General features: G+C 44.1%; 5 protein-coding genes and 3 pseudogenes across 9 annotated transcripts; 6 read left to right on the top strand and 2 right to left on the bottom strand.

Moving 5' to 3' along the window:
- Positions 1–7,707: 7,707 nt before the first annotated feature.
- On the top strand, positions 7,708–13,442 carry LOC136466017 (signal peptide peptidase 2-like; annotated as a pseudogene).
- Positions 13,443–25,777: 12,335 nt separating this feature from the next.
- On the bottom strand, positions 25,778–30,027 carry LOC136499182 (acyl carrier protein 2, mitochondrial-like). Its single transcript, XM_066494881.1, has 2 exons — positions 29,702–30,027; positions 25,778–26,229 (listed from the first exon to the last, which is right to left on the bottom strand). Exons 1-2 carry the CDS (start codon positions 29,918–29,920, stop codon positions 26,053–26,055), a joined length of 396 nt encoding a protein of 131 aa, XP_066350978.1. The 5' UTR covers positions 29,921–30,027; the 3' UTR covers positions 25,778–26,052.
- Positions 30,028–35,424: 5,397 nt separating this feature from the next.
- Positions 35,425–36,723, top strand: LOC136544928 (protein EARLY RESPONSIVE TO DEHYDRATION 15-like). The gene is made up of 3 exons (XM_066536989.1): positions 35,425–35,580; positions 35,815–36,086; positions 36,195–36,723. The coding sequence occupies exons 2-3, from the start codon at positions 35,822–35,824 to the stop codon at positions 36,344–36,346; spliced, it is 417 nt and encodes a 138-aa protein (XP_066393086.1). The 5' UTR covers positions 35,425–35,580; positions 35,815–35,821; the 3' UTR covers positions 36,347–36,723.
- Positions 36,724–38,397: 1,674 nt separating this feature from the next.
- On the top strand, positions 38,398–43,379 carry LOC136466008 (uncharacterized). The gene is made up of 5 exons (XM_066464528.1): positions 38,398–38,603; positions 39,064–39,150; positions 40,842–41,025; positions 41,172–41,453; positions 42,845–43,379. Exons 1-5 carry the CDS (start codon positions 38,398–38,400, stop codon positions 43,160–43,162), a joined length of 1,077 nt encoding a protein of 358 aa, XP_066320625.1. The 3' UTR covers positions 43,163–43,379.
- A 3,836-nt stretch (positions 43,380–47,215) lies between these two features.
- Positions 47,216–66,729, top strand: LOC136544895 (protein ABERRANT POLLEN TRANSMISSION 1). Of its 5 annotated transcripts, none has more exons than XM_066536961.1 (23): positions 47,222–47,645; positions 47,797–47,908; positions 48,012–48,308; positions 48,906–49,168; positions 49,262–49,472; positions 50,101–50,274; positions 50,398–50,475; positions 50,714–50,959; positions 53,855–55,951; positions 56,217–58,011; positions 58,206–58,309; positions 58,649–58,704; positions 59,072–59,423; positions 59,534–59,652; positions 61,986–62,244; positions 62,676–62,900; positions 63,063–63,202; positions 63,870–63,946; positions 64,186–64,283; positions 64,368–64,736; positions 64,890–65,057; positions 65,309–65,696; positions 66,173–66,729. In XM_066536961.1, the coding sequence occupies exons 1-23, from the start codon at positions 47,497–47,499 to the stop codon at positions 66,271–66,273; spliced, it is 7,878 nt and encodes a 2,625-aa protein (XP_066393058.1). In that variant the 5' UTR covers positions 47,222–47,496; the 3' UTR covers positions 66,274–66,729. The 5 variants fall into 5 exon arrangements, with proteins under 5 accessions (XP_066393079.1, XP_066393058.1, XP_066393053.1 ...); XM_066536956.1 differs by having other exon boundaries at positions 47,223–47,645; positions 63,870–63,942; positions 64,182–64,283; XM_066536967.1 differs by lacking the exon at positions 58,649–58,704 and having other exon boundaries at positions 47,223–47,645; positions 59,067–59,423; positions 63,870–63,942; positions 64,182–64,283.
- A 5,878-nt stretch (positions 66,730–72,607) lies between these two features.
- On the top strand, positions 72,608–73,510 carry LOC136465998 (uncharacterized). Its single transcript, XM_066464522.1, has 3 exons — positions 72,608–72,709; positions 72,857–73,096; positions 73,205–73,510. Exons 1-3 carry the CDS (start codon positions 72,608–72,610, stop codon positions 73,508–73,510), a joined length of 648 nt encoding a protein of 215 aa, XP_066320619.1.
- An 8,783-nt stretch (positions 73,511–82,293) lies between these two features.
- Positions 82,294–105,414, top strand: LOC136465988 (uncharacterized; annotated as a pseudogene).
- A 38,518-nt stretch (positions 105,415–143,932) lies between these two features.
- LOC136465977 (protein MAIN-LIKE 1-like) overlaps positions 143,933–144,179 on the bottom strand; it is a 4,931-nt pseudogene continuing 4,684 nt past the window's right edge.

Genomic DNA, 144,179 nt, shown 5'->3' with positions numbered 1-144,179 from the left:
GTGTCTTTATTTCTGTTTTTGTCGGGTAAGTCTAGCTGAGTACCTTCTCGTACTCAGGGTTTATTTCCCACCTGTTGCAAATGACCAGTTCTACTTTGGTTGCTGCAAGTACTGCCTTCTCCCTGCTGGGGATGAAGACTAGACCGTTGGGCGCGGTTTCTACTAGTTCTCATATCTGATAATGCTTTTGTGGGACATGACTCTGATCTTGGCAATGTATTTGAAAACTATAATGTTTTGTACTAAACTATGTTGCTTCCGCGCACTCAAACTTGGTTTGTAATATTTACTTGAACTCTGATGGATGTAATCCGAATGCTACTTGTGAAATGTGGTAACGGATGATGTGTTGTGTTGAATCATTACGATCTTGGTTTGTATGTCGAGAGTTGGTTGAAATCCTTCGTGATTTCCGGACTACCGGGATTATGGGAGCTTAAGTACAGGAATTTGATCGCTTCGGTGATTGTTTTTGTACTTACGTTCTTATGATTTGGTCGGTTCTGTTACAGCTGGTATCAGAGTTGTAGATAATTATTTTATGAAATGACATGCAATTAGTTAATATTACAAATAAATTCACAAATAATAGTACAAGTTTGGGTTTCAAAACCGATTAGTGAAAACAACATAGCTTTCAAAAGATTTCATTAATATATGTTCCAAATACATTGCTAGCATAAGTGACATCATCCGACAAAAGCATATAGATGAGAAGTAACTATAGAATCACTGAGCCACCGGCGGTTAGCCACCATCTTCACAGGCCGAGAACTTCACCTGCAACATGGTGGGATAAACCCTGAGTATGTGATGTGTATTTGCTTAATCACGCGATCTTGGTTGTGATATTGATTTACCGAGGTCTTTCGGGACACTCGGCGGACTACCGGGTTTATATGAGTGAAAGTATGTGTGTGTCAACGTGTTAGCGGGGACAGCCGTACTTGATCTTGTATAAATTGGACGGTTCTGTTACAGCACGCCAGGGCCGCGTGTGCGCGCCGTGTCCGTGCAGCTCCACCTCACCGTGCAGCCCACTACGTTGCCGGAGCTGCAGCCACTCGCCTGGCCAGCGCCGTCGCAGCTGGCAGACCGCCGCCATGGCTCACGCGGGCGGGCTGCTGAGGGCCAGTTTGGCTCTTGCCACGGCCCGCCTAAGGCCACGCAGGTCCTGGTGTGGCTCGCCGGCGGGTGGTCCGCCGCCGCCATGCCGTTCCCCAGCCCTGTCACGCTGTTGTCGCCGCCGATTGGGCCGGCAATTTGGTTCCCTGTGCTGTGCTCTGTTTTGGAGGAAGGAGAGAAGGTGAGGAACAGAAATAAGACTTTTCCTTGGATCCAGTCGCGTGACGCTAGACTCAAGTAAATAGTGTTGTTGGATCTAGCTTGAAATATAGAATACCGTAGGGTCGTTTTGCATAAAGACGCATGGGCCAGCTTGTCTGGGCCGCTCGGGCCATTACCATGCGTCCCACCGTGGATGGGTCGCTGCCCACGGCCTGCTCGCTGCCTTGCCCGGGCCGCTGGCCATGCGCCGCGCCTAGGCCACCGCCCGCTTCCCGCTGGGCCACCGGTGGTGCTGGTCGTTGGGCCAGCTGGTGCTGCACCACCTGGGCTGGCCTTGGGCCGCCATGGCCTAGGTTCAGCGTTGGCTGGCCTGCCTTGTTCGGCTGGGCCTAATGCGACCATGAAGCGTTTATATTTTTTCTGCTAGATTTATTATTCGTTTGAAATGGCCGAAGTTTGTAATCTGTAATAAATCAAATAAAAATCCTAAAATAGTGAAACCAATTTTGTTAGTCTCCTAAAATCATTATCTACCTGTTAGTATATTTGGTTCACATAGTTTGATAATATTCTAGGAAGCTCTATAATTAAGTTAAGGTGCTTAATATTGTAAAATATAAACTTGTAGGAATTTCCATGATAAATTAGTAATATTGTTGAATCTAAAATTTATACAATAGGCTCTTAGCAATATTAGGTACTCGTGGTAATTTTTGTAGCTCCAAAATAATCAGTTTGCTAGGTAGCTAATGATGCTCTATTTCGAATAAGGATTAAATCGATAGAATAAAATAAAGAAACACCTTGGTTTACAGAACTAAAATAATTATGGGGAAATAACGCCTATCCGACAACGGGTATATGAAGCCTAAGTATGGTCGTCGTTAGAATTAGACCGTTAACTCGAGAGGCGTACGTCATATTTTATGAGTCACGATTGCAGTTGATTAATTACATCTTTGCATTGCATCGCATGCATATCATATAGGTACGATGATGGATCAACGGATCAATTGAAGAATGATTGTGAATCCAAAGATGGTGTAATGGTATTCTCTCCAGGAGATGATGCAATGGGTTTTCTATTCAGCTGATGGTGGATGATCTGAAGATGCAGACACTAACTTTTTAATATATCTTACCTAGGCAAGCCCCGGTGCATACCCCTACTTTCTGCTATTTAAATTATATTTATGCATTAAGTTGTAAGGAGTTGAATGAAACCCACTTACATATATATCTTTATCCCACGAGTCTTACTAGTATGACAGGATTGTGTAGAATGCTATGCTACAGGACTCCGGTAGAAGTCGAGTGATTGCCTGTCACTCGCGAGAGATAGAAAATATATCATTTGACTATTATCACTTGGAAAATATAAATGGTGGAAAGGAAAATAGTGACTGGGCAGGAATATGGTTTGGGTATTGGTGGGTGTAAGAAGTTGTGTCGCCGCGGATGTGGGTCATAGCTTGGTTACACCATTTTTCCCTGTCTGGTCGATTAAGGACCGATCGTTGCATAAGACTCTAGGCAGGTCACAGACTTATTATCCCAAGCACAGACTTATGTATGGGTGCTTAGAAGACTTGTTTCTCTCTTGTCGAGGATCCGGCTCTTTCCGGACTGACTGTTAGGGTTTTATTTTGGTGGAGGAGGTCCTTGCACCGTACTGAGTCTGGGACTCAGGGGCGGGGGTTTGGAGTCCTAGTTTGGACGGGGACCTGGACACCCGGGATAGGAGAGTGATGGGTTGGTCTTGCTTGTGCCTAGGGTATAAGTGGGGCGTGTGTTTTTGGGGTACCCAGCTGGGGGCATTGATTCGCGAATCGTCGGGCGATCCGGTACGGCTTGTCTCGTGTTTAGCATCATAGTAAGAACTGAAAGCTGAAAGATGGAAGATGGAAAAAGGAAATCTGATTGCTTACCACCTGCTTGAAAGTAGCACAGGTTCTTACATAGAATGGTTAGCTACTGAACCAATGCGGATATTAATAAAAATCAAATATAAGGACGCACGCTTAGTAATGCTTCCTGCAAATGCAATAAACCCACAAGCTAGATAGCCTTACATATCTTTGGAGTCTTTTCTTTTCTCCTGTCGGGTAAGTCTTGCTGAGTACAATTGAGTACTCAGGGTTTTATTCCCCCTGTTGCAGGTGACATGTGGATGCTTGAGCTAACCTTTGTGTGTAGATACCTCCTGGTGGGCTCAGTGAGGATTCCTTTATGCTGCGATCGTAGTTGTTATTTATAACTCTCACCAAATACTTTTATAAATGAAAGTTTCGTAATCTATCATCGTAGTTTATATATTAATACTTCACCATGTCATGAATAGATATTTATTTCCGCTATAACTCTGATCACATGTTTATATTCCGGTGTTCAATTAAATTGTTCATAACTCTGATAATATGATCTCTTTCCGCTGTTATATTAATAAATATTATACTCTGATGTTGTATTAAAAGTGATGTAAGAAATGGTTAAATGATGTAAGCTTTATTCTCTCATTTGTGATCCTGATGGCAAAAATGTGGATTTTCGGGTTCTCCCTTGGGGTGTGCCCGATGGAACCGAGTAATTTAGTGTTCTCCCTTGAGTGCTTAGTGTCTAAGGGAAGACAAGCACTCCTGTGAGGCATTAGATTAGGCGGTTCTGCCACACCTGTGACATAAATGCACTTATATATATATATATATATATATATATATATATATATATATATATATATATATATATATATATATATATATATATTCAGTGATTATTTAAAATAAAGGTTATGCATCGGGGCTTGCCTTGGACGGGCGGGGTGTTAGCTCAATCAGTCAGTGGTGGCTCTGGGACCTCCTCCTGCATGAGGATCTCCTCATGCTCCTTGATCACCTCCTCGAACTCATGATCTCCGATGGTCATGATCTCCGCCAACTCGTTATCTACATGCATACGATGATGATGCAACACTTAGTATTTTAGTAACAGTAGCTCCTAAAATAAGAATACACAGGGTAAACTATTAAGCTAGCTCTAATGACTAAGATACTAAGCTAACTATCACCTTCATCAAGTAAAGTGTTGGGTTCAACTAGCAAACACCTAGCTTTACAATTGAATGATATATCTTTATTTCTACTAATGATTTCATGTATATTTGAAACAAGGCGCATTTAACTACCTTTATGTTTAGTTTATTCTAATGCTACAAAAATTACAGTGAACACATAATAATACCACGATGCTACTATAAAAATTTCAGGGGTTTTGCTATCACCATTCTATCACAAAAATTCCTACAATAATTAATCTAATAATATTAAGCACTCTTAAATGATTTAATAGCTCCTGATATCAACAAGTATATATATGAACTAAATACACTAGCAGGTAGAGCATAATTTTTGGAACCTAATAAAATTGGTTTCATAATTTTTGGATACCTATATGATTTTATATTAATTACCAAAGTTCAACTCAGAAATACAAATGAAAAGTTATTTCTATTTTCCACGAAAAAAGCTAAACTGATTTTGGCCCAATGCGGCCCACACGCGCGCAGCGTGCTCGTGAGCACACGGCGGCCCGAGGTGCGGCCCACGCACGTGAGGCGGCCCACGGCAAAGAAGCCTGCGTGTGCTGGCACATTAGCAAAAACACCCCTAGACTATGAGCAAAACAACCCACAATCCACGTTACTATTTCTATAGTCAGCGACTTTGCAATGGAACCTCGAATCTACTCCTCTTTACAACGGCAAGGCCCTCGACCATCCCCGTGCACACCGGCGTAGCGAGCGGTGGCACTCGCACTTACGCCGGCCACACTGGACCCACGCTGACCTATCTATGAGGCCGACGCTCACCTAGGGTTCGACGTGAGACGATGGGCGACGGTTGCATGAGCCAGGACGCCGTAGAAGGACCTCTCCACAACGGCGGGCACCCTTCGGCAATAGCGATAGCGTTCTGGTGAGCCATGGCAACAACAAGGCGGTAGGGGTAGCGAGTGAGCAACAATAACTCACCAGTGACCCTACCGAGAAGCCGGCTCATCCGAAGACGACCCGAGCGAGACTGGCCACGCACGCGCGGCGAGGTGAACGGCGGACCGCAAAGGCCCGGCTACGTCAACGACGAGGAGGCGGCACTAGAGCTGCGACTAGCGTGTGCACGATGAAGAGGGAGCCAAGGCGAGCTAGTGGTGCAGAGGAATTGGCGTGGGGTGAAGTGGTGGAGACTGGCCACGACGCGGGCGACGATGGGCCTTAACGGCACGGCAGCGGCAAAGCTCCAAAATTGGAGCTCGGCGTGATGCGAGTCAAGGCAGGGTGGGGTCAGTTGAAGAGGAGACGCGAGCACGAGAAATTGATGAGAGGTGCTCGCTCTCTGGCTCACCATGACGCGACTCGACGGTGGCGAAAAACAGAGGGAGAGAGATGGGGTGCGGCAGTGGGTTCGACTCATCCACGCCTTGGAGGGACGCGGCCGACCGGACTTAAGGCGGCATCTAAGCACCCGCTACATGACACTACGGCCAAACCACGTGCGCGCGTGTGGTGGTAGGTGGGGGCGCGGCAAGCACGGCCACAACGCCATTAAGGCGGGACGATGACGCGGGGCAGCCCACGTGCGAACAAGGACAAGGCAAGCGGCAGCAGCACAGCGTCACAGTGGCGTCGGTAGCGGCAGCGTTGTGACGTGAGGCGGGTCGGCAGTGCGGACACGACAGCGAGTTGATGGCGCCGGCAGCGGCTCCATTGCAGCGCGTGCAGGGCAGTCGGCAACAGCGGCGGCGGCTCCGCGCGATAGGGCCAGCGACAGCCGAGACCTGGCCAGGCCAAAGACGGCCATGGCCGGCTGTGCGCGGCAGCGCGCACACGCGCGACCAACGCGGCGACGCCGAGCGCCCAAGCGCGGTGATCGCGGCCACGCGGCCAACCGGCCCGAAACCGTGACACGCACGAATTTTAAAGCGCTCAACACGACCAAACGGTTGCTCCTAAACCTAAACCGTCTTCACCATGCGCAAGATGGCACATGAGACTAACAAATCGAGCTATAACACTACACCACTCCTTAACCCAATATCTCACAATAAATTGCTAAACATAGTGTCTAACTGTTGGCAGACTTAAAATTTTCTAAGTTTTTTAGCTGAATTTGATTTCCATTTGTAATTTCTAAGCTAGTGGAAATATTAGCTAGTAATATCATTTTTCGACCGCAAGTATTTCATTGTCATCTATAAAGTTTGTACTTCAAACTTTATTTAAGTTCTACATACATGTTCTATAGCATTTTTGCTTAATAAAAATTTATTTTAAACCTTAAGTGATATAACATGACTATTGAATCAACTTTCGTTTCGCATTTTAGTTGATCGTTTTGAGTTACAGAAATTGATCTACATACTCTATTAAATGCATTAACATATAAACATAATGCTCATGACATATTTTAGTAGATGATTTACGGTGTAACATCGGGGGTGTTACAATATGATTCGTCTTGCCATAAACAAAGCACTAAGCCCTGAAATGATCTCTCTGAATATTGGTATGTAGCAAATGGAATAGTATGTATACATGCTAGAGTTGAATATGGATATTGGCTCGCAGCACATGAGTTCGGCCAAGACTGATCTTCAGTCTCACACTCACACCTAGTGCACTGCAGATCTATCAGTGTTGTGCCATGGTTTTGATGCGCCTGAATGTTGTGGGAAAGCTTAACCGTAGCAACGATCATCGATCAAGGATCAGACACTGGTTCAGTGGTTTTGTTGATGTTCACTGGTCAGTTAGAGCAGCAGTTTTTTTCCCTCACAGGTGCATAACTTCGCAAGCCCACAGGTGTTTTTTCCCTCAAAAAGAGTCATATTAAAGATATGAAGGCACGCCGAATCGGCGGCCTTCTAGGATGTCCACGTCAGTTCTTTTTATTTAGTGTGTTCGATCGAAATTCCATGGCTTAGATGAAACACGTCATACATAGCCTTCATGCATCCCCTCCGTACTACCGTCGGATAAAAACAAATCGGACAGATGAACATTTAATGCCTCTCCTCTTTACCCACCGACCATGCGCCGACCATGTACGCGCGACACTGAATGGGCCACCAACCATGTACGCTCGGCACTGGATGGGCCATCCCGTCCCTATCTCCGGTTCTTATCCCATCCCCATCTGCTTTTCTTGCACAGGCACCCGACCCCATGGCCACCAACCCTAGCCAGACGAGGCACCGGCCCCTCCCCCACCGGCCTCCTTCTCCTCTGCTCCTTCCTCCTTCCCCCTGCAACCCTAGCCCCGACGAGCTCCATGACCCTGTCACCGCCACAGCCGTCAGTCGTCTCTTCGGCGTCGGCGGCCACCCCTCCCCCGCACGGCTCCCCCTCCCCTACCCCTCCAACTCCCGATGGCGCGGCCACTATACCCCGCGACGGCACGACCGCGTCAGTCCCGCCGGACCGCGCCGCGTGGGCTCGCGGCCGGCGTGGAGGCGCTCAAGGACTCTATCCGGGGCCTCGACGCGGCCGTGGTTCGGCCGCGCAGAGCATGGCTAGCTCGCTGCGTGGACGAATCGCATCGTGTCCTCTTCCTCCCCCGGGCGGCTACGGGTCCAGCTGCGGCAGCTGCGTTGACCGGTGGCCCTTGCCGGCGGCAACGGCGCTTGGGTCACGACCAGCCTCTGCTGCAAGCGCTTCCCTCATCTTCATCTCTGCCCAAGCTTGGTACTCCCAAAGGTCTACCTTGCCGCTGTCTTCGAGTAGATCGACACCGTCCAGGTTCGTGTCCCCTTCTTCTCAGTCTGGATCTGGGGTTCAGTGTTGATGGGGTTGTTGTGGCCTTCTCGATTTGGTTAGGTTTTGATTGACATCTCTGTGTTTCCTTTTCCTGAGGCCCTGCAGCTTGCCAGGAAGGACGCCGAGGATCCACATGGTCGTCACTGATAAAGGTCAGCATAGGAAAGCATGGTTGGTAATTATATTTTCAGAGTTCTAAAATTTTTATTTGATGCTGTAAGCTTGTGAGGGGTTACAACTGTGTTTCCTTTACAAACATTGTACTGATTATGGAAACCATGCATTTATAGGATGTAGTGCAGAAAGGCACCGGAGGTTGGAAGAAGATTGTAAAAGCCTTCGGGAATGATATTTTGTTGGAAAGTGGAGGAATTAACAGATCTCACTTAGGGCAAATTGTATTTTCGGACCCATTAAAACGTCAGCTTCAAAACCGGTACGCCTTTCACTGATTTCAAATATTTCATCCTTTCACACTCTGTTTTTATGAGTGCAGTAGTATGTGTCAATTTTGTTGTATTATGCAGTATCACATGAGTCAACTGTCCACCTATCATTCTTTGTGTAAGTACTAGTGTTGTTGAACTTTATTTGATTTATTTATTGTTACCATTAAACATGAAAAGACAAAATGTTATCTATGCTACAATGCTGGAGAAAATAAAAGTGAGTACAATAAAGATGTTACAATTAGTTAATTAACTGTGTTGAACTTTATTTGATTTATTTATTGTTATCAGTAAACATGAAAAGACAAAATACTATCTATGCTACAATGCTGGAGAAAATAAAAGTGACTACAATAAAGATGTTACAATTAGTTAATTAACTGTGTTGAACTTTATTTGATTTATTTATTGTTACCATTAAACATGAAAAGACAAAATATTATCTATGCTGCAATACTGGAGAAAATAGAAGTGAGTGCAATAAAGATGTTATAATTAATTAATTAACTACTGTGACACTGGTCTACCCGCTTCTCCTTTGTCCTTTTAGCGTAATTTTCATGTGTACCGCTTGATGACATGATTCCTTCTTACTACCATTTTCTGTTATTCTTATTCCTGTTAATGCTTCAGTTAGCTGACATATTTTATTGTCTGCCAGTGTTTACCATTGCTAATAGGAGTTGTTTTTTTTAGTTTTGTTTTTTCCCAGTCTTGGCATAATGTGGGAGATAGCAAAGCTATGGATGAAAGGCTGCAAGGTTATCATCCTGGACATCCCGCTGCTGTTTGAGATCAAGATGGATCGGTGGACAAATCCAGTAATTGTGGTCAACGCTGTGCTCACTGCCTACTTTTTCATTCTAGGCATTGTTGCTCTCTCGTAAGTCCATTTTTTTCTTGGAACAGCTTTTGCAAACATGTTAAGGGTTTATGGGCCGTACTTATGAGGCCCTTCTTATGCAGTGCAGCGTTTTCTTCCAAAAGAGTGGAATGGTAATTTCATCGTCTGGCGGGCTCCACTTATCCGCTGGGCTCCATTTATCCACTGTATGAGCCTGGCTCTCTTTCTTTGGTGCTTAGTCTTGTTGATGTAGTTATGCAGACCTTGAAATGTTACTACACCTATGTTTTCAGTGCTATTTTAAAGCACTATTTGATTGTGTTTTAGGTACCGCTGCGCATTTAAAAAAATTGGTGACCGGTGACTAAGAGTTGCTATATTATTTTGTGTCCTGAATGAACTGGAGCTTTTTCACCATTTACTCCAACCTTGCTATGAATGGTTATAAAAGAAAAAACCTTGCTATGAAAAAAATGATATTTCTCCATGTTGATATGTAATCTTCCATTTTTGTGACATTAGAAAATCTAAATACTAGCATGGATGTATATTCTTTGTTTACAGCATTTTTATGGATATAGAAGCTTCCATTTCTCCCTCAGAAATAGACTTATTACAAGATTTCAATTTCAATTACAATGGCTGTCATGGTGTTACCTGTTAATACAACCTTTGCATTTGATATTTGATTTCGTATGAGTCTTAGACTCTTAATTCAGAACAAGGACAAGGGGCATTGGATTTAACTATGCCAGTAGCCTCCCTTTATAATCTTTATTCTTGAAGATGGTTTAAGCCCATGAATTTCTTAATTCAGCGCTCTCGGTGGCGTTCACAAAGTCCCAGATTGTTGCTTCAGTACCTGGATTTTTCTTTTGCTTGTGATATTTGTCAAAGAAGCATTGGCTTGCAAACAATATTCAGGGCCTGGCTTTCTGTATTCAGGTTTGTTTGCATGGTTTAACATTAATATAAATTACTAAAGATTATGGAATAAAAGCTAAAATCATTTGATTTGTTTTACGCACCAGTTTTTAGTTTACTGAAGGGCGGGCCTGGTGCAAGCGGTAGAGTCTTACCGTGTGTGACCGGAAGGTCCCGGGTTCGAGTCGCGGTCTCCTCGCATTGCACAGGCGAGGGTAAGTCTTGCCACTAACATCCTTCCCTAGACCCCGCACAGAGCAGGAGCTCTCTGCACTGAGTACGCCATCAGTTTTTAGTTTCCCAGAAACATAACACTTCAGTTTCGCAGGGGATTGAGATGCTGTCATTGGGATCATTTAAAACTAGAGCCGTTCTCTTGGTAAGGGTTTTCCCAATTTTTTCTTGATTTGGCCTGAACCCTATATATTTCTATTTCTGTTATAACTTCTAAAAACACATCCTCATTATTTCAGTCACAAACCTGTCCTTATTTTGTTATCTCTGCACTATCATAATCACTACTGTAACATTTAATATGTCTATGATTTATTACGGATTATCTGGCCTTAACATATCTTTACTTTATTTGTCTATGAAAGGGGCTACCTCCTATGCACTATAGGAAGCTAAAGGTATCGTTTGTTGTCCGTATGTGGATTTAAATGTGTACAGTTCCTTATTCTTTTCAAATTGTATTGTGCCCCTATCTTCATGATAGTTCAATATATTTTCTATCACTTCAATAATTATACTTTATAGTCAAAATTCATATCATGCTATCTGTTGTTTCTTCCCTTGTATTGACGAAAACATTTGTTTGACTGCAATATCTGTCCTAGCTGTGTCACCATGTTGGTAAATTTAGTTTAGTTCGATGGTTTTTTTTAGCATGCACTTTGTCATGTATTTATTAAACTTTGGGAAAAATAGTTTTTCTTAGCAATCTTTGAATTCGTGATCATATTATGTAATGAATATTAAAATATGGAACCTTTGTCTAGTGTATAATAGATTAATAGTTCTGAAGTAGTTGGGGCTGGGCCCTTGCATTTTGAGTGCCACTGAAACATTCTCTTTCATCTATTCATATGTAAATGCATTTTTCCTTTTCCATTTCCAGGGTGGACTTTTTGTGCATGACATTTTCTGGGTGTTCTTCGCTCCAGTTATGGTCAGTGTGGCTAAATCTTTTGATGCTCCGATAAAGGTCGGTGCTCTTTCCTACTGAACTTGGTCTTTGTTAATACCATTGTCAGTTTGTTCCATTTTCTCATCTTGATGCTTCAGCTGATCTAGCTTTTCTTGGTTATGTACAGCTTCTGCTTCCAACTGCAGATGCTGCACGGCCATTCTCCATGCTTGGCCTTGGTGACATTGTAATACTTGGTTAGTAATAAAAAATTCTTTCCTTGTGCTATGTTATATTCTGCTTTTCAGTGATGCGGATCCCCCCCTATTGAACGGTAGTATCAGCCTCTGTAGGAGTGTCAAGTGCCAAATTTGTTCTACATGATTAGATTACCTGTACTAGACTGTTATATGTTGGGACATTGTTAGAATGTCTATAAGTGGCGTTTACTGATATGCTGTATCAATGGAGCTCTTGCTTTTGTTGATTCATGGGGATTGATCGGAATTTTAGATTTGTGATATGGGTTACTTTTGGTATCTATGTATTCTTTGTAGCACTTGATAGAGAATCAATGTTGCGATGAATTGGTTCTGCTGGATTAAGATCATGCTCTGAACCATACTGCTAGGTCCATGCTCAGATATACTTTTAGACCATCTTGTTGCATGTAGCCTTAGGTTAGCCAATTCAACCAATATTTGTGTCCATTCCTGGCCTCTAGAGAACCACACAATATGTATCAACAGAAACTATAATTTCAATTGATTCAAGTTGCATACAAAAGAGGTGATATTTGAATATGAATTTAGACAATTTCCAAATCATTAAGCAAATAACATGTGTTTGTGCTTTTGCTTCCAGGTATATTTGTTGCACTTGCCTTGCCCTTTGATGTCTCAAGGGGTATCAAGAACCGTTACTTCAACAGTTCATTTTTGGGATATGCTGTCGGTATGCTGGTGACCATCATTGTAATGAGCTGGCTTCAAGCTGCACAGGTGAGTTCGGTTACTCAGGTTTACATTGTCTTGTTTTCCCTTGTTTCTGTCATCTCGCTAATATTAGTACTATGATTATTTTTGGGGTTTATTGCAGCCTGCTCTACTATACCTCGTTCCTGGTGTGATCGGTTTCGTCGCTGTTCCCAGTCTATGGTATGGAGAAGTGAAACAGGTCAGATTCTGAATACTTACTGCGGCTACCATTCCAAAGAAAAAGTTTTGTTTAGCCTCTTAACTCATCCTTTGCCTTGAGCTTTGAGTAGCATAGAAGGTAGATAAAAGATGACCTGTTAGACACAGTAAATGTGTTTCTTTGGATGGGCCTAATTGTGTTCCTGAATTTTCTGTTTGGTTGATGCTTGTCTCTTAGCTGTTACTACAAAACAATGTCACATCTTAAAAACTAGCGCTGCGCATGCAAGAAAAGGATCTCATGGTAAAAATAAACTTCTTAGAACAGTTACTATAGATTTGTATTGTGTGTAAAACTAGTGTCTTTTAAAGAATACAAATAGCTCTTGTTTCGCAATCTGATTGCTTCGCTTGGACTATCTGACTTACTCAGGCACCGTATGGCCCTTTCATTTGTACATTTGGGTACCTGTCCTTATCAGAACTGCTGTTAGTCATGGAGAACTTGTCCTTATGCTGAGTTGGTATTAACTATTACTATTACATTTGTTGATGGTTGAACTCGAGAATGTTGATGGCGGTCTGTACTTCCATCTCTTGGTCATTTGTTCCATTTTTGTACCATCTTTTTTTAGTGTGTGTGTGGGGGGTGGGGGGGCTTTGCAAAGTTTTATCCTTTTTGTTTCCCACAAAAGTAGGCCTGTTATAAAATATGTATCAGAATGCAGGCCCTTCTGAGTTCTGACCACATTTCTTACAAATGCAGCTGCTGGAGTTTGATGAGTCAAAAGTTGAGGCAGAGGAAGGCGGTGCGGAAGAAGAGCTAAATGATGGTAGTTCCAAAGGCAACAAAAAGGTGGACTAGCATTCTAGCAGCATTTAGTTCCGGAGGTAAAAGGATAGGACAACAGTTTACGTGTAAGGTCGTATGACAGCTAAACGGGCTTGATGACCTCTAGTACTGGGTCGGCTTACTTAAGAACTTAGAAATGGTTCAACATGATACGAGTTTTTTTTCACTTTGCGGATTATTTGGCCTGGACTAGAGAGTGGAAGATGAGGGAAAAAAGATCTTACTTGCGATGTCCTGACGTGCTCCTGATTCGTTAAGGAATTCACCAGAACTTTGATTGGGTTGACGCATTAATGACATGATCTGTTAGTCCATTACATCATCGCAGATCAGATCACATCGATTACGTACAAAGTAGGATCACTTTACCGGTTGATTTAGTGGTCCATACGTGGCGATTAGTTGGGCTTAGCAGTAGCTTGCAAGCCTGCGGTTCGAGCGTGCAAGTCAAACTAATTCAAATCTAGCTAACTTTTATCTTTCACGGTGACAGTTTTAAAAACTTCGTACCATTTTTGTTTCTGTAAAGAAAAGAAATGGAGGGCAATTTAATAACTTTTCAAAATTTACAAGTTTCAAACGAACTGTCGCCATGAGGTAGGGTAGTAGGGTGATGGTGGACCACCGGAGCCTGGAGGTGCACGAACAGGGGAAACCAGGGGCACCACGAGGGCCAGGACTAGTGGCAACTCAGCAAACGAGCCATCCCTCCTGTCTCTTCTCCCAATCCCATCCATCAAAGATGGTCATGGTCAGCTCATCTTCATCTAAGCACATCTTGAAAGTGTCAGCTTCTTGCTTCTGACAATGTACTCCGGCTCCTACTTGATGTTTTCTTCGATAGTCTCCAGCTTGCAGCACTTCTCTCAAGCTTTTCTTAAAATATTGAAATAGGTTGGCATTTGAATAGGGGGCTTATGTGGGTGATTAGCGGTGCATGTCTTGCTATGAAGGAGGATATAGGCGATTGATGGCGGGTTTAGAGGGTGGGTGCGCGCCATTATCGGTGGCACTGAGCAGCATTAAGGGCAGAGGGAATCAGGTTTGTGGGGGACAACAGCGGCAGCATCGGGCCAATGGAGGTGACATCACGAGCGGTGCGACATGCGGTGGGTGGCGGTGCAGAAGAGACAGCGGTGTGACGCTGAGAGGACAGCACCAGTGTGTGGGAAAAGGAGCGCGGGTGAGTGGCCACTGGCAGTGCGCGCGGCTTTAATTTGCATGCGGCCTGCTGTGCACTTTGCTGGTTGCATGGGTGTGGAGTAAATGTAGCTAAATCGGCCGCACCCAGGCAACTTGGAAGTGGAGGCGGCGTGGAAGAGAAACACTGGCGGGTAATGAGGTGGGGAGAGCGTCGGCCATGGTGCGCTCCCTACGCGAACTTGAGTGGAGGGAGGAGGCAAGAGAAGAAAAAGGAAGGGTCCGGTACGGGGGCGAGGGCGAGAGTCGAGAGCCAACAGGGTGCGGCAAAAGGAGAGAAAAAGGAACTGTTTGAATGCAGGTGGGTCCCGGTATCGACAGCGTCCGCAGGTGTTGATGGGTGCGTAGCGCGGTCAAACCGGACACTGGGATTGGGACATTGCGTCAGTTTAGGCGTTTCGATCAGTCAAAACTACTCGAATAATAACTTTTCCGCACTCGCCGTCCTTGTGCACTGTGCGTAGCTCCTTTTCCTAGCCTCTGGTCCGCTCTTGATCCTCGCCCTCGTCTCCGTACCGAAACCCCCCTTCTTTCTCTTTTTGGGGACATGGCTGCCCGCACACCTCCCTCGTCGAGCGAACCCTCTCTCCTCTCCTTTATTCCCCACCTCCGCTCGCTTACGCAGGGAGCGTGCCATGGCCGACTTTATCCCCACAGCGTGAACCGACAGTGTATTCCATCCATGTCGTTTCCACTTCCATTGTGCTGCACCCCATCTCCGTTCGCCGCTATAAGATGCCCTTGGTCCTTGCTCTTCTTCTTCATCCCCATCCTTCTCGAATCCAAAGCAGAGGTACGAGATCCAGTCGTCATTGTTGAACTAGGTTCGTCTAACAGAGACAATGGTGTAATCTGAGAAGAAGGGGTCTGGTTTTCGAAGAAGTTCAAGTCTACCGTTGGTTAGTTTGGTCTTAGGGTTCACGATGTTTTACTTCTCAGTCTTCTGTTTTTGGATCTGTTGGTCATACGTCATGTTTTGGATAATCATTATCTTGTTATTTCTCCATTGCCCTCGCCTATCCCGACTTCTGGAGTAAGGCTTCGTTGTCCTAGGTTGCTCTTAACCATGTAACTTTAAATACCGATGTAATTTAGCGTTCGACGTCATGTAATCTTTCATGTAATTTCAGATTTATGAAATATGTTGTAGTTTCGCCTAAGGGGAGTGGATCCTAATTCGCTCTTTTGTAAACCCTTGTGTTAGGAGACGTACTTGTGTTGTAGTTCTCGCTCTTTCCACCTATAATGTAATCCTAGCCAATGTTGTGCTTTGAATCTAGGTGTGTTAGTTGCTTGAGTCCAACTCCATCAAATACTTCTTTCCACTACCATGTCATTGATTTGCTGGCATAGAATAGGCACCATGTAATGACAACCAACCTCTATGTTCGTTTACAACATTGTAATGAAAAAAGCCAAGTTACCTTTTCTTCCCATATTTTCCCATTTAATGTACCAAATAGACCAACCTTTCATAGCATCACGATGAGGAAACATATTACACATATGAGTCATATTTCCCAAGATTTTTCCTATACCAAGCACATCACCCGCAACAAAACTTGGGCAGCAGCTTTAACATCTCCTTTTCTCAGGTTTTATGTCATTGTAAAGACTTGTTAGTTCCTTGCTTTTGTTCGCTCTGTTCAAATTACCATGATTTCTTCTCATTTATTCAACATTTTTCTGAACTGAAGCTACAAACTTAAGAGCAGAGCTGAACTTGGTGGATTGCAAGATGTGAGAATTGGGGATGGAGATGCGATCAGTTGGTCCTAGGTCCACGTGTTCTTCATATCTATAAAAAACAAAACGACTTATAATTTGAAATGGATGGAGTAACTAATAATAAAGTGTAGGATGTAGAGTCTATTTTCAATAAAACACAAAAAAAGATTTTTGGATAAAAAGGTAGTATAACCAATAGAGTTAAAACATAGTAACTAACGTAATCAACATTCCTATTGGGCTACAAACCTACAACAAGAACTAATCTATCTGGCAACTGGAGAAAGTCAATAGCAACTGGATACAGATTATAGAGTATCTATATGTGCATTGTTAGAGATGCTCACACTTGGTCTCCAAGTCGGACTAGTGTTATCAGATTATCAGCCCATGTAGGGATGGCGATGGACACAGACATATATACGACAACCACCCTGAGCCCAAGGGAGAGCTCAACACCATGCATGGGCATCTTCACCCTATTCGTTTGATTGTTTCTGTGGCTTATAAGCTGACTGATGATGTTTTGTTGTGAGAGAAAAACACTGTATCATGGCTAATAAACATGGCTGATACGATCAGGCGAACTGAGTGCTTATTTTTCCTTTCATTGACCCATGGGCTGTGTTAGAAAATGGATACAAAGAGCGTGAAGATAAGCAATTTTTTGATTGGTTGTACTAAATTATCCACAAACGTTTAGGCCCCGTTCAGTTTGCTGAAACCTGGCTGAAAGTGGGTGAAAAACACTGTCCTGGATGAAATGTTGTGAGATAAAACACTATTTTGGTTGAAAAAAGAAGTCGAACAAGCCAGATTTAAGGTAAGACGAACGAGGCCTTAATGTGTTTGTCTTTGGTTCTCGTTTCTGAGCCAAGGATTTTGGCATGGGGGCTCCAGCTTTCCTTAGAATCTGAACTGGGACCGGAGTGACCAGTGACCGCCCAGCTTCATTGCTCCAGCTCCTGCAAGGAGAAGAAACTGGGGTTCAATGCAAAAAACAATAGGAGAGTGGTTTGCATCGGACCTAAAAACCTGGCTGAAGAGCAGAGGCCGTGCGTTGTCCACATCTGGCTGTGCAGCCGACCGTCAGAGCGCTGGAGCGGATAAGCGCACAGTTTGTTACCTCGCCGACTGTGGCAGCTCGCACCCCGCCATGATAGCGGTCCCACCTCCCGCCTTTCCTCCCACTCCCTTCTCCATGCATGGCAGCAGCACGAGCAGCACAATCGTATATGCACAGCAAATAGAGCAAGGCAAGCACGCGAGCAGACAACCACCACATTTACCATGCATGCACCTGTTACCTTTAACCACGCTAACTAGTCGCCCTCCATTTGCATGCACCATGCAAAGTTAGCACACAGGCACAAGCAAAGGCCTTAGCAGCATGCACGCGGTTCGTGCTCACATGCGTGCCAACCATCACGCTACGAGCTACCGGCCATGCATGCCGAGCATCCACCCCCCCCCCCCCCCCGCTACACGCCATGCCGCCCAGCTACAGCATCGTCCCATCTCCCTGTGCAGCCATGGCGCCACAAGACACCATTAATGGCGAGAACCTGAGCCCCGGTGGCACAGCTCCTTCCCCGCCGTAGGTAGCGAAGTATCAACTTAGAAAGAATGGAGTTGACCAAATTTGAACTAACTTTTTCAACGTCTTGGAAGCGTAAACCGTGTCTCTAAGATTTTGTATGGTCCTAACAAAGTAGAAGGGAATTCCTGAGGTTCACATCACACTATGTCTGGCCGCGTCTTTAAAACCACACCATCTATCTTATTGATTAAATTTAAAATTATCTAACATATTGAAAAGTGAGAATTATATTCATTTTAGGATGGAGAGAGTACTTAGGTGTTGACACACAAAATTATCCACGAATAAAGTTTTATAGTCCGCTAAAAGCACGGTAAAGACACGGCAAAAAAAACACGGTAAAGATAAAGCAATAAATGGTGATCCCCGAAGAATTTATACAAGGAGTGCAATAGGCTGAACGCGCAAAGTATATAAAACAACATGGCGAGTGCCTCCCTAAGCTATCCAGAAATTCGCTCAGTAAATTTGAAAGCACTGGACATCTTCACCTACATAGGGTGGGTCCAAAGCAGGTGGACACATTTAATGCCTCCTCTCCATGCTACCATCACATAAAAACAAGTCAAGCAGGTGGACACGTTTAATGCCTCTCCTCCTTACCATCAGATAAAAACAATTCCCTGACCATGCAGGAACATTTGTACTTACACATGCATCCATGCATCTAAGAGACAACTTGGGTTGCGTGCACGTTGCTCCCGAGGTGGTCGGTGGTTGGGGTTGGTCGACATTAGTATGGCTCCCTACCCAGTGCAGGTTCAACTTCCCAGTCGTGCAACGTCCCATCATCCCTTAGCACCTCCGTGTCCACCTCACCATGGCAAACATCAGGGCGATCGCTGCGGACTACGGCCGAAGATCCGCTGCCTTCCTTGCACCGCTCGTGTTCCCAACACTACCAGCAACACCATCGGCATAAATGAGGAAATAAAGCTTTAGAACCTATTTCTAAACTAAAACTTAACAACAAATTCTTTTCCAAAAAGTTAGGACGCTGCATGTGACGTTATATAAGTAGCCTTATTACTATGGTTATGTATCCAGGATAGATGGCACTCTGCTAACTTAGGTAGGCTTAATCAAATTCTCTACAGGTATACTGACCCCGAACATAGTCCGATAGTATCGACTAGCTACATGGAGAGATCGGTATGCCAAAAAACTAAGAACGGTTGCTCTATATGTTGGCAACAGTAGAAGAATGTATAGGACGTGCATTCATGCATATACTGTTTATGCATTGCAGTGCCCGTATTGCTTGCAGATACGTCATCCATAGGTATCACGCGTGTCGTATGGTGCACGACTGACTCATTCCTGTTCTAAAGTTAATGCTAAATTATGGCTTTGTGCTTCGCGTCGCCTGTGGTTCACGCATGCCATCACCCACGTCTCCCCATACTCTTTTCTGGCCTCTTGTCGGAACCTTGTCTTGCAGCCGTATTAGTCATTAATGGCCTCGAACATCGCTCGCCTCGAAAGCGCGAAAAAATCGGTCGATTCATTTATAGTGATCTCGTGCTGGAACCTTGGTGTACCACGATAGGACTATTGACCACTCTGCCTTTATAAGCAGGGTCTGGCTTAGCTGTTGGTACTATCACCCGGTGCACTTTAGCTCGCCTAGCTTTTCCTTTTGAGCTAGCTTTTCGCTCAGTCCTTCCTTACAACCACCGCCAGCGATGGCAGGAGCCTGGGTTAGTAGTTACTGCCTGAACACTGAGGGTTTTCCCAAGATCCTGTATGCCACCCTGCAAAAGGTCAGAGTCAAAGATCGTCCCAAATATGAGGGTCGTGAGTATGTAAAGTATGGCACTGAGCGGTGTGAAGTTACCGTCTACATTGGGAAGAGTGAAGAGTTGCCCGACATCACTGAAGCCTGGAATGTGATCGCAACCGGGTTTAGCTTCATCGACACCTACCAGGTTGTGGCCCGCAAAGCCTTGTGGTACCTTTGTTAGGTCTATGAAGAGCCTATTGCCCATACCCCCATGAGGTTCTTTCCACCTTTAGAAAAGAATCGACATGCATGGAGGGCTCGCATGGAGGCTTTGCAAGGGCAGGATGCGCAAGAAGATAGTCCTACCGTGGTGTACTTGACCACGTATCTGCTTGCTCTGGATGAGCAGTATGACCGGGAAGCCTCAGAGCTAAGGAAGTGCCTTCGGCGAGCCAAGGAAGCCGAGATCTTCTCCAGGATGCTCCAGGTGCAACTTGCCAAAGCGCATGCCAGTGCGGCAGCTGCTGAGAGTTGGGAGATTGCCATGTTGGAAGCTCTAAAGGAGGCTGAAGATCAACATGCCTATCAGTTAGGAGAGGCCTACCTTGTCACCAGGGCCAAGCGGAGGACGCTGGCTATTGAACGGCAAGATCCCTTGATCGTGGAGGGGATCCCTATCCACCCGCCAGAAAGAAGGAGAACCAGTGTTGCAGTACCGCCAGCACCTCCACCCTCGGAAGTGTCAGAAGTAGAACCCTTGATTCCTCTCACTCAGCCGTTGCCAAGAGAGGAGGCAGATCCATAGCCAGGGCGGTAGAAGAATCCACCGAGCCCGGGAATAAAGATGCGTGGTCCAAAGTAGATTAGTTGCCTTGGGATGATGTACCCGTACTTAGTAGTGTCTTTCATCGCTGTCCACCGGTATTGTAATCTTTCCGTTGTATTTCGTCCGTAGTTGTTGAGGTAGTCCGATCATAGGAAAGGTGAACGATGTGTCGAGAATGGGAGAGTAAGTGCCTGTATGTTGTACCAGCATAAGGATGTTTGGAATATGCATTTTATTTATTTCGCTGTGTTATTGCGTCCATCTACCTTAAGTCTTGTTAGACGTGCTTAGGGTTTTCGAGGGTGATGTTAAGTGGGTTACAAGAGAAATTGCCATTTAGATGCGAGTAGACCAGCCGGGATTGGATAACATAGGACATTGTATCGACTAATTATGGATGTCCCAGCAGAACACTTGAATCTCTTTAAATCAAATCCATTGTTGGATTTGAAGTCCTTGGCCCTTGTTGTGAAACATGGTTGAAATATTTTCTTGAGTTCTAAACATAAAATATATTTTGAAAGCTAATTCAAAAGGAGTTGAAAACAAAAATTTGTTCGATTTTGCTTGAAAGGCTTCCTTTTGAAAAGTAAAACATTTCAAAATGCATTAAAAATGAACCATAGAATTCAAAGTTCTGATTCAAGCTAAGCAAGATCTTTTGTAAGCTTAACATATGGATAATAAGATTCATTAGAACAAATTAAGAGAAGCAACAAGACCTGACTTGGAATAAGATGGAACAAGAATCTAATTCAGAAGGACTTGGAATAAGATGGAACAGATTAAGAGAAGCAACAAGATCAGACTTGGATTAAGAGAAGCAACAGATTAATAGCTTATGGTGCCGTGACGAAACTGAGGGCCCCTGTGGAATAGCTGCCACATGGTGATGCTGCTCGGCACGCGCTGGTATCGAGGTTATTGACCAAATGCCTTTACCAAGTTACACCGCCATACCACTTTTGATACAAATATTTGGGTGCTAGAACGGGAAATCCACAACGGGTTGATGCAATAGTTTTCTCTCAAAGTAAACAAGAGGAGGTGGTTTCGGAGGAAGCATGTATGTTGCGATCTCACTTCATACAAAGTTTGACGCATATTGTGGACAAGGAAGGGAAGGAAAGAAGAACACCTAGAAAAAGTTAGCCTTGGGTAGTAGGGAGTACTTAGAAAAGCCTGAGTGGATGTCAAGTCCCAAGCACTATGCCTAGCTCGGCCACGCTACGCATGCCGAGTCATTGTCACTGTGTGCCCCGCGAACGCCGTCGGTGTCAGGCCCATTAGCACCCTATCCTAGCATGTTCGCGACATCGTGCCGCACTCACCGTCCTTATGCGCTGTGCGCTCCTCCTTTTCCCGGCCTCCGGTCTGCTGTTGATCCTCGCCCTCATCCCCGTACTGAACCCCCTCCCTTCTTTCTTCTTTTGGGGACATGGCCGCCCGCACGCCTCCCTCGTCGAGCGAACCCTCTCTCCTCTCCTTTATTCCCCCCTCCACTCGCTTACACGGGGAGTGCGCCATGGTCGACTTTATCCCCACAACGTGAACCGACAGTGTATCCCATCCATGCCGTCTCCACTTCTGGTGCGCTGCGCCCCATCTCCGTTCGCCACTATAAGATGCCCTTGGTCCTTGCTCTTCTTCTTCATCGCCATCCCTCTCGAATCCGAAGCAGAGCTATGGGATCTAGTCGTCATTGTGGATCTAGGTTCGTCTGACAGAGGCGATGGTGTAATCTGAGAAGAAGGGATCTGGTTTTCAAAGAAGTTCAAGTCTACCGTTGGTTAGTTTGGTCTTAGGGTTCATGATGTTTGACTTCTCAGTCTCCTGTTTTTGGATCTGTTGGTCATATGCCATGTTTTGGATAATCATTATCTTGTTGTTTCTCCATTGCCCTTGTCTATCCCGACTTCTGGAGTAAGTCTTGGTTGTACTAGGTTGCTCTTAACCATGTAACTTTAAATCCAGGTGTAATTTAGTGTTCGACGTCGTGTAATCTCTCGTGTAATTTCAGATTTACGAAATGTGTTGTCGTATCGCCTAAGGGGAGTGGATCCTAATTCACCCTTTTGTAAACCCTCGCGTTAGGAGACGTACTTGTGTTGTAGTTTTTGCTCTTTCCACCTATAATGTAATACTAGCCAGTGTTGTGCTTTGAATCTAAGTGTGTTATTTGCTTGAGCCCAGCTCCATCAAATACCTCTTTCCACTAACATGTCAGTGATTTGCTGACCTAGAATAGGAACCATGTAATGACAACCAGCATCTATGTTCGTTTACAACATTGAAATGAAAAAAAACCAAGTTACCTTTCCTTCCCATATTTTCCCATTTTTCCCAAGATTTTTCCTATAGCAACGGGCAGCAATGGCTATTAATGTTATGATGAACGATCCGCTTCTTAACGCGCAACAGTCGTCTTAGATAGATCATAGATGTGCTCGCCTACTCGGTGGGGGGCTCTAGCCAAGGGATAAGCTAGGGTTTGCAAGGAGAGGGTGTTGATTTGGTTACGTGGGCAATGAGTGTGATTTGTGGTGATACTGGTGCCACTTAGCTTGCTGAATAAGAACCATTTTGTTTGTATGGCTAGGCTGCGTGCCCCTAAAACCTTTGGCTACGTACCGAATCAGCACCATTTGTTTTTTGGTGATACTGGAGCCACTTAGATCTGCCGAATATAGTTTTTCATAGCACCAGTGGAATTGGCAGAGCCTCGCTTAGCCATTAGTACCATCACTCGGTGCACTTTAGCTTACTTAGCTTTTCCTTTGAGGCCCACTGGCCTTTTGTAATGGTGGAGCGGTTATTGGTCCTAGCGTAGGCCACTGTTTAGTCTGGTGCGGAGACCGATAAAAGGAAAGCGTCAGGATATTTACGCGCACGAAACGAGCAGTGTTCGAAGCCATTCCCTAAGGTATCCAGAAATTCACTAAGTAAGTTTGAAAGCACTGGACATCTTCACCTACGCAGGGTGAGTCGACAGCAGGTGAACACATTTGATGCCTCTTCTTCATGTTACCATCAGATAAAAACAAATCAGGCAGGTGGACACATTTAATGCCTCTCCTCCTTACCATCAGATAAAAACGATTCACCGACCATGCATGGCCATTTGTACTTACACATGCATCCATGCATCTAAGACACGACTTGGGTTGTGTGCACGTTGCTCCCGAGATGGTCGGTGGTTTGGGTTGGTTGCCATTACTACAGCTACCATAATTGCATCTGCATCCATACTTGCAGAGGCACCTGCGGTTACGCCTACCATGACCCAAGTCTCCCCGCACTCTTTTTTGGGCTCTTGTCGGAACCTTGGCTTGCAGCCGTATCAGTCATTAATGGCCTCGGACATCGCTCACCTCGAATGCATAGCACGTGCATTAATGCATAGCCTGTTTGTGCATTATTGTGCCGTATTGTTGGCAGATACGCCATCCATAGGTGTCACGCGTGTCATAGTGTGCATGGCCTACACGTGCTTGTTATAGAGTTAGGTCTGCACTATGGCTTTGTGCTCCGCGTTCGCCCGTGAGTCACGTCAGTAGTGACCCACGTCTTCTCATACCCCTTTTCTGCGCTCTTATCAGACCCTTGCCCTGCAGTCGTACTACTGCGGAATTTGGTCGATTTGTTCGTAGTGATCCCACGCAGGAACCCTGGTGAACCGCGCCAGGACCACAGACTGCTCCGCCTTTATAAGCAGAGCCTGGCTTAGCCATTGGTAGCTCGCTTAGGTTTTCCCTTTGAACAAGCTTTTTGCTCAGCCCTTCTTTGTAGCCACCGCCAGAAATGGCAGGAGCCTGGGTTAGTAGTTACTGCCTGAACGTTGAGGGTTTTTCTAGAATCCTACATGCCACCCTACAAAAGCTCGAAGTCAAAGATCGTCCCGAGTATGAGGGCCGTGAGTATGAGAAGCATGGCACCGATCAGTGTGAGGTTACCGTCTACATTGGGAAGAGTGAAGAGTTCCCCGACATCACCGAAGCCTGGAGTGTGACCGTAACCGGGTTTAGTTTCACCGACACCTACCAGGTTGTGGCCCGCAAAGCCTTGCGGTACTTTTGCCAGCTCTATGAAGAGCTCGTTGCCCGTACCCCATGAGGTTCTTTCCACCCTTGGATAGGAATCGGCGGGCATGGAGGGCTCGCATGGAGGCTTTGCAAGGGCGGGATGTGCAGGAAGGTAGTCCTACCGTAGTGCACTTGACCACGTACCTGCTTGCTCTGGATGAGCAGTATGACCGGCAAGCCTTGGAGCTGAGGGCGTGCCTCCGGCGTGCTAAAGAAGCCGAGATCTTCACTCGGATGCTCCAGGTGCAGCTCGCCGAAGCGTATGCCAGTGCTACAACTGCTGAGAGCCGGGAGACTGCCATGTCAGAAGCTCTGAAGGAGGCCGAAGATCGGCATGTTCATCAGCTGGGTGAGGCCTATCTGTTCACTGGGGCCAAACGGAGGACGCTGGTTGATGAAAGGCAAGATGCCCCGATCTTGGAAGGGATCCCTATCCACCCGCATGAAAGAAGGAGAACCGGTGATGTAGAACCGTCAGCACCTCCACCTTCGAAAGTGTTACAAGCAGAACCCTTGGTTCCTCTCACTCAGCCATTGCCACGAGAAGATGCGGATCCATAGCCAGTGCGGTAGAAAAATTCGTCGAGCACAGGAATAAAGATGTGTGGTTCCAAGGTAGATTAGTTGCCTTGGGATGCTGTACCCGTAGTAGTAGTGCTTTTCGTCGCTGTCCTCCTATATTGTACTCTTATCGTTGTTGTCGTCCGTAGTTGTTGGATGCGTGTTGTAGTTTTGCCTAAGGAGAGTGTATCCTAATTCACTTTTTTATAAACCCTCACGTTAGGAGAAGTACTTGTGTTGTAGTTTTTGCTATTTCCACCTATAATGTAATCCTATCCAATGTTGTACTTTAAATCTAAGTGTGTTAGTTGCTTGAGCCCAACTCCATCGGATACTTCTTTCCACTACCATGTCATTGATTTGCTGGCCTAGAATAGGCACCATGTAATGACAACCAGCCTCTATGTTCGTTTACAATACTGAGACCAACCTTCCGTACCAACGCAATGAGAAAACATATTAGACATATGAGCCATATTTCTTAAAATTTTTCCTATACCAAGCACATTACCCGCAGCGAAGCGCGGAAAGTAGTGGCTAGTGCAGATGAAGGTTGCTTCATTGACATCCCTATACAAGCAATCGAAAGTATGTACACTCTTTGATAAGCGGGGAAAGCCGAATCCAAGAAAACAAGTTCCTTCTCAGGTTCAAACATTTTATTTAGTGCAGACGATTCAAAAAGGACGTACCCAGTGCAGAGAACTCAGTGGCAAGCCTTACCCTCGCCTGTGCAATGCTAGGAGACCACGAACTCGAGACCTTCCGGAGTAACGTCAGGAAAAGTATCTAAATGGTCACGGTAGTGTACATCTTCAAGGCAAACTTTCTTCATAAAAATATAGGGGGTAGGGCAGAGATTGATGACAATATAACTCAACTATAGCATGAAATGTGTCTTATCATTTCGCTTGCGGGTGTGAGGCAATGAAGTCAACTGCAACTTTGATGGAGTCAATCTTGTCAGCTTCATTGTCAGGTATCTCGAATCTGAATTCCTCTTCAAGGGCCATGACAACCTCCACTGCATCCAAACTGTCTAGGCCAAGATCATTCTTGAAATGGGTATCTGGTGTCACCTACAGGTCATTGGGAACAAACTGACTGAGGATTTGCCATCAAACGTTTACGCTTGCAGGAAAAAAATGTAACCAAACACATGTCTCAACAGCATTTACTTATTGGAATTTTACAGATTAGAGAAAAAAAAGATAACAGGAGTAAGATGTCTGAATCAAGGTGAAAGCCCGCTAGCAGCTCAAAACCTGAGCAGTTCTTTCTTTTTCCTGTGCATAGGTTTTCTTGTTCTGTCAGTGTCACACATAAGTACAATAACAAGCAGCAAACTAGATTGCTGACAGAAATGAGTTAGGGCTGTTATAAACAATTCTCGGTTCTAACTTATTCTTGCTGATTTTCCATAGTTACCATGCATGGAGCACCAACATATGCAATTACAAAGAGCAACCAATTTCTGGACTAGTGTCTGTCTAAATCTTACCCTCACTGATAACATTCACCTACCTATGCAATAACAGTGCTGTGTTACAGCTACACGACCTAGATAACTGGTTATTTTTTATTTTTAAAATCCTGAAATTCATATAACTGTGTGCTTATCAAACTTACTTCAGAGTATGGAATAATTCCTCAAAAATACTAGAGATCAGTAATAGCCTACAATTAATTTCCAATAATCTTGCAATCCAATGTAGCATAAATATTTTTTCATGCAGCTGAAAACAAGAAAAATATGAGTTTTGAATTGCAAAGTACAAATAAATTTCTGAGAACAGATAAAATCTCAGAAAAAAACTAGTTTAGATCCTACTTACTAACACTCCACAAAATCAGCCAAGAAGAACCAAGGAACACACAAAAAAAAGTATGCAAAACCGTAAGTTCCTAAATATAGCTTTTTAAACAAGATTTGTTCGAGAAAAGCTTCTTGACAAGATTCCACCATACCATCCACACAAAACACATGAAAAGGCACACAAGATGCATATGGTAAACCGAAAATCCCAAAACAGAAACAGCAGAAAAATAAAATAATCATGCCAAAATTGTGTCTACCGTTAAGTATTTATTCCCTTTCCCCTCCATCCCAAGGCACTCAGAAGTCAGAAAATCCTAGTTTCCCTTAGCCACCAACAACCATATACTTCTAGTCCCATTACATCAAACCTGCCTAAATCCTGGTTCAAAATGGCTGAGTACCAAACAATAGAGGTCAACGATGCTCACCGGTGGCTTCCACCAGAGATCCTTGAGGATATTGGAATTGTCAAAGCTGATGACCTTGACCTTACTATTAAGGAACTTGCCTCGCGTCTTGCAAGAATCCTTAACAGCACAATGGGGACATACCAGCATCATTATCTCCATCATGCCATAGCAAACAACTCCTACAGACAGCAGCATCCCCCCCCCCCCTCAAAAGCCACAGGTCTATAGGCTGGGAAGATGGGTTCACATCACTAATCGCAGTGACAATGCCAAGACAATGAAAACATGGACACTTCTGTGCAATGGCAGAGTAATGAAAGGAGACATTAATCTGCCAAGATTTGCTCTGGCAAAGCAGCAACCATATGTTTTGTGACCAGGAAAACAGAGCAACAGAGGAACTGGAGTTTTCTTGCCACGTGCAGAGGCGTACAACCAAATGAATGGGCAGACTAAAATTCCAAGGACCAGTTGTGCAGAACTGAGTAGGCAGCAATGCCAACAAAAGCAACAGCAGAAACTTCATATCCATGCCAATGCATTGGTCACAACAAATGAGCAGCAGGAACACAAGACGAAGGAAGCAAATGCTGCATCTCATGAATTCCCTGATGAGCTTGGCCTACCACATGAACAGATCTATTGATGATGCTATACATGAACTACACCAATGCAGGCATAAAATGGTGATTAGGCACTTTTGTAACAAATAGCTAACGTAGAACTATTAAATAGTCACCACTGGTATTGCTGTAACCTGGAAAAATAAGAATGAGGTTCTTTCAAAAAAAAAAAAAGAAAGAAAAGTTGAGGTCATCACACCTTACTACATTGTACTATGTTCTATTTTATATGCATGTAAATGAATGCTTCTTTTTTTGCATAATATCTGCTACATTATATGGAAAAAGGCTAACAATATAGTATAACAGAAGTTCGTCTCATGATGAAACTACTAATATTAAGTGCTGACATTCATGTCTTCACCCTAGCTAGAGCACCTACAAATATTGATAAATATTGATATGCTAAGCAACATGGAAGCCCGACTGCCTGAGTTAATTTAAATGCTTGATTTCTGATGTTCTGCACAAGTGCTACCCTGCCAGTAGGCAAGCAGAGAATAGTGAGATTTGAAATCCAAAAAGAGAAGCTCTCATGCGGTAGCTAGCTTCATCCTAATTGTAGTAAAAAAATCTAGTTTTGATTCCAACCCCCTTGAATTTGTAAGTCCTCAGCTCAAGTGCTTGTTCAGGAGAATAAGAGAAGACTCTGTCCATAACTGGACCAACTGCCTAATCCATAGCCGCTAAGGCAACAAATTAAATGCCTAGTCAGACTTTAGAGCAACTCCAAGAGCCTCTTTATATCCTTACTAATTCATAGGAATAGAGATTTCGGTGAAAAAATACCCTCCAACAACTTTAATTAGATCTCCAAATACAAACATCCTCTATTCCGGATTTCTCGCTAGCCAAAGATTGAGAGCAGGGTTGGCTCTCTAGAGTGCGCAAGAGATATAGAGAAGTTGTAGGAGAGTGAAAAGATATAGAGCGCGATTTTTATTCAAATGACTCTCCAAATGATGATTTAGAGAATAAGTTTAAGAGAGGCTCTTCGAGATGCTCTTATGCTAGTCTATGTAAGTTCAAGCCTGCTAACTGGTTTCACTTGCAGACACTTGTGTTTGTTTAGGGATTTCTTCATTTGGTTTCTTGATGCTGAATCTCAATATAGCTATGCAAGTAACTGTCCAAGTAACTGTTTACACTGAACAAAACAGCGCCTAGTAGTACTCCACTTGATTTACCCAAGAAAATCTTGACCATAAAAATTCCCAAATAAACAAATAAACTTAACAAAAACTATATAGAAAACTCCCAATTTTACACTAATGCCTGTTTTCACAAGAAAAATGTGTCATTTCATTAGTAGTCATTTCTCAATTTCCTTTGAGTAAGAAAATAAAACATTTCTTAACAAATTAGGCAATTGCCCTAGGTATTAGGCTATTAGCTAAAGTTTACCAACAATGAACTATCCACGCTAATCAACAGAATCAAGTTGAAGTAACACTAGTAACAATACCACAACACACTGAAACCACTCTTTGAACTTTAATCCAATTTACACATAGAAATGCTTATCGTTACTGCATACTGCTAATAGATCCATCAATTCAGCTACGTCTGCGTTTCTCACAACATTCGTTCCTCGCAGAGAAGCTATTGCATCGATTCGATTCGGTTGTCGGTTTGATCCCATCAAGCACCTCTTGTTCCAGCTAGCCCGGTAGGGAGAGTGTGACAGCAGTGTATATACCTTGGAGGGGTCATCGATCTTCGGGAAGCTCTTGACGACCTTCATGATGCGTTCAGTGACCTCGCTCTTGTCCAAGAAAGAGCACTTGGCATCCTCCGAAGACATCCACCGCCGCCCCCACAGGGCCTCCTGCAGCGACGCCGTCGGCCTCACGGATGCCGCTGACGGGACCGCCGCCAAGCGGAGGTGCCTCAGAAGCAGGCTCCTCGCCGCCGCCATTTGGGCCTGGATGAACTGGTTCTGAAGCCTCGGGGAGGGGATCGGAGGCGGCAGCGAGAGGAGGAAATGGTTGTTGCGGCGGCGGAGCGGAGGTGGGAGAACCGGTGGGTTTTTTTGGGTCCCTTTAGACCCTATACACTATGGGCCTGTTTATTCTTGGCCCAGGTTTGTCATGGCCGGCCCGTCAAGCTGTTCATTTGTCTTCTCATCTTTGCTCGAAAAAAATGTCTTCTCATCTCATACTTTGTTTTCCTTGATTGATCTGTCTTCACAGAATTTCATTGGACTCCAGCTTCCTTTTAGAAAAAAGATAAAAATATACCACAAGTACAAAACTTGTATGATGGATGTAAATATAGATCATATATAACTTGTAAAATGATTAAGTGGACAAAAATTTAACCTATGGTACATTCAAGACGCGGAGATTTACTTAGATCGGAGGAAGTAACTATAGTGTTCAGGCGGTAACACCAACTCCTGAAAACTCCTCCAAAATCAGTTTTTGGTATGACTAAAAAAACTAGCTCTACATCGGTTTTCATTCATGGCTTCCAAATTTTCCGCGCTTCCAAAACCCACATATCAACTTGTCATATACCTACGGTCTCCTTGTGCTCCCAGTCGCTAGAAATCGCTCCCTCGCGTGCGAGAAACCGATCTCCACGCCTACCACCAACATGACTTCACCTAAAGGTAAAACCTTTGCTTCTATGTTAGCCGGCGCTTGATCACAGCATGGCCAACCTTAGCTGTTGATGGTTGCCTCTCTCTCCTTTGGTTGGCCAATCGTGGCTAGCTATAGCCTACTTGCAAACCCCCCCCCCCCCCCCCCCGCACTAGCAGGGGCAGTTCTAGTTAGCTAGGGTGTTCCTGCAAGTGGCGTAGTGGTTCTCGGTGAAGACAGCACAATGGATCTTAATATATCCCCAATTGGCATTAAGTTAGCAATAACCGAGGAGGTCATTCTTTGGCTATGAATGGTTGATGTTCATAGGTCACTATTCGGTGATGATCTTGAGCTCATCAAGTTCTTACAGGACAAAATCCGCTACTTACAACCTTTTGTTGATGGTCATCTTCTCATAGAGGTGGTTGAGGTGGTTCTTCAAATGGCGCTAGCTACTCCACCCTTGTTATGTTATTCAAGATAGTTTGGGTTGTCCAATCACTAACACCAACATGATGGGTCAGTGGTTGTTGTCGTCACTACTTCGAGTAATTCCTCTTCCGCCCTCTTATCCTCAAAGCTCGAGGACCCCCTGTTGCCTGCAGTTCAGCTAGCAAACGCAAAGGATGTGATGTTCCATCTCGAGCTGGCGCGAGACAGGAGAAATCTCTTTGATGCCGAGCTTTGCTTTTTAATGATCCAATGTTGCCATTGCCCGGCCTTGAGAGGCGACCAAGGTTCCTTTGGTTCTTGTTCCATGCCTTGCCACTAAAGGCCATTTCCGATACCCTGCTTCATTGCCATACCTCATTCGTGGAACATGTTGGTGCTCCGTCACCTTTATTCGTCAATGAGATGCCCTCATTAATGTTTTCCATATTTACATCATTGAAGACAATCATGGTCAGCTTTTTGTAGCGGATGGACTCACCAGTGTGGGCGACAGAGGCCCAACAGAAGTTTAGTTGTTGAAGGTGAAGCTACTGCAGTTCCCCCTTGCTCTAGCATCATCACTTCCTAGTCTTGGACCTCTTATGGAAAAGAGGAATTGCATAGAGCCGTACTCAAAGACAAGGATGTGTCTTCTTCCTCATATGGTTGCAAAGTTCATGGCTCAAGGTGATGACTAATGTGACTCTTATGCTCGCTTCAACAGGGAAACTGTATGGAGGTCTTAGTTGTCTAGAGGTGTTGCCTTTAGATGTTAGTTGTATCACTATATTCGCTACTTATCTTAGATTTGATAGTCGTCCAGTCACGAATTGTTTATATGTAATTACTTAATTCTGAACTTTATTTGATCCCTGTGAAACTAGTCTTGTAGGGATTTGTTGGTCTTGGTGAACCTAGACTTACACTGTGAACGTTGACACGTTGTAATTCTCTTTTCCTCTCAATAAATAATGTGCTTATGCACGGCCACTAGAAACAAGGTAAAAGAAAATGCTAAAGTAGCGGTTCATTTGTAGCATGCGCTCTACAACATCCTCAATTAGGATAAAGCAATGTTGTAAACGTGCAACAACAACAACATATACAGTTACTAAGTCTGGACCGAAAGCGCCGACAAGATCGACGGTGCAAGTCAAGAAATGGATTAGAAACTGATTAGTACTCCATGTAGGAGTGTATTATAAGTTATTTTATAGGTCGTGTCCCAGCATGGCGTGTCGACATAAACGCAAAGCAAGCGGCTCGTCCTGTCGTCCATGCAGGCCGACCACACAGGAATGCGACTGGACGAGAGCCGTTTTTCGTGTAAAAATCTATGGAAGGATGGATGGATCGTCCTCTCCGATCCCTCCATGATTGGCGTCTCCACGGTGGCCCATTTTGTTGGCCACGTAGCCCCTGTGGACAATAATTATCGTCTGAATTATTATCACGCCCTAACTATGATTGACGTGACGGGCCAGCGGGTCCCATCAGCTTGCTTTATCAGTGTGATCCAGTATCGCTTGCGAGCGATCATGAATCAGGCAGGAAAACAACCCATCGATTGAGTGAGATGGGTGTCACACAACGTGTGCATCTTTAGGCTCTGTTTGGTTACTGCTTCTGAAATTTCTATCACACTAAATATTTGGACACATGCACGGAGTATTAAATATAGATTAATTATGAAATTAATTACACAACTTGCAACTAATTTGCGAGACGAATCTTTTAAGTCTAATTAGTTCATGATTTGACGACATGGTGCTACAGTAAACATATGCTAATGACAGATTAATTAGGCTTAAAAAATTATCTCGCAAATTAGCCTCTATCTATATAATTGGTTTTGTAATTAATCTATATTTAATGCTCCTTATTAGCATCTAAACATTTGATGTGACATGAATTTTACAAAACAACTAAAAACCAAACACTCCATCATCATTGTGTTTCAAACGGGAAAATGCAATGGGTTCCACTTTTGCTTTTCTGCATGATTATTATTGCATCAATCTTCTCTCTTGCTCATATGGCCTTTGTCATCGTCGGTCTTTGCACTAGCTAAACAAGGGCCCACGAGACCTTGAATCAATAAGTTGTACTTCATTCAGCCTAAAATTAATCACACCTCTGAGGAGTAAAACCTTCTTACAAAAATAATTATCTAATAAAAATATTAAAAAAAAATTATATCTTCTAAAATGATTACTACTAGTATGAAAGTATATTTCATTGTTAACCTAATAATACTCATTATGCACTATAAATATTAGTGCATTTTTGTATATGTTTGGTGAAATTTAATGTTTTAAATAGCGGGATAAAACAGTTACCTGTGGCCTTCTCCAAAAAAACATAAAAAATACTATAGTATGCTATAACAGAAGCTATTTCATTTAGCATTTTTATAGAAAACATAATAAACTTAATTAATTATGCACAATAATATTTAACTAGGCAAAATTTTAGAACACAAATACACAAAACACATGTAGAAGATCTAGAAGAATATGTTTCCAAATTCACTACCTAACATTCATCATATCAATAAATATATACTCACCGCTGTGATCAACACTCAATATTGAATATTACAATAATTATCCAATAGTTTATTACATAAGTAAATAATATAAAATTGAGACATAGATTAGAGTACTCTAGACTAAAGATATATCTCAGTTATATCTATAACTCTTATAAAGCAAAACCCCACTACAATATTTTTTCTGCAATTATGTGAAGCCACATCATCTCAAGGCCCCACCAAGTTACTAAGCTCAGTTACAAATTACACTTCCACCAAATATTATCAAGAAATGAAGAGACCTCGAAATAATTGATGCAAAACCATCGAGGAGCCAAGGGGTCACGTAATAGTAATGGTATTTATTCATCATGTACAACATGTGACTCCACACAATAGATTCAAATTCCACCACACCGCTTCCTCTCCCCAATGCCATGTATATTTTGCCTCGGCCGAAGCCACTGCTGCTTGACGCGTAGTCTCGACTGCATCATATGTTCTATATCTCATCGCCTCTATCTCCCGTGCTTGGTTGTCTACTATCGTGTAGAGGTGAATGCAAACTAACTGGCATCATGCTTGCAACAGACGCCATCAACAAATTCAAGAGTAGGGCTACACATTTTTCCTCTTCCTCCGTTACTAGAGAATCAATCCCCTCTACAAATTATATCTTCAAAATTGTAGTCAGGAATTTTTCCCTTTTTCCAGGATAATGCTAGCTTTTACTTCATAGTTACATAATCATCCATTTTCTTCAATTTGATTCTATATTGAGTTTCTCCTTACTGTTTAAACGTGATTACTCACTTATTTCTTTGCTTCTTTCCAACTATCCAGGCTTTTTAGTTTGCACAAAAAAGTACTAGAGGTTAAACCACTACTATTTGAACTTTGGGCATGTGCTTATGTTTTCAAATAGAAAAGGGGTTGGATGTGGTACATTCAAATGACTATGAACCATTCAAATAAAAAAGGGTTTTGCTTTGGTCCACTTATTAAATAGTTTTTTTACCTATATAGTTTCTTATTACATAGCTTGCTACTTTGGAGAAAGTTCCGCAGCAACGCGCGGAGTATCCTTCTAGTTGCTATTAAACCAAATAGCGATGTTAGCGAAGCTAAAATATTATTAACGATAACAGTAAAACAAGGAGACACATAGATTAGAGTATGCTAGACTAAAGATATATCTCAGTTATATCGCTGTAAAACCAAATAGCGATGTTAGTGAAGCTAAAATATTATTAACAATAGCAACAAAACAACTAATAATTGCGTGACGATAGGTCCTACGAAGAACCATAGCGAAACCATAATAATAAAATTATTATAATAGACTGTTTAAAACCATGCTATCGAGTGACCCACCTCGGACTTGGAAGTGACAAGAGAGTAAGGCCCCGTTTAGATGTGAAAATTTTTGACTTTTGGCTACGGTAGCATTTTCGTTTGTATTTGATAAAAATTGTCCAATTATGGACTATTTAGGCTTAAAAGATTCGTCTCGCCAATTACGGGCAAACTGTGCAATTAGTTATTCTTTTTACCTACATTTAATGCTCTATGCATGTGCCGCAAGATTTAATGTGATGAAAAATCTTGAAAAATTTTGGATTTTGGGTGGGATCTAAACAGGCCTAACAGAGAGTGCTGTCCGCCTGTGCCTGTCATTCTTTTTTTTTTCATTTGAAGGATTTTGTGTTGGGCATGGGGCACCGACGCGCACGGACGGGCGGACGGCCCAGACCGGAAGCTGCCTTACGGCGACACGTTTTCCGGTCCGGCCCAGCAGCAGCAGGGAGGAAGGTTCGCTCGGTCGCTGGCTCCGCGTGCCGTCCCTCCTATAAATCCGAGTCCTCGCGGAGTTCACTGGGCATCAGATCAGAAGCTCACTCGCTGGTCGCTGGCCCACTCACACCTCCGCTGATATTTCGTTTTCGTTCCCCTTCTTTCCGTCGTCGCCGAGGCCCCCCGCGGCTCCGCCAGGCAGATCAGATCTATCCATCCAGGAACCGGAAGGTGAGCGTCGGGAACGAACCATCCGCCCTCCTAGCGCAGATCTGTAGCCTGGCGTCGCGTTCGCGCCTAGATCGTCGCCTGTCACGATCCGTGCGGTTCTAGATCTGCGAGTTTTCGTTTCCCTGGTGGTCGAATCCTTCCATCCACCAGGAGAGCTCGTGGGTTCCTTTTGGTTTCCCGCTGTCTGTGATCTGATATATGCGTCCGGATCTGATCTGCTGTAATAATCATCAGGTGAACCATGAGCGCCGTGGCGGTTTCGTCGTCGCTGAACCCGGACGCGCCGCTCTTCATCCCGGCGGCGCTGCTGCAGGTGGAGGACTTCTCGCCGCAGTGGTGGGACCTCATAACCACCACCGCCTGGTTCCGCGACCACTGGTCCCGCGAGCACGCCCACCTGGACGAGATGGCCGAGCAGCTCGACGCGGCCAGCCTCCTGCCAGACGACGAGGACCTCTTCTACGACGAACAGCCCGAGCAGGCCCCCGCCGCCGTCCTTAAGACAGGTACGGATCTACCTCTCTCGCTCACTCGATTCTAGATTTTTCCTTAAAAGACGAATCGCAGTGAGCTCATCTGCGAACGTGAACGTTGGTGTGTTTTTCCTCCGTCAGATGAGGTGCTCAAGGCGCTGAACCTGACCTCCGCGATGGGCGGCGACGCCCCGCGTGGGTTTTGGGAGAAGCCCAGGCATTCCGAGAAGCCGACCAAGTACGCCGGCAGCCCCAAGAGCAGTGCCCCCCGCGTGATCCACCAGCCTCGCTAGGTTCGCATGGGGAACTCGGCAAGGCTGCTGCCCCTCTTGCAGCCTCTGCTCCTGGCTGCTGCTGCCGTTGCGGGTCTGCTCTGCTCTTTCAAAGTTTCAAGTGAAGTACTGGTGGTTCGAGTAGTGACGAGTAGTAGTACAACTGTAGAAGTTCCTTTTGTATAGCAATCAAAAAATGACCAAAAATATAACAAAACGTAGCGGTTAGCTAACTGCTGCTGCTCTAAGTTGTGTTAAGTCCTCCGGTGTGTCTAGGTCTAGGGAAACCCCGCAAAAATGGAAGAGGGTGAAGGTGGAGTCCCAGTGTTGAGTCAAGGATGCACTTTTGTAAGTAAAATGTGTGATGTGCAATGGCAGGCAGTCTAATGTTTCAACTAGCTCTTCTACTGTTCTTTCTTCTTTGTGCATGTCGCTTTCCAATGACGAATTCTTCAGTACTGGTACATGAGCCTGAATTTATATCTACTGATATGTGAATTTATATCATACAGCACGCACTCTTAGCAGCTCGTATAAGATCGTGGATTATAAGCTCTCTTATACCAAATTAGTCAGCAGTAAATAATTCATGATCATATGAAACCAACAGGCTGTCGGTTGGGCGCTGTCTTCTGCTGCTGCTGCCCCGGGTTTTGACTGATAAGATTCGTCCTGTTCACTTAGCTTATAAGTCATATTTTTCAATAACGAATAATATTTTTCTTTTATACTAAATTAGTCAATAGTACTTTTAGCCATGGATTATCACCCAGCGAACAGGGCAAACTCATGAAGCAAGATCGTTTAAACAAGGAGCAAAGCTATATATTCTAAGCAACTAACGTAAGTCGTGTAAGCCACGATGACATTTGCCTTGTTTAGATGCCACCAAAATTCCAAGTTTTTTCACTCTCTCTCCATCACATCAATTTTTAGCCGCTTGCATGGAGTATTAAATGTAGGTAAAAAAATAACTAATTACACAGTTTAGTTGGAAATCACGAGATGAATCTTTTGAGCCTAGTTGGTACACGATTGGACAATATTTGTCAAATAAGACGAAAGTGGTACTATTCATCGAGTTGAAATTTTTTCAGCATCTAAACGAGGCCATTGTTATCTAGGTACTAGTACCGGCCAAGTCAAATGAAGTTGTGTGCTTCTGGCAAGTCAAATGGACAAAAATCCTTGTTTTTCCCTTCACGTATAAACATCAGTTCCAACGTTCAGCGCTCCGACTCCGATAAACAAAATTCTAAACAAGAGCTCTGCTCTGCTACACGTCTGATAACACCTACCTTGCCGCTTCGTTCAGCCGGGTATGTTTTGCCTTTGCTGCCAGATGAGTCACGAAAAGGACACGCAGATGAACGAGAAATTCTGGCCTTGTTCGCCTTCGCTGAAATTTGGTTTAGGCTACCGATTATGCTAAAATATTGTAAGAGGAAAACATTATTCCTCTGAGTCATGCTTGCAAGTTGCAAGCCATGCAAAGGTGAACCACGCCATGTCTTTGCCTTGAAGACTTGAAGAAAAATGCCTGCCTGCTGTCATGTTTTGCTTTATCATCCAGTCTGAAGTTATCTATGCAGTTCTGAGGCTCTGAGCAGTGAGCACCATCAATTCGGCGTTAGAGCTTAGAGGTTATGGAACAGACTGCCGCCGTGTTTGGTTCGCTTCCTTAGAGCAAGCTCAATGTATATGGACCAGCTTAAGTTGCAGCTCACAATGTATCTGGATCAGCTGTCCAGAAGGCTAGGTCCCACAGCCAAATAAAAAAATCCCACGCCCTCAACTTCCCCTATCTGTTGCTCGTGAGAGAGGTTCACAGCGTCACAGCTCCGCGTACCTATCTCCACCACCGTCTTCTCCGTACCCGATCTCCTTCCTCGCACTGAATCCGACCATGGCCTTCCCCTTGCACCTCAGATCTCCAACTTCCGTGCTCAGATCGGGCGGCAACCTACTCATATCTCCTTTCTCTTGTTGTGCGGAGCATCGAGAACTAGACTCGGATCCATGGGAAGAAATGTTGGCTGCAACTCCACCAAAATAGGCAAATTGCAGCACTGATGGTGGCCTATTGTCTGCAGGTGCACTTTCACGGAGATGAAATCCTTGAAAGCTCGGTGAAGGGGCTTGTAGTCAACTCACTTGCTGTTGAACACCTTGAAATCTGGGAGGAGAATGGCCATATGGTGGGTGGATTCCTGGAGGACCAAAATGATCGAAGTTCTGAAGAGAATTGGATGTTCCAAAGGAAAACTGAGATTGAAGTGTTGGTGGTGGGATTTGGCCACTACCCTCTGAGTATTGGGTTGGAGAGATTCAGGAGGCTTGAAAAGCTTCTAGGGGGTTTCATCGTTGTGATCTAGAGTTGAATCTCAGGTGTGAGAATTGAGCACAAAGCCTCAGTTTTGTAGACACACATAGAGGGGTTCAACAAAGAAGGCATGCACGGGAGGAGGCCAACGCCCAACGGCTACCTTCCAAAGCCGACGGCTCTTTCATTATTTACTGCGTTGTGTACAGTGTAAATACAGTTTTTTTATTTTCTTATGAGCTGTCCATAGTGCTATGGGTACCTTTTTCCTATGGACAGCTTATAGACCAGCCCCGTAATATTTCAGCTACCTGATAGTAAATATTTAATTCCCTGTGGACTGGTTTCTGTCGTGGTTGCTCTTAACACACCGACATTACGCTGTTATTTGGATCCTGTCCATAACTTGCCGCAGGTTTGGCTACCGTGTTTTTTTTCCTTCCATCAGTCGAGACCACCCGTTTCTTTTGCCAAATCTGGCCGACGAATTGTTCGCCGCGCCGTAAGCCCGTGACTGTGTTCTGGGTTCTGACGTGCAGCTAACGACCCTTTTACCCGTGGCATACTTCACATAATCACATGTTGAGCACATGAGCAGACTCTGAAGCGACAGGGACAAGATAAAAAGGCGATTTTTCATGCTATCGTTTGCTCTGCTATCACAAAGCGTAGGTTGTTTTAGTTTTTTATTATATATATATTTTTTAAAATAACTAAGCTTATAAAAAAATACATCAAATCTATAAGGCAACGTCCGGTAAGAAATAAAGGAGGACGGGATGCTGTTGTCCTAATGTTGATCACAATTTAAAGATAGTTCCAAACATTAGGAGAGATTCGTACCACACATAGAATGCTAGGAATTAAAAGAGTATCACATATTGATAATCAATCCTTACGTCCATGTACCAAAGAATCTAAACCAAATTATTTAGAACATTTTATATTTGCATCATATTGCCAATAATTATGTCATATAGGCATTTTCTTGTCATATTGATGTCACCAAATTCGATTCCCATGATTAATATGCCACCCTATCACATGCTTTGTAACATGCTGCTGGCACCACTGCTGAAGAAGACGGAAGAACAAAGCAGCCCAAAAACTCATATTCAGGAGTTAGGACTCCTATACATGAGTCAGGAAGATCTAGAACTAACCCATGGAGGAAAGCACAAGATCTACTAGATTCTGGGCTCGTTCGGCTGATATGATTTCGGATGATTCAATAGTATTCTGTGAGAGAGAATAAGCTGAAACAAGCTGAAACAAGGAGAGACTTGATGAGCCGAACAAGCTGTCTGCCTTCATGGACCTGTCGCCGGTGCTGTAGCAAACACCGATGAGTCGAGGAAGAGACCGAAAGAACCTTATTCCACAGAGATGCCGACGTCACGCACACCGCCACCTCCTGGACACTAACCTACTAACCCTAACAAACGTAGACACCATCCCCACCCACCAATAGAGAACCACAGTCAACGTCTACCCCACCTCGGAAGGCCATGACAACCCCAAAGGCGAGGGTGACTAGTGGTCCTTCTGGTGAGGGTTTATTTAGAACAAAGGGAATATAAAACAGAGGAATGGAAAAATATACACACATAAGATACAGTGAATAATGAAAAATATAGGAATGGATACTTTGAGTTGTTTGGAATGAAGAAAAAAAATGTATAGGGGCATAAGCAAGCATAGCTGAGACAAGAAGAGCAAATATTCTTTTTCTTATTCTTAGGTTAGAGTGGATGTTTTATTTTCTATGTTTATCACTGTACTATAGATTTTTTCTCTTTGGAAGGAAACTCAACATTCCTTCATTCTAAACACTATGAAGTGATATTTTTTTTTTTGAAATTTATTTCCCCAAAATTCGTTTGAAAACCTGTCATCCAAACAGTCCCTGAGAGCGCACACTCCCGAAGTCGCCTCGCATTCGCCAAAGCGGAAAGACGTTCCAGAAAACTTCCACGTTTCCTCTCGCATCTTCCTCCCTTCTGTTATTTCATTTACATTTCATATTTTAACACCGTTCATCGTACCAGATGACCGACGGGGGATTCGAACTTTGGAAGTCCAGTTTTCTAGGTGGGGTTACGCGCTTCGTGGTTCAAAACCCACCGGCGGGGATGGGTTTGGGCGGGATAGGCTGAAGTGGCACGCGAAATTACCATATTGCCCTTGAAAAAGTAACTCTTGTATACAGCCTGGTGGCCTCTGTTCGTCTCCCCCCAAGATCCATTTGAATGCTTCCTCGGGACGTCCGGTACCTCCTCGTCCCCTCTCCCTGCTGCATACCACGGCTCCCTCGCTAAATCTCTCTCCAAAAATCGAACTTGGCTCCGTCACCGCGGCCGCGGACCTGCTTGAGCAGGTGATTTTTCTATTTCTTCCTTCCCGTCTCAGTTCGTGCCCTCCATTTTGATTCTTTCGTGTTGATAGATGGCAGCTTTCTCCCATGCTTGGTGATTAGTTGTGCATCCTGTCCAACGGAGCTTTCTACTATGCTGGTTCTTGCAGGAATCTGAAATTTCATGTGTAGAACAATTAGGTGGAAAAACATCACTGTTGGTTGGTTTGAAGGCTGGCCGCCGGCGCCGCCCACTGTTTTCAGCTTCCAGCAAGGTCGGCGTGAGGAGGGAGACTCTGCATTCATCCGTTCCCTACCAGCGGCGGGCGTTCCTGAGCAGGAACGGCGACCTCGCACGGCAGCACCTCCACCTCCGGCCTCTACTCATCTCGGCTTCCAGCATCCTCGCCTGCGGTGCTGCACTTCCGCCAACTCCGGGCTCCGCCTCTACGGTCAGTATCATTTCAATCCTTGCGTCGGCTTTGCCTACTGTCTCACAGTTAGATTGACTCCCTTGCCGACTTCAGCCTTACTTTTGTTTGCCTAGCATGTGGTGAGCATGTATTACCGAGGCCCTAAAATTTTATATGTTTTTATTTACTTCCGATCCACTGTGTACCACGCAGCTTGACAAATTGCCATGTTGGTTCTTAGTTTTTTGTCTTCATTTTTTGCCTTCATTCTTAGTATTCTTCCTACTGCTTTTTGTATTACATACGCGACAGATAAAGCCTGAATTTCTTTTACAATTTGTGTGCATCATGTCTGATGTGTTGCTTGTTTGGATACAATTGATAAAAGATACACACTAGGCCCCTGTTAACAAGAAGCCGCCTTTCTGGTGTACCATCGATAAATTACATGTTTGTTCATTCGCTTTTGTAAATAATTACTACATTGATTAATACATAATTTCAGATGAGTCGTTATATGTTTGTGCATGCTGTAACTGTTTGTAAAATTAGTAAATTTGGGAAGGTATTTATGATGTTCCTGTAGCCTCTTGTGTACATGATTACTTTTGTCATTCAATAAAAATTGTTTTTTTCCTTTTGTTTTGCAAGTGGAAAAGGATTTGGTGCCTGTTTAGTTTCTAAAATTTTGCAAAATTTTTCAAGATTCCTCGTCACATCGAATCTTTGGACGCATGCATGAAGCATTAAATATAAATAAAAAATAAAACTAATTAATTCACGAGACGAATCTTTTAAGCCTAATTAGACTATGATTGGACACTAATTACCAAATAACAACGAAAGTGCTACAGTACCATTTCCCAAAAAATTTCACCAACTAAACAAGGCCTTGGTCCACATGTCTTTATAATCCTTGAACCAGTCTGTACAGCATACCTGATGTGAAATGTGATTTGCCAGTGCTCCTTGAGAAGTGTACAGATATAACTAAGCACGGCAATCGATCATGCATGATTTAACTTGTTTTTCTAACATTAGTAAAATCTGAAAAGATATTTATTCAACTTGTTAAACAATACAGCTTGATGTGTTTCAAGCCTCCTGTGCATATAATTAGTCTGGTCATTCAATGGGTATCATTTTTTTATTTGTTTCATTGCACAAGGGGAAAAGGATTTGGTCCAGATGTCTTCATAATGCTTGAGCTTGTCTGTTCAACATCATAGTTGATGTGATTTGACAATGCTCCTAGATAACTTTACAAATATAGCTAAGCACAGCAATTGATCTAAGATTTCAATCTTTTTGAAACCCCACTTCTTTAAAGCTAATATATCAATACACCTGCAACATCAAAGTGTGCAAGTGATTTTTTTGTCTATTCTGCCTGTACATTTTTGTCCTGACTGACTCCTGAATTTTGGTAGGCAAAGCTGAAATGGCTTCCTCCTCAACATCTTCATGCTCTCCACCTGAAGGCCGTATGGGGGTACATGGCCCGGTTGTCTGAGAGCATTGCTGCAAGGAGCGCATCACGGGATAGAGAGTGGACCCGTGAACAGACCGAGGTTGACGAAGCTATGCAACTTTTACGAGAAGATGGTGTGCCATCTACTTCAGACATGTTCTTCTTTGCAACGGATTTGTTCGAGGACTCAGTGACCCGGCGGGTGTTCAAGAATCTACTGACATCTGAAGAACGTATGGCTTGGCTGACATATCAAATGAACAAGAACAACAAGTAGTTCAGTAGCTGGGATGTTGAGTTTGGTGTGAAGCAACTATGGCATTTGAGTGTCGTATTGTATCCTTTACATTTATTGTTGTCCTAGTTGTGTTGAGGTTTCTGTCTTGTAACGGGGCCTGTGGTCAAAAAACATGTGTCGTATTCTTTTTCCTGAACTTGTTATAAGTTGTGTGATGCGATGTATTTGTTTGAGCTGCCTGATATTATTTGGTTGTTGAAGCTAACAAATATTTCATTGTCAACAGATGCTTTAATTGTTCTCTATTTGAACAAATCATAACGGGGTACTTTTGTTGCAGGTACGTGTGGGACTGGTTGCAGGGGTCGTTAGTGATTGACGAGCTTGAATGTGTGTATTGTTTTTAATAAAATTCCTAGGTTATAGATTTCAGAAGTGCTTACTTCCCTGCATATAGTGGTCTTCTTGTCGATGGTTTTGCATAAACCTTAACCTATAAAGGGTATTGTCACTACGAAGGTCAGAATATGCAATGTTGGATTGGCAATTTAAAATTTGATTAGCTGCTCCATTCATTTACTGACTACCGTATCAATGAAAGTGTTGGCCTTGGTTGTTATAGAGGCTTGCAGGAGCATAACTGCTTTATCTAACGAAAAGCAGAACCATCAGGGCACCACAACGCAGGCAGCACCCACCGTTAGCCTCACAAAAAAGTTACCATCCACGTAGACAAAACTAAATGAGGCCACTATGCTTCACAACGCTAACTACTAGTGTAGTATGTCATTGCTGGGACCACGTATATCTCTCTCTCCTCATCATGCACTCGCTTTTTTTTTTTTCTGCTACAGCATAGTCTTGTCCCATCGGAGCAGTTGGAAGCTACCATTTTTTGTTTGGCTGTTGCTTGTTGTAAATGATCGTAAATTTTTAATTAAAATAATATTTTTTTCTCATATAAATTAGTCAGCAGTATTTTTTTACGAACCAGCAATGATATGAACCAGCCAACCAAACAGGCTGTTTAGCCCCAACACGTGCTCGCCTCTGCTTTTTGTCAGGTGTTGGGATGGCTGGCTTGCTTTTTTTTTTCTCGATCGGAGCTATATTTTTTTCACAAAATACTAGTATAAACAGTATTTTCATAACAACATGAACAGTATTTTCATAACGGTATAAACAGTGTTTTTACATAATATGAACAGTATTTTCCGTACCGGCATAGACCGTATTTTCGTACCAGCCGCTGCGAGACTACCGCTTTAGCCAATTTGGATGTATTGTACAGACGTGGCGCTTGAGGCAGTACTCCAGCATGGAGCGTTTGGGAAGGGCTCAGGCCTGGTCTTGTTTAGTTCTATCCCAAAATTTTATGCTCTGTCGTATTAAATATTTGATACATGTATAGAGTATTAAATATAGATTAAAAATAATTAATTATACAGTTTGTGATTAATTTGCTAGGTAAATCTTTTAAGCCTAATTAGTCTATAATTTGATAATAAAGTAATATAGTAACATATATGCTAATGCCGGATTAATTAATCTTAATAAATTTATCTCGTGGTTTACTGACGGATTCTGTAATTTATTTTTTTATTAGCATATAACATCTTCATGTATCCGATGTGATATCTCGTGACTTTACACGCTGATTTAAACAAGGCCTTACTCAAGCGCGCGTTGTGGCCAAAAACAAACTCTCACACATGTTTTCTAGTGTGGCCAAAAGCAAACTCTCACACATGTTTTCTTCTAGGTGCCTGTATAGTTTCCAAAATTTTGTATTTTTTTTTCAAGATTCTTCGTCACATCGAATCTTTGGACGCATGCATGAAGCATTAAATATAAATAAAAAATAAAACTAATTACACAGTTTAGACGAAATTCACGAGACGAATCTTTTAAGCCTAATTAGACTATAATTAGACACTAATTGCCAAATAACAATGAAAATGCTACCGTACCATTTCTAAAAAAAATTTCGCCAACTAAGCAAGACCCAGATGAGCAATACGTGCGAGGCAGGAATGACAGCAAAGCAGAGCAACCAACCTTGCATTACTTGTGCTGTGGCTTTAGGTATCCAAGCAGTACTCGGCTTATGAGACAACCAGTAGATATTAGCTTGCGTTGACTTGCCTCGATGAAGGGATCTGCCGTTACTTTTTCTCAATCCCCTTTCCTCTCCTTCCCGTCACTAACATCCGGGCTCGCTGTTACAGCTCCGGAGGAGCGCGCCGCCGTGCCGCTGTGCCAGGCAGCACATGGGCGGGCTAACGCTTTCGTCGTGGCAGGTAGGCCGTGTCGCAACCGTGATTGGGGGCGTGCCGACGGGCCGCGCCACCGCCATGCTTGGAAGCCTGAGAGAGAGTGGAGGACGAGGGGAGAGAAAAAAAAGATGGGTGTCATTCAGTGTGAGCCAGTCAATAATGTTTTTCTCTTATAATAAATCAGTATTAGTTGGACTTATCAGCCCAGAAACCAACCAGCGAATAAGTCAAGTTGGTTGATAAACCAGTTAAAGCTATTTTATTGTGAGAGAAAAATACTATATATTCTAGCCGATAAGTTCACGTGAACAGGCTCACCAAAACGTGACGCAAAGGTAACAGGAACTGAATCTGTCCTTGGTACGCGCTAGCGCTGCCACCTGTGAACCGAAAGCACAGATGCAGAACTGATAGACCGGCGAGGGCGAGGCTGCGAGGGAGGCGGCGGACGGGGCAAACTGGCAATCCACCGTCCACGGGGCGCTTGAGCTTGGCTTGGACGCGGTGCTGTGCGCGCGGTACGCCTGTGCGGCTGTGCCAGTGCCGGCAATGTTTTTTTATAAAAAAGTAAATTGTACAGTTGGTGCTTAAAGTATTGGTATGTTTCATCTAAGTCTCCAAACTACGAAATCACACGTTTAACTCCTCGATGTATCTAAGTGATTTCATCTGGGTCTACAATAAACACGAAGAAGGTTATAAGGTGACGTGGTCGTCCACGTGGTTAGCCACGTACCCATGGGCTCGAGGCGCACTCGGCCAGCAGGCCATGGCCGTCGCCGGCAGCGACAGCCTCACCACTAGCCGTGCTGGCCGCGGCGACCCTGGCCCGCATCGTGCTCAACCTCCTCGCCCCGTGACCACCTCTCCTCTGTTGTTCCTCTAGCCGGACGTCGCCCCACCCCGTTCCGGCGCCCCACGCACGCGAGCGCTGCTCCAGCGCCTCCGCGTACACGCGGCCGCATGATCCGGTGCCTCCATGGCTGACCCCTACCTCACGATGCCGGTGGTCGAGCGAGGGGAGGCTTGGTGGCGATGGAACGTGGCGCAACAAGAGCTCACTCGGCCATGGCGGACCGCAGCGACGAGATTCTAAAATTCGTCACTCGCAGTGGATGGTTTGCAACGGGGTCACTTCCAGGGGCTACACCGTAACTGGGGCGCAGCTATGTGTGCAAGGAAATGGAGCAGGAGGCATCGAGTTAAGCGAATTTGGAAACAGGGAGCTCATCGGCTCGCCCTGGTGCGGGGCACAGGACGGCGGCAACGGCTTTTTGTAGCGGCGCTCACGGGCGGCCAGCGAGCAGGGCGGGGCGGACAGCATGCAGGAGCGGCAGCGGCAACGCGCGAGCGCGGCAGCGGCAACGCGCGAGCGCGGCAGCAGTGCACCGCGAGGCAAGGTCAGCCTCAGCCACCGAGGCGCCGAAGCACGTGGCCACGCGTAAGCGGAGGTGCTGGGTAGCGTTCACGTGCGAGGGGGTCGAGCGCGATGTGGGCTAGGGTCGCCGCGGCCAGCCGTGGCCAGCGACGAGGCTGTCAGTGCCGACGGTGGCCATGACCAACTGGGCGAGCAGGCCTTGATCCCATGGGTACGTGGCTGACCACGTGGACAACCACGCCAGCTTCTAACCCTCCTCATATCTATTTTGGACTTAGATTATATCACTTAAGTACGTTAAGGAGCCAAACTGATTTTTACTTTGGAGCCAAACGAAACTCGTCCCTAGCGGCCGTGCAATTTTTTTTTATGGAATTTGTACTCGGACGTGGGTAACCGCCGCGCCACTCCGCCCGCACCCTTTTCCTCCCCACCCGGCCGGTCACCCCCTTCGCTTCCCCCGGAAATGGCGTGCCACCTCTTCCCCACTCCGCTCCCGTCCGTCCTCTCCTCTCCATTACACCAGTCCGCGATTCCGCACCATCTCCGCTCAGCCCCGCGCTTCCCCCCCAACCTTCCATCCACAACCACGACCAACCGGATCCCGCACGGAGCGCGCGCCGCGATTGCTCGCCGTCGTGGCGACCTCGCATTCTTCCGGAAGGAAGAAGGGTTTGATGCCATGACGGAGTGCTAGAGGCCGAGGAGGAGAAGCGAAGATGATGCTTGGCCTAGTGCAGCTGCTGGTGGGGTTCGTCGTCGCCTGGGAAGCCGTCGAGCTCGTCCTCCGCCACGGCCTCCTCCTCTCCGTCTTCAAGCTCGCCATCCTCGCCGCCCTTGCCGCTGCGGCCGGATGCGTCGCCGTCATGTACGTTTGCCCCCCTCTTCCTCCCTTTTTTTCCCCACGAAGCCTCACCGGACGAAATTGTCACCGTGCTATACGTTATGTTTCTCAATTCTCGGAATGAGATGGGGTGAGTGGCTCTCAAGGATCTGTGTGTTGCGAACTCCAATCACAGCTTATTCGCCAGGGCGGTAGCCTGGGTGCTCCAACGCGCGGCCAAGCTCTCCATCGGTTGCCGCTCCTACGGCTTCAATTACCTGAGGGACATCACCGTTTCATCACCGAAGGTACCTCTTCCCGTCTACCTGCTTTTGTGGCTTCTCATCCCTCCACGCCAATGGCAATGCCAATCCTGACATATGATCCATCCGCGTTTGCATTGCATTTCAGGGCGCTGTTGAGTCCATCTGCATTGGTGAAATTAGACTTGGCCTGCGGAAACCAATCACCCAGCTGGGATTTACAATACTAACCCATGGACCAATCCTGCAACTGCAAATCTCTGATTTGGATGTTGTCCTCAGGCAACCTGTGAAATCCGCTAACAAGAAGAAACCTTCCCCTCGCAAACCGACCTCGACCACAGCAGCCAAAGCAAAAGGAAAATCCAAAGGACAAGCAAAATGGAGGCTGATAACAAGCATGGCCAGTCTGTTGTCATTATCCATAGTGGAGCTGAGGCTTAAGGTACTGCCTACCATTCAGATACGTAAACTCCATCAATCATAGTTGTATTATTGTGAACACTAACAATTTTGTGAAGACATATCTCTCTCCCAGTAACCCAAACATTTTTCTCTGTCATTATTAGCAGATGCTGGAAATGAAGAGGCCCATAAGTTGTAATATAATAGACTACTAGCTGTATAGTCACATAATCTCAAAGGTTTAGTCGCTTGATAGACTTTTGTGCTAAGTTCTCGTGCTAGCAGATGTGTGCTCTGGTTCTGGTTCAGTCTTTGGTACATTCTATATGATTTTTTTTGAAAGAAAGGTACATTCTATATGATAGATCCATATCCGAATAGGTAAGCCATCATCATTTTTTTCTTTTGTTGTTAGGAGCTTTATAATGCAGGTGAAGCCATCTTTAGATTTGTTCGATAACAATTTATATGGATATGCTTATCTTTCTTGTTTTGTTTGTAATCTATGGCATTTTCTTAACAAGAGGTACATATGAGTCACAGTGGCTCTAACGTGTGTTCTCTGTTTTGCCTCTCTCTCTCTCTCTCATGTGCGTGCGTTGATAACTTTGCAATAACTTGTCTCTACATACTGCAGGCTCCAAAAGCTGCTCTTGGTATCAAGAACCTTAAGATTGATATATCTAAAACTGGAGGACTGGATCCAGTTCTTAATGTTCAAGTTAATATCATACCTTTATTTGTGCAAGCACTGGAGTCAGACAGCATTGAAAACAACACATCGGTGTTTAGTAAATTGGATTGGTGGGTTAGTGGACAATATTGTTCAGCCATGGACACTTCAGACTGTAGCTCTTTCCTGCTTGAGGATATATCACTCTCATGTGACCTTCATCAGAGGTAACACGTTAAGTCAATGCTTTGCTAACTTCATCAGATTTATAAATAATGAAATAATTAACAATAGGAACTATTCTTGACTATGTATTTTAGGGATAAAGCAATTAGAGTAAAAAATTTGGACTTGATGCTTGGTCCAATTGTTGTGAATTTGGAAGAGAAATTACTCGCAAAAAAGAAACCATCTGCCTCTACTGTTGCTGAGCAAAAGGATGAACCTTCTGTGGATAATAAATCAGCAGCCAGATCTGAAGGGGGCAAACTTGCATCACTAAATAAGAAGATCAGTATGTTTCCCGAAAAGGTTGTATGAACTCCCTAGAGTACAACTGATGTTTCTATATTTATCTATCCACAAGTATTTTGCTCTATTGCATGCATAGTTCATCTTTTATTTTTTTAGCTTGTTTATGCTTGCTTATACTTTTGACAATAGTCGTATTGGTTCATTTTCCCTATAAAATATGTGGACATATGCTTTTTTTATTTATATTGACTTGGAGGGAGGCTGCATTGGAGTGATATTGCTTAGCAAAGCTAAATCTATTCCGGATGTATATACAGTATGTACAGGATGCATAATTCTTTAAGTATAGAACCATCGAATAATCGTTCTTCACTGGTGCTGATATTGCTCATTAAATACAAGTTATCATTGTTGAGTGTGCAAATATTATAGGACTGAAGAAATATCAGAAACAAATAGTTAGAGGTGATGTTGAATATCATATAAAATGTAACTCAAACTGTTCTTTGCTAGCACATGTAACCCAGGTATTAGGGAGTTTGACTTTACCTAGGGTACAATTCAAAACTTTCAAGTTATCTCCTACTGTCTATATTTGCCATTTTAAATTGTTATACTGTGATTTTTTTTAAAAACAAGTTAACTGTTGGATTACTGTTCACTAAAATGTAGTTTTGTTTGGAAGGTTAGCTTCAATATGTCCAAACTTGATCTGAAGTTTTTGCCTAAAGATCATGGCCTCTCAATCAACAATGAAATTGGTAGCATATCTTTGAGATGTACAAGGTTACAACCACAACAAGACTTCGGAGAGGTCACAACACATCTTCGGTTGGAAACTGATATAACGGAGATTCATGTATGTTTTTATGTTATCTATAGGAAATATAAGTTTTTTTTTCAGTTTTGGTCATTTCAACACGATTATTTTCTATAGAAAAACCGGATCTAAAGTTTTTTCAACGACTGATTGTTTTTCCAGCTCCTAATGGATGGTGCCACCTCTGTATTTGAGGTTATAAAAGTTTCAACAGTTGTTTCAGCTAACATTCCGTCTCAGGTCAGTTTGATCTTATTTCTTTATTAATTCAAACTCTACTATTTTGGATCCTTTGATTTCCCTTGGAGAATTTTGAGGGGCCTCCATCTACCTTCTTTTATAATAATTCTTTGGAGAATACTTCCCTTACACACAGATAAGGCTTCCCTTTGAATACACAGATAAGATGTTCTTTTAGTTTTTTTGGTTTATAATTTCCTTTTGTAGCTAATGTGGTTTTGCATTTTTTTCCTCTCAGACAGCATTGCCAGTTCAAGCTGAAGTAGATATCAGGATTAGTGGATTCCAATGTAACCTCATTGTAAGCAGAATTAAGCCACTGATTAGAATAAACTCAGATAAAAAGAAGCCTCTTGTTCTTCATGACAATCCTCAGCAAAAGAAGGTACCCAAAGAAAAATTAGCATTGTCTTTGGCATGTACACTGTCAGCTCCGGAGTTGACTCTTGTGCTTCATAGTCTTGATGACGTACCACTTTACCATGTAAGTATAAGTACCTTATGGCTGCTGTGCTGTACTTTTCTGTTCTCAGTTGGTTTTGTTGCTTGCATTGCATTATTCACAAGGCTCAGATTAAGAAAATCCACTCATATATTAGATTCTAATAATTGCATGTTCTATCTATAACTCACCTTCATATTGCTAAAACAATCATGCCATTTAGCATCCATAAAACTATAGAGAGATTGATGGCATTGATGTGAAGGGAAAAGTGGCACTTATGGAGAGAGTGGTATGTAGGTGAGGAAGCACCTCCACCAGATTGATTAAAAACAATCCCCTTTCCCTATATTGAGTAAAATCAATCCCTTGCTGTAAACCACAAAGTTCCTTCCTCCTTGATAGCCCACATGACTTTTGTTCGCATTTGGAGCAGCAGCATTGAAACCACATTGTTGTTATGTTTCCATAGCTATCAAAAAACAATGATAACTAGCGGATTAAGTCCTTTCCTTTGCTGTTTGTCCACTTGCTTGACAGTAGGGATGCAAGCAGGCTTGTCTACGAACCCACAAAAATTAAGCCTGTTTGCGGGTTCCTGGACAAGCCCGCTTGCATCCCTACTTGACAGAGTGACTCCACCAGCTAGAAAAATTCACAGCATTAGTAGAAGACGAAATCCTCTCAAGCCTAGCCCGTTGGAGAACAATGGACACAAAACTTGCCAAGAGAAAACGCAAGAGATAAGAATGTGTTGCATGGTCTATCAGGCTTGATCACAAAGAGGGCAACGAGGAGGATCAGGGAGACCTATCTTTGCCAAACTATCGTCTGTCCAAATTGCTTAAGAACAGCCAGCCATATGAAAAACTTGCAACATAGTGGAGCTCAGGATTTCCATTTTTTTTTTCCATTATGCAAATCTGATGGTGACCACAAAGAAAGCCTTATAGGATGATTGCAAGAGTATACCCTGAGCCAGAGAACTTCGAAATGTGTCGATCCTTCACATTATATTGCAAAATCACATCCTCAACCAAATCCAAAACAATGTTTTCAAATTGTCTAGTCGACCCTAGTTGCCATGGCACTGATCAGCCGACTAATCGCGATTAGTTGTTGACCAGCTTGATTAGTCGATCATAGTCGGTCCTAGTCGGCAGTATGGTCATCCTGCCTAAATTCCCTGCTACATAGGATGTATAAACTATATAGTTGGTCTTGCTCTAGCAATCGGATCGATTCTTAGAATAGCCCAATTTCTTTGTGCTGCTATTTTTGTACCTTTCCTTTCTATGTTGTGTCGCAACCTAAGTGTTGTTGTGATCTGCAATTGTTTGGCTGCATACACTTATTGGTAAAGTGCAGAGGCTGAACACTGTTCCTTTATCTAAAAAAAAAGTTGGTCTTGGTCCTAGTCCAGAACTCCATAATCCATCCCAGACAACTAGAGTAGCTGCAGCAGTAGTATAGCAAGGCAGGATGGTAGTGGAGGAGGTGGAAGAGAACACTAGCATTAGAGGCAGCGAGAGTTTATCCGTTCTCCTGCTCGACAGCGAAAGCTCGTACAGGCAGTGGATGGAGGGGATGGATGACTGGCCACTGGGAGATGTATATATTGAAACCCTACTGAGCCAAAAATACTAAGTCCATGTGCCAAGTGCACAGCTGCCAAGCCCAACTTGCATTTCACCCCCTTCCAGACTAGTCATCCACAACCTAATTGGAGTATTGGACGATTAAATCGTGACTAATTGGACGAAGATTTCTAATCGGTCTAATCGGGCTGTAGTGCCTAATCGAGGTCAGGGGACTGATTAGTGTGACTAATCGTGAATTCGTGATTAGTCAGATGACTTGAAAACACTGATCCCAAACCAGTAGATATTCCTCAATGGCTATACTATCAAGGCTCCTTTAATGTCAGCCACCCACCGATGATTATCAAGCCCTTCTGCAACTATCCTTCGCTTGAACACCATCTTAGGAAATAAAGCAACAAGGTTAGGAGCCAATTTAGAGTGTTTGACCATGCAGCCTACTGTCTGGCCAAAATTTGGTGTCTATTCCATTCCCAACAAGGGTCATGGTAGCCATAGAAAACATAGCCCGAGAGGTCATGAGTGCCAATGCCACAACGATCAATTGGCAAGCAAAGATTTGTTCAAGCTACGAGGCAATTGCCACCATTTACTTGCTCTTGCCTGTTCCAATGAAAGCTCTCCTCCTTCTCTCAGATACAGCATTACTTGATAGCTAATTTCCTGCAGCTGCTAGGATGCCGGTTCTGGCAGCTGTGGCTACATCCTGCTGGTGAACCCCCTGATGGTCTAGGTTGACTGTTCATGAAAATGGCCATGAGACCGACTGTGTCCTCGTGACGTGGCCACGTGGGCTTGTGGCTAACTCTGTGTGTATACTGTTGTGCCCTTGTTACATTACTACTGCATTCAAATGTCATGATACTAAATTTGGAATTTATGATACGATGTTGGTAGATGATGAATTTGTTAAATCAGAAATTGCTGGTGACAACAATGGGTACATTTCCAACTCTTTTAGACTACCAGGATTGCCCTCCACTCTCCTTGATGAGATTTATGTAAGCTTGGTAGCATGGGAAGTTTGGTACCAAGGGATTTCTATCTATCATATTTAAATACCATAAAAAAAACTAGACCAGGGTGGACGGACATCCCATTTGATTTAGCTCTAAGAGGGGCCCACCAAAAACTGGCCAGGGCAGGAACCTTGGCAGTGCTGTTTAAATACATTAGTAGGGGCCTCCCTACTGTATTTCCTTGAAAACAAAAAGTAAGATGTTTAAATGGTTTGAGGCTTTTTTATGTGTTCAAATGACTAATGATATCACGAATTATGACATTGCAATCTTGTATTAATATACTAATCTCGCTCTGTCTGTACTGGATAATGCAGTGTCTTTTTCAATCAGCTAATGTTTCTGCAAGTAAGATGATAGACCAAGGAACTCAATTGCATGCCAAACTTGGTGACTTAAAATTTCTTGTTTCTGGTAAACACCAGCAGTCAATGAAAGAAAGTGCTTCGGGCACCTTACTGCACATTAGCCAGTCAACTCTTGATTTGGAACAAAAGGACCCAGGCAAAGATAATGATGAGGACCATGCTAAATCTTCTATCTCTGTTAATATATCTGGAATCAGAATGCACTTTTGTTTTTACTATCTTGAGTCACTTTGTGCAACTGCAATGTCATACAAAGTGTTCCTGAAAAGCATTTTGCCTCCTAAGAAGCGATCTGTCCAGGAGCATGCATCTCAAAAATCTACCAAGAAATCTAAAGGAGCACAGCTTCTCAAAATCAATGTTGCACAGTGCTCTATTGTGTATGATGGTGACATGAGGCTGGAAGATATGAGTATTGCTGATCCAAAGCGTGTAAATTTTGGTTCTCAGGGTGGTCGTGTTGTAATCATCAACGAAGCTAATGGTTCCCCAAGGATGGCTTATGTAAATTCTACCAGCCTTCCGGATCATAAGAATGTGCACTTCTCCACTTCTCTTGAGATCTATCAGTTTGGTGTATCTTTGAATAAGGCAAAGCACTCCATGCAGGTTGAACTTGAGAACTTTAGATTGACACATAAAGAGGATCAGCTTGATAATAAACCTGTAGAGGAAACCAAGCTTTTTGATGTGCGTAAAGCGAAGTTTGTCCAGCGTTCTGGTGGGTTAAATGATATTGCAGCCTGCTCTCTCATCAATGTGACTGACATTGCAGTAAGGTGGGAACCTGATCCCTATCTGGAATTGCTTGAAGTAGCTACACGACTTAAATCTGTTCTGCATAGAATGAAACTACAGTATGCTGTTACCGAGGTAAAAGATGAAACATTGAACGTGGATATTCTGTCCAAAAAAGAATCACCCACAGACCATGGTCAGCAAGAGAAGGCACAAAAGAAGCGAGAATCAGTAATTGCCATTGATTTGGAATCACTGAAAATTTCAGGTGAACTTGCTGATGGGGTTGAGGCAATGATTACTGTTGGCTACATATTTTCTGAGAATGCAAAGATAGGTGTTTTGGTTGAGGGAATATCAGTCAGCTTTTGTGGTGCGTGGATATTAAAAAGCAGTCGTATGCAGTTGTCTCGTATCCCGATTTCTGTTTCTGATAGCAATTCTGATAAGAAGTTACAATCTGCAGCTGCATGTGATTGGGTTATTCAATGCCGTGATGTTAATATTTGCTTGCCTTTTAGGTTGCAACTGAGAGCTATTGATGATGCTGTAGAAGACACATTGAGGGCCTTTAAACTTATTTCTGCAGCAAAAACATCTGTGTTGTTTCCTGAGAAGAAATCTAGCACCACCAGCAGCAAAAAGAGCAAACCAAAAATGGCATTTCGGTATGTGCGGGTCATTGTACGTGACCTGATAGCAGAAATTGAGGAAGAGCCCATGCAAGGATGGCTTGATGAGCATATAACTTTAATGAAGAATATATTTTATGAGTCCACAGTTAGGTTGAATCTACTTGATGAGCTTTCTTCAGGTAAAAATAAGGATCCCCCCAAGGCAAAACTGGATACTTCTTCTGAAAAGAACAGTGGTTGTCCTGATGTTGATGCAGATGTTCCTGACACACGCTCCATTGAAAAACTCAGGGAAGAGATCTATAGACAAGCATTTCAGTCATATTACCAAGCATGCCAGAAATTGCCAGTATCAGAAGGGTCAGGTGCTTGTTCAAGTGGCTTCCAGTCAGGATTCAAGATGAGTACTCGTAGAGCATCAGTTATGTCAGTATGTGCAAAAGATGTTGATGTGAGCTTATCAAAGATCGATGGCGGTGATGAAGGAATGATTAGTTTTATTAAATCTTTAGATCCAGTTTGTGCCAAAGATGATATCCCGTTTTCCAGATTGTATGGTAGCAATTTTAGTTTGAAAACTAGATCCTTATCTGTGTACTTGAGAGATTACACATTTCCACTCTTTTCTGGAACCAATGGCAAATGTGATGGACGTCTTGTGCTGGGTCAGCAGGTTAGCATTCCTTGCCGTTCACTGATGAAGTAGTGTTAGAATTGCTAACTATTTCTGTGAAATACCACTATAATGGTTAACTGACCTTGTAATGGTAGAAAAAATAATGGCTTCATCTAACTGCATTTCTTTGTAGTTTCTTCCTTACTTTGTTTGAGCATATCATTCAGTATTTCAACAAAATGATATTCTCCAGAACTTTTGTATAATTCTGTATGGTGATCAAGCATCATTTAAGTTGTACTGATTTTCCCCCCGGTGGCAGGCAACCTGTTTTCAGCCCCAAGTCCGACAGGATGTTTATGTTGGCAAATGGTGGAGAGTAAATCTGCTACGCTCTGCAACTGGTTATACCCCACCAATGAAAACATATGCTGACATACCACTGTATTTTAAAAAGGGGGAAGTATCATTTGGAGTTGGTTATGAGCCAGTTTTTGCTGATGTAAGCTATGCTTTTACTTGTGCACTCAGGAGGGCAAATTTAGCTAAGAGGTGGTTTTTTGAGCGACCTGAGCCCCCTAGAAGAGAGCGCAGCTTACCCTGGTGGGATGATATGAGGAACTATATTCATGGAAAATTTAAATTGTGTTTTAATGAGACAAAGTGGCATCTCCCTGCTTCGACAAGCCCTTATGAGAAGCTTGATGAAATGCTAATCAAAACTGACTTCATGGAAATACATTATGTGGATGGTTATGTCAGTCTGTCTTCGAAGTATCTAAGGGTGTACCTAACTAGCTTAGAGAGTCTAGCAAAGAAGTCCAGTTTAGAAATTCCACACCATCCAGCTATACCTTTCCTTGAAACCCCCTCCTTTTTCATGGATATTTCAATACAGTGGGGTTGTGATTCCGGTAATCCTATGGATCATTTTATATTTGCTCTTCCTGCAGAGGGAAAACCACGGGATAAAGTCTTTGATGCATTCCGCTCAACTTCTCTGTCACTGAAGTGGAGTTTTTCACTTAAGCCTTCTACTACTGAACCCATAGAACACCAACAGAAGAGTAATTCGTATACAACTGATTCTCCAACTGTGAACGTGGGGGTGCATAATTTGGTCTGGCTAATGAAGTGGTGGAACTTGCTTTTTCTTCCTCCCCATAAACTAAGACTGTTTTCGAGGTTTCCACGTTTTGGAGTTCCCAGATTTATACGATCTGGAAACCTCCCACTTGACAGAGTTATGACAGAACAGTGCATTCGTTTTGATGCCATGCAATTACAGATTAACAACATGCCTCTACAGGCAGATGATCCTGCAAAAGGTTTGACACTACACTTCACAAAGTTTAGGTACGAACTAGCTTTCAGCCGTGGGAAGCAGATATTCACCTTCGATTGCAAGCGTGAACCTCTTGATCTTGTCTACCAGGGCATAGATCTGCACTTGTTGAAGGTATTTATTAACAGAATTCCTGAATCATCAACTTCTAAGGATTCTAAGATAGAAAATAAGAGTCTGCTGACAAAAGATAAAGATAGTCTTGGTTGTGAAAAGGGCAAAAAGAAAACTAGTCCAACCGAGAAAAGCCGAGATGATGGATTGTTTCTGTATTCTGATTATTTCACAATACGAAAACAAACTCCCAAGGCTGATGCTGCTAGATTATCAGCATGGCAGGAAGATGGCAGAAAAAAAACTGAAATGCCATTGATCAAGTCTGAGTTTGATGGGGGGGATGAAAGTGATCATGATCAATCAGGTAGTGATGATGAGGGATTCAACGTGGTGGTTGCTGATAGTTGCCAGAGAGTTTTTGTCTATGGATTAAAGATTCTGTGGAATTTAGAAAACCGGGCTGCTGTCCTCTCTTGGGTTGGTGGTTTAACCCAGGCATTTCAGCCTCCAAAGCCATCTCCTTCTCGCCAATACACCCAAAGAAAGATTCTCGAGAAGAAACAGTTAATTAAAGAAGCTGAGATGTCCAAGGATGGGGCTCTCAGCTCTGTGTCCTCAACATCACAGCCTTCCGAACCTCAACAAATCAAGAGTTCAGAGTCACCACCTTCCAATGGATCTGGCAAGCCAGATCTGACATCAAGTAGTGAAAATGGTATGATCAATAACACAATCCTCTGTTTCCTAGTTCTTGACACAATTGTGTTCAATCGATGACTAAGATGTTATTTATTTATTATCAATTAGCACATTCTTGTCATATTTGGTTTTCAGCAATGCGTTAAACACAAAAAAATATTGAAATTACATTCAAATTTTTCACTCTTTTTTTTTTGCTGTGTGATGTAGCACTTAAGCCTTCAAATAATAGTGATTCAGAAGAGGAAGGTACCAGGCATTTCATGGTTAATGTTGTCCAACCTCAGTTCAATTTGCATTCAGAAGAAGCAAATGTGAGTAAATTGCCACTGCATTTCTTTGCTACGTTTGTTAAATGAAAAACTTCCGTGTGATTTTGTATTTCATAAGCCTGTCATTATCCCACTTCAAAGCCTTTCTGGCCTGCTGGGGACTGGAAACTAAAACCTGCTGGTTTGCTAAAGCAAATTGTGGTGCAACATTGAATTGAAAATGGTTCACTCAGTTTTTCACTGCTAAAAAAAACGGCTGCATATTTGGCTTAGAAATTTTAAGTTACGTATATTTGACCCCCAACACCCCCCCCCCCTCCCAAAAAAAGAAAGAAACCCAATACACACAAACACAGGGTGCTTCTTACATTCACGCTGCAGACATTTTTGTTGACGACCTCCACAGGAGCTAGGATTAACACTCCTGGACTACCAAGGTAATGGCTGCTGTGGTGTACCAGAGCACCACAAAGGCAGAGGTGTTTACCCTGCATATTACACAAAAGTACTACGAAATAACTAAATATTATCATTTGATTGAGCTTTTCTTTTATAAAGGAAGCATTTATTTTAAATGAATTCAATTCACATTTCTTGGATGGCTAATAATGGATTACAGAAATGTTAAGATGGCAAGTGGGCATTATGTAGCTAATGAATTTAGTTTCAAGGCCTATTTTTTCAATTATTTGTTGGCAACATGGTGTTGAAATTTATGAGTGTTCTTCATCCTCCATTAATTGCATTAAAATCTTAGGAGCGCTGCTCCAACTACTTATTAGATATCCGCACATATCAGGGTAGGTTTCTGCTAGCTGCTGGTAGTGGGCGGGTCATGGTTCGTTCATTTCATTCAATTGTGCAAGTTGGTCAAGAGATGTTTGAGAAAGCAACTGGTTCCAGTAATGGTGCTACTGGTGGGAATGGGCCAGAAATGACCTGGTCACGTGTGGAGGTCTCTGTCATGTTGGAGCATGTTCAAGCTCATGTTGCTCCCACAGATGTTGATCCAGGTGCTGGTATTCAGTGGTTGCCAAAAATACACCGGAGATCATCTGAAGTTAAGAGAACAGGTGCTTTACTTGAAAGGGTATTTATGCCATGCCAAATGTATTTCCGCTACACGAGGCATAAGGGAGGAACCCCTGAACTAAAGGTCTATTCTCTTGTCAATGATTTCATTTTGCTAAAGCCTTTTCCTGAGCATTATTTTGCAACTATTAGTGGAGGGAACTAGTTTATTCATCAACTGTTTCTGGTATGCAGGTTAAACCACTGAAAGAGCTGATATTTAACTCACCAGACATAACTGCTGGTATGACATCGCGCCAATTTCAAGTTATAATGGACGTATTGACTAACCTTCTCTTTGCAAGAACTCCCAAGTAAATCATCTATCTTCTTTCTTTATTTTTTTAAGGAGAACATCGCCTATCTTGTAGTCCTTCCATTTTAGCATTTCAGCAATTACATCTAGAGCCAGTTTTGTGGCTCCTGCTTGTTGGTCCTAAAGTTTAACAGATTCTCTTTTTTCCCTTCTTCCCAAAATGTTCATCCTGATTCCTGCCAATGTTTTCCCGATTGTAATGAAAATGAAAGATGTTATTCAGCCATTTTTTTCCTTTTAAAAAATGTTTTGTGGTAAAGCAACTTCTTTTAACCCGAAAAAAAACTTTGGGATGTGAGAACAATATAACTCCTTGTTACTAAGTAAAATATTAGTCTACTAATAAAATTGGGAAACAAAAATAGATGGAAGAAAGACAGTAAAAAAGTACACATTACCAAGGAACAAGGAAATATCATTAAAACTGCTCGCACGATGCAAGGAAGCAACAATTCTGCTATATATACAAGCGTACACTCGGTACCTGGAAGCTTTTGGACAAAGACATCTGCATGGTTCACGTTTTCCTGAAAAGATCAGCAGCCCATTTGATGGTGTTCCCATGAAGCATTATCTTCATAGCGCAGCCAGTTAATGTGCTGGCTGCTGATGGACGAACTGCTAAAGTATTCCTATTTACATCCTAGCAAATTTAAATGCTTCACACACAGTATAAGCTTGGTAGATTAGTTGAACTATGAAATCTACCTAATCTCACAGTTGTTATTCTTAGTTACATTTGTCTGAATATGGGTGTAGAACTGTAGATCACACTGAACTCAGGTATTAATTAGGCACGTTTCTTCCAGTGCAAAACATATATTGCAATAACTTTCCTTCAATAAGATGGAAACTGTAAGTTGTACATACCATTATCTTGTAAACATACAAAGTCGACATAAACAAGTGAGATGGTCACGTGCTTAGTCTGTGTTTATTTGTATCTATTAGCTATTAATGGAGATATTTGGTGGAAAACATTGGCTAGAGAAAGCGGCGCATAAGTTATTTGAACACTTTAAGTCACCTGCTAGCCATAGTTTGCAGTGTTTCAACATTTTAATAGTTTGCCGATACCTTTACTGTGCATCACAGTTTTGATCTTTTAGGGTTTTCTGCACTTGTGTTCCTGTGTGTATGTGTTGTGTCTTTGTGTGCCTGCACTCAATGAAGCATTTAACATTTGGTCCCAGTAACATGGGCACATAGCACCGACATACAATATTTGAAGGACGCAATTGTTCCACATGTTGTGCAGGCCCCAGTGCTAAGAAGCTTGTTGTGTCATGAGCCAGACCTTGGACAAACTTTAATAAATAAGTTCATGGACTACTGTATATCCAGTTTGCTTGTTGTCCTTTGCTTAGTGATTCAAGTTAACAAGCTAGTAGATATGTTTCCTGTCTGGCACAGATAAATGCTTTAGTATTAGATTATACTTCACTTAGTTCATGCACTAACTAAAGGTAGGCATTTTGAATTGGGCCTATGGCATTGGCAGGAAAGAGTTATTACTCCCACTGAATCTATACCTGTGACATCGATGTTTTTGTCCTTTCTTGTGGTATTTCATGATTTGTCACTTCCTTACCAAGCAGTACTGTAAAACAAGCTCTTTCTGTATCTAAAACCACGGTAACTGCACACTTTGCGATCAGGAGCAAGAGACTGTCACCTATCTCCTAATGAACTGCCCTTTTAGCACAGAAATCCGGTTCCGGTTGCTGCGTGCATTTGGCTTCCATGGTCGGATACCGCTGGATTCATCCTCGATGGTCGACTGGTGGCATATCCAACCTCAAAAACATCACCAAATCCCATCTTTGCTGCTTCGATTCAGTAGTGCTGCTGACATGTTGGAGAATTTGGAATGAACGGAACGCACGGGTCTTTCCGGGAATCTTGCATCAGCCGATACAGCTCGTGGACGAGATTAAAGCAGGGGCGAGGAGGCGGTCATTAGTAGGCTTCTTGTTACCAAATGAAACACGTTAGCTTAACCCACTATTTTGATGGTTGACCTCCTCTACCTTCCGGTTACCCTTTTTGTGTAACTGTTGGCGCCGGGCGGTTTCTATTGGCAACCATCCGGCTGGTCGCTGTAGTTTGTAGTGTGAGTTTCCTCTACCCTGTTACTGCTTGTCTGTACTCCTTGTTTGTTTGCTTTCTGTAGCACTTTGTAAGATTGGTCTAACTCCTCTTAATGAAACACGTGCAATCAAGTTCTTGAATAAAAGTCTGTATCTAAAAATATGTTTTAATCTATATTGATCAGATCATTCTTATCTTAATAATATTGCTTTGCACTAATCGGACTTGTCAATTTGTCAGAAAACCGAAGAGTAATCTAAGCTATCCCCTGGACAATGATGACGACGACATTGAAGAAGCATCCGATGCAGTTGTACCTGATGGAGTTGAGGAGGTAGAATTAGCTAAGATTGGTGTTGAAGTAAAAGAAAGAGCTCGGAAGCTACTGCTTGATGATATCCGAGCCTTATCTACCTGTGGTGAATCATCTCATGATCAGAGTCAGTCACCAAAGGCTGATGACGCTGCATGGATTGTTACTGGTTCAAGGTTAATGCTGGTATGTTCAGAAGTACCATGGTTATATCTATTTTGAGTTCATATTACTATAAAAAAATACTTTGTTTATATGATTGTATTCTTCAGTTATCTTATTTACTAGTTCATACCTTAATTAATACTTCCTCCATCCAAAAAAATATAAGCGTTTCTGGTTTTTTCATCAGTCAAATTATCCTAAGTTAATAATGTTTATGATATCAAATGAACATCATTGGATACGTTATGAAATATATTTTCATAATTTACTTGTTTGATATTGTAGAAGCTCATACTCCTTTCTATAAACTTGGCCAAACTTAGAATAGTTTGACTTAAGATGAAGCCAGAAACTCTTATATTTTGGGACGGAGGGAGTACTTGCTTTAGTCCACATTAGCATATAGTTACGATTATATCCTTATTATGTCTTGCTAACTTAACCACTGCCAGGTCAAACAACTGAAGAAACGACTCGTGAATGTCCGCAATGGTAGGAAAGAAGCATATTCTATGCTAAGAACTGCCATGCAGAAAGCTGCACAGTTGAGGTTGATGGAAAAGGAAAAGAACAAAAGCCCTTCATTTGCCATGAGAATTTCGGTGAGGATAAAAAAGATTGTGTGGAGCATGTTAGCAGATGGAAAATCCTTTTCTGAGGCCGAGATAAACGATATGGTAAACTTGATTTCTTTCCAGTCAAATGTATTCTTGATTGTCATTTCTGATAGCACATGGAAGTACTTGTTCAAATTGTGCTCAAGAATGATGATAGTTCCTGTTGAAAACTAACTTTTGATCCGAACATAGATTTTTGCACTGATTTTTGTTGATCTGTAGATTTTTGATTTTGACCGAGACTACAAAGATATTGGCATCGCCCAGTTGACAACCAAGCTGTTTGTCCTAAAAAATGGACTTGCTAATGCAAAATCAGATACTGTTGTATCACCCTGGAATCCACCTTCTGAATGGGGCAAGTAAGCATCTTTCCTCTTGATACTGTTGTGTACATGACTATTTAGATGCTCACATGTACCTTTGTGCAGTCTTTTCTATTTCTTTTCTTAGGACAATGTTTTCAGGGATGTCTATCATATAGTATGTATAGTATCACAATGATGTGCTAGGGCAAGCCTAAACATCTAGTATTTTATAAGTTATAACATCACAATGATGCTGAAGTTCATGGACTATAGGTTGCAATTCTATACATCCTCTTCATAATATTTTCCTAAAGGATTAACTTTGAAATGTTTGTAAACTGCTGTTTAATTAAACAGGAAAGAGCAGAGAACACAGTAACCATAAATCACTAAGGGCCTGTTTGGTAGATGGGATTGCCCTGGGAATTTTGGAAACTTTTGTAAGGATTTGGATCCATTTGCCCCTTTCCAAACAGGCCTTATGTGAGATCTCCTATGTTCTGTAATTTGATTTTTTTTGTCATTTTTTCTTTATATTTGTTATTACCCTTCATACGTTCATTGGACCTGTTTTAGTTTATTATATACTCCCTCCGGTCATAACTATGGGCAGAAAAAGTAGCCATGTCAATTTGATGTCCAAAACATCACCTAATTGTGACCTGCGGCTGTATCAGTTCTCTGCCCTCCAATCATGCTTCACGACTCATTTCAAATGCAGGAATGCAATGCTTCGTGTCAATGCCCGGCAGGGAGCTCCAACTGGTGGGAATTCAGTTATCGAGAGTTTCTTAGTAAGTTCAATTGAAATCGTTTCATTGAACTGATAGTATTTTAAGTTTAGAATCATATGTTTCCTATGATTGCTAGTTTTTTCACTACCATAGTTAGATAAAAGACATGCAGATCATGATGCACGAATAAGCGTTAGTATAGTGCAACTCTATACTGCCTTGTTTTTTTTTTGGCACGCGCACTTATATGGATGTCAATAAATAATAAAAGTGGTTCCTTTTTACTCTTGTAACTGCAGGTAGACATCTATCCACTAAAAATTTATTTGACTGAAGCAATGTACAGAATGATGTGGGGATATTTCTTCCCTGGAGATGAACAGCAACCACAAAAGCGACAGGTTAGATCGTTTGGTGTTCTTTGATGTTTCAAATGTTATTATGCTTTCATCTTTGTTCCTTATGTTACTTTTCACTGTATATAGGAGCTTTTCAAGGTCTCCACTACAGCAGGAACAAGACGAAAGAAAAACACTTTTGTTGCAGAGACAAACAGTCCCAATAACCAGTCATCAAAAGAAACTACATTTTCACAGAAGCCTGAACTTCGAAGGACATCTTCATTTGACAGGACATGGGAGGAAACAGTTGCTGAATCTGTAGCTAACGAACTTGTTTCACAAATGGAGGGTCAATCAAATACCCAATATGAACCTCAAGATGCTGCTAAGGATTCCAAGTTACTACGTCCTGTTCGCTCTACTCGTGAGGATAAGAAAATTGTAGAGCCCAATGAGGTGAAACAATCTAGACCTCAAAAAATGATGGACTTCCGCAATATAAAAATAAGCCAGGTTGGCATTTACTGTATGCAGATACCTTTTTTTTATATAATCTGGTACTTGTAATACATGACATGATAAAGCAATAGCCAGTTTCCTTAAACAATCCTTTTCATGTAATGTGCTCACTATTTGGTCTGATGACAACAATTCTTGGTATGCAAGGTTGAACTGCAGCTCACATATGAAGGATTGCCATTTGCTGTTAGTGATGTAAGGCTACTTATGGATACCTTCCATCGTGAGGATTTTACCGGAACATGGCCAAGACTGTTTTCACGAGTAAAGAAACATATTGTATGGGGTGTATTGAAGTCTGTTGCAGGCATGCAGGCAAGTAATTTTGATTTACTCACAAACTTTTGAAGTTGAAACAGCATTTCAAATTCCAAATGCTTAGCTGATAAAAAATAAAATAGCATATAATGCAAAGCTAGATGTAAATGTGTGTTTATAGTTCAATGTTATCTTGTTATTGCTATTTTTATGACTTCCAGAAGGAATCTAGATGCAAATATTCAACTTGTAAGAAACATTAACATTTCACTAATTTGACTTGAATGTTACTTATTTCTCTTTTACAGGGTAAAAAGTTTAAAGCTAAATCTAGCAGCCAAAAAGAACCATCTACAGCTTTAATCAGTGCCACTGATTTTAATTTAAGTGACAGTGATGGTGACGAAGCTGGCAGTTCTGATCAACTTCCAGCGTTTCTAAAAAAGCCTAGTGATGGAGCTGGTGATGGATTCGCAACCTCCGTTAAGGGCTTATTCAGTACACAGAAAAAGAAAGCGATGGCATTTGTTTTGAAGACAATGAAAGGAGACGCTGATCATGATTTCCATGGTGAACGGAGTGAGAATGAAATTGAGTTCTCCCCATTTGCTCGTCAATTGACTATAACAAAAACGAAGAAGCTTATACGGCGGCACACAAAGAAGTTAAACAAGTCTAAGGTTCACAAAGTTACAGGTGAGATATGAATTAGTATTGATTGGCTGATTCGATGTCCACATTATAGGCACAAACACATAGGACTTCCTGTGGGGACTCTGATTTCTAAAAATGAAAAGACTTCCTTGGTTGGGGGGCTAAGAATCTGTCGTTAGTCATTCTACTATGATGCATGCATAAATATCTGGGCATCTAGCTTTCATAGTAAACCCATCATTTGCTTTCATAGTAAACCTGTCATTTATTACATCTGTGCTACAAGCAAGCCCTTAAAGGCTAGGTTACTAACAGGCATTAGATCCAAAAGCTATGTTCGTACATTCTTTTACAATACATGGATAGATTCTTATAACACTCTAATAGACAACTTGGATTGGAGTATCTTTGGTACACTTTAGCTCGGATTCCACCATCCTATTTTTGCAAGTTGGAACGAGCTCGTTCTCATAGGAGTAACTCCCAGTTCTGACTTTGTCTGTTGATTTCTTGTTCAGCTACTGAGCTAGAAGTGGCAGAGCTCCCGCCGCGTGCTCCTGGGTACAACACGGACTCCTCCTCCGACTCGTCATCGGCGGAAACAAGCCCAAAAGATTAGCATGTGCCCTCTATGAAAGGTTGATTCAGAGGGATGCTTCGAAGTCGTACTGAGCCCTGGAGTGATGTCCAAGTTCCCTCTTTACAGCTTCCGGTTTTGATCGATCCATCGCTGATCTTCGAGATGATTTTGCAGTCATCCGAATAGATATGGGTAGTGTTTCAACATTCCCTCCCCATCAGATGTAGCTTTGAAATAAGCCTATTGTCTGAGCTGAAGTTTTTAGTTGTGACGTTGAATTCAGTGCTCTGCAGAGAACAACTATTATCATGACCTGAGGGTAGCGTGAATTCTTCGTTGTACTTTTCTTCAGTTGAGGGTAGTGTTTGAAACTTCATTCTCGGCTTTGTAGTACTCAGTCTACAGTATAGCATCCAGTGCGATAGCAAATGTCGCCTTTTTACTTGTACTAAATAAAATATTTAATACATACGAGGAACCTCATAGGTCTTGAAATCGAACTTTGTATTATCACTAGACGCAAGTTATTTTGACTCGAATAAGTACATATTGTAAGTTTAAGTCACATGTGAGACACAGAGGGTGTGATGGCAGTTTGAAAAGTAAAAAAAAAACAGGATGAAAGAATTCCTTCGCTCTTTTAAGATTGTGTTTGATCACAGAGTGGGATGACTTATTGTTTGGTTTGAGAACACGTGAAAGCTCTATTTGGTTTTGGTGAATTGATGAAATCTTATGTGCTAACTTAGTTTATCAAAATGATTATGAGATAGGTGATACATTCCAAGTGGTGAAGCAAATGAAGATCATGACTTGAAAGATGGTGATGCCAGGGTGATGATCAAAAGTGCTTGGACTTTGAAAAGGAGAAAGAGAAAAAACAAAAAGCTCAAGGCAAATATGAAATTGATAGGAGCTTTTTGGTTTAGTGATCGAAATACTTAGCGAGTGTCATCACATTTAGGATCGATAGCCATACTATTAAGAGGGGTGAAACTCGTATCGAAATACGGTTATCAAAGTGCCACTAGATGTTCTAACTCATTGTATATGCATTTAGGATCTCGTGGAGTGCTAACACCCTTAAAAACATTTGTGAAAATATGCTAACACACTTGCACAATGTGATACACTTGGTGGTTGACACATTTGAGCAAGGGTAAAAAAGATAGAGTTGAAAAGGAGTTGAATACGCTGGTCACGGGGAGACCGGACGCGTCCGGTACTGCCTCAGGCGGCAGTGTTCCTGACGTGACCGGACGTGTCTGATATCGATACCGGACGCGTCCGGTATTCTGGCCAGGCATGGGCAGAGTTGCCAAGGTGACCGGACTCTAGCTCAGTGGAGTGATCGGACGCTGACGAGTTACTGTTCAGCGTCAGGTCAAAGTAATATAGCCCGATGCCGGATTGCAGAAAGCGACCGGATAAAGTCTCAGGTTTTCAGTGTAATAATTGATCGAACACTGTGAGCGTTCGGTCCGGTGTGATCGGACGTGTCCGGTCGGCCCAGAGCGGCTCTAGAAGCTCTCTGGACTCGACCGGACACTGCGTCTCCTGCGTCCGGTCGTTTTCTAACAGCACGTCCGATCACGTAGTATTACTGTGCGCAGAGATAGCCGTTGGGCGCGAATGGCTAAACAATTTGAAAGGGACACGTGACGGTCAGGCTGCGACCAGACGCAGCGACCGGACATGTCCGGTCACCACACCGGATGCGTCCGGTGCACACGACCTGCGCGTCCGGTCGTCCCGCAGTCAGCCAAATAATGGAGCCAACGACTCTATTGTTTGGGGGTGTCTATAAATATCGTTTGGCCGGCTCAAGCTCACCCTCTTGGCCATTTGCATTGACATAGCAACCTTGTGAGCTTAGTCAAAGCCCTCCCACTCATCTCCATCATTGATTCATCATGTTTGTGAGATTGGGAGAGAATCCAAGTGCATTGCTTGAGTGTTTGCATCTAGAGGCACTTGGTATTCGTGTTTCGATGCGGGTTTGGCTTGTTACTCTTAGTGGTTGTCGCCACCTAGATGGCTTGGAGCAGCGAGGATCGTCGAGCGGAGGTTGGTGATTGTCTCCGGCTCCGATCGTGGTGATTGTGAGGGGTTCTTGTCCTTTCCTCGGCGAAGAGCCAAAAAGAACTCTAGTAAATTACTCGTGGCTTGTGTGATCCTCATCTTGTGTTGGTTGTGCGGCACCCTATTGAGGGTTTGGCATGTGATGCCAATTAGCGCGTGAACCTCCAAGTAAGTGAATCACCACAACGGAGACTAGCTTGTCGGCAAGCAAGTGAACCTCGGAGGAAAAATCATTGTGTCTTGATTGTCTCCTTAGTATTTATTGGTATTCACTCATTGGTCACTTGCCACAGCGGTATATCTCTCTACCACTCTCTTGTATTTCATTATACATTCACTTGGATAGAGCTAGTGGTAGTTAAGACTAGATAGTGTATCATTTAATTGTATTACTCTCACTAGGTTGATCACCTAGGTGTATGTTAGTGACATAGCTTTATTGTGATATACTAGAGATCATAGAAAATAGAATTGGGTAGGTGGCTTGCAACCCTAAGTATAGTGCTAGCACAAAATTCGCTTCGCCATCTTATTGACTAATCATTTGTCTTAGTGTTGTTGTATAAATTTTTAATAGGCTATTCACCCCTCAAGCCATTAGGACCTTTCAAGTGGTATCAGAGCCGTGGTCACCGTGATTTGAGGCTTAACAACCTTCGGTGTCAAAATGGCTCAAATCAACAACACCAAGAAGCCACCCCAATTTGATGGCTCCAACTATCTCTATTGGAAGGCTAAGATGACAATATATATCAAGTCAATCAATAGGAAAATTTGGAAAGTGGTGGAGACCAAGATTGAGATTGATGATGAAGAGGCTCCCACCGTCGCCGAAGAGATGCTACTCCAAAATAATGACATTGATCTTAGTGCCATCCATGATGGTTTGGATGAGAGAATATTTGAGCAAATCAAGAACATTGAGAGAGCTCATGAGGCCTCGACCGGTCTCCCTAACAGAGTGTCATGTCCCATTAATGCGCCAACCACTCCCGCGATATCAGCCGGACGATGGCTCGACACTGCGGAGCAGCTGACGAGACGGGAAGTCACGTCAATGCCATACTGTCCAGGACAGGACGGGGCAGGGGTTACCGGCCACTGTGCTCTGGTGCTGTGCCCACAACCAGCGCCCGCACTACACTGTGCCACCTAACCCCTGCCCCAAGAACAACGCGGCATGGGGAGTCAAGTCCGGGTCACAATAGCCTCGGAATCAGCGCATGGGACCAACTGCTCCTCCAAGCCTCGGCAATATACTTCAGGGTCTCGGTAACCTCAGGATTCGCTCCCGCCAAGCCTCCCACGATAGCTCGGCCTCAGCACCAACTGAGTCTCGGCTTCTCACGCAGTCAACACACAGTGACCGGCACATCGACTGCCATGCCCTGCTTCAAGCTAACACTAGAGCTCCCACGATGCACAGGATCGGATGTGACCAGCGCGTCCCCCCAGTACTTCAAGGATGGGACCACTCCATCGACCATGCCGCCACAGTAACAGGCTACAGGGCTCGGACATGCTGCCTCCGTTCGCACAACGCCACGTAGTTAGCACATGTATCACCCTTGTCCCCCCTTCAACTATAAAAGGGAGGGGCTAGGGCCATTTCTAGGGGGTCGGACATTTACGATTAGGCCTACGCCCACGTAATGAACTCACGCATAAACGCACGGACGAACACACGAGCTTCTTCACTGCTTGAGATCAACATCTCAAGCAATCCACGCCGCTCTGCGCAGAGACCTAGGACTAGCTCCCTCTCTCGCCCTTCTTGTAACCCCCTACTACGAGCATTTCGGTGCAAGGAATACAAGATCGATCTCTCAGACTAGACGTAGGGCACCCATTGCCTGAACCAATATAAACCTTGTGTCTCTTTGCATCACCATCTAGGATTGGGAACACGTAGTACAAATTTACTAGTTGGTTGAGGGCCCGCCAGTTCGAAACACCGACAGTTGGCGCGCCAGGTAGGGGCCTCTGCATGTCAGCTTCGTTGTCCCAACAAGTTCCGGATGGCAGACCCCATACGACCGCTACGTATCGGCATGGTGATCTGGTTCGGGAGCCTAGAGTTCATGTCTCTAGGATCTGAGTACGACATGGTACTTCTCACACCCCAAGCCCCACCGACCGATGACGACATCACACACCGGCAGCCCAGGCGACGCCAGGGCCACCGCCCTCGTCACGCCCACCAAGCACAACGCGGGCGGGATCACCCCAACACTGCGCAAACCCAGGGCGACACGCCACGCTCCGCCGGTATCCCATGCCTAGCTATTGGCACAAGGTCCCTGGTTGGGGACCTGTCTAGCCTGAGCCTGGACAAGGGAAAGACACCGGTGGCGTGCGGCGATGCCCCGTCATCAAACTCTGCCCTACCACCTCCTAAGGAGCCAACTTCGGTGGAGTAGAACTCGGCGATGGCACCATCCCCATACCCCTTCGAGTTGAGAAATGTCGCCGCCTCCTACGCTTACGCCTACGCTTTCGCTCACGCGGAGCCCTCAGGACGCCACCAGCGCTTCGCCCTCGACTTCGACACCACGACTTCGACCCACACCCACGCTGACTCCTTGGAGGAGGACAAGGTGTGGGCTAGAGCGGATTTCTTTGGACTCCATGACCCTGAAGCCATGCGTCGCTTCTTGGCCGCGAGCGACTACTGCTTTGGCTACTCCGACTCCGACGACGAAGGCACTTACGACCCCACTCATGAGTGTTTCCACATCGGGCTTGGGATGCCGAGAGCAGGCGAGGAGGACGAGGGGGCAGGCAACCATTCCCTGCTTCACCAGCGAGCGGGCGACGCCACACCTCCATGCGTTGTCCCGCCGGCAGCACGGAATGGGAACCTTGCCCCCGCACAACCTCAACGCCCGGACCTAGAACAGCTCTGTGAGCTTCAGGCCAAGGTCGAACAAGACCGACTCCTTCTACAGTAGCTCTGAGACACTCTCGAGCAGGAGCAGCGAGGTTGCGGCAATGGCGGAGGAGCCCGATGGAGGGCCCGTGATGTCTGCCACCGCATCAACAACGATGAAGGGAGCGAGCAACCCCCAATCTTCAATCGCGCTAGCCAGAACATCATGGCTACAGCGATGCTAGTCCGTATGATGCCCGAGCCCTCTACCATGGAGGGGCGACATGTCCACAGCGAGCTCTGGGATCTCCTCGAGACCGCCGTGGTGCAGCAGGCCGAGAGTTCCGCCTCCCGACGGCGCGGGGGCACCTCAGACCTTCCCACAGCACCGCCTCGGTAGGATAGGGAGGCCTCGGTTCATCCCGAGCCCACTCGGGCACCGACAATCAATAGGGTCCCCTTACTGCACGACTGCCTCGGCAACCAACATGAGGCATGGGGTGACCACGAGGTGGTCAGCAGGCGACGATGCCACGACAATGAGGGGCCCGCCCACGGCTACCATCTGCACTGGGGCAGCCGCTATGACAGTGGGGAGGACCGTAGCCCTTCTCCTGAACCGCCAGGCCCTCAAGTCTTTAGCAGGGCCATCCGCGGCGCACAGTTCCTAGCCCGGTTTCGCCAACCGGCCAACCTCATGAAATACAGCGGTGAAACCAACCCCGAGCTTTGGCTGGCCAATTACCGCCTGACTTGTCAGTTAGGCGACGCAGACGATGACCTACTCATCATCCACAACCGCCCCTTGCTCTTGTCAGACCCAGCGCGAGCCTGGCTCGAACACCTTCCTCCCTCATAGATCCACGACTGGCGTGACTTGGTCAGGGTCTTCGTCGGGAATTTCCAGGGCACATACGTGTGCCTCGGAAACTCCTAGGACCTTAAGAGCTATCGCTAGAAACCGGACGAGTCTCTCTGAGACTTCATCCGGCGCTTCTCCAAACAGTGCACCGAGTTGCCCAGCGTCTGCGACTCGGAGATTGTCTAGGCTTTCCTCTCTGGCACCACCTATTGAGACTTGGTCTGAGAGTTAGGCCAGAATGTGCCAAGCTTAGTCGCCGCTCTCCTCGACATCGCCACCAACTTCGCCTCAGGCGAAGAGGCTATTGGGGCCATCTTCCCCAACAACGACGCCAAGGGGAAGCGGAGGGATGAGGCCCCCGAGGCCTCGGCTCCCCACCTCCCCAAGAAAAAGAAAAAGGGTACCAGGGGAAGCAGGAGGTCCTCGGGGCCAATCTAGTCATAGCCATAGAGTGCAAGAATCCCCGAGGCCCCAGGGGCCCCAGGCTCTTCGACGACATGCTTAGGAAACCCTGCCCTTACCACCAAGGCCTGGTGAAGCACGCCCTCGAGGATTGCTCCATGCTCCGGTGTTACTACACCAAGCTCGGGCTCCCCGACGATGATGCCAAGAAGAGAGGCGCCGGCGACCAGGACAACGACAAGGACGACGGGTTCCCCGAGGTACACAATGCCTTCATGATCTTTGGTGGACCCTCGGCGTGCCTCACGGTGTGCCAGCGAAAGAGGGAACGTCGGGAGGTCTTCTCGGTTAAGGTGGCCACTCCCTGATACCTCGACTGGTCTCGGGAGGTGATCACCTTTGATCAGGATGACCATCTCTACCATGTTCTGAATCCTAGGCAGTACCCACTCGTTGTCGACCCGATCATTGGCAACACTCGACTCACCAAGATGTTGATGGACAGAGGTAGCAACCTCAACATCCTCTATGCCAACACCCTGGAGCTCCTGGAGCTTGACCGGTTGCAGCTCCGGGGTGACGCCACGCCTTTCCACGGCATCGTGCCAGGGAAACGCACACAACCCCTCGGGCGCATCGACCTGATCGTTTGCTTCGGCACCCCCTCCAACTACCACAAGGCGGTCCTTACCTTTGAGGTGGTTGGATTCAGGGGAACCTACCACGCCATCCTGGGGCGGCCATGCTACGCCAAGTTCATGGTGGTCCCCAACTACACCTACCTCAAGCTCAAGATGCTGGGTCCCAACGGCGCCATCATGATTGAATCCACGTACGAGCATGCATACGACTATGATGTCGAGTGCATCGAGTACGCCGAGGCTCTCATGGAGGCTGAGACCCTCATCGCCAACCTCGACCGGCTTGGTGGTGAGGCACCTGACTCCAAGCATCGTGCCAGGATGTTCGAGCCCACAGAGGCCATCACGCTTGTCCCAGTCGACCCTACCTGCCCTGACAACCGGGTGCTGAGGATCAGCTCCACCCTCGACATCAAATAGGAAGCCATGCTCATCGACTTTCTCCGCACGAATGCCGATATGTTCGCATGGAGTCCCTCGGACATGTTGGGCATACCAAGGGAGGTCGTCGAGCATGCCTTGGACATCCGGGCTAGCTCCAGACCGGTGAAGCAGCGCCTGCGCCGATTTGACGAGGAAAAGCGTAGGACCATCGATGAGGAGGTGCAGAAACTTTTGGTGGCCGGATTCATCAAGGAAGTATCCCATCTAGAGTGGCTAGCTAACCCTATGTTAGTCAAGAAGAAAAATGGGAAGTGGAGGATGTGTGTAGATTACACCGGTTTAAATAAAGCCTGTCCAAAAGTCCCCTTCCCATTACCTCAAATCGATCAAATTGTTGACTCCACTGTGGGATGCGAGACCCTGTCTTTCCTTGATGCGTATTCCGGTTACCATCAAATCAAGATGAAAGAGTCCAACCAGCTCGCGACTTCTTTTATCACACCATTCAGCATGTACTGCTATGTGACTATGCCTTTCGGCCTCAGAAATGCAGGGGCCACATACTAGCAGTGCATAACCCAGGTCTTTGGCGAGCACATCAGGCAAACCGTCGAGGCCTATGTGGATGACATCGTGGTCAAGTCCAGAAAGGCCGGGGATCTCGTCGATGACCTGAAGATAGCCTTCAAATGCCTTAGAGAGAAGGGCATCAAGCTCAACCCTGAGAAGTGTGTGTTTGGGGTCTCCCAAGGCATGCTCTTGGGATTCATAGTCTCAGAACACGGCATCGAGGCCAACCCAGAGAAGGTCTCAGCCGTGACCAGCATGGGACCAATCTGAGACCTCAAGGGAGTGTAGAGGGTCATGGGATGCCTTGCGGCCCTGAGCCGCTTCATCTCACGCCTTGGCAAAAAAGGCTTGCCTCTGTACCGCCTCTTGAGAAAATCCGAACGCTTTTCTTGGACCCCCGAGGCCGAAGAAGCCCTCACCAAGCTCAAGGCACTGCTCACCAATCCTCCCATCCTAGTACTACTGGCCAGGGACGAGGCCCTCTTACTCTACGTTGCTGCAACGACCCAAGTGGTCAGAGCGGCCCTGGTAGTGGAGAGGCAATAAGAGGGGCACGCTCTACCCATCCAACGACCTATTTACTTCATCAGCAAAGTGCTCTCCGAGACCAAAACATGCTACCCCCACATCCAGAAGCTGATCTACGCCGTAGTCTTGGCTCAGCGCAAGCTGCGTCACTACTTCGAGTCCCACCCAGTAACCGTGGTGTCGTCTTTCCCCTTGGGAGAGATAATCCATAACCGGGAGGCCTCGGGTAGGATAGCCAAGTGGGCCATTGAACTCATGGGGGAAGCCTTGACTTTTGCGCCTCAAAAAGCGATTAAGTCTCGGGTCTTAGTCGATTTTGTGGCTGAGTGGACCAACACCCAACTGCCACCTGCTCAAATTCAGATGGAGTGCTGGACCATGTACTTCGATGGGTCCCTAATGAAGACCAGGGCAGGCACGGGTCTGCTCTTCATCTCGCCCCTCAGAGTACACATGCGCTACATGGTTCAGCTCCACTTCGCCGCCTCCAACAACGTAGCCGAGTACGAAGCTCTCGTCAACGGCTTGCAGATCGCCATCGAACTTGGAGTACGGCGTCTCGACATCTGGGGTGACTCATAACTCATCATCGATCAAGTCATGAAGGAGTCAAACTGCCTCGACCCCAAAATGGAGGCGTACTGCAAGTTGGTACGTCGCCTAGAAGACAAGTTCGACGGTCTTGAACTCAACCACATCGCGCGAAAATACAACGAGGCCGTGGATGAACTGGCAAAGATGGTGTCGGCATGGGCTCCGGTCCCCCCGAACGTCTTTACCAGAGACCTCCACAAACCTTCCATTGACTACGCCTTGGCAGTGGAAGAGGGCCCATTGGCCGAACCCACCGCAGGGCTCAACGCCTCCTCTGCCGCCGAGACTCCTTTGGCCGAGCCTGAGGTCATGGAAGTCGACACGGAGCCTCCCGAGACCGACCAGGACATAGACTGGCAAGTCCCGTTCCTTGATTGGCTCACTCGGGGAAAGCTTCCTACAGACAGGACCAAAGCCCGACGGCTTGCGCGACAAGCCAAAACTTACGTCCTCTGCAATGGCAAGTTGTACAGGCGAAGTCCATCTAGCGTCCTCCAACGATGCATCACCACCGAGGAAGGCCAGGCCCTACTTTGGGACTTGCATGCGGGGGCCTGCGGGCACCATGCGGCGCCTCGAACGCTCATCGGAAATGCCTTCCGCCAAGGGGTCTACTGGTCGACGGCGGTTGCTGACACCACCAAGTTAGTACGCTCCTGCGAGGGATGCCAGTACTATGCGCGGCAGACGCACCTCCCGACCCATGACCTCCAAACCATCCCCATTACATGGCTGTTTGCCGTGTGGGGGCTCGACATGGTCGGGCCTCTGTAGAAGGCCACCGGGGGCTACACCCATCTGCTAGTAGCAATCGATAAGTTCTCCAAATGGATCGAGGCTCGCCCGATCAATCAAATCAAATCCGAGCAAGCGGTGCTATTCTTCACTGACATTCTTCACTGACCTCCTCCTCCTGGGAGTGCCGGGCTGCTTGCCAACGCCCTGGGCACCGTCTCCCTGATGTCAGGGAGATGGTCCAGGGGACCTCGCCCCATCTCGCCCTCGTCATCTCCATCCAAAGCGTTCGTCGACAGTGACGGCGACGGGGATGCCTCCAACGGGAGACCGTCCTACCTTTGCTGCCAGCGGTGCTTCTCTAGTCCCTCGCGTGCGAGGATTTTCCTCGTACGCTTTGCCTCCTTGGCGTCCTTCCGCCTCTTCTACGCCTCGGCGTGCGCCCGGTTCACCACCCACCGCGCTACGTCCTTGGGAACAGGCGGTGGGGAGGCTCGTACGTCCCTCATGCCCTGTAGGAACGGTGAACACAAATAAAGGACCAAAAAATAGTAAGGAACGAGAGGCCTCGGGGGTCGCAGTAGCGTGTGACTTACCAAAGAAAAGTACCCCCGCGGCAGGCGCATCGCGATAGGGGCCAGACCACCGCTCCTCAGCTTCCCATCCACCGTCTCCCTCACCCGACATAGAATCTCCTCATCGGGGAGGGTGGAGGCGGACATTCGGATGCCTTCGATCGGCTCATCCGGTCTCATCTCAAATAGGCGCCACCGCCGAGCCATCAGCGGCAGCACCCTCTGATGGTGGAAGGCCGCCATGACCACAGCCGCCGTGAGGCCACGGCCACATAGCCTCTCTAGTCCCTCTAGGAGCGGCTGCAGCTTGGGCTAATCCTCCTTCGGGATGCCATACCTCCACTTCTCTAGACAGCTCTCCATGATCCGCCCGGTGTAAGGAGGAAGCCCACCGTCGTCGTTGCGGAGGTAGAACTAGCTGGTGTACCAGCGGCGATTGGTCAAGGCGAGCTAGGCCAGGATGTAAAGGTGCTGCTGATCCTGGTGCACTTGGAGAGTGCAGTCGCCGGCCCTCACCGCCCTCCTCACGCCCGTCGTGCCTGTCGGCTTGGTGGTATGCCCCGCCTGGAAGAGGTGGAGCCACAACTCACAATGGGGAGCAATCCCCAGGTACCCCTCACAGACGGCGACGAAGATGGCCGCCTGCGCGATGGAGTTAGGGTTGAAGTTGTGGAGCTCCACGCCATAGTAGTGTGGGAGCGCCCGCATGAATCGATCCACCGGCAAGCCGAGGCCGCGCTCGTGAAAGGACATGAAGCTCACGACGTAGTCGTCGCGTGGCCATGGCTCCAGCTCGCCCAATGGAGTGATCCACTCTGGCCTGTTGGGGTCGGTAACCGAGCAAAGAAGTCCGCCATCGATGAGCGACTGAAGCGTCTCCACGGTGACGTTGGACTGACCCCAAGAGTCCACCTCAACGACAATGGCGCTAGCCATGGGTGCGACAGAGAATACGACTACAACGGTGAGCCTCTCTCGCTCTCTCTACCTAGCCTCTCTCTCTCCTTCTCCCTGGCGCTCTCTGTTCTAGCAATGGCGCAAGGGCGGCAAAGGCGAATGCAGGCAAGGTAAGGAGGAGAGGGGCGAGGCTTATTGCGTATTTATGCAGGAAGGAGGTGAAACAGGTGGGCGATGAAATCGGGAAAGTTTCCCCTAGATCTGACACAGTTAATCTAGATCCTATTTTACCACCCACGTACCCACCTTTCCCTCATTAATCGCGTGAACAGTTATGCTCCATCCGCTAACACTGCATTGTGTCCGACCGCTGTAGTGGAAAATTGCCTCAAAAGGCGCGCCTGCTATTGTCGAACTGATGGGGGGAGGGAATATCCCCCACCCGATTCCTTTCAGACAAAGGAACTAGGCGCCGAGCCCGCTACGGTCCAGGGGTTCGAAGGCTGGGCCCCCGAGGGTTTCGACAGCCACCCCAGGGCAAAAGAGTCAAGGACGACTATGGGCGAGCCCATACGGGGCCGAGACCCAAGCAAGCGAAATGCTTGGGACACCCTAAGTCGTGTTCGAGACCGGTAGGGACGTCTCCGAATGGGATCCCACCATAGGGAGGCACCGAGCCATTGGGGCCCAGCGAATGGCCCCGGCACCCACTAGAGAAACCCTCTGGTACTCTTGGAGTGCGTCTCTGGACTACTAACCGACCCCTAGCAAACGGGGCACGGGCCTCCACTCAAACTTACCTGATAACAGCTCACCGGAAGTGCCACCGCTCGCGCCCATCGAGGGTAGCCTGGCATATTCCACCCCTCCTTCCGAACAAAAAGGAAGCGCGAGGGTCATACAAAAAGCTAGGGGAACCTGACGGCCCTCTCGCTTCGTGCAGAGGCTAAGGGGCTCTTCCTACAACCTTGCCGAGACCCAGCGATCCAGGCTCACACTCGAGGGGGCTCGACAAGCAACCCCTCCTTCCAAACAAAAAGGTTGCGCGAGGGTCGTACAAAAAGCTAGGGGAACCCCTGACGGCCCTCTCGCTCCGTGCAGAGGCTAGGGGGCTCTTCCTGCAGATATGCTAAGACCCCACGACCCAGGCTCGCACCCGAGGGGGGCTCGGCAAACAAACCCTCACGCGCGAGGGGCGTACAAAAAGCTAGGGGAACTCCTGATCGCCCTCTCTCTCCATGCAGAGGCTCGGGGGCTCTTCCTGCAACTTTGCCGAGACTTAGTGACCTAGGTTCGCACTCGAGGGGGCTCGGCAAACAACCCCTTCGTCCGAATGAAAAGGATGCACGAGGGTCAAACAAAAAGCTAGGGGGACCCCTAACCGCCCTCTCGCTCCGTGCGGAGGCTCGAGGGCTCCTCCTACACCCAAGACAAAGACAAACGACCCAAGTCCGCACTTGAAGACTCGAAAAAACGCGATAAAAGGACATTGAGCCCATTACGGTCCAGGGGTTCGAAGGCTAGGCCCCCGAGGGTTTCGACAGCCGCCCTAGGGCAATAGAGTCAGGGACGACTATGGGTGAGCCTACGCATGGCCAAGCCCCGAGCAAACGATTGCTCGGGACATCCTAAGTCGTGTCCGAGACCGGCAGGGAGGTCTCCAAATGGGATCCCACCGTAGGGAGACACCAAGCCACCGGGGCCCAGCGAACGGCCCCGGCACCCACTAGAGAAGCCCTCTGGTACTTTTGGAGTATGTCTCTAGACCGCTAGCTGACCCCTATCAATGGGGCACGGGCCTCCACTTAGACTTACCCGATAACAGCTCACCGGAAGTGTCACCGCTCGCGCCCACCGAGGGTAGCCTGGCATATTCCACCCCTCCTTCCGAGCGAAAAGGAAGCACGAGGGTCACACAAAAAGTCAGGGGAACTCCTGATCACCCTCTCACTCCGTGCAGAGGCTCAGGGGCTCTTCCTGTGATCTTGCCGAGACCCCATGACCCGAACTCGCACTTGTGGGCTCGGCGAATATGATAAAATCCCTCGCTCAACGTGAGAAAAAGACCCTGGAGGAATGAATCCACTCCCCCAGGGCCTCGGGGGCTACACCCCGTGGGTGCACTCGCGCGCACCCACCAAGGCCTCAAAGTACGAAACACTATCCTGCCAGGAGCTACCGCAAGTCAAGCCTCGTCAAAACCTCAAGAAGAGCACTCACGCTCTCCCTGAGGCTCGGGGGCTACTGTTGGGTACCATAAAACGGGGTACCCCGAGCATATACCGATAGAATCACTTAAATCCCATCAAAATCAAAGCCAAGAGATGAACCATTGGCTAATCCCTAGCCTTGTCCGAGGCCATTGGCTCTCTGTCTCGCTCGAGGCCTCGCACGGGAGGCCTCGGATGGTCTACCAAATCTCTGCCTCGCTCGAAGCCTCGCACGAAAGGCCTCAGATGGGGAACCGATTCTCCATCTCGCCCGAGGCCCCGCGCATAAGGCCTCAGATGAGATGTCGATTCTCCATCTCGCCCGAGGCCCCTCGTGTAAGGCCTCGGACGAGAGGCCGATTCTCCACCTCGCCTGAGGCCCCTTGTGTAAGGCCTCGGACGAGAGGCCGATTCTCCGCCTTGCTCGAGGCCAGCTCAGCAATAACCCATCGCCCCTGCCTCGACCGGTCTCCCTGACAGAGTGTCATGTCCCATTAATGCGCCAACCACTACCGCGATATCAGCTAGATGATGGCTCGACACTGCGGAGCGACCGATGAGACAAGAAGTCACATCAACGCCATACCGTCCAGGATAGGACAGGGTAGGGGTTACCGGCCACTGTGCTCTGTTGCTGTGCCCACGACCAGTGCCCGCACTACACTGTGCCACCTAACCCCTACCCTAGGAACAACACGGCGTGGGGAGTCAAGTCCGGGTCACAATAGCCTCGAAATCAGCGCACGGGACCAACTGCTCCCCTAAGCCTCAGCAATATACTTCAGGGTCTCGGCAACCTCGGGATTCACACCCACTGAGCCTCCCACGATGGCTTGGCCTTGGCACCAACTGAGTCTCAGCTTCTCACACAGTCAACACATAGTGACCGGCACGTCGACCGCCACACCCTGCTTCAAGCTAACATTGGAGCTCCCACGACGCACAGGATCAGATGTGACCGATGCGTCCCCCCAGTACTTCAAGGACGGGACCACTCCATCGACCATGCCACCACAGTAACAGGCTACAGGGCTTAGACATGCCGCCTCCGTTTGCATGATGCCGCGTAGTTAGCACATGTATCACCCTTGTCCCCCCTTCAACTATAAAAGGGAGGGGCCAGTGCCGTTTCTAGGGGGTTGGACGTTTATGATTAGGCCTACGCCCACGCAACGAACTCATGCATAAATGCATGAACGAACACATGAGCTTCTTCACTGCTTGAGATCAACATCTCAAGTAATCCACGCCGCTCCGTGCAGAGACCTGGGACTAGCTCCCTCTCTCGCCCTGCTTGTAACCCCCTACTACGAGCATTTCGGTGCAAGGAATACAAGATCGATCTCTCAGACTGGGCGTAGGGCACCCATTGCCCGAACCAGTATAAACCTTGTGTCTCTTTGCATCACCATCCGGGATTGGGAACACGCAGTACAAATTTACTAGTTGGTTGAGGGCCCGCCGGTCCGAAACACCGACAATGACAGTGTGCCGAAGATGTTCCATAGGCTTCAAGTACTTGTCAATGATCTCAAAGAGTTGGAGAAGAGGTGAAGGACAAGGACTTCTCCCATAAGTTCTTGAGATGCTTACCCTTAAAATTTGGTACATTGGTCACTATTCTAGTAAGGAGTGGTTTGGACACCCTGACACCAAACTAAGTATTAGGAGATATAATGACCGATGACACATATAGAGATGATGATGAGAAGGATGAAAAGAAGGATAAGAAAGATGAGAAAAAGGATGACAAGAAGAAGAGTGTGGCATTCAAGGCCACATCATCCAAGGGCAAGGCAAAGCAAGATAGATCAAGTGAAGATGATGGTTCATGGGATGATGATGATGAGAAGATGGCTCTCTTTGTCAAGAGATTTGGCAAGTTCATGGTGAAGAAGGGCTACCATGCTAGAAGGAAGAAATCTTCATCCAAGAACAAGGAAGAGTTAAGAAGGTGCTTCAATTATGGAAGCAAAGATCATCTTGTTGCTCAATGCCCATACAATAGTGACAATAGTGATGACAACAAGAAGAACAAGAAGAAGGACAAGAAGGAAAAGAAAGAGAAGAAGGACAAGATGAGGAACTTCAACCAAACATATTCGAGAGGAGGTGGAGGGGGCAGAACCAGCGTTTACTCCGGTGAGCATCGGCGACGAACTAGCGGGTCGTCCATGCGGTTTCATGGGCGATTGGACTCGGGGTTCGAAGGTGTCGGCTGACCATGGTAATTTCTCGTTCCCCTCCTTTGGTGATGAGAGTTGTGGTTGCTGTGGTGAGAACATTCTAGAAGGTTGAGCGCAGGTTTGTTGCATCATTCATGAGGAATCATAGGCTTACTCTAGCATTTCCACCATACTCGATTTCTCCGCAGAGTTCTCAGAGGGTAGGTGCCAATAGTCGGAAAGAGTTAGAGGTGGATTTGGAAGATTGGTTGAGTTTTGATCGATTTCTGCCATTGAGTTCTAAGCAGAAATCTCCAAAAGTAGCATTCAGGCTACCTAAGCATTCGCAATTGAGTGATTTGGATAGAGTTGAGCGCCTTCGTCATTGCAATTTACCTCCAGTTGCTGCGGTGGACTCAAATTCGATAGCAATTGGGAATTTGCCAATCCATTTCTCATGGAGTAGTAAACAGGATAGTGCACTGGGCGGTGGGGATGTATAGAAGTCAATAGAGCAAATTGTTCAGGAATTGTAGCCACCAGTGATGCGCATAAAAATGAGTCCACCACCATTGTTGAGTTCTGAAGCTCGAATAGATATTGAGAGTTCTGTCAGGGTGGAGAATGTGGGGAAGAAGATGAAACTGACCAAGGCCGAGGAAAAGGAAAAAATAGGTGGTCCGGCCCAGTTAGGCCCATCTATTGAGGACCTATTCTCCCAATCTTATTCTCCTCCACCCAGCCGTAGCCGCATTGCTAAGTCCATCTTGTCATGGGTCTGGGTTGCCTTCGCTAGGGTTTAGGATCTAGCCGTAGAGATATTTCCGGCAAGTGTGAGGGACATTAGGAAATTTGGGGCTCAGGCGAAGTATCTCCGCCGTGTCCATCCAAACACAACGGATGGGAGGTCATTCATTGAGGTCACCATGGACAAGTGACATCAAGGTCATGAAGTTAGAGATGGAGATAGATTTAGAGATACAAAAGACGAGGAGAGATTTAGAGATGGGCGTAGTGGCCGGGATGGATTTTAGGGACCAAGGCATGAAGGTTGGGATTCCTAGGCTTGGGATGGGCGTGATCAACGATTTTCTCGAGATCAAGGGTACTGGGATCCAAAGTAAGGTTATCAATAGTTTAGAGGTCAGGAGCAGTGGGAGGTCCAGAATCGCAAGAGGATGGGAGATCATTCTGAAGAGCGAGATGTGCGTTAGATGACTGAAGAAGATCTCCACCACAAGATTGAAGATCGAAGGAAGGGGTATAATGTTCAACAGAATTGGAGTTCAGGTGCAGGTCAGTCTTCAGGTCTTGCTATGAAATGTTTCAATTGCAATGATTATGGCTGAAAGCTCTAGTTTGGTTTTGGTTAATTGATGAAACCCTAAGTGCTAACCTAGTTTATCAAAGTGATTATGAGATAGGTAGCACTACTCCAAATGATGAAGCAATGGCAAAGATCATGATGATGGTGATGGCATGGTGATGATCAAATGCTTGAACTTGGAAAAGAAGAAAGAGAAAAACAAAAGGCTCAAGGCAAAGGTATAAATAGTAGGAGCCTTTTTGTTTCCGTGATCAAGACACTTAGCGAGTGTGATCACATTTAGGATAGATAGCCATTCTATTAAGAGGGGTGAAACTTGTATTGAAATGCGGTTATCAAAGTGCCACTAGATGCTCTAACTCATTGCATATGCATTTAGGATCTAGTGGAGTGCTAACACCCTTGAAAATGCTTGTGAAAATATGCTAACACATGTGCACAAGGTGATACACTTGGTGGTTGGCACATTTAAGCAAGGGTTAGAAACTTCACCGGTGGAGTGTCCACCCGTAGAGTGCGGACAGTCCGACGGTGTCACCGGCGCCCTATACAGAAAAGACAGGGGTTCACAAAGTGACCGGACGCTGGTGGTGCAGTGACCACACATTGGGTTCAGAGTCCGATCAGTGACAGCAGTAAGCACACGGTCTCGGTCTTGTGACTAGATGCTGGCATGTAAACTGACTGGACGCTCATGGTCTGAGTCCGGTCAGTGCTGACGTACGCTGACATGAGGTGCACAGAGGAAATATGGAGTGACCGGACGCCGGGTGAGTCCGATCGAGCATGACCGAACGTGTCCGGTCGTGAAATTACGCGTTTAGAACCTTACTAGAAACGACCGGACGCTGGGGTCCTACGTCCAGTCACTTTCTAACTGACGCGTCTGATCATCACTTGACCATTGAGATCGGGCGATCGGCGTTTGAAGCCGACGACATGTGGCAAGCATCAGGCGACCGGACGCTAGGGTCCTACGTCCGGTCGAACTGGCCAGAGCGTCCGGTCACCCCGTGTTGTGCCCAGTGAAGGGGTACTACGGCTCTATTTCATGGGGGCTTCTATTTAAGCCCCATGGCCGGCTCAAGCTCACTCTCTTGGCCATTTGTATTGACATAGCAACCTTGTGAGCTTAGCCAAAGCCCTCCCACTCATCTCCATCATTGTTTTATCATCATTGTGAGATTGGAAGAGAATCCAAGTGCATTGCTTGAGTGATTGCATCTAGAGGCACTTGGCATTCATGTTTCGCTACGGGATTCACTTGTTACTTTTGGTGGTTGCCGCCACCTAGACGGCTTGGAGCAGCAAGGATCGTTGAGCGGAGGTTGGTGATTGTCTCCGGCTCTGATCGTGGTGATTATGAGGGGTCTTGTGCCTTCCCCAGTGGAGAGCCGAAAGGTAACTCTAGTGGATTGCTCATGTCATTGAGTTACCTCACTTGAGGGTAGGTTCATGCGGTGTCCAATTGTGTGGACGAGGTTTGTGCAACACCTCTTAGCCGCTGAACCACCAAGTGTTGATCGACATAATGGGGACTAGCGTGTCGGCAAGCACGTGAACCTCAGGAGAAAAATTGGTTGTCTCTTGCCCTTTGGTATTCTCCCGGTGATTGATTTAGTATTCATCTTGTGATTGGTTCACTCCTCTACATGGCGGTATAATCACCCTACTCACTCATTTATATTCTTGCAAACTAGTTGTGGCAAGCTCTTTAGTGTAATTAGAATTGAGAGCTTGCTTTGTTATTTTAAGTTCATCTAGTGGAGCTCTTTAGAGTAGCAAGATTGAGAGCTCTTAGTGAGTAGTAACATTGCAAGTTGTGTGCCTAGTAATCATTGCAACTAGAATTGTTGGATAGGTGGCTTGCAACCCTTGTAGAGCTAGAGCAAGTTTGTATTTTGCTATTTGTCATATTAATCAAATTGCTCTAGTTGATTTGTAGATTTTTAAATAGGCTATTCACCCCCCCTCTAGCCATATTAGGACCTTTCAAGTGGTATCGGAGCCGTGGTCACCGTTTGATTGAAGGCTTAACAACCTCGGTGTCAAATTATGGCTCAAGTTGTGTTCAATTATGTGGGGGGTAAACCACTATTCATTGATGGCACATGCTATGATTATTAGAAGAGAAAGATGAGGATGTATCTTGGTTCAATCAATGATCAAGTATGGGAGGTGACCGAGAATGACTATGCTATCATTGATCCTGATGACCCCACCAACCAAGACAAGACCAACAAGCAATGCAATACAATGGCTCTCAACACCATATACAATGCCATTGATTCAAGGTGTTTGAGCAAATCAAGGATTGTGAAAGAGCAAATGAGGTGTGGAGGAGATTGGAGGAAACATATGAGGGCACACCGGTGGTGAAGAGTGCTAAGTTGTACATTCTCAAGGATAAGTTGACAAGCTTCAAGATGAAAGAAGATGAGAGCATTCCGGAAATGTTCCATCGGTTGCAAGTGATCGTAAATGACTTGAAGGCCTTGGGAGAGAAGATCAAGGATGATGATGTCTCTCATCAGTTCTTGATGTGCTTACCTCCTAGATTTGAGATGTTGAGATTGCTTATCATAAGAGGAGGATTGAAGGAGATTACCCCTAACCAAGTACTAGGTGATGTCATGACCCAAGAGACATACCATGTGGAAAGGGAGGGGGATGACAAGAAGGAAGAAGGAGAAAAGAAGAAGAGTATAGCATTCAAGGCTAGCTCATCATCATCCAAGAACAAGGGCAAGTCTAAGAAAGAATCAAGTGATGATGATGATCTTAGTGATATTGATGATGAAGCTATGGCCCTCTTTGTACGTAAGATGGGAAAATTCATGAAGAAGAAGGGCTATGGTGCAAGAAAGAGAAGAGATCACACCAAAAGAAAAGAATATGTGAGAAGATGCTACAATTGCAAGAGTCCCAATCACGTTGTAGCAAATTGTCCCTATAATAGTGACAATGATGAGGATGAGAAGAAAAAGCACAAGAAGGATAATAAAGAAAAGAAGGAGAAGAAGGAGAAGAGAATGGCCTTCCAAAAGAAGAAGAAGGGTGGAGGCTATGTGGTCACTTGGGATAGTGATGTCTCTTCAGATAGTGATGACTCTAGTGATGATGGCAAGAAATATATCAAGAAAGCACTAGCAAGCATCGCCATCAACAACAAGCCCTCCATCTTCGACACTCCTTTGACATGCCTCATGACAAAACCTACCAAGGTAAAATATGATGTGAGTGATGATGATGAATGTGAAAGTGATGCTTATAGGAGTGATGATGATGATGAGGAGTACTCCAAGGAGGAGCTCATGGACATGTGTGAGCAAGTGCATACTTACTTTGAGATGAAGAGAAAGGAGTGCAAGGAATTGAACAAGAAAGTCAAATTTCTTGAGCAATCCCTTGATGAGCTTAATGCCACTCATGAGAGGCTAATGGAAGCCCATGAGAAGCTTGGCAAAGCTCACTCTAAGCTTGAGAAAGCTCACTCCTCTCTCATTGAGCAAGTCAAAGAGGAAGCCAAGAAGAAGCAAGTGATTGTATCATGTGATGTGGGACTAGCATGTGATCTTATTGATGAATCTTTTTATAAGCCCATTATAGTTGCTCCCACTAACACTTCTTGTAGCACTACTACTTATACTTCACCTTTGAGTGATGGTCTCACTTGTGATGCCTCATTAATGGTGGAAAATGAGACCCTCAAGAAGGAGGTGAATGAGCTCACTCGTGCCTTAGGCAATGCCTATGGTGGAGATGACCGCTTGCTAAAGTGCTTGGGTAGCCAAAGGTTTTCTCTCAACAAAGAGAGATTAGGCTATACCCCCAAGAAAGTCAAGGCGGCCTTTGTCACTCTCAAAGTTAACTTTGTGAAGGGCAATGGTCGGTTTTGCAATAGATGCAAGCAAGTTGGGCATGTAGAGCAATATTGCATGATTAACAAGAACAAGCTATCTATTGTATCCTCAATTAAATTTGATTCTTGTTACATGCTTGTTAAGGGTGCCAATGGTGTGAAGGCTAAGTTCATTGGTACACCAATTGTGGGCCCAAAGAAGAAGGCCATTTGGGTACCAAAGACCTTGGTAACTAACCTTCAAGGACCCAAGCAAGTTTGGGTACCTAAAAAGAATTGATCTTTTTTTGTAGGTCAATTATAAAGCCGGAGGAAGGCATTGGGTGCTTGATAGTGGGTGCACACAACACATGACCGGTGATCTAAGAATGTTCAATACAATCAATAAAAACAAGAGCAATGTGGTTGATAGTATCACATTTGGTGACAATGGCAAAGGCAAGGTCAAAGGGCTTGGTAAGATGCAATATCCAATGACTTGAGCATTTCCAATGTGCTACTAGTAGAGAGCTTGAACTTCAACATTTTGTCGGTAGCTCAATTGTGTGATCTTGGTTTCAAGTGCATATTTGGTGTGGATGATGTAAAGATTATAAGTGTAGATGGCTCTAACTTGATATTCAAAGGATTTAGATATGAAAATCTATACTTAGTTGATTTCAATGCTAGAGAAGCTCAATTGATAACATGTTTGATCACTAAGTCTAGCATGGGTTGGTTATGGCATAGAAGGCTTGGTCATGTTGGAATGAAACAATTGAACAAGTTGATTAAGCATGACTTAGTTAGAGGCTTGAAAGATGTCACATTTGAGAAGGATAAGCTATGTAGTGCATGTCAAGACGGAAAACAAGTTGGTAACACACATCCTAAGAAGAGCATGATGAGCACATCTAAGGCATTTGAGTTGATGCATATGGACTTGTTTGGACCAACCATATACACAAGCATTGGTGGAAACAAATATGGATTTGTGATTGTAGATGATTTCACTAGATACACATGGGTATTCTTTCTTATTGACAAGAGTGATGTGTTTGCAACATTCAAATCATTTGTCAAGAGCATTCACAATGAGTTTAAAACAACCATCAAGAAAGTTAGAAGTGACAATGGTAGTGAATTCAAGAACACTAGAATTGATGAGTTGTGTAATGAATTTGGAATTAGACATCATTTCACGGCCAAGTACACTCCTTAATCAAATGGCTTAGTTGAAAGGAAGAATAGAACTTTGATTGACATGGCAAGATCAATATTGAGTGAGTACAATATGAGTCATTCATTTTGGGCCGAAGCAATCAACACGGCTTGCTATTATAGCAATCGACTCTATTGTCACCCCATAATGGAGAAGACACCTTATGAGCTTTTGAATGGAAGAAAGCCCAACATAGCATACTTTCGGGTTTTTGGTTGTAAATGCTACATATTGAAGAAAGGCACTAGATTGAGCAAGTTTGAAAAGAAATGTGATGAAGGTTTCTTGCTTGGTTACTCCACTACTAGCAAGGCTTATAGAGTTTGGAATTTAGCTAGTGGCACTCTTGAGGAGGTTCATGATGTGGAGTTTGATGAAATAAATGGTTCCCAAGAGGAAGATGAGAATCTAGATGATGTAAGAGGCACTCAATTGGTCAATGCAATGAAGAACATGGACATTGGTGATATAAGGTCTAGAGAGGTGATTGATGTTGAAGATAACAAGAATCAAGTGCTAACTCAAATGTGCAGGCTAGTGGTTCTCATAATCAAGTTCAAGCAAGAACTAGTGATGACAAAGTGCAAGATCAACAACAAGTGGCTAGTCCATCATCTCAATCAAGTGATCTATCAAATGCAAGCAATCAAGTACAAGTGCTTCAACCTACCAATGTTGCAAGAGATCATCCCTTGAACACTATCATTGGTGATATTTCAAGAGGTGTGCAAACTAGATTAAGATTAGCTTCATTTTGTGAGCATTTCTCATTTGTGTCATCCATTGAACCAAAGAAGATAGATGAAGCATTGAAGGATGTTGATTGGATGAATGCTATGCATGAAGAATTGAATAACTTCACAAGAAATCAAGTATGAGAATTGGTAGAGAGACTAAAGGGACACAATGTGATTGGAACCAAATGGGTTTTTAGAAACAAGCAAGATCAAGATAGGATAGTAGTAAGGAACAAAGCATGATTGGTAGCAAAAGGATATACACAAATTGAAGGTCTTGACTTTGGAGAAATATATGCCCCGGTTGCTAGATTGGAAGCAATTAGGATCTTATTAGCCTATGCTTGTGCCCACAACATCAAGCTCTATCAAATGGATGTTAAGAGTGCATTTCTCAATGGTTACATCAATGAACAATTATATGTTGAGCAACCTCCCAGTTTTGAAGATGATGAGAAGCCTGACTATGTGTACAAGTTAAAGAAGGCATTGTATGGCTTGAAGCAAGCACCTAGAGCATGGTATGAGAGATTGAGGGACTTTCTACTCTCTAAAGGGTTCATGATGGGCAAGGTTGACACCACTCTTTTCACCAAGAAGATTGGCAAAGACTTATTTGTGTTGCAAATCTATGTTAATAACATCATATTTGGATCAACCAATCAAGACTTTTGTAAAGAGTTTGGAAAGATGATGGCTAATGAGTTTGAAATGTCCATGATTGAAGAGTTAAGTTACTTCCTTGGTCTTCAAATCAAGCAATTGAAGAATGGTATATTTGTGAGTCAAGGCAAGTACATCAAAGATATGCTCAAGAAGTTTGGCATGAGTGATAGCAAAGCCATTAGTACACCAATGGGAACAAATGGGAACTTGGATAGTGATGCAAGTGGCAATATGATGGATCAAAAATTATATCGGTCTATGATTGGAAGCATACTCTATGTGACCGCATCAAGGTTGGATGTCATGTTTAGTGTATGCATGTGTGCAAGATTTCAAGCCTCACCAAGAGAAAGTCATTTGAAGGCTATAAAGAGAATATTGAGGTAGTTGAAGCATACACAAAATGTTGGTTTGTGGTATCCCAAAGGAGCAAAGTTTGAGCTAGTTGGTTACTCTGACTTGGATTATGCGGGATGCAAGGTTGAAAGGAAGAGCACCTCGGACACATGTCAATTGTTGGAAAGATCACTTGTTTCATAGTCATCAAAGAAGCAAAATAGTGTTGCATTATCAACTACCAAAGCCTAATACATATACGCCGGTAGTTGTTGTGCACAAATACTTTGGATGAAGGCCACTTTGAGTGACTTTGGAATCAAGTTCAAGAAAGTGCCATTGCTATATGATAATGAGAGTGCAATCAAGTTAACCAACAATCCGGTTCAACATGCAAGAACAAAGCACATTGATGTTCACCACCATTTCATAAGAGATCACCAACAAAAAGAGGACATTTGTATTAAGAGTATGGGCACCGAAGATCAACTTGTCGATATATTCACCAAGCCATTGGATGAGAAAAGGTTTTGCAAGCTAAGGAATGAGTTGAACATATTGGATTTCTCAAATATGTGTTGATGCACCCCACTTATATGACATGCCTCTCCTTCGAGCAATCCAAGATAAAAGTTGATTGGCATGGCATACATCCTTGGTTGCAAATGCTATATCTTGAAGAAAGGCACTAGATTGGGTAAGTTTAACAAGAAATGTGATAAAGGATTCCTACTTGGATACTCAACTACTAGCAAAGCATATAGAGTTTAGAATTTAGATAGTGGTACTCTTGAGAAAGTTTATGATGTTGAATTTGATGAAACCAAAGGTTCACAAGAAGATAATGAGAACTTAAAAGATGTTAGAGGTATTCAACATTCAAATGCCATGAAAAACATGGATGTTGGTCAATTGAGGCCTATGCAAGTGAATGATGATGAAGATGATAAAGTGCAAGTGCTCTCTAACACAAATTTGCAAGATGATACAAATCAAGCTAGTACAAATGGCTCTCATGATAATGAACAAAATCAAGTGGCTAGTGCATCATCTCAACCCAATGATCACGCAAGTGCAAGTAATCAAGTTCCAATCCTCCAACCAACCAATATTACAAGGGATCATCCATTGGACACTATCATTGGTGATATTTTAAGAGGTGTGCAAACTATATCAAGATTAGCTTCATTTTGTGAGCATTTCTCATTTGTGTCATCCATTGAACCAAAGAAGATAGATGAAGCATTGAAGGATGTTGATTGGGTAAATGCTATGCATGAAGAATTGAATAACTTCACAAGAAATCAAGTATGGGAATTGGTAGAGAGACTAAAGGGACACAATGTGATTGGAACCAAATGGGTTTTTAGAAACAAGCAAGATCAAGATAGGATAGTAGTAAGGAACAAAGCATGATTGGTAGCAAAAGGATATACACAAATTGAAGGTCTTGACTTTGGAGAAATATATGCCCCGGTTGCTAGATTGGAAGCAATTAGGATCTTATTAGCCTATGCTTGTGCCCACAACATCAAGCTCTATCAAATGGATGTTAAGAGTGCATTTCTCAATGGTTACATCAATGAACAATTATATGTTGAGCAACCTCCCAGTTTTGAAGATGATGAGAAGCCTGACTATGTGTACAAGTTAAAGAAGGCATTGTATGGCTTGAAGCAAGCACCTAGAGCATGGTATGAGAGATTGAGGGACTTTCTACTCTCTAAAGGGTTCATGATGGGCAAGGTTGACACCACTCTTTTTACCAAGAAGATTGGCAAAGACTTATTTGTGTTGCAAATCTATGTTAATAACATCATATTTGGATCAACCAATCAAGACTTTTGTAAAGAGTTTGGAAAGATGATGGCTAATGAGTTTGAAATGTCCATGATTGAAGAGTTAAGTTACTTCCTTGGTCTTCAAATCAAGCAATTGAAGAATGGTATATTTGTGAGTCAAGGCAAGTACATCAAAGATATGCTCAAGAAGTTTGGCATGAGTGATAGCAAAGCCATTAGTACACCAATGGGAACAAATGGGAACTTGGATAGTGATGCAAGTGGCAATATGATGGATCAAAAATTATATCGGTCTATGATTGGAAGCATACTCTATGTGACCGCATCAAGGTTGGATGTCATGTTTAGTGTATGCATGTGTGCAAGATTTCAAGCCTCACCAAGAGAAAGTCATTTAAAGGCTATAAAGAGAATATTGAGGTAGTTGAAGCATACACAAAATGTTGGTTTGTGGTATCCCAAAGGAGCAAAGTTTGAGCTAGTTGGTTACTCTGACTTGGATTATGCGGGATGCAAGGTTGAAAGGAAGAGCACCTCGGACACATGTCAATTGTTGGAAAGATCACTTGTTTCATAGTCATCAAAGAAGCAAAATAGTGTTGCATTATCAACTACCAAAGCCTAATACATATACGCCGGTAGTTGTTGTGCACAAATACTTTGGATGAAGGCCACTTTGAGTGACTTTGGAATCAAGTTCAAGAAAGTGCCATTGCTATATGATAATGAGAGTGCAATCAAGTTAACCAACAATCCGGTTCAACATGCAAGAACAAAGCACATTGATGTTCACCACCATTTCATAAGAGATCACCAACAAAAAGAGGACATTTGTATTAAGAGTATGGGCACCGAAGATCAACTTGTCGATATATTCACCAAGCCATTGGATGAGAAAAGGTTTTGCAAGCTAAGGAATGAGTTGAACATATTGGATTTCTCAAATATGTGTTGATGCACCCCACTTATATGACATGCCTCTCCTTCGAGCAATCCAAGATAAAAGTTGATTGGCATGGCATACATCCTTGGTTGCAAATGCTATATCTTGAAGAAAGGCACTAGATTGGGTAAGTTTAACAAGAAATGTGATAAAGGATTCCTACTTGGATACTCAACTACTAGCAAAGCATATAGAGTTTAGAATTTAGATAGTGGTACTCTTGAGAAAGTTTATGATGTTGAATTTGATGAAACCAAAGGTTCACAAGAAGATAATGAGAACTTAAAAGATGTTAGAGGTATTCAACATTCAAATGCCATGAAAAACATGGATGTTGGTCAATTGAGGCCTATGCAAGTGAATGATGATGAAGATGATAAAGTGCAAGTGCTCTCTAACACAAATTTGCAAGATGATACAAATCAAGCTAGTACAAATGGCTCTCATGATAATGAACAAAATCAAGTGGCTAGCACATCATCTCAACCCAATGATCACACAAGTGCAAGTAATCAAGTTCCAATCCTCCAACCAACCAACATTACAAGGGATCATCCATTGGACACTATCATTGGTGATATTTCAAGAGGTGTGCAAACTAGATCAAGATTAGCTTCATTTTGTGAGCATTTCTCATTTGTGTCATCCATTGAACCTAAGAAGATAGATGAAGCTTTGAAGAATGTTGATTGGGTCAATGCTATGCATGAAGAGCTAAACAACTTCACAAGAAACCAAGTATGGGAGTTAGTTGAGAGGCCTAAGGATCATAATGTGATTGGAACCAAGTGCGTCTTTCAGAACAAGCAAGATCAAGATGGGATAGTAATAAGGAACAAAGCATGATTAGTGGCTCAAGGTTACACTCAAGTTGAAGGTCTTAACTTTGGAGAAACATATGCCCCGGTTGCAAGATTGGAAGCAATTAGGATTTTGTTAGCCTATGCTTGTGCCCACAACATTAAGTTGTACCAAATGGATGTGAAGAGTGCATTTCTCAATGGGTACATCAATGAGCTTGTGTATGTTGAGCAACCTCCCAGTTTTGAAGATGAAAAGAAACCCAACCATGTTTACAAGTTGAGAAAGGCTTTGTATGGATTAAAACAAGCACCTAGAGCATGGTATGAGAGATTGAGGGATTTCCTACTCTCTAAGGGATTCAAGATGGGAAAGGTTGACACCACTCTCTTCACCAAGAAGCTTGGAAATGACTTGTTTGTAATGCAAATCTATGTTGATGATATCATATTTGGGTCAACAAATCAAGATTTTTGTGAGGAGTTTGGCAAGATGATGGCAAGTGAGTTTGAGATGTCTATGATTGGAGAGCTTAGTTACTTCCTTAGTCTTCAAATCAAGCAAATGAAGAATGACACATTTGTGAGTCAAGGCAAGTATATCAAGGACATGCTCAAGAAGTTTGGAATGGATGATAGTAAAGCTATTAGTACACCAATGGGGACAAGTGGAAGCTTGGATAGTGATGCTAGTGGCAACATAGTGGATCAAAAGATGTATTGGTCTATGATTGGAAGCCTACTCTATGTGACCGCATCAAGGCTAGATGTGATGTTTAGTGTATGCATGTGTGCTAGATTCCAAGCCTCACCAAGAGAAAGTCATTTGAAAGCAACAAAGAAAATATTGAGGTACTTGAAGCATACACAAAATGTTGGATTGTGGTATCCTAAAGGAGCAAGATTTGAGTTGATTGAATATTCGGACTCTGATTATGCGGGATGCAAAGTTGAGAGAAAAAGCACTTCGGGCACATGTCAACTATTGGGAAGATCACTTGTGTCTTGGTCATCAAAGAAGCAAAATAGTGTATCACTTTCAACCGCCGAAGCGGAGTACATTTCGACTGGTAGTTGTTGTGCTCAATTACTTTGGATGAAGGCTACTTTGAGTGATTTTAGAATTAAATTCAAGCAAGTGCCATTGCTATGTGACAATGAGAGTGCCGTAAAGCTCACCAACAACCCAGTTCAACATTCAAGAACAAAGCATATTGATGTCCACCATCATTTCATAAGAGATCACCAACAAAAAGGGGACATTTGCATTGAGAGTGTGGGCACCGAAGATCAACTTGCCGATATCTTCACCAAGCCACTTGATGAAAAGAGGTTTTGCAAGCTAAGGAATGAATTGAACATATTTGACTTCTCCAATATGTGTTGATGCACCCCCCATTATATGACATGCCTCTCCTTCGAGCAAAGCAAGGTAAAGTTGATCAATATGTCATCCATCCATTGCTAAGGACTTGTTTAGTGCATCTAGTCATTCCTATCATGTCCTAGGCTCATTCATTAAAATCAAATGAATTTGATGCTTGTATGGTACCACTATTGCTTGTATGTTTGAAATGATCTAGTGGTAGCATATGACATGTTTGTGGGCTTGTAAACCTAGTGTTTGATCTACAAAATAAGCTACAAGTGTTTAACTCAACATGGTACAAGATAACCCTTATTTGGAGGTGTGAAGAAGCTTGTCCTTGGATCAAACCGAGTTAAATATCTTTTGCAAGTAATCTAGATTGAACCAAATTAAAAAAATGATCCTCTTTTCACATGGTTTCACCCCAACCTATCTATAATTTGAGCTCACCTTTTGTGCTAATTGTTTACAAAGGGGGAGAAATTCACAAAGATAGTAAGATAGAAGGAGCAAACAAATGAAACATTGACATTGTAAGGGGATCATAAACAAAAAAAGCACACAAGTAGGGAGAGCGAGCTCATAAACTTGTATGCTGCATTTAAATGTGCATTTCATATATTTGCTTGCATGGCACAAGTTCTAAATTTCAATATCCATGCTTGTGTGGTGTATGCTAGTTATATGCTTGAATGGTGAAATGAAAAACTAGCATGCATAGGCTAAAGTAACTAGACTTATGTTCATTTTATGGAAACTAGACCCTTGCTTGTAATGTTGATCTCATGGGGTATTCTAGTTTTTGTGTATGTATAAGTTACTAATGGTGCTAAGGATAGTACATTGGTGCACACCAATTGATATCATGCTTCAAAGGTCCATCTCTTATACCTTAGCATCATATGGTAGAAATTGTCTCCTATATTTCCTATCTAAGCATATGTGCAAGCTACAATCCAAACTCTTAGCACATATGTAGGGGGAGCAATTGCTACCATTTGGAGTTTATGAAACTTGTCCATATTCTTTTACACATGGTAAATATGCTTGGGCAAGCAATGTAGATTCAATTAAATCTCAATTCATATCTTTGTGTAAGGGTTGTCATCAATACCAAAAAGGGGGAGATTGAAAGCTCTAGTTTGGTTTTGGTTAATTGATGAAACCCTAAGTGCTAACCTAGTTTATCAAAGTGATTATGAGATAGGTAGCACTAATCCAAGTGATGAAGCAATGGCGAAGATCATGACGATGGTGATGGCATGGTGATGATCAAATGCTTGAACTTGGAAAATAAGAAAGAGAAAAACAAAAGGCTCAAGGCAAAGGTATAAATAGTAGGAGCCTTTTTGTTTCTATGATCAAGACACTTAGTGAGTGTGATCACATTTAGGATAGATAGCCATTCTATTAAGAGGGGTGAAACTTGTATTGAAATGCGGTTATCAAAGTGCCACTAGATGCTCTAACTCATTACATATGCATTTAGGATCTAGCGGAGTGCTAACACCCTTGAAAATGCTTGTGAAAATATGCTAACACATGTGCACAAGGTGATACACTTGGTGGTTGGCACATTTGAGCAAGGGTTAGAAACTTCACCGGTGGAGTGTCCGCCCGTAGAGTGCGGACAGTCCGACGGTGCCACCGACGCCCTATATAGAAAAGACAGGGGTTCATAGAGTGACCGGACGCTGGGTTCAGAGTCCGATTAGTGTAACACCCTAGGTGTTTGGCTTCCACATTTGCACTTGCATTTCATAAACATGAGCATCATTCATCCATTCATGAGCTTAGATTGTATGAAACATGCTTTTGAAACATTGCAACATATTGTTTATATTCCATGTGTGTTTGTTTTAGAAAATGAATAGTGTACAACACTCAAGTGCAACATGTGCAACTCACTCTTGAAACATGTCACATGCTTTAGTGAAACATGGTTAGTTAGTACTATGCCACAAACTCATGAAACATGGCTTTAAAACAAAAGTAACATTTCACTTGTTCTTCCTTGTTTCAATACATGTGATGCTTGATTTTGGGTGACCAATGTGTGGTGTGGCTAATTATCCTCTTAAGCAACTTAGTTATACTTAGAATGTCATTAGGAACAATGTTCATGTTGATCATTTTGCCTAATTAAGTTTCCAAGTGATAGTTTGACTTGTGTTGACCCTAGAGCTCCATTGTTTGACTGTTTAAAAAGTACAGCTTAGATTGTTTGCATGTATGAGCAACCTAAAGCAAAGTTGTAGAAAATTATATGAGGAACAAACTTTGTTTAGAGGCCAAGTCATGAAAATGTGCAGAACATGCTCAAAATTGGATCACAACACGAAATGTACCCCTAATTTCTAAGAGAAAATATTTCTAAGTGTTAATTTGAAAAACAGTTTCGGGTACTCCACTTTGGCATGATTTTACTCAGCATCGGTTGAGAATTAGGCCTTGGTCTTTTAATAGAAGTTGAAGATGGTATGAAGGGCTACAACTTTCATTTACACTGTTTTCGCTAATGATCAACGGTTTAGTAGTTTCAACGCGATGAATATACAATGTCAGGCTCGGTTGGATTACTGAATCGACTGCTACAGTGGTTGACCATCTTTAGGACTTCACCGCCGTGTGGAGGCCACCCGTCGTCGACGTCCTACTTGGTCAGGCCACGACAGGCCTGAGTGCGCCACATCAAGCCCCAGTGCATGCCAGTGACTCCACCGCACTCACATCCCATTTTCTGCTCCTCCCTTCGCTTCCCGCAACAGCCACCGCCTTCGCCATTGACGTCGAGCACACCGCCGTTGCCTAGCTCCCTCGCCACCGCAAAATCGCTGCCTCTAGCTAACCCTCAACTCCACCATAGCCTCCTCTAGCTCATTCACCTTGCCATTGAGCCGAAGAACCAAGGTAGTGGCCACATTTTCATTTTCACCGCTGTTCGGACCTCACCGGAGTTGTGCTCTCCGTGGCCAGCACGGCACCGCTTCTCTCCTCCTTCCCTAGCTCTCATCTAGCCTTCTCCATCATGTACAGATGCTCGGGTGAAGATGCCACCGTCAACGCTAGTCCAGCCAAGCCAGAACATAGCCACGCGCCGCCGTGCGCCATGGCCGAGCCACTGAGCTCCATGGCCGAGGTACTTAGGGGCTGGTAGGGTTTAGGGTTAGGATGTCAATCGGTGCGGGAGGTCATGGTGAACACGGAGGTACCCTCCTCATCGCCGGTGATGCCACCGTCGGCGAGCTCCGCCGATTTCGTGTTGAGCAAGCCGCCTCCCCTGTTTTCGTTTCACTGACGTGCGGGCCCGGCTGACCAGTGGACCCCGCCTGTCAGTGACTGAGGAATTGAAAGCTAGTTCAAATAATTCAGATTTGAGTGCTGTTTTGAAAAAAATTGTATCTTCAGTTTTGTAGATCCAAATTGAGTGGTTCCAATTTTGTTAGGATCATGGAGAAGTGTAGTATTTAGGAAAAATATAACATGGACACTTGTAGTAGAATTTTTGGAAGAATTAAATTGAAATTTGAAATCAGTTTTTAAATGAATGCAAACTTGTTTAAATTATATCTTGAGTTCCTTTGCTCCAAAAATTATAAAATTTTGTTGGTGATCTCTTCTTGATGAGTAGAAACTCTGGTAAACATTTGAGAGATAGTGCATGTATAGTTTTTGAGTTATAGATTTCCCTTTTATCATTGGATGATCCTTGTGTGAATTTTAGTAATTTATCTATGAATCCAATGACCATGAAATTTATTGTAGGATGTCCTAGTACCTTAAGGATGCTAGGAAAAATATAAAATCTATTGCTTGACACTTTTCACTAGGGTTTCCTATTTATGTCATTTTAAGCCTTTATGCCTTGTTATTTTTGTGTAGGATGTTATACTTGCTCAAATGATGTGAAACTTTTACAGTAGCCTACTTGGTGTATGTAGTACCTACTATAATTTGTGTAGATTAAATGGTGCAGTTTTCATATATGTTTATCATTCCTCTTAAATAACTAAATAAATTAAGAAAGGCATTAAAAGAAATGAATTGGTGGTGAACACTTTACTTTATGGTGTTCTTGTGATATGTGTGATAAGTGAGTAAAGTTGGTTTTGTCCAATTATATGTTTACAACATAAGTTAATAAATATTTCCTTGCATTATGTCTTTCTGGATAGTTCTCGGGACTTTACAAAGTTCACCATGATATTTTGGTTTGCTGGGAAAGTGGTGAATACAAAAGTTGTAGATAACATATGTATCTAGCTCCTGTTAAAATTTGGGGGCATTTGACCTAGTAGTTTAGGAGTTACAGTCGTTCAAAGTTGGATCACAGTTTTGCTTGCTCTCTGTCTTGTTTGGACCTGATTATGAGGTTCTGTAAATTAGACCTGGTAAAGGTTGGAATCATGCCTTGAGGTCTGAAAATGAATTGTATTAAATTTCATAAGCTTTCCAAATTGTCTTGTTGCCTGTCATTTCGATTTGTAGATCTCCAGTTATGATTAGTTTACTGTACCACTGCATAGTTCCTGTTTTGCCGAAATACGAATGTTTGTGTGTATGCTTTGTTGCTATATTCTTGTTGATGGTTTAGGTGCTAGCATAACTTGAGAACATGCTTAGGTGCAGGTGCTAGGTCCTTAACTAAAGATGAGCAATTGTACATTAGGTTGTATAAACTTGATAAGTTAAAGTGATTTGAATAGAGCTTAAGTCGAAAAATGCGGACTGCAGTAAGCATGTGCATTCCCTGAGCATTCCTAACTTCATTCATGTGTATCCATGATATTTATCTTGCGCATACATGCAATAGGTGTGTCGGAGGGAGTGACGCTTCTTGAGTTTGAGGGAGCGAGCCAGGAGGAGGAGCCCGAGGTTCAGGCAATCGATGAAGCAGCCGCCGAGGAGGAGTTGCCCGAGTGCCCTGACCACCATCCATCCTCTTTCTTGAAAGGCAAGCCCCAGAGCATTCTAAGTCTCCCATGTTTTTACAAATATCTTGAGTATCTTTTATTGTTGATGATGCATTAAGTATAGGAATTGGTTGGAACCAATTGTTGCATTATATATCTATCTTTGTCCAGATATCACACTTGGATCCTAATTAAGTTCAGGAACGGGTTAAATGCTTAGCCATGCTTAGTGCGGTAGAAGTCAGGTGATTTCCTATCACCTACGAGCTTTAGGATGAGGTGGATCATGGTTGGCTATATTTGCTATCGTGGAAAAGAACCATGTTAATAATGAATGAAGACCGGGTGGAGTCTTGTGTAGGGTTGGACATAGTGACTCCGTCTGTGTCGTTTAAGGATAGATACGTTGTACGTCCTCTGTCATGTTGAACGTAGCCTAACACTTAGCTGGCCGGATAACTTGTTCCGACCGTGAAGCCTAGTAGCTCGACTCAGGCCAGGAACGTGAGCAGTGGCCCGCATTCTGGAGGTAGTAAGGATGTGCGGAGAGCCATTGGCATAAGCCCAAGGCGGGTTAGAGTCCTGATCAACCTTGGTAGAGTGGTTCTCTGAGAATGCCGATCTGTTCGGACTCGTGACTCTAGAGTTGTGCCAAAGGTGACTTGATTACGACCCTAATGGGGGAAGCAGGGTTTGTGTTTAGGAATACCCTCCAGCTAGATACAAATTGATTCGAATAGCCGTCTCTCCTGGATAGTGAGAACTTGACTGAGCAGTGGCAACGTAGATTCAATTAATTTAACGATATGGTTAAATGGATGATGATGATGATAATGTTGCCACGATTTATACCTGCTATGGTTATTAATGTTTGCATCTTAATCAAATGATTGCTTAGTATAGGTGCTAATATAGATGACAGGTTAATGGCTAAAAGTCATTGCTAGCTCAGGTTAAGAGTTGATCATTATTACTTATGCTTTTCCACAAAAAGAAAGTGTCAGCCAGCTCCACTAAATTAAGCTATACATGATCCTTGGTGTCATTTGTTTTGGTTTCTGACGGGTAAGTCTAGCTGAGTACATTCTCGTACTCAGGGTTTATTCCCTCTTGTTGCAGATGACCTTCTTTATTAGGGCTTCTGTAAGTATTGTCTCCACCCGGCGGGTGACAAAGACTAGATCACGGGCATGATCTCTGTTTATCTTATCCGAATGCTTTTGTGGGATTGATCAGCAAGCTAGTACTTGTATTTGAACTCGGGTGTGTGAGTTAAACTAATTGCTTCCGCTACTTTACAAGACTTGGTTTGTAATAACTATGACTCTGAGGTGTTGTAATCTATCTGCAAACTAGTTGTGAAATGTTGTAACGTATGATGTGTTATGTTGAATTACTATGATCTTGGTTGTATGCAAGTTGGTTTGAAATCCTTCGTGGTTTCAGTTGACTACCGGGTTTATATGGGCTCAAGTGCGAGAATTTGATCGTTTCAGCGATTGTTTTTGTACTTGTGCTCTTATAAATTGGTCGGTTCTATGATAGTCAGTGACATCAGTAAGCACACGGTCTTGGTCTTGTGACCGGACGCTGGCGTGTAAACTGACCGGACGCTCATGGTCTGAGTCCGGTCAGTGCTGACGTACGCTGACGTGAGGCGCATAGAGGAAACATGGAGTGACCGGACGCCGGGTGAGTCCGGTCGAGCATGACTGGATGCGTCCGGTCGTGAAATTACGCATTTGGAACCTTACTGGAAACGACCAGACTCTAGGGTCCTGTGTCCGATCACTTTCTAACTGACACGTCCGGTCATCTCTTGACCGTTGAGATCGGGCGATCGGTGTTTGAAGCCGATGACATGTGGCAAGCATCGGGCGACCGGACACTGGGGTCCTATGTCCGGTCAAACTGACCGGAGCGTCCGGTCACCCCGTGTTTTGCCTAGTGAAGGGGTACAACGGGTCTATTTCGTGGGGGCTTCTATTTAAGCCCTATGGCCAGCTCAAGCTCACTCTCTTGGCCATCTGTATTGATATAGCAACCTTGTGAGCTTAGCCAAAGCCCTCCCACTCATCTCCATCATTGTTTCATCATCATTGTGAGATTGGGAGAGAATCCAAGTGCATTACTTGAGTGATTGCATCTAGAGGCACTTAGCATTCATGTTTCGCTGCGGGATTCACTTGTTACTTTTGGTGGTTGCCACCACCTAGATGGCTTGGAGCAGCAAGGATCGTTGAGCGGAGGTTGGTGATTGTCTTTGGCTCCGATCATGGTGATTGTGAGGGGTCTTGTGCCTTCCTCGACGGAGAGCCAAAAGGTAACTCTAGTGGATTGCTCATGTCATTGAGTTACCTCACTTGAGGGTAGGTTCATGCGGTGTCCAATTGTGTGGACGAGGTTCGTGCAACACCTCTTAGCCACCGAACCACCAAGTGTTGGTCGACACAATGGGGACTAGCGTGCCGGCAAGCACATGAACCTCAGGAGAAAAATTAGTTATCTCTTGCCCTTTGGTATTCTCCCGGTGATTGATTTAGTATTCATCTTGTGATTGGTTCACTCCTCTATACGACGGTATAATCATCCTACTCACTCATTTATATTCTTGCAAACTAGTTGTGGCAAGCTCTTTAGTGTAATTAAAATTGAGGGCTTACTTTGTTATTTTAAGTTCATCTAGTGAAGCTCTTTAGAGTAGCAAGATTGAGAGCTCTTAGTGAGTAGTAACATTGCAAGTTGTGTGCCTAGTAATCATTGCAACTAGAATTGTTGGATATGTGGCTTGTAACCCTTGTAGAGCTAGAGCAAGTTTGCATTTCACTATTTGTCATACTAATCAAATTGCTCTAGTTGATTTGTAGATTTTTAAATAGGCTATTCACCCCCCTCTAGCCATATTAGGACCTTTCAATGGCCACCATCATTCTACCTGCAAGAAACCACCATTTTGTTATAGTTGTCATGAGTCAGGTCATAAGTCCAACCAATGCCCTCTGATGAAATCTAACAAGGGTTTGCGACTCTGTGCGTATGGTATGCCTGGCTAGATTTTTTATGCTCTAGATCTACCTGAGCCTAAGGTAGAAGCTAAACCTGAAATAGAGGGACCAATCAGAGCTATTGTGTCGATTTTGGAAGGAAGGGGTACTAAGTTTAGAGTTAAGACAAAATTGCAATATCTGATGGATTCTAATTGGGATTGGGATGTCAAGCGCATTTTGGGGAGTGAATTTCTGGTGAATCTACCATCCAAAGTTGCTTTGAATTTGTTAATCAAGATGAAAAAATCAAGTTTATCACGTCTGACATTGTGGCTGTGGTTGAGGAGTTAGATATGGATCCGGAGGTGTTTTAGGTTCTTTAGTCTATGTGGGTTAGAGCTATTGGCATCCCCAAATTTGCTAGAACTGAGTTTGCTGTTATGGAGCTTGCCAGGTTGGTTGGTGATCTGGAGGAGGTGCATTTATCGTCTTTGCAGTGGAAAGCGGTGTGGGTAAGGGTGTCATGCCGAAATCCTAACAAGATAGGTGGGACGTCTGAAGTGTTTATTAACAAGAAGGGTAGGAAGATAACTTGGTATTTTTCAGACAAGCTCTAGAATTATCCACCATCCAAGCTAGATGATGATCCTAATGATGAAGAGGATGATGTTACTGATGAAGAAGACCCGGAATCATAGGAGAGCCATGGATGGATGGAATTGGGCAAACCTACACCTGGTGATACTAGTCAGAAAAATGGGTCTGGTTATTCTAGTCATCAAAGGCAAGTTGCTAAGGGTAGTTCTGAGAGTATTGGTCCACTTGCTGAAGAATTAGAGATGACTTCTCAGGGACCTAATGATGATACATATGATTATCAGAGGTTGATGGCAAAATATGACATTTTTCAAGATATGCATAATTTCGCTACTAGTCTAAATCTGCAGGGTGATCTAGAACTTGAAAATGATATGTCATCTGATGGGGTTCAGACATCTCTTTTGGAAGGTGTAGTATCTGATGGGGTGCTAGTCTTCAATGATGAGGACAAAGTAGCAGACCCTGTAACGATGAAGACTTTGGACTCGATCTTGACTTATCCAGAGGAATCATGTGGGGTCTTGAAACTCAGGCCAGTCAAGAGTGGCCTAGTTAATTTCAATACCAGACATAGTTCGTGAATTCAAGAGAAAGAGGGAGCAATACAAGATAAACTAAAGGCCAGGATAGCTGATGCAAAAGGTATTAAATTCATTCCCTCATCTTCTTGTTCTACTGATACTTGCTCCTTAGATTATATGGCTAGAGTATGTGGTTTCTCACTGGGGCAAGATGATATTTCTAGAATTGCCAACATTTCTTTTATACAAGCTAAGGAAGATGCTTTCATTGCTTTGCAAAAAACTAAACAAAAGATTGAGTTGAGTTCTGTTATCCAAAATGATACAATAATTAGAGTTCCTTTGGAGAATGAGAGTTCTATGGATTTGATCCCCCCGGTGTTAGAGTTGATGGGGGGTGGTGCTGATACAGAGAATAATTTATCTCATAGAGATCAAGGATGAAGATTCTTTATTAGAATATTAGAGGACTGGGAAATGCAGGGAGGAGGAAATTGCTTTTAGAATTAGTTAATAAACATTCTTTTGATTGCATCTGTTTATAGGAAACCATTAAGTCTTTTTTTAGATATAGAGAATTAGAGAGGTTCGCTGGTCAGAAGGATATGTCTTGGTCCTGGTTGCCTTGTTCTAGGCACTCTTGCTCATGGGTGTGGATAAAGAGTTGGCTATAGTTACAGCCGAAGATGTGGGTAATTTTTACCAATGTTTCAATCTCACCATGAAGGCAGATGGTTTTCATCGGGTGATGTTCAATGTCTATGGCCCTGCTCATGATGATAGAAAGCTAGAGTTCTTGGAAGAGATTCAATCTAAAGTTCAGTCGTTGGAATGCCCTATGATTATGGGTGGAGATTTTAATTTGGTGAGAAGAATTGAGGAAAAATCTAATGGAAATGTGAATGTTCAAATGATGGAGGCATTTAATAAAATGATCAATAATACAGCTCTTAGGGAACTACATAGGACTGGAAGTTGTTTTACTTGGACGAACAAACAAAATCCTCCGATTATGTGTGTTCTTGATAGAGTTTTGGTGTCAAATTCTTAGGAAGATAAGTTCAATCTGAAGTCGGTGGTAACTGGCCCGTGGCTTGGATCAGATCACAATCCTCTCATAGTGGACACAGGAGGCAACTTGTCAGGCCAACAGTACTATTTTAGATTTAGTGCTCAGTGGCTCCAACAGGAGGGTTTCAGGGAATGGGTGAGAGATAAATGGCCTTCTAGGTTTAAATATGATCCTCTAGATCATTGGCATGTGATCTCAAGTAAATTGAGGAGAGCTATAAAGGGCTGGGGTCAGAATTTGGATAGCCAGAGAAGAAAACAAAAGCAAGAAATTATTAGAAGAATTGCCATCTTGGATGATTGGAGTGAGGAAAGAGAATTGTCTCATATGGAGTGGGAGGAAAGATATGCTCTAGATCATACCTTTAACCAGGTGCTGTTAGAAGAGGAGTTACAATGGCAAAGAAGAGGTGGTGAGAAATGGCTGTTAGCTGGTGACTCAAATTCTAGTTATTTTTACAAATGTGCTAATGGCAGGGGAAGGAAAATGCACATTTCAATGTTGGAGGTGAATGGTCAAGAAGTGGTTGAGCCTTGCAGCCTTAGAGATCATATTACGTATTACTATAAGAGATTGTTTGGGAGTGAAGATGTGGCTGATATGCATTTGGACAGGGACCTTTGGCCGAGTTATCAGCAAATTTAGCAAGAAGAGAATGAATTTTTGACTAGACCTTTCTCTTTAGAAGAACTTGATGTGGTGATTAAGGAGATGAAAAATAACACGGCTCCAGCTCCAGAAGGTTTTCAATAGATTTTTTCAAAGCATTCTGGAATATGATAAGAGGGGATATCAAAGAAATGCTAGATAGATTATATGATGGGCAATTGGAGCTATGTAGACTAAATTATAGAGTTATTATTTTGTTACCCAAGGTTAAACCAGCGACTAGTGTCAAACAATTTAGACCGATTTTCCTTTTAAATGTAATATACAAGATTATCACCAAAACACTCACTATAAGGCTCTCAACAGTGGTTGGAAGGATGGTGAGTAAATTTCAAACAACATTTATACTTGGAAGAAATATTTTAGAGGGAGTGGTGATCCTGCAGGAGGTGATGCATGAACTTAAAGATACAAAAACAAGTGGGGTTATCATCAAGTTGGATTTTGAAAAAGCATATGATAGAGTTAATTGGAACTTTTTAGAGGAAGTACTCCATAGAAAAGGGTTTGATATGAAATGGATTCAATAGATGAATAAAGTTGTTGGAGGGGGGAGGGTGTGCATTGATCTGAATGGTGAAAGAGGGGACTATTTTAGAAGCTTCAAAGGACTCAGATAGGGTGATCCCATGTCTCCACTGTTGTTTAATCTTGTAGCAGATGCCCTTTCTGCTATGTTATCGAGAGCTTGTGCTGCTAGGATGATTAAGGGGCTTGTACCACACTTAGTTGAAGGATTGTTAACACACTTACAATATGCTGATGATACTATTCTACTCCTGCAATTTGATTTGCAAACCTTGCAAAATGTTAGAGTGCTTCTTTCTTGCTATGAGGCTATGTCAGGAATGAAGATAAACTTTGAGAAAAGTGAGATTTTCTTAGTAGGACTGTCTACTATGGAGATGAATGTTGCAACAGAGATGTTGGGATGCAAAAGTGGAGTTCTCCCAATGAAATATTTAGGAATGCCGGTTAGTTGTCACAAGATATCAAAAGCGCAATTGAGCTATGTCTGTGAGAAGACAGAGAAAAGACTAGGAACTTAGCAATGTGAGTATTTGTCATCAAGGGGAAAATCCACACCGATTGATTCTTGTCTATCTAGCATACCCATGTACACAATGGGCGTGTATCAGTTATATGAAGGCAATTTTCAGCTGTTGAACTCTATTAGATCTAGATTTTTTCGAGAAGGTACAAGTAAGAAAAGGAAGTATCATATGGTTAAGTGGGAAGCTCTAAACAGACCGAAACAGTTTGGAGGTCTTGGATTTATGGATGTCAGAGTTATGAACACTTGTTTACTTGGCAAATGGATTGGCAAGCTTGAAAGAGGAGATAATAGTTTATGTTGTAACATATTGAGAAACAAATATCTAGGCCACAAAAGTATTTTTCAAGTCAGAAATAGGAAGGGCTCGTAATTCTGGAAATCTTTGTTAGATGTAAGAAAGTGGTTTCAGATGGGAAGGTGCATTAAGATAAAATCAGGGATGCAAACAAGGTTTTGGCATGATTGTTGGTTAGGAGACTATGTACTAAAAGTAACTTTCCCTAATCTGTTCCACATTGCTGTTCGTCAAGATTTAGAGGTGGTAGAGGCATGTGTGGAAGGACAGTGGTTTTTAGAGTTTAGAAGGCAGTTGAATGGAATCCTATGGGAGGAATGGAGAAATCTGATGATGTTGTTAGATGAAGTTTCTTTGCCAGATGGTAGAGATGAGGTGTTTTGGGCTTTAGAGAGATCTTAGAAATATTCGACAAATTCACTTTATAATTTGATGACCTTTGGAGGGGTTCAAGATGTGCAGATGATGCTTATTTGGAAATGTAATATTCCTTTGAAGGTTAAAATTTTCTTATGGATGGCCACACATGATAGAATCCAGTGTGGGGTCCAATTGAAGAAGAAGAAATGGTCTAGACCAAAAGAATGTTTCAGCTGTGATAAACTTGAAACGTCAGACCATATTCTATTCCAATGCCCCATCGCTGTATTCTTATGGTCCTTTTTTCGTGATTGTCTCAGTTGGCAATTGTCGCCAACAAGTTGTTCATCGCTATTCTTAGATATCTTGACCAAATTTAGAGGAAAAAACAGCAGGTAACGTTGTTCCTATGTGCAGGTGCATTATGGACTATCTGGAAGGCGCGCAATGATGTGGTGTTTAACAAGAAGACGATGACTTCCCCAGTGGCAATCATCTACAAGACATTGATGGTGGAGAAATCCTAGCGTCCGCTTTTGAAGCCTAAACTGAAGCCTATGGAGAACAAAATGATAAATCTAGTTGCTTCTAATGCCACTATGGCAATGTAACTTTGGCGCGTGTTTGTCTAATTGCTTTCTAATGTTTGTCCGAATGCTGGTGGGTTCAAACTTGATGTTTTGGTTTAGAGGTCTGGTGTTAGATCCTTTGCTATGTAGTTAGTAGAGTTCTGTGAATGGTTTAGTGCTTAATCTGTAAGTTGGTATCCCCAGCAGGATCTTGGGCTTTCGTTAAGCTTTCAATAAAAGCGGGGTGAAATGCCTTTGATCTAAAAAGAAGGACAAGATGACCTTCAAGAAGAAGAAGAAGGGTGGTTCATATGTGGTCACTTGGGATAGTGATGCTTCCTCAAGTGATGATGACAAGACCACCAAGAAGAAGGCACTTGCAAGCATTGCTATCAATGAGAGACCTTCTCTCTTCGACATGCTAATGTATCCTCAATTAAGATTAATTCTTTCTATGTGCTTACCAAGGGTATAAATGGTGTGAAAGCTAAGTTCATTGGTACACCATGGATGGGCTCAAGGAAGAAAGTCATTTAGGTGCCAAAGAGCTTGGTCACTAACCTTCAAGGACCCAAGCAAGTTTGAGTACCTAAAATGAATTGATCTTCTTTTATAGGTCAATTATAAAGCTAGAGGAAGGCATTGGGTTCTTGATAGTGGATGCACTCAACACATGACTGGTGATGCAAAAATGTTCAACTCAATCAATACCAATGGCAATGATAGTTGTGATAGTATCACATTTGGTGACAATGGCAAAGGCAAGGTCAAAGGGCTTGGTAAGATTGCAATATCCAATGACATGAGTATTTCCAATGTGTTGCTAGTAGAGAGCTTGAACTTTAATATGCTATCCGTGGCTCAATTGTGTGATCTTGGATTCAAATGCATATTTGGAGTAGATGATGTAGAGATCATAAGTGTAGATGGCTCTAACTTGATCTTCAAAGGCTTTAGATATGAGAATCTATACTTGGTTGATTTCAATACTAGTGAAGCTCAATTATCTACATGTTTGTTCACTAAGTCTAGCATGGGTTGGTTATGGCATAGAAGGCTTGGTCATGTTGGAATCAAACAATTGAATAGATTGGTTAAGCATGACTTGGTTAGAGGCTTGAAAGATATTGTATTTGATAAGGATAAGCTTTGTAGCTCTTGTCAAGCCAGCAAATAAATTGGAAACACCCATCCTAAGAAAAGCATGATGAGCACTAGTAAAGCATTTGAATTATTACACATGGATTTATTTGGGCCAACTCAATACACTAGTATTGGTGGAAACAAATATGGCTTTATGATAGTGGATGATTATACTAGATACACTTGGGTATTCTTTCTAGTGGACAAAAGTGATGTGTTTGCAACATTTAAATTATTTGTCAAGGGCATTCACAATGAGTTTAAAATAACCATAAAGAGAGTTAGAAGTGACAATGGTAGTGAGTTCAAGAACATTAGAATTGATGAGTTGTGTGATGAATTTGGAATTAGACATCAATTCTCGGCCAAGTACACTCCACAATCAAATGGGCTTGTTGAGAGGAAGAATAGAACACTCATTGATATGGCAAGGTCTATGCTTAGTGAGTATAATGTGAGTCAATCTTTTTGGGCCGAAGCTATCAACACAGCTTGCTATTATAGCAACCACCTCTATTGTCACCCATTAAAAGAGAAGACACCATATGAGCTCTTGAATGATAGAAAGCCCAACATTGCATATTTTTAGGTCTTTGGTTGCAAATGCTATATCTTGAAGAAAGGCACTAGATTGGGCAAGTTTGACAAGAAATGTGATAAAGGATTCCTACTTGGATACTCAACTACTGGCAAAGGATATAGAGTTTAGAATTTAGATAGTGGTACTCTTGAGAAAGTTTATGATGTTGAATTTGATGAAACCAAAGGTTCACAAGAAGAGAATGAGAACTTGAAAGATGTTAGAGGTATTCAACATTCAAATGCCATGAAAAACATGGATGTTGGTGAATTGAGGCCTATGCAAGTGAATGATGATGAAGATGATAAAGTGCAAGTGCTCTCTAACACAAATTTGCAAGATGATACAAATCAAGCTAGTACAAATGGCTCTCATGATAATGAACAAAATCAAGTGGCTAGTGCATCATCTCAACCCAATGATCACGCAAGTGCAAGTAATCAAGTTCCAATCCTCCAACCAACCAATATTACAAGGGATCATCCATTGGACACTATCATTGGTGATATTTTAAGAGGTGTGCAAACTATATCAAGATTAGCTTCATTTTGTGAGCATTTCTCATTTGTGTCATCCATTGAACCAAAGAAGATAGATGAAGCATTGAAGGATGTTGATTGGGTAAATGCTATGCATGAAGAATTGAATAACTTCACAAGAAATCAAGTATGGGAATTGGTAGAGAGACTAAAGGGACACAATGTGATTGGAACCAAATGGGTTTTTAGAAACAAGCAAGATCAAGATAGGATAGTAGTAAGGAACAAAGCATGATTGGTAGCAAAAGGATATACACAAATTGAAGGTCTTGACTTTGGAGAAACATATGCCCCGGTTGCTAGATTAAAAGCAATTAGGATCTTATTAGCCTATGCTTGTGCCCACAACATCAAGCTCTATCAAATGGATGTTAAGAGTGCATTTCTCAATGGTTACATCAATGAATAAGTATATGTTGAGCAACCTCCCAGTTTTGAAGATGACGAGAAGCTCGACTATGTGTACAAGTTGAAGAAGGCATTGTATGGCTTGAAGCAAGCACCTAGAGCATGGTATGAGAGATTGAGGGACTTTCTACTCTCTAAAGGGTTCATGATGGGCAAGGTTGACACCACTCTTTTCACCAAGAAGATTGGCAAAGACTTATTTGTGTTGCAAATCTATGTTAATAACATCATATTTGGATCAACCAATCAAGACTTTTGTAAAGAGTTTGGAAAGATGATGGCTAATGAGTTTGAAATGTCCATGATTAAAGAGTTAAGTTACTTCCTTGGTCTTCAAATCAAGCAATTGAAGAATGGTACATTTGTGAGTCAAGGCAAGTACATCAAAGATATGCTCAAGAAGTTTGGCATAAGTGATAGCAAAGCCATTAGTACACCAATGGGAACAAATGGGAACTTGGATAGTGATGCAAGTGGCAATATGGTGGATCAAAAATTATATCGGTCTATGATTGGAAGCCTACTCTATGTGACCGCATCAAGGTTGGATGTCATGTTTAGTGTATGCATGTGTGCAAGATTTCAAGCCTCACCAAGAGAAAGTTATTTGAAGGCTATAAAGAGAATATTGAGGTACTTGAAGCATACACAAAATGTTGGTTTGTGGTATCCCAAAGGAGCAAAGTTTGAGCTAGTTGGTTACTCCGACTTGGATTATGCGGGATGCAAGGTTGAAAGGAAGAGCACCTCGGACACATATCAATTATTGGAAAGATCACTTGTTTCATAGTCATCAAAGAAGCAAAATAGTGTTGCATTATCAACCACCAAAGCCTAATACATATCCACCGGTAGTTGTTGTGCACAAATACTTTGGATGAAGGCCACTTTGAGTGACTTTGGAATCAAGTTCAAGAAAGTTCCATTGTTATATGATAATGAGAGTGCAATCAAGTTAACCAATAATCCGGTTCAACATGCAAGAACAAAGCACATTGATGTTCACCACCATTTCATAAGAGATCACCAACAAAAAGAGGACATTTGCATTAAGAGTATGGGCACCGAAGATCAACTTGTCGATATATTCACCAAGCCATTGTATGAGAAAAGGTTTTGCAAGCTAAGGAATGAGTTGAACATATTGGATTTCTCAAATATGTGTTGATGCACCCCCACTTATATGACATGCCTCTCCTTCGAGCAATCCAAGATAAAAGTTGATTGGCATGGCATACATCCTTGCTAATGACATGTTTGGTGCATCTAGTCTTCTTTCACATTTAATAGGCCCATTCATGAAAATCAAATTATTTTGATGTTTGTATGGTACCACTATTGCTTCTATGCTTAATTTGGTCTAGTGGTAGCATATGACATGCTTGTGGGCTTGTAAACCTAGTGTTTAATCTAGAAAATAAGCTATAAGTGTTTAACTCAACATGGTACAAGATAACCCTATTTGGAGGTGTGAAGAAGCTTGTCCTTGGATCAAACTGAGTTAAATATCTTTGGCAAATGATCTAGATTGGACCAAATTTAGGAAAATGATCCTCACCCCATTGATTGACATTGATAATCTCAACCTATTTACAATTAAACCTTTGTAGTCATTGATGACAAAGGGGGAGAAATAGTGTACAAAGAAAGTGAGAAGATAACAAAGATAGTGAGAAGATAAAAGGGGGAGAAATTGACATAGGGGGAGAGATATAGATCAATTAAAATTTTAAGCACACAAGTAGGGGAGCAAGCTCATAAACTTGTATGGTGCATTTGAATATGCATTTTGTATATTTGCTTGCATGGCATAAGTTTTAAATTTCAATATCCATGCTTGTGTGGTGTATGCTAGTTGTAGGTTTGAATGATGAAATGAAAAACTAGCATGCATAGGTTAAGTAACTAGACTCATGCTCACATTATGAAAACTAGACCCTTACTTCTAATGTTGATATCACGGGGTATTCTAGTTTTTTGTGAATGTCTAGTTACTCATGGTGCTAAGGATGGTATATTGGTGCACTCCGTTGGTATCACACTTCAAAGGTCCATCTTTTATATCTTAGCATCATTTGGTAGACATTGTCTCCTATATTTTCTATCTGAGCATATGTGCAAGCTACAATCCAAACTCTTAGCGCATATGTAGGGGGAGCAATTGCTACCATATGGGATTTATGGATCTTGTCCATATCCTTTTACACATAGTAAATATGTTTGGGCAAGCAACATGGATCTAAATGAATTTCAATTCATATCTTTGTGAAAGGGTTGTCATCAATTACCAAAAAAGGAGGAGATTGAAAGCTCTACTTTGGTTTTGGTGAATTGATGAAACCCTATGTGCTAACCTAGTTTATCAAAGTGATTATGAGATAGGTGGCACATTCCAAGTGGTGAAGCAAATGAAGATCATGACTTGATGATGGTGATGCCATGGTGATGATCAAGTGCTTGGACTTTGAAAAGGAGAAAGAGAAAAAATAAAAAGATCAAGGCAAAGGTGAAATTGATAGGAGCTTTTTGGTTTAATGTTCGAGACACTTAGCGAGTGTGATCACATTTAGGATCGATAGCCGTACTATTAAGAGGGGTGAAACTCGTATCGAAATGCGGTTATCAAAGTACCACTAGATGTTCTAACTCATTGCATATGCATTTAGGATCTCATGAAGTGCTAACACCCTTAAAAACATTTGTGAAAATATGCTAACACATTTGCACAAGGTGATACACTTGGTGGTTGGCACATTTGAGCAAGGGTAAAGAAGATAGAGTTGAAAAGGAGTTGAATGCGCTAGTCACGGGGAGACCGGACGCGTCCGACATGCGTACTAGACGTGTTTGGTACTGCCTCAGGTGACAGTGTTCCTGACATGACTGGACGTGTCCAATATTGATACTGGACGCGTTCGATATTTTGGCCAGGCGCGGGCAGAGTTGCCAAGGTGACTGGACTCTAGCTTAGTGGAGTGACCGAGTGCTGATGAGTTACTGTTTAGCGTCAGGTCAAAGTAATATATCCCGATGTCGGATTACAGAGAGCGACCGTACGCGTCCGGTCACCACACCGGACGCGTCTAGTGTGAACCAGCAAAGTCTTGGGTTTTCAGCGCAATAATTGATCGGACACTGGGTGCATCCGGTCCGGTGTGATCGAACACGTCCGATCAGCCCAGAGCGGCTCTAGGAGCTCTCTAGACTTGACCGGACGCTGCGTCTCCCGCATCCGGTCATTTTCTAACAGGGTGTCCGATCACGTAGTATTACTGTGCGCAGAGATAGTTGGTGGGCGCGAATGGCTAAACAATTTGAAAGGGACACGTGGTGGTCAGGCTACGACCAGACGCAGCGACCGGACATGTCCGGTCACCACACCGGATGCGTCCGGTGCACACGGCTCTATTGTTTGAGGTGTCTATAAATATCATTTGGCCGGCTCAAGCTCACCCTCTTAGCCATTTGCATTAACATAGCAACCTTGTGAGCTTAGCCAAAGCCCTCCCACTCATCTCCATCATTGATTCATCATCTTTGTGAGATTGGGAGAGAATCCAAGTGCATTGTTTGAGTGTTTGCATCTAGAGGCACTTGGTATTCGTGTTTCGCTGTGGGTTTGGCTTGTTACTCTTAGTGGTTGCCGCCACCTAGACGACGTGGAGCAGTAAGGATCATCGAGCGGAGGTTGGTGATTGTCTCTGGCTCCGATCGTGGTGATTGTGAGGGGTTCTTGACTTTTCCCCTGTGGAGAGCCAAAAGGTACTTTAGTAAATTACTCGTGGCTTGTGTGATCCTCATCTTGTGTTGGTTGTGCGGCACCCTATTGAGGGTTTGGCATGTGATGCCAATTAGCGGGTGAACCTCTAGGTGAGTGAATCACCACAACGGGGACTAGCTTGCCGGCAAGCAAGTAAACCTCAGAGGAAAAATCATTGTGTCTTGATTGTCTCCTTGGTATTCATTAGTATTCACTCATTGGTCACTTGCCACGGCGGTATACCTCTCTACCACTCTCTTGTATTTCATTATACATTCACTTGGATAGAGCTAGTGGTAGTTAATACTAGATAGTGTATCATTTAATTGTATTACTCTCACTAGGTTGATCACCTAGGTGTATATTAGTGACATAGCTTTGTTGTGATATACTAGAGATCATAGAAAATAGAATTGGGTAGGTGGCTTGCAACCCCAAGTATAGTGCTAGCACAAAATTCACTTCGCCATCTTATTGACTAATCATTTATCTTAGTGTTGTAGAAATTTTTAATAGGCTATTCACCCCCCCTCTAGCCATTAGGACCTTTCAAGTGGTATCAGAGCCGTGGTCACCATGATTTGAGGCTTAACAACCTTCGGTGTCAAAATGGCTCAAATCAACAACACCAAGAAGACACCCCAATTTGATGGCTCCAACTATCTCTATTGGAAGGCTAAGATGACAATATATATCAAGTCAATCAATAGGAAAATTTGGAAAGTGGTGGAGACCAAGATTGAGATTGATGATGAAGAGGCTCCCACCGCCGCTGAAGAGATGCTACTCTAAAATGATGACATTGATCTTAGTGCCATCCATGATGGTTTAGATGGGAGAACATTTGAGCAAATCAAGAACATTGAGAGAGCTCATGAGGCATGGAAGAAGTTGGAGGAATCGTTTGAGGGCACTCAAGCCATGAAGGGTGCAAAGGCCTACATTCTCAAGAAGAAGTTTGCAAGCTTCAAAATAAAGGAGGATGAGAGTGTGCCGGAGATGTTCCATAGACTTGAAGTACTTGTCAATGATCTCAAAGCAGTTGGAGAAGAGGTGAAGGACAAGGACTTCTCCCATAAGTTCTTGAGATGCTTACCCTCAAAATTTGGCACATTGGTCACTATTCTAGTGAGGAGTGGTTTGGACACCATGACACCAAACTAAGTGTTGTTGTAGAAATTTTTAATAGGCTATTCACCCCCCTCTAGCCATTAGGACCTTTCAACAGGTGGAATGGTTACTTTCAAAAAAGAACAGTGGAATGGAACAATCCCTAAGGCCTTGTTTGGATGTTGTCGGGTTCACCTTACGCCTTGTTTGGATGCATTCCTATCCACCTCAATCCATGCGTGTTGGAGTGTATTGGGGTGGAAAATAGTTTAAGTTCCACCCCAATCTACATCCAAACAAGCCTTTAATCCACATGTGTTAGGGTGGATTTGGGTGGAATTTAGTTCAAATTCCACTCCAATCAATCCCAACATATGTAGATTTATGTGAATTCGACTACATCCAAACAAGGCCTAAGATGGTATATTCCTCCAAGATACTGTCTCCAAGTGTCCCTCAAAATTCTTGGAATCATCTCGTCACCTCCCGACGTTCTTATTGCTCTGTTCGCTTTTCTTCTTCCTCATGTCGCCTCCTAGCCGTATGCAGCACCGTGCCACTGCATATAGCAACTGCGTGCCCCACCACGTCTTGCGCAGCCCCTATCGTTCCCGGCATAGGAACAACAGTGCTGAGGTAGCCAGAATTGAGAAGGCGCACCGATCCAGGAGGAGCCAAGCGGGGCCGACCGTCGAGGGAGGAGCCAAGCAATGCCACCGATATGCTGCAACCATGGCCACCGAGCTATACGAAGAAGTCTATGGAGATAGTTTTGTGAAAGGGGGCATGGTGGAGCCTAGTTGGGCGACCAGGGAGGAAGGAGTCGAGCGGAGGTGTGCCATGGAGATGTTGTCGAGCCATTGTGGCAGCACACATAGAGATGTAGGATGACCATGGAGATGCTATGCTCCACTAACACATGGGCCCCACATTGTTGGTGTCAAATGGTGGTTGACACCTTCTTGTTCATGTCTCTGCTCCCTCAATCAAGCAGGAAATAAGGATGATCCTATCTCTAAAACCAAAAAAAGCTAGTGGGATCATCCCATTCAAAAAAAACTAGAGATAGAACCATCTCACTCTAGTATTCTAAAATCAAATTAGACTCTAATATTAGATGGGCTTGTTTAGTTGGGCATATATGAGTCAGCCTGGTTTGCGAGACACAGTAAATGAGACGGTTTGGATGTCTGTATGGTGACTTGAGCTTATGCAGAATCCTCTATTAGCCTGGCTCCATATAAACAAGATTGAAATTCATTTCTTGTGGGTTTGGATGGCGTGATGTGGATTAGCTACTTTTGGCGTATGCGCTATCTCTAGATCAAGTTAGAAGTTCATGTAACCAAACAACAGAGAACAGACCGATGCAACCAGACCAGATCAATACAAGCAACCAAACAAAGAGACTTTGCATCGTCTAAGAGTGGCCAACAAGTGTCTGCATCCAAGATGCGAGCTAAGCTGGTTAGGTAAGAGAACCAAACAACCCGTAGATATACATGAACGCCTTCTTCTGTGGTCAGATCTTTGCGATGTTAGCACTTGAGATAGATGTTAGTTGATCTCCACCAATAGGCCCAACGGCCTATTGGGCCCTTGTCTCTGCTCTTTGATCGGGGGAGCCCAACCCTAATATGGTTGGTGGGCCCCTGTCGCACAGCACACTAAAAGGAAGGTGGGGATCAAGGCTCGGTTGATGAGGTTCACTGGAGTCGCCATCCCACCCATAGAAAACCCTAATCCGATCCTAAAGAGGTGCTGCCAGCGATGGGATGTGCCCACCAACAACATCGTCGCCCCCCTACAGGTCACCACCGAACCACTACGGTACCACTATGGACTCCACCGAGCCGGAGCTACCGCGGCACCGACATCTACCCGCTGTGGTACATCTATGGAGAAGACAAGGATGAGGTCTTCCCTAGATCTACGGGTTACACACAGAGAGGTACACACATTAATGATTATTACAATGGTATCAGAGCTAGGTTGCCTCTGTGTAACCCTAACCCTAACCCTAACCGGGTAAAAGCAAAACTAAAAAGAGACCGAGGTGGCGGACGTTACTGTCTACCGATCACCACCGCCACCGCGCGGGGGGGGGGGGGGGGAAGAAGAGCATAGCTATCCTCACCGGCGCACGACAAGAAAACAAGAAAAGAATAGATCCTTGTTCAGATCAGAGAACAGAAAGGGGAAAAGGATCTTAAGGGTTCCCTAACCCTAACCCTAACCCTAACTGGGTTAAAGAAAGGGGGAAAAGAAAAGGTTTTGGCCTTAAGATGAACAGAGCCGAACCCTAAATCAGAAAAGAAATCCAAATCGGACTCAACCGAAAAGAGAAACAAGATCCAAAAGAAAAGAAGAGGGTTTTCGGCCTAGAAAAGAGTCAAATCCTGAAACCCTAACCCTAAATTTCAACCCCATCCCAAAATTAGGTTAATCCCAAAAGAAGAAGGGGAAGGGGGAAGAAGGGGAAGGAATCAGTCTCGGGGAAGAACAGTGAACCCTAGCATCTCGATCTCGAATCAAAACAAATCGGGTTCAACCGAACCCTAACCCTAACTCGCATAGAGAAAGGGAAGAAGGGGAAAGGAACTGATTCAGATGGGAAGGGAACCCATTCGGATGAACTCCGAAAAGGAAAAGAAATCAAAAGAAAATGAAACCCTAACCCACCCAATCGGTTAAACAAAGAAAAGCAATCAAGATCTAAATCCGATTAGGGAACAAGGGATAAAGAAAATAGTGAAACCCCATCCCCAAACCCTAACCCTAATCCCCAAATTGGATGAAATCCAAGCACAAGAACCAAAGAAACCGAAAGGGGAAGAGGGGAAGGGGGTGGCTTACCTCGCCGTCGTGCACGCCGACGCACGAGGAAAAGAAAGGGCTGGCCGGGGGCACTGCTCGTCGGGATCCGGCCACAAGTGTGCCGTGGCCAGGCCGCTCGACAGCGGCGCGCTCACCCACTAGGGAACGCGCACGCCGGCGAGGGGGTCGGCGACGGCGCCGGGGCTCACTGCTCCACTGATTCGCTCGCTCGCTCGGTGACTGCTGCGGCTGCACTGAGGAAAGAAGAGAGAGCGACGAGAGAGAAGAGAGAGAGAGCACAGTGAGGCGAAGAGAGAGAGAGAGGGCCGGAAAGAATGACCTAGGGTTTTGCTCAGGGGCGCGCTGCGTCGCGTTTTAACCTCAGCGATATGCGCGCTCGGCCGTCGGATCAAGACAGATGGCCGAGATCGAATGGGCCAGCGTCGTGGCCTAGGCGGGCGAGGGCGCAAGGCCGAATTCCCGGCCTAGGCCTAGGTTGCGACCTGGGCGCTGGGGAGCGCGCGGGGAGGGCGCGTGTGGCTGTGAGCTGTGGGCCGAGTCGGCCTTTTGCCGTTTTGGGCTGAGAGTAAAGAATGAGCCCGTTTCGCATTTTTCATTTTCCTGGAAAATTGAAAATGCAAATTGGCTCAAAAGAAAAATAGAAAAAGTAATTTTTCCCTATGGGTAAAATTCAAGAAATTGAGTGAAAGTTTTTCCGCTGCTAAGGAAATTGTTTATCCTCCAGTTAATTTGTACCAATGTGATATTTAATTGGAGAAAAAGAAAGTTTTTTCGCTGCTAAAGGAATTGTTGATTCTCCAGTTATTTTGAACCAATGTGGTATTTAATTGGAGAAAAAGAGATTTTGACATGATTATGATGTTGTTATTTTCTGACCAACGTTGTTAATAACAATATCGTAATTTTAATGATTTATGCATTAATTCTACTTCTGCCCAACGGTGATGTAGAATTAGTGTGTAAGAATAGTTGTAAATTTTAATGATTTATGCATTAATTCTATTTCTGTCCAACGGTGATGTAGAATTAGTGTGTAAGAACAGTTGTGAAAGTTAAAGATTTATGCATTAATTCTATTTCTGCCCAACGGTGATGTAGAATTAGTGTGTAAGAATAGTTATATGTTTTGATTTTGACCAACGTTGGAATCAAAGCATGCAAATGGTGTTATTTTATGCTAAAAGAAGTTTTGACCTAGTTGTCATCTTGTCTAAGGTGGACTAGGTAGTCACCTCACCGTGTTCCACTTATTCTGTGGCACCGGTGAGGGAGACAAAAGAGAATGATACCGTTTGGGCAACTAAAGAAAGGGATTTTGAATCCCAAAAGATGTCCTATGACTTTGAGCATAGGAAGTGGGTCACTACCAACATAAAATGTTTGGCTGTGATAAAGAACACGATTGAGCCTGCAATTGTGGGCTCAATCCCAGAGTATGACACGGTCACCGAATACCTCGATAGAATAAAGAGTCAGTTCACTGGCTCTTCAAAGACATATGCTACCCAGCTGATAAAGCAGCCGGTGACAGAGAGTCACTCTGGAAATGGTGGCATAAGAGAGCTCACGATGCGTCGTCGAAATTATGGCACTGTCGTTTAGGCCATATTTCGAGGGGGAGAATTGAAAGACAAGTTAAGAATGATATTCTTCCTCCATTAGAGCTCTCAGATTTAAAACAATACAGAGAATGCATAAAAGGAAAGTATATAAAGAAAAATAAGAAAGATGACAAACGAAGCATAGGAATTTTATAGATTATTCACACAGACATATGTGGTCAGTTTCCTGTAAAAGTGTGGATGGTAATGATTCATTCATAACATCCACAGATGATTACTCCTATTATGGCTATATTTATCCAATTAAAGAAAGAACAGAAGCATTAGATAAATTTAAGATATTAAAGATAAAGATAGTTAGGTCTGACCATGGGGGAGTACTACGGTCGGCATACCCCATATGGCCAAGTTCCTGGACCTTATACAGGGTTCTTACAGGAGAATGGCAAAGTAGCCCAGTATTCTATACCGGGCGAACCTCAGTAGAATGGAGTAGCTGAAAGACGCAATCGTACAATGAATGGATATGGTGCGCAGTATGATAAGTTACTCCACCTTATAGTTGAGCCTATGAATAGAGGCGTTAAAACCGCCATTTATATTCTCAATAGAGTATCAAGAAAGTCGGTGCCCAAAACACCGTATGAGTTATGGACATAAAGAGTACCCTCACTAAACCACTTGCGTGTGGGGGGGAGCCCTGCTGAGGCTAAAGTATTTAACCTAAACATTGGGAAGTTAGATCCCAAAATAGTAAGTTGCCATTTGTTTGGCTACCCAGAAAAGTCAAAAGGTTTTCATTTTCTACTGTCCAGAGAGACATACAAAGTTTGTGAAAACATGACACGCTGTCTTCCTAGAGGACAAATTGATGAAGGGGAGCATGGTAACTCGAGAAATTGACCTTGAAGTGAAGCGGGTGTAAGCACTCACTCCAATGATTCATGAGTCATTTTTCTCACTACCTGCTGTCGCTGCACCGACAGTGCTAGATACTGTGGTGCCAGCACCTGTTGTTATCCCACCTGTGGCAACAATGAATGACGATGAGGAACCTATTCTTTAGGATCCTATAGAACCTATTGCCATACATGAGGGGGAGCAACAATAGCCTCAAACAGAAGATGTGCCAAATGTGGAGGCCCCTAGAAGGTCTCAAAGAGTTAGTAAATCAGCTATATCTGCTGATTATAAAGTGTACAACACTAAGGAATTTCAAATGGAGGATGATCCCACCTCGTTTGAAGAAGCCATGAGTAGTGATCATTCATCAAAGTGGCTTGAGGCCATGGAAGATGAAATAAAATCAATGAATGTCAATAAAGTTTGGGATTTGAATATAATTCCTAAAGGCGCCAAAATAGTAGGCTGTAAATGGGTCTACAAAATAAAACTTGACTCTAAAGGGAATATAGAGAGATATAAAGCACGACTTATGGCAAAAGGCTTTATGCAAAGAGAATGGATTGATTACAATGAGACCTTTTCTCTAGTCTCATGTAAAGATTCCTTCAGAATCATAATGGCATTAGTGGCACATTACGATTTAGAATTACATCAGATGGATGTAAAGACGGCATTTCTCAACGGAAACTTGGAGAAAAATATTTACGTGGCACAACCGAAAGGTTTTGTCATGGAAGGAAAGGAACGAATGGGATGCCGCCTAAAGAAATCCATTTATGGATTAAAACAAGCTTCAAGACAGTGGTACTTGAAGTTTGATCAGACAATAAAGAATTTTGGGTTTTAAAGAGAATGTAGAGGACAATTATGTCTATGCAAAGTTTAAGAATGGGAAGTTTATCTTCCTTGTCCTGTATGTGGATGATATCTTACTTGCTAGTAGTGATGTCAGTCTACAACTGGAGACAAAGAAGTTTTGTCCTCAAAATTTTGATATGAAAGATCTTGGTGAAGCCTCGTTCGTTTTAGGGATCGAGATTCATCGAGATAGAAGAAAAAGGTGTATTAGGACTGTCACAAAATGCATACATAGAAAGAATCTTAAAGAAATTCAGTATGCACAAATATAGTCCCTCACCTGCTCCTATAGTCAAGAATGACAGATATGGAGATTTTCAATGCCCCAAGAACCAATATGAGCTCAATCAAATAAAAGTGGTTCCATATGCTTCAGCTATCGGAAGCTTGCAACATGCTCAAGTATGTACGCGCCCTGACTTGGTATTTGTTACCGGGTTTTTACTTGGTAGATTCTAGAGCAATTCTGGAACAGAATACTGAAATTGATAAAGAAAGTCTTGCGTTATTTGCAAGGAATGAAAGGCCTCATGATGACGTATAGAAGATCTAATTGACTCCACATAGTGGGATATTCAGATTCTGATTATGCGAGAGTGAATATATATCCAGACGTTGATTTTCTATCATCTCACAAAGGGGAGCTATTTCATGGAAAAGCTCAAAGCAAACTGTCACTACATCGTCCACAATGTATGACAGTTTGTAGCGTGTTATGAGGCAACGGGCAGGTGAACTGACTAAAGAAGTTCATACCCGGTTTGAAGGTGGTTGACGACATCTATAGACCACTAAAGTTATACTGCGATTATAATCTGGTAGTACAGGATGCTCACAACATAAGTCAAGTGATGCTGCCAAACACATTGACATAGAGTATTATGTTGTGAAAGATAAAGTCCGGGATCAAGTAATAAGTCTTGAGCATATAAGTACATAAAAGATGCTCGCGGATCCGCTTACAAAAGGCTTACCACCCAACATGTTCAGAGAACATGGTGTTCAGAGAACATGTAGCTAGCATGGGTTTAAGAGAAAGCCTAAAATTCCTGGACAAAAGAAGACCCAAAGATAAGTATCTATTTCAGAGCAGAGTAGTGTGTTGTAGCTGTTAAGTCTATCGGCAATGGACCGTGACGATAAGACATGCTCTATGCGTTAATCTGTAATGGAATGAACAAAAGTAAATGATATGAAATTGAAAGATGAAATGAGATCAAGGGGGAGAATATTAGTTGATCTCCACCAGGGCCCTTGTCTCTGCTCCCTGGTCGGGGGAGCCTAACCCTAATACGGTTGGTGGGTCCCTGTCGCACAGCACACATAAAAGGAAGGTGGGGATCAAGGCTCGGTTGATGAGGTTCACTGGGGCCGCCATCCCACCCATAGAAAACCCTAATCCGATCCTAAAGAGGTGCTGCCAGCGACGGGATGTGCCCACCGACGACATCGTCGCCCCCTACAGGTCACCACCGGACCACTGCAGTACCACTACGGACTCCACCGAGCCGGAGCTACCGCGGCACCGGCGTCTACCCGCTGTGGTACATCTACGGAGAAGACAAGGATGAGGTCTTCCCCGGATCTACGGGTTACACACAGAGAGGTACACACATTAATGAATGATTATTACAATAGATACCAGGCATATAACACTGTTGTTCAGCTCGTTTACACCATCGTCCATCGAACTCTGTGCTTCGCCGGCCTGGTGACACCAACGGCCCCTGCTGTACCATCGCTATCGCCTCTGGCTTCGGGGGCAGGGGCTGCATGCCTGCACCATCGCCCGGCTCCGAGGGCAGCAAAACGCCGCTGATCGCCGCTGGACCGGCGTCGTCGCACTCTTGGCCGCTGGAGTTTAGGGGACGTTTGGATCCAGGTGACTAAGATTTAGTCCTTGTCATATTAGATGTTTGATATTAATTATGAGTATTAAATATAGACTAACTACAAAACTAATTACATAAGTCGTGCCTAATTAGTCTATGATTAGCGAATGTGATGCTACAGTGACCACATGCTAATCATAGATTAATTAGGCTTGACAAATTCATCTTAGGAATTAGTCACGACTTATGCTGTTAGCGTTATAATCACCCCATGTCACAAGCAAAGGCATCGCTTGTCAATGTCAGAGTCTGCATCTGCACTCTGTAACACCGGTCGTGCGTGCGTGCGTGCGTGGCGTGCGTGAGAAGCGGCCAGGCCAGCCGCTTGCCTCAAGTCCCTCCCAGCCTGGTTCCTTAGCATTTCCTATTTCTAAAATCCTCGAGACTATCCATCGAAATATATATATATATATATATATATATATATATATATATATATATATATATATATATATATATATATATATATATATATAGAACTACTATCCTGTAGCTGGCTACAGAATAACTTATTCTGTAGCCACTTTGAGTTATGATAATTACTATGTTAATTTACGAGATTATAGTAACTCCGTACTAAGTGATTTAATATAACGTTATGGTAAATATCCCCATGTGTTATAGTAACCCAACTATCGTAAATATGTATTGACATTATGGTAAATTAGTATATAAAATTATAGTAAATGGAGGTGGCTACAGAATAACTTATTTTGTAGCCGGCTACTGAATAGCCTCTCCCTATATATATATATATATATATATATATATATATATATATATATATATATATATATATATATATATATATATATATATATATATATATATAGAGTTATGATAATTACTATGTTAATTTACGAGATTATAGTAACTCCTTACTAAGTGGTTTAATATAACGTTATGGTAAATATCCCCATGTGTTATAATAACCCAACTATCGTAAATATGTATTGATATTATAGTAAATTAGTATATAAAATTATAGTAAATGGAGGTGGCTACAAAATAACTTATTTTGTAGCCGGCTACTGAATAGCCTCTCCCTATATATATATATATATATATATATATATATATATATATATATATATATATATATATATATATATATATAGATATAGACACACACACAATAATAACAATCGCATAACAATTGTTGCTGCGCCGCAAACAAGTGCAGGCCTGGATCTCCCTTGTCGGCCCGTACCTGGCAGTCTCCGCACCGCAAACAATTTCGGGCTATTCACGTGCTCTTAAACCTGATTTAATCCGCTTTTTTTTATCCGAAATAGTTTTTCCTAAAAAAATTTCTCTAAATTCATCCATATTTCTCCGAAATGCCTCCAAGCCAACGGGGCCTTCGACCGGAAAGATTTCGAGTCCTGCAGCCTGCACTGCACCTGCACCGTTGTTGTCCGCCATGTCTGCCCGCCTCCTCCTCACGCTCCTCGCCGTCGCCGCTTCGCTTGGCGTCATGACAGCCGGCGAAATATCCAACTGTGCGTCCTCGGGCACCTACACCGACGGTAGCCAGTACGAGAAGAACCTCGCCGAGCTCCTCGCCAAGCTGTCCAGCGCGGCGGCCGCTGGTAACGGCTCGTTCCACAGCGGCAGCGTCGGCTCCGCAGCGCCCGACCAAGCGTGGGGCCTCGCCATGTGCTACGCCGATTGCAACGCCGCGCGGTGCCAGGACTGCCTCCGGGAGGTCGCCTCTATCGGCGGGCTCACGGAGCTGTGCCCGGACGCCGCGCACAGCAGGAACATGAGCTTCTCAGACTCCGACGCGTGCCTCCTCCGGTACGCGGACGCGCCGTTCTTGGGCTCCGCCGACACCGACGACAGGTGGCAGAGTAGCTCTGGGTTCGACGTCGACGTCGCGGACATGGCCAGCATGAACACGACGCGGTGGCGGCTGCTGAGCCAGCTCGCGGAGAGGGCCGCCGGCCACGACCAGCCCCAGCGGCTCGCCTACGGGAGCCTGGAGTACACGGACGCGCGGAACGGCTCTCAGATGGTGGTGTACGGTCTGGCACAGTGCACTGGGGACCTGGAGCCCAGCGAGTGCACAAGCTGCCTCATGTACCGCCTCGCCCTGGTGTCGTCGGGGAACCACACCGGCGCCACGCGCGCCTCCATCTGGGGATTCAGCTGCTACCTGAGGTACCAGGTGAACGACCCGATCGTCGTCATCGGCAGCCCGGCGCCGCCTCCGCAGCCTGCTGCGACTCCATCAGGGTCGGTACGGATTAATGCTGATTCATGGTCGTCGGTACGGATCGAATGGAACTCTCATCGTTTTCGTGTTGTGTTCACAATTCAGGGGCTGCACCTCCTCCGCTCGGCTCCAAGGGCAGCAAAGCTCCGCTGATCTCCGCTCTCGCTGCGGCTGCCGGCGCCGTCATGCTCTTGGTTGCTGGTGTCGGCGTTTATCTATTTCACCTCTTCACCTGTAAAAGAAGTTATCCTGCCAATTTAAATATTGAAAATCTTTTACTCTCTCCGTCTCAAAATAAGTGATGTTATGTGATTTGAAATTTATCTTAGAAAAAATAATATTACCAGCTTTAGACACGCTTTTAGCCCACAAAATAATCTATCGATCCGACCCTTTCCTTATTAGTTAATACGAATTGACTGCATGCCTGCATGCAACGTGGCTTAATTAGGAAAACTAAACCGCACGATTGGGAATCATGTCTAACAAATCAAGGGTATTACGGATATTTCTCTTGTCCACTAATCTATCTAAAAAAGTCCAAAACATCATTTTTTTAGGGACGGATGGAGTAAATAATTTCTTAGACGGTTTTGAAGTCTGTTTTGCTGACATGGCATATTACATGGGTGTTGACATGGTGGTGAATCAGCAAACAATAGAAAAAATGTACATAACCCCGTAACCCATCATGAGTTGACTATATATACCATGTACAATAAAATCCAATATTGCAGCCCTTAATAAAGCATCTAATAATGTTTAAATACCATCACATGATTTTATAGGAGGGGTTTGATACCATATCTCGGCACATTGGCTTGAGTACTCATGCTTGTACGTAGGCTCATATGTTCCCCCTCCCACTCTATACTCTTTATAGGCTACCTTATCTTCCAACTAGCGGTACATGACCTTTGTCTCCCGCCTCACCTCTTGGTACTCCTTGACGATATTCGTCCTGTTTGCTTGGCTTATAAGCCGTACTTTTTCAGTCAACAAATAGCATTTTTCTCTCACAACAAATCAGCTAATAGTACTTTCAGCCATGACTTATCAGCCAAGCGAACATGGCAATTGACCTTACACATCGTGTCTGCGCCCTCGTCATCTAGCCCCTCTCATATCCTTCATCCCTCTCGCCTTCTCCTGTGGCTACCTTATCAAAAACTAATGGACTCAACGACGAGGAGGAACAATGCGGAGAATGCAGCCAAAGAAGGCCTCAGCTAGTGTAGCTCAGCTGCGGTTGACGAGGGTGGAGGGCGCCACACCAGCGATCCATAGCAGCTCACGCATGCCGAGGAAAGACAAGAGAGAAAGGAGAAAGGGCCCGAGGGCAAAAAGAACATTTCATCATCTTCCTCTCTCATACTCAGCCAAAAATAAATTTGTCACCAACTAGGGTATTTAGTGGCCAATTAAACCCTTTTTGGTCTGCTAACAACACAACATCAATTTCAATGCTCCGTACCAAAATTGAATACCACTCTAGGGTAGAAATGCCCCCCTAAGACGCTCTCAAAATTTTTCTCGGAGAAAAACTGTCACATCCGATCCAGTTTGGAGTTTGGCCCAGAGTGGCCCATGTACATGTTAATGAGATATTATGGGGGTTTAGTCCCACCTTGGTTGTTTAAGGTGGGTTAGACCAACATATAAGACTTCTATAGTTTATCCCACCATCCCTGAGTTAATCATTTTACGCGAAGCGATGACAAAAGCGTAAGTGGGATGGTGGTAGGTGTGGCGCGGATCTGAGCCGTTTGGACTCTGGGGCATTACAAATGGTGTCAAAGCCGACCTTCACGACCACGGGCACGTGCAGGTTAGGGGCACGGACAATGCGGTTCATTATGCGTGTAGATCCTACGGTGTGCACGGCATGGCACATGTGCCGGTACTGGACGCACAGTCGCGTGTGCTAGGAGAAAGCGTTCCTGGTCATCATGGCATATGTGCTGGTACTGGACGCATAGTCGCGTGTGCTGTGTGTAGGTCCTGTGAGGTGCATGGCATGGCACATGTGCCGGCACGGGACGCACAGTCGTGTATGCTGAGAGGAAATGTTCCTAGTCATCATGGCACATGTGCCGGTACTGGATGCACAATCGCGTGTGCTGTGTGTAGGTCCTGCGAGGTGCACGACATGACACATGTGCCAGCACTGGACATATAGTCGCGTATGCTAAGAGGGAACGTTCCTGGTTATCGTCCATGTGCCTTGGGCTGTCCCGAGCCTACTACGATGGGCCTGCGACGCACACGATCCTCCTGCGCTCATATGCATGCGGCTTTTTTCCTTATTCTTTTTAATTTATTTAGTTTTTGTTTTATGTGAGTTTTTATTTTTCTTTTCATTTTTTGTCCTTATTTATTTTTTATTTCTTTTTGTTTTCATTGTTTTTTCTTTATTTTTTATTTTTAATTTGTCATTTTCACTTACTTTTTCGATAGTTTCAGTTTCTTTTTATTTTTATTTTTTATGCTTTAGTTTTCAGTTTTGTTATTTTTTTTGTCAATTTCAGTGTCCGGTCTAGTTTTTTTTTCATTTTATTAGTTTTAGTTTTCAGTCAAGTTTTTTAATGCTTTTTAGTTTCAGTTTTCAGTCACCCTTTTAGGTTTGAATGTATTTCTAAATTTTATGTATTAGTTGTATAATAATTTACCCTCTAAGTTGGCGTCTTATGCAATGCTTCTTCTAATAATTTGCCCCTCAAAATATAGTTTGTCTTATTTTGGATCGCTACTCTTGTCTTTTAATAATTGTCACTTCATTTCGTCAGCTAATCATGTTTTTTTGGCTTATATAGTGGGTTATATAATAACTTGTCCTTATAGTTGGCAGCTTATGCAATACTTGTTCTAATAATTTGCCCTCAGGTTGTAGCTTGTCTTGTTTTTGTGCCGCTACCTTTATTTTTTAATAAATGCCCCAAGTTGATAGCAAGTCATGTTTTCTGGCTTTTTTTAATGTGTTTTATAATAACGTGCCCCCTAATTGGTAGCTTATGCAAGTTTATTTTAATAACTAGAAGAATATCCCGTGCGTTGCTACGGGAATTGCGGATTAGTGGATTGCGTGGTATGATGACGTGGACAAACAAAATACTTATATGTCTTGATGATGTGGACATTACAATTGTATGGGCTAGTGGATTTTAATTGTGTGTGATAGTGCATTGCCTAGTTGGACAGTTTGCATGTTAAGATAAATAGGCGACTTGCTGACATGGACATTACAATTGTATGGCCTAGTGGATTTTTAATTGTGTGTGATAGTGGATTGCCTAGGTGGACATTACAATTGTATGGCCTAGTGGATTTTTAATTGTGTGTGATAGTGGATTGTCTAGGTGGACAGCTTGCATGTTGAGAGAAATATATAGTGGGGTTTTGCTTTATAAGAGTATAAAATTTGTCCCCGCAGATTGTAGCCTGTCTTGTTTTGGTCCACTACTCTCTTTAGGGGTTAATACCTTTATGAAAATACTATATATCAAATTTATTATATTCTCATGGTAATAATCGATGTGCATACCATGTAAAAACTTTTGATTATTTTTGGAGTAGCAAGTATAGTATTACATGGTAGCAACTTGTATTATAACTCTCCTAACATATTTTTACACATAAATTGCTACTAAAATAAAATTCATTGAAACATAAGCAAGTGGGGTCTAATTTTGTTCGTCTCATCACATAGAATATATCGGTGCAGACGAAATTAAAAAACAAAAACACCGTTCAAAAGTTATAGTTTTTTCTTAAAAATGTTTATTTTTTTGGAAAGCGTACAAGGGAGGGCTGGACCTCTGGACCATCAGCGCAGTCTTGTTCGAGCGCTGGGGCGCGGCGGGAGAGGTGCTGTGCCGGTCTTCTGGACATGCGTCAGCCCTGGAGGGGGTGGCGCGTTTGACGTATGCGCGGGTTATGGTCCCAACTACTCCCTCTGTCTATCATGAATGAAAATATCAAATTTCGAGACTAGATTAGTGGAGATGTAAAATTTAGTATGTACTCCTACTATATTCTAGAGAGTTTCATAGAAAGTAGTCTTTGTATCTAGAGAATTCTTCACAGGTTCAAAATTTTTTACAATATCTAATGCCATGAGTCATGCGATGGTTTTTTGGTTGTTTTTTTATTAGGTGAGCCCCTCTTAAAAAAGCTGGTCAAAACATAGAATTATATTCTTTTTTAGACAAGATTTGAATCACAGGATTATATCTTTTTTGGGACGGAGGGAGTAATAAGACTTAGAGTGTCCATCCCATCATCTCTCGGTTAATCTTTTTACGCGAAGCGAGGACCAAAGCGTAAGTGGGATGGTGATACGTGTGGTTCACTCAACGTGTAGAATGGATCTAAGTCGTTTGGACTCTGAGGCATTACAAAACCATAAGAAACTATTAAATTATTAGAGTATTATAAAACATGCACCTCCTTGTTCGATTATGTCTTATTTAAGATATTTGTGATTTGTAATGAACTAGTGTAATATACACTTTTTTTAGAACACGGCCGGTACAGTTACTTGTTCGATTATGTCTTATTTAAGATATTTGTGATGAACTAGTGTAATATACACTTCTTTTAGAACACGGCCGCTACAAAATATATATGGTCATATATACATGTACCCACACAAATATAAACCATGTAAAGACAGACAATCACGCATACTCTATTTAACTAGCTAACAGCGACTCCCTCCTATTGTTAGTTGTGCTTGTTTACACAATCGATGAATTGCGGTATCATCGATGTTTCTTCGTCGATATCTATGAGTTGTGACAGTGATTAAACCACCTTATTAGTCGACGGTTAAAAACCCATCTTAATCAGAAGAACCCCTATCGCGCAGCCCGCTGGAGTCCTTTCCTTTCTCCGTCACTGTGACCTCCTATTGTTACCCTTCTTATGGCCGTCAGCCTGCAGGACTACATGATGCTCTCTCTCTCTCTCTCTCTCTCTCTCTCTCTCTCTCTCTCTCTCTCTCTCTCTCTCTCTCTCTCTACAGCTGCCTTTGAGCGCACCCTGCTTGTTGGGTCCCTTGTTTCTTCAGGTGATCCTCGTCTTCTGTCTTTACTCTGCACAACAACTCGCCTTCTCCCTTTGTTTTCTTTTCTGACATATAAACTTGTGTCTTCTCCTCACCATGCAAGCTATTTAATTTACTATATACCTCCGTTTAGCTGTCACTATTGACTACCCTATTCAGAATTTGACCACTTGATAACTTGTAAAAGTACTAGTTACGTAAGATGAATATATATTTATATAAAAAGTGTTAAGTATGCAAAATCAGGCATTGTAGAATTGTATTTTAAATGTAAATCATGACAAAAGGTAACACATGCATGGTTTCAGTATTACATAAAATAGTATTGCAGTGTAAAATAAATTATGACATAATGGTTGTTATATCACTACCGGGATGACGTTTCCGGTGGTGATATATCCACCATATCACTCACTACTAGTTGTTGTTGGGTAATGTATTTTGTATTTTTTCCACCTTCAATTACATAATCGTTTGATTTTCAATCTTATTGTACAAAACCGGGTAATAATAGCCCTCCAACTATCAAAACCTGACAAACTTGGTCCTATGACTAGTTCTAAAGGTGGTTTCTATTTTCTAAAATAATAAAAATCTGGTATGATCTCTAAAAAATCGTAATTAAATTATTAATTTAAACCAAAAAAAATGAAACTGATACTAGATTTCTTCTAAAATGATATCTATATGTCCGTGCTCTATTTAGAGTTGCTTGGACTTTATTTTTGAAATAAATAATGAACACGGCTATGAGCAATACAGCAACAAGAATAGAAATAAACCGGTTCCAAATAACTCTAAATAGAACATCAACAAATAGATAACAAGTTTAGAAGAAAATTGATACTAATTTATATTTTCTCATTTAAGATAAATCAATTATGAATTTTAGACATCAAATCAGATTTTATTTTTTAGAAAATAGAAAAGGGCATGGTTCGCCTTGCAACGCCCGCACGCGCACCCCGCCCCTTGTCATTGTGCCCGCGGCACCTTCCCAGCGACACCCCCTCCCCTCTCTCCGCATAGGCGGGACCCAAGAGCCAGGATGAGGACGAGCACGCCCCCGTCTGCAGGACCCCAGGCACGCCACACGCCCTGATCGCTGGCCCCAACGCACCCCATCCGAGGGCACTCGGCTCGCCGCGCCCCATCCCCTGGTGCTCAGGCCATGCCCCCATGACTCTGAACACACCTCTAAAACATGAAACACTTGTAACATGAAAACACTTGAATACAGCATACGTTTGAAGCAGATGAAACATTTGGAACATACACTTGAACCATATGGGTGAAACATATGCAACATCGAGATAAAACACTTGCTACTTGTAACATAAAAACACTTACTGCAACATAAGACTGAAACAGCCGAAATAATTAGTACATACTCTTCCAACATGTGTGAAACATATGCAACATCCAAATAAAAAACGCTTGTAAACATAAGTCTAAAAAACAGATGAAATATTTTGAACAAATGCTTGCAACATGCCTTAGAAACACTTGCAACATATGCAACATTCCGATCTACTTTTTACAACATCCACATGAAATATTTGCATCATACCTATGAAACATCTGAAACACTTGAAACATAGGCCTGCAACATGCGTTTTCACCCTTCTTCCGTACAACGCAGCGCAGAGCGGGGGGGGGGGGGGGGGGAGGCGGCCGATTCCAGCTAGTCGGTAGCCGAGGATGGTGGCGCGGCCTGGCAGCGGCCAGCTCGCCTGCACTTGGCATAGGCCTGCCCAGCGACGGCCCCCTCTTCTGGCCACCTGGCCTAGGCGCGGTGGAGGACAAAGTATGGCATTGCGTGGCAGGGGACGGAGGCAGAGATGGGTGGCGCCACGGGAGATGGCGGTGGTGATGCACCGGAGTGGGCCGCGGCGCGGGATGGAGGTGCCGCAAGGGATGGTGGCGGTACCACGGTAGAGTGGGGCAGGCGGCCACGCAGTGCAGCGCGGAGTGGGGAGATGAGCGTGGAGTGGAACACAGTGGGGAGAGGAGTGGGCGGCGCGGCAGCGCGGGATGGGGGCGGATGCAGCGTCGCCGCGCTGGAGAAGGCCACGGCGAGCGGCCTCGCGTTGGAGAAGGGAGCGGCGCTGTCTTTTTTTTAGAAGCGGACTGACGAGTGGTGCTGGATAAGGCAGAGTGCGGGTGCGCGGCGTTCAGACGGACAGACGCTCGCGTCATATCACTATCGAATAGAAAACCACCTTTAAAACCTACTAGAGGAACAAAGTTGTCTGGTTTCGATGGTTGGAGGACACCTATTACCTAGTTTAGGGTTGAAAATCGTACTTTCATGTAACTTGGAGAGTTGGTGGTTGAAAATTACCCTTCGTTGTTTTACCTAGCAAGCCATGGCTCAGACCGACAGTGATAGTGAGCTTCATTATCAGGTTAACATGATCCCAATTATTATTGTTTAGATCTTAGGCTTACAACCCAGCAATGAAGTAGGATCATTGCCGGCTTCAGCACTCCCGGCAGTGATGAGCTGACAGGGATTGTGTGTTATGCAGTAGTGAAGAACGCCACCAAACCTTTGCACTACCTGCGCTGCCATCAAGCCTATTGTGCTCGAGCATCCACCTTCGCTCATGAGGCCTCCACCCGTCGTTGTCAAGCTTCCTTGCCACTGCAGGTACCACCCCGGCCGCCATTCGCCTCCTGCAGGGTTCGAGCTTCCCTGCCCTCGCTCCACCAGAACCGTCATCACCATCAGCTCTTGTACCATGTTGTAGTAATTTGTCAGGATTTTGGGTTCATCAGAGGTAGGGAGATCTTTTCTAAAGCTTCTAAGGCCTCCATTCTTCTTCTATCTCCCTTGCTACTAACAAAAGGGTTACGTATTAAAAACATATTATCACTTGCCGCCAGTGGCGGAGCCACACCGGCATACCCTGCAAAACCGACGACAAGTAGTATATATATACTATATAATATAGTGTATACGCTGTATTTATAAAAAAAATGAAAAAGCACATCTGGACACCATCGCTTTATGACGGGAGGCCCATGTAACGCGGCCCACTCGGCAAGTGAACCCATACAGTATGCGCGCTCTAAGTCTCCGACTCTGTACATGATGTTTCAGTTTTCTAATTTGAGTATGGAGCCACGAAGGAACACACCGCCTGCGCCTGACGCCCTGACCGGGTGAGTCGAGTCGGTGCCGCCCTAGCCCCTGGTACCTGCCGGCTGCCGCCCTCCGCCCTGCTCTAAATTGGAGGATCGCCGTCTATTTCTCGCACGTCTCGTCTGCAATATTTACGGTAATTTAATCTTTACTGTTTAGGTTTTTATTGAAAATTATTGTTTAGCCTTTTGAATGATTGTCTAGTCACTTTCGTTGAGTGAGATATTTTTTTTAAAGTTGATGAAAATGATATAGTCAAGACATTCATGTCCCTTCGTAAGCGTCGAATAAACCAGTGAGAAAAATAGCATTATAAGTCTCTGGTTCTCTTTTATGCCTATATTTAACTATTTATATTGTATTTAGTGGATGGTCTGAATCTAATCCTTGAATTTATCGAATCACATTATAAAATTTACAATTATTATCGAATTGCTAAAATGGATTTATCGAATTATATATGAAAATTTTTGAGCTAAAATGCTAGATTTGCCGCTGCTTGCTGCAGTATAGCTTGATTATTCTTAATTTGAAGTAGTGAAGTGGCGGGCGCGCACGCACGCTCGATGCCCACGACAGAAGGGTGATCAGATCAAGACATGCCAACCAACACACTGCCCTGGAGTTTCGAGTCCACGACGGTGTGTATAGCTAGGATGGAAGTGATGATGGAGGGCAGCTAGCACCAGCAGGGACCCCCGTCCGGTCAGTCGATCGTGCTGCCGCAAGTGAGTGTAGGACCGTCTCCAACGACCGCGACCCAAAATAAAAAACCCATTCGTTCTTTGGTTAGCGCTATAAGCAAAGAGTTCAATACATATTTTTGATCTTTTTCAACAATAAGACCCAAAAGATAGAGATGGGGGCGCAGTGGGAGATGGCGGCGGCGACGCACCGGAGTGGCCCGCGGCGCGGGATGGAGGTGCCGTTGGGGATGGCGGCGGTACCACGGCAGAGTGGGGCGGGTGGCCACGCAGTGCAGCGCGGAGTGGCGCACAGTGGGGAGAGGAGTGGGCGGCGTGGCAGCGCGGGATGGGGGGCGGATGCAGCGTCGCCGCGCTGGAGAAGGCCACGGCGAGCGGCCTCGCGTTGGAGAAGGGAGCGGCGCTGTCTTTTTTTTTTGAGAAGCGGACTGATGAGTGGCACTGGATAAGGCAGAGTGCGGGTGCGCGGCGTTCCGACGGAAAAACGCTCGCGTCATATCACTATCGAATAGAAAACCACCTTTAAAACCTGCTAAAGGAACAAAGTTGTCTGGTTTCGATGGTTTTAGGACACCTATTACCTAGTTTAGGGTTGAAAATGGTACTTTCACGTAACTTGGAGAGTTGGTGGTTGAAAATTACCCTTCGTTGTTTTACCTAGCAAGCCATGGCTCAGACCGACAGTGAGTGAGCTTCATTATCAGGTTAACATGATCCCAATTATTATTGTTTAGATCTTAGGCTTACAACCCAGCAATGAAGTAGGATTATTGCCGGCTTCAGCACTCCCGGCAGTGATGAGCTGACAGGGATTGTGTGTTATGCACTAGTGAAGAACGCCACCAAACCTTGCACTACCTGCGCTGCCATCGAGCCTATTGTGCTCGAGCATCCACCTTCGCTCATGAGGCCTCCACCCGTCGTTGTCAAGCTTCCTTGCCACTGCAGGTACCACCCCGGCCGCCATTCGCCTCCTGCAGGGTTCGAGCTTCCCTGCCCTCACTCCACCAGAACCGTCATCACCATCAGCTCTTGTACCATGTTGTAGTAATTTGTCAGGATTTTGGGTTCATCAGAGGTGGGGAGATCTTTTCTAAAGCTTCTAAGGCCTCCATTCTTCTTCTATCTCCCTTGCTACTAACAAAAGGGTTACGTATTAATAACATGTTATCACTTGCCGCAGTATAGCTTTGATTATTCTTAATTTGAAGTAGTGAAGTGGCGGGCGCGCACGTACGCTCGATGCCCGCAACAGAAGGGTGATCAGATCAAGACGTGCCAACCAACACACTGCTCTCGAGTTTCGAGTCCACGGCGGTGTGTATAGCTAGGATGGAAGTGATGATGGAGGGCAGCTAGCACCAGCAGGGGCCCCCGTCCGATCCAGCGGAGGTCAGTCGATCGTGCTGCCGCAAGTGGAGTGTAAGACAATGATGCCTTCCACTGGAGCCGCGCCCACGCGCGACAGAGACGCACCAACCGCATACTCAGCCGAACATAGAACCGATATATTCGCTCTGTTCAGAAAAAAAAATATAATTCTTGTTTTTTTGAGAAGTCAAACAATTTAAAATTTTATCAAAATTATATAAAAAAGTATTAACATTCATGATGCAAAATTAGTATCATTAGATTAGTCATAGAATATATTTTCATAATAAATTTATTTAGAGATAAATATTAATACTATTTATTATAAATTTAGTTAAATTTGAGCTAACTTGACCAACACATATCCTATACTTATATTCTTTCTACGATGGAGTATATAAGTAAGTTGCCTGGGTATCGTCGTCGACACACACCGGCACCATCGGCAGGGCCGGCATGCATGCATGCAGAGCCGTTTGATCAGGGGTAGCTAGGACAGTGGACAGCCAAGCAGCGGCTGGGGATGGCGAAGGCGCACGTCCTGCTGTGGCCAAGTGCGGCAGTGGTGGTGGCCGTGGCCATGGCCGTTGCCGTGATGAGCGTCGTCACCGCGGAGCTGGCAGCGGTGCCGGTGAGCGGCAACGGCAGCGCCATGGGCACCCTCGTGGGGTTGCCGCTGCTGATGGCGGCACGTGGCACCAGGGTGGAGGATCAGGAGGCCGCCGAGATGGACTCGGAGGCGCACCGTGTGTTGGTGCTAAAGGTATTTGATCCAAACAGACCCGTGTGCTCGGAAAATTGTGGTGCCAGAGGTGATCCATATCCATATGTGCAACCCCGCCTCTGTAGCAAACATTTTCTTTGCCCTAATAGTCCGTCGCCGTAGAGACAAAGGGGAGGAGGTGTTGTAATCTTTTCCTTACGTTCTAAATTATAAGACATTTTGGTTTTATATATATATATATATATATATATATATATATATATATATATATATATAGATTTTGCTATGCATTTAGATATACATTATGTCTAAATACATAGCAAAAATAATATATTTAGAAAAGTCAAAAACATTTTATAATTTAGAATGGAGGGAGTATATCTTACATCTATCTATCGATATCAATACCTATATGTATCTATATATATATATATGTATGTACTTATATACCTAATATTAAAGTGCGAAGTGACTCTTCCACCTATTCTTTTTTACTTCTCATCAAAGTGCCCTCACGTCTCTCCTTAACCGTACTTGATCTGGACTCTTAATCTGTGCTCATTAGAGTTAGAATAACGTGTCTATGCAGCGACGGTACCTAGTTCTATTCCAATACGTATTGAAACAGATAATGTAGCCGTTACGAAAATCTCCAAGCCACAAATCACTTAGGTGGCCGTGAAACAAGATATACGTTCCGTTTGCAACACATATGTTTGCTACTGGTAATATATACTAGCAAAATTGTTCATACATTGCTACAGAGGAAAGAAAATTTGGTCCATGATACCGATATGAAAAATACTTTGATCAAAATTTTTATTCCTAAGTCTAATCAACCCGTGACACCTTCCATTGGCCTCCTTACAGTCAACGTCATTGCGCAACAAGTATTCTACACCAAGGGTTCCTCTTTTTCCCTCATGTTCCGTACCGATGTTGGGCGTGTTTGTTTCGCTTATAATCAGAATTGAGGTGAAAATAAGCGAGAAGAATCCCACCGAAATACCTTCGATTATTTTAGATTCTCTCACAATCGGGGAGGTGAAAACAATCCTAAATGAACTAGTAGTGGCGTTTTGCGTACCGCAACCTCCCTCTAGCGTTTTCTCCACCATGGGGGATTTTCCTCTCGTTGCCCTCCGGTCCAGTCTCATGTCTGCTCCTCTACTCCGCTCTGCCGTAGTCGAGTGCGTTGAAGGACATGTCGGTCCTCGGTCTCCCCTCGGTCGGAGAAGCCCCTCATGGATGGATGCGTCGGCCCTCGAGATCCGTCCGCTATCTCGCTGGTGGATGGATGCATCGGCTCTCGTCGGAGATGCGTCCGCTCCGGTTCCAGCGAGATCCGTCCGCTGCCCTGCTGGGCACCCTCGTGGATGTGTCAGCCATCGAAGGAGATGCCGGTAAGGCCATGGGATGGCTAAGAAAGTCAGTGGTGCCAGAGGGTGATTTGAGAAAGAAGAAGGGCACATATGTCTTTTTATACCCTCGATTGCTATATAATTAGGATTGCCAAACAGTCCCGATTGTGTTTAGACAACATATTCTTTAGATCGCAACTTATAAGAAAATCTTGATCGGATTAAAATCGATTCTCATATAAGCGTTCCCAAACAGGGCCTTTAATTGTTGCACGGAATTCCAAATGTACGACATCTATAGTGAGGCTCAGGCACTGATTATCTAATAATCCTAGGCCCCCCTTGGAACAATAGTGAGAACCTGCATGAAATCTCCACCGAACACTACAGTCATCCTCCGAACGGAAGCTCAGGTTGGTCCATTATATATTGCAAAGGCTATTGTCTAGTGTCTTGATGGCTTGCCTCTTTGTCATGGTAGTCTCATCCCAAATAGTGAGAGATGCAATTTGGAGGAGCTTAGCAGTACCACTCTGTTTTGTGAAGTTTTGCGAAGCTACAAAAATCCACATCGTCAATGATAAGGGGAATCTTGAAGCCTGAGTGGACAGCTACAACCAGACAATATTGAGTCAGCAACATTAAATATAGTTGTTGCCACGTCAGTCTTGTTTTGGTTGTGTATTGTTGCAGTAGAGCCTTGTAAATCTTTCCGGTGGCACTAGGTGGATCTACAAAGAACAAACCCCCATGTTTAGTATCAACAATAGACATAATCTAATCATAGATGGACGGCTGCTCCTCATTAGGTGTTTGATTCCATCTGGAGTCTCAAAATTCAATTAAAATAGTAGAATATAAGGCTTCATATGTGACAAGACCTTGTCTCCAAGACTTGAGGTTTGTCTTTAGATACGTACCATTGCAATAGAGCTCCATGATATAATTTGAAGTCTATCTAGAAAACTTATTTTTCACATTATTTAAAGAGAGTTGCCTAGAATCATCCAAATAGATCGTCACCAAGTAAAGAATATTTTCGATAGTTTTTTAATCAAGAAGTTGGTAGAAGTAAAAATCCAAATATGTACACTATCAAACTCTGATGCAGCCCACCAATAAATAAGAAAGTGTGGATGAGAAAATGAGTATAGTGTTCTGTTCTTCTATCCTAATTCTGTACAATAAATAAGAACATGTTTTGTCCATCAGAAATTTTAACAAGCAGTAACAATTGAAAGCTGTAGTATTTAATCCTCTTGTCAGACATCAATAGGCTGCAATCTAGTAGTCACTGAAATGTTGTAGATCAGTTGCATCAGGAAGTGGCAGAAACCTTTCAGGTTTGGATTCTAAAAATTGTGCCAAGGAACCCAAGGACTTGTTTGGTTCAAGCCCTAGAGTAAATTTGTCTAATCTGATTCTTGCCTGCAAGTTGACTGGAATTAGTTTGGTTGGTGTCCTGAACCTTGCCTGCAAGTTGACTAGGATACGTTTGGTTGGTGTCCTGAGTAGCAGTAGCTGCCTGTACCAGCTGGTGCGACGATGTCAAGGCCATTGAAATCTAGCGCCTAGCAGCGCCGGTGTTGCCTATAGATGGCCATATGGCCCAAAGCCCATGGGTATGGCCCATGGCCCTCCATTTTAGTCTGGCCCACGCACAGCACGGACACGACAGCTCGATGGAAGGGTCGTGCCCAGGTCGGTCCCTCGGCAGGGCATGCTAGCTTGACACGGCCCTGTTAGAGGCCAGCCTGACGTGGCCCACTAGCTTTCAATATATATATATTCTTCAAACCCTAATTCCCTACCCCTAGTCAGTAGCCACCTCCCATGTCTCCCCTGGTCTCGATCCACGTCGAAAGATCCTATGCCCCCTTCTCTCGACTCCTGTGCCGGTCCCCCTTTCTCCCGACTCCCACACCAGGATCTCGTGTCGTCTCCTCGCACCCACTTCTCCCCTCCTCGTCCCCAATCTGCGGAGGGGCGACGGCGCAGTGACAGACAGCATGACTATGGTGGCACGGTGATGGCCCCCCTCCTCCCTGGATCGGCACAAGGGCGACGGCACAGCCACACAACAACGACCAGCGTGGCCTCGGTGAGCCCATCGGGCCATCGAGCCGGCCGGGCACGGCTAAGACGTTGTAGGGTTGTGCCTAAGCCGGAAGCACAGCCCATGGGTAGGCATGACATGACACGATGTTTTAACAGGGCCATGTCAGCCGACCCTTATCAAGTCATGCCTCAACGGGTCTAGATCGTGCCGCCCCAATTTTTTACAATTTGGCCCCTTTTTGAAGAAAATTTATGTTTGCCTCCCCTGGGAGACTTAAACTTATCTTTGGACCCTGGGGGTCGGCGCTAGGACTCATGGCGCCGGGACTCATGGCGCCGAGGTAAAAATGTCTCGGCGCCACAGATCTTGGCTCCGAGGTGCCTGGCCGTGCACAGCAGGGCATCCTAGGTGGCGTTCACATGGCCGGTACCTAGGCGCCAGAATTCATGGCGCCGAGCTCGGCGCCACAGATCTTGGCGCCGACCTCGGAGCCATGTATTCTGGCGCCGAGCATGGATTCAAAGCATGCGGCCAAGTTTCCCTTGCCGAGTCTGCTCTCATTTCTTCCTCCTCCCTCTCGGTTTCTTCCTCTCCCTAACCCGCCCAATCTCTTAAATCGACGAATTTGACCTTCGATACTTGGATTTGATCCATACATCTTCGCAAAGCAAGGTATCCTCTCTTCCCTTATCATTTTTTATGCATTGATTTGGTATATATTACATCTATTTTGCAACCCTAGATACGTTATTACCTAATGTTTGAAGTGATTTTTATTTTTTTTGTATTATGTAACGGTAGTATGCCAAGGCGTGGTAAAACTAGTAAGCCAAGGTAATTTCTTATCATCGTGTTATATTATGTTTTCATTTATGTGCAACAAATAGAAAAACCCTAGGTTTAGGGTTTAATGTTCATTGCTTTCGGTTCTTAGAACAAATTTGGTTCAATTATAGTTATGGCCGGATGACTGGAAATGCCTTCGACCTGTTGCCTCTGCCTAGTGGTGTTCCAGTGCCCATGTGCTTTTGCGGCGATCCTTGCAAGGTAGCCAAGTCCGATGAAGAGGACACATATAGGCAGAGGTATTGGATGTGTGCCAATTTTGTGTTTGAGCCTACACTTCGTCAGCGCCACATTAACAAGATGGTGAGAAATTGATGTTGTTTAATATTTATTTTGTGTCAAATGAAGTCTTGCATGATTTATTTATTTTGTAACAATTGCATTTGTTGCAGACCCCTCCACCGCTATGTGATTTTGAGCAGTGGATCGACACTAAGATCAAGTTGGAAGACAAGGAGTGGATGTAGAAACTATTACGGTGGGAGGCAGAGGACAAGGAGATGATGGAGAAGAGACGCAGAGAGGAGGCTCTAGAAAAGAAGCACAAGGAAGAGGAGGAAATGAGGCGTGTTGCTTCGCACAGGGAGGAGAGGGAGAGGAAGCTTGAGCGTGCGCTCCAAGCAAAGGCAGCGATGGAGGAGAATCCCGATGCCTAGAGAAAGGGAAAGTGGCCTCGTTGCACTCAGTAGTCTTCATGACTTGCTAGTTCTATGGTTTATTTATAAACAATGTTGTCTAATCTTGGACTTTGCATTGTGTTGTCATATAATGCACTTTTAGTTTGTCGTCATGTACTTCAAATGTTGTTATGTTGATTAATGTGCTCTATTATTGGACCTTTCATAGTGTTGTTGGTTTCATTATTTGTTGTCATAATATTGAGTTTAATATTGCATAGGTAGTGAAACGAGCTCACGTAATGCAAATAAAACGTAACCAAGTAGTGGATTACCTAATTCAACACACACAACACATGAAATGACCTGTGATAACATGTACCAAACTAGGGTACAGAGGTCCTGGAGTAAACCTAACATGCCTTAGGTAATTAAAGCAAACAACAAGCATATAAAATGACATGTGAGAACATGTGCTAAACAAGGGTACATATTTCCTTCGACTAACCCTAACATGCCTTAGGTGATTAAATAAAAAAAACATATGGATGTGGCCCGTTAAAAAGATTGATTTGTCTTAGTAGTGTGGCCACATATTAAATTATGTTGCCGGTGGAATTTAAAATTCTTATATAGTTGCCAGCGGCACAATTCAGTAACTCCAGCTGCTTACTTGGGACTGGTTTGCCTAGGAATCTGGGATCCGTCATGGTCGGTAAGCAGCCACATAAGAGTACACGGCCTGCTAAAGTTGTCTTCTGTCGTGTGCATAGGTTTGGATATTCCTGAGTTTCTCAGAATATGAAATAGAGCTTATAAATCTCTGTGGATGTTGTTTCTTCAACATGCATGTTTAGTTTAGTCCAAATTCTTTTTAGAGTAAATTCCACGTACCTCCAAATACTTTGTGCCCTTTTCACAAACCTGCTACTATTTTGGATTGTCTTCTCACAAAACAACTTTGTGACCATTTCTCTTTCATGAATAATCGGGCCCACCTGTCAGGCATGCTGTGAGGTTCCTTAACCCATACCTCTTGATTAGCTCTGCCTTTAATCTCAGCTTTCGCCCTCCTGAAAGCTTAGGTACCGTTTCCAGCAATATGAAAAATGACAACAGAAAGAACAGGCATGCTAGGCCTGTACTTGTCAATGAGCCTGCAAATCATTTAGATATACATGAGACTAATTTTCACTAAACTTAAACTACAGCCCTGTACTAATTTTCAGCAAATATATTTCGGACCCAAAATTTCCGTGTTGTTAAAGGAAGGGGATACATCAAACTCAAAGCAACAGGTACTCACGTGCCGGTGCATTAATATTTGTTTTATTTTGCAGGGCAACGCGCTGAAGCAATCTGTGATTAAGATCGAACAGTTTTCAAGGACAGGCATGGACGACCACGTACTAAACAGCTTTCTTGGAGTAAGTATGATGATGATATGGCATTTATTTGAATAATAACTTATCTGTATGCACTCAACGGCTTACTAATTGCATCTTTGCATGACAGAGGCCACCACGTAGGCTGCGGCGTGTTGCAGCTCGTTGTGGTTGTGGTACTAGCGCGGTGATGGACGTACACGGGCCACACGCACGATAATAGGACACACCTGTAGGCTTCGGTACTTCTCACGGAGGTACTAGCGCTGCGACCGTGGACACTTTCCAAGGACACGGAGACAAGGACGACGAGGAAGACGACGAGGAGGCCAAGGAGCGTGGTTATGATGAGCTTGTCGATCTGCTGAATCCTTTGCAGACGACTTAAAACACGACGGGGCATTGTAAGTGGCATAGTGGCCTTGCTGCCACGATCCACTGAGATCTAGCCCCGCGTCGCACGGATTCGTCCCTCCCCCTCCACTCTCGCGGGATGAACTCAGGTTGGGAGTCCGCGTGACCGTGGCCGACCCTTCGGAACGGCACGACGCCGGTCTCCAACCCAAGGGCAAAAACAGCAGTTCGCCAAGGCGTCCTGGGTCAAAAACAGCAGCTCGGCCAAGGCGTCCGTGAGCAGCCCAAGTCCCCGGGAAAGCCGGCTTTGGTACGCGTGACGGATGTGCGCCTTGGGCAAAAACAGCAGTTCACCCATGTGTCCTGGGTCAAAAACAGCAGTTCGGCCAAGGCGTCCGTGAGCAGCCCAAGTCCCCGGGAAAGCCGGCTTTCGTACGCGTGACGGATGTGCGCCTTGGGCAAAAACAGCAGTTCGGCCAGACGTCCTGGGTCAAAAACAGCAGTTCGCCCTGGCGCCAGGGCTAAGAACCAGTGGTTCGGCAAGCCGGTCCGCGCCCGGGCTACGGGACGTACACACGACTTAAAGTGCCACTGCACCGTACACCACAGGGGTTAAGCATGTACGTTCTAAAGGAAACTGTTTGAAACAACTAAGGCTTCTTGGCCTCCTCGTCGTCTTCCAAGTAAGCAGATTCCCTGGATAATGTTCATGAACATAACCGAAGCTGTGACAAGAACTGAAGGAAACTGTTTCAAACAACTAAGGCTTGTATACCTAATTATAGTGTAAGAACAGAATGCGCCTAACATTTACTTGATTCAACATTTGCATATGTGATTAGAACTTACCGGTTGTTAAGTTATTAGGTAAGGAACCATCAGATCTGTTAGTTTTTT

Source organism: Miscanthus floridulus, chromosome 1, assembly GCF_019320115.1.
Source record: "Miscanthus floridulus cultivar M001 chromosome 1, ASM1932011v1, whole genome shotgun sequence".
NCBI lineage: Eukaryota > Viridiplantae > Streptophyta > Magnoliopsida > Poales > Poaceae > Miscanthus > Miscanthus floridulus.
The sequence above is the reverse complement of the archived record's forward strand: the minus strand, read 5'-3'. Positions and strand labels throughout refer to the sequence as shown.

Excerpts from the sequence above, each read along its gene's own strand:
- LOC136544928 (XM_066536989.1), top strand. The coding sequence starts at position 35,822 with ATGAGCGCCGTGGCGGTTTCGTCGTCGCTGAACCCGGACGCGCCGCTC. Across the intron at positions 36,087-36,194 it reads CGCCGCCGTCCTTAAGACAG|ATGAGGTGCTCAAGGCGCTG; the intron begins GTACGGATCTAC and ends TTCCTCCGTCAG.
- LOC136544895 (XM_066536961.1), top strand. The coding sequence starts at position 47,497 with ATGATGCTTGGCCTAGTGCAGCTGCTGGTGGGGTTCGTCGTCGCCTGG. Across the intron at positions 58,705-59,071 it reads AACACTCCTGGACTACCAAG|GTTTCTGCTAGCTGCTGGTA; the intron begins GTAATGGCTGCT and ends ATATCAGGGTAG. Across the intron at positions 62,901-63,062 it reads AGGCCGAGATAAACGATATG|ATTTTTGATTTTGACCGAGA; the intron begins GTAAACTTGATT and ends GTTGATCTGTAG.
- LOC136499182 (XM_066494881.1), bottom strand. The coding sequence starts at position 29,920 with ATGGCGGCGGCGAGGAGCCTGCTTCTGAGGCACCTCCGCTTGGCGGCG. Across the intron at positions 26,230-29,701 it reads AGATCGATGACCCCTCCAAG|GTGACACCAGATACCCATTT; the intron begins GTATATACACTG and ends AATGACCTGTAG.
- LOC136465998 (XM_066464522.1), top strand. The coding sequence starts at position 72,608 with ATGCTCCGGTGTTACTACACCAAGCTCGGGCTCCCCGACGATGATGCC. Across the intron at positions 72,710-72,856 it reads AGGACGACGGGTTCCCCGAG|GATGACCATCTCTACCATGT; the intron begins GTACACAATGCC and ends ACCTTTGATCAG. Across the intron at positions 73,097-73,204 it reads TCGGGCGCATCGACCTGATC|TTCATGGTGGTCCCCAACTA; the intron begins GTTTGCTTCGGC and ends TGCTACGCCAAG.
- LOC136466008 (XM_066464528.1), top strand. The coding sequence starts at position 38,398 with ATGGTGGCCTATTGTCTGCAGGTGCACTTTCACGGAGATGAAATCCTT. Across the intron at positions 39,151-40,841 it reads GACGAATTGTTCGCCGCGCC|TAACTCTTGTATACAGCCTG; the intron begins GTAAGCCCGTGA and ends CCCTTGAAAAAG. Across the intron at positions 41,026-41,171 it reads CCGCGGACCTGCTTGAGCAG|GAATCTGAAATTTCATGTGT; the intron begins GTGATTTTTCTA and ends TGGTTCTTGCAG.